Source organism: Carettochelys insculpta, chromosome 22, assembly GCF_033958435.1.
Source record: "Carettochelys insculpta isolate YL-2023 chromosome 22, ASM3395843v1, whole genome shotgun sequence".
NCBI classification, from domain to species: Eukaryota; Metazoa; Chordata; order Testudines; family Carettochelyidae; genus Carettochelys; species Carettochelys insculpta.
This window is the reverse complement of record NC_134158.1, coordinates 7,658,807-7,800,083: the sequence shown is the minus strand read 5'-3', so window position 1 is coordinate 7,800,083 and position 141,277 is coordinate 7,658,807. Positions and strand designations below refer to the sequence as shown.

The 141,277-nt window shown below is 54.0% G+C and overlaps 3 protein-coding genes and 1 pseudogene across 7 annotated transcripts in view; 3 read left to right on the top strand and 1 right to left on the bottom strand.

Moving 5' to 3' along the window:
* Positions 1 to 12,673, bottom strand: part of LOC142024666 (butyrophilin subfamily 1 member A1-like) — a 34,580-nt gene extending 21,907 nt beyond the window's left edge. Inside the window, exons 1-3 of the mRNA XM_075016820.1 lie at positions 12,656 to 12,673; positions 5,541 to 5,797; positions 508 to 624 (exon numbers count right to left, since the gene is read on the bottom strand). Of these exons, the coding sequence (XP_074872921.1) occupies positions 508 to 613 (106 nt within the window). The 5' untranslated portion in view covers positions 614 to 624; positions 5,541 to 5,797; positions 12,656 to 12,673. The remainder of the gene's footprint in view (positions 1 to 507; positions 625 to 5,540; positions 5,798 to 12,655) is intronic.
* Positions 12,674 to 19,075: 6,402 nt separating this feature from the next.
* On the top strand, positions 19,076 to 40,716 carry LOC142024974 (butyrophilin subfamily 1 member A1-like; annotated as a pseudogene).
* Positions 40,717 to 51,257: 10,541 nt separating this feature from the next.
* LOC142024812 (butyrophilin subfamily 1 member A1-like) lies at positions 51,258 to 99,772 on the top strand. Of its 4 annotated transcripts, none has more exons than XM_075017059.1 (13): positions 51,258 to 51,463; positions 52,641 to 52,757; positions 69,738 to 70,085; positions 79,266 to 79,547; positions 80,647 to 80,763; positions 82,557 to 82,589; positions 82,683 to 82,715; positions 82,809 to 82,841; positions 82,935 to 82,967; positions 90,865 to 90,885; positions 90,988 to 91,014; positions 91,159 to 91,185; positions 97,624 to 99,772. In XM_075017059.1, exons 2-13 carry the CDS (start codon positions 52,652 to 52,654, stop codon positions 98,220 to 98,222), a joined length of 1,659 nt encoding a protein of 552 aa, XP_074873160.1. In that variant the 5' UTR covers positions 51,258 to 51,463; positions 52,641 to 52,651; the 3' UTR covers positions 98,223 to 99,772. The 4 variants fall into 4 exon arrangements, with proteins under 4 accessions (XP_074873160.1, XP_074873163.1, XP_074873164.1 ...); XM_075017060.1 differs by lacking the exon at positions 51,258 to 51,463 and adding an exon at positions 52,321 to 52,423; XM_075017062.1 differs by lacking the exon at positions 82,683 to 82,715.
* Positions 99,773 to 119,272: 19,500 nt separating this feature from the next.
* On the top strand, positions 119,273 to 140,755 carry LOC142024840 (butyrophilin subfamily 1 member A1-like). 2 transcript variants are annotated; one of them, XM_075017111.1, is made up of 9 exons: positions 119,273 to 119,481; positions 120,073 to 120,300; positions 120,865 to 120,981; positions 123,812 to 124,159; positions 124,702 to 124,983; positions 129,285 to 129,401; positions 130,495 to 130,515; positions 130,618 to 130,644; positions 137,376 to 140,755. In XM_075017111.1, the coding sequence occupies exons 2-9, from the start codon at positions 120,297 to 120,299 to the stop codon at positions 137,972 to 137,974; spliced, it is 1,515 nt and encodes a 504-aa protein (XP_074873212.1). In that variant the 5' UTR covers positions 119,273 to 119,481; positions 120,073 to 120,296; the 3' UTR covers positions 137,975 to 140,755. The 2 variants fall into 2 exon arrangements, with proteins under 2 accessions (XP_074873212.1, XP_074873214.1); XM_075017113.1 differs by lacking the exons at positions 119,273 to 119,481; positions 120,073 to 120,300 and adding an exon at positions 120,383 to 120,475.
* The last annotated feature ends 522 nt before the right edge of the window (positions 140,756 to 141,277 follow it).

Sequence of the window (141,277 nt, the reverse complement as noted above, 5' to 3'; positions counted from 1 at the left end):
GGGGACTCTCAATGCCACCACTGCATTCAGTGCCGACCCCATACCTAGGCCTGATGCACTCCTAGACAAGCTAGAGGGAGCCCACAACCTCACCACCATACACCTCACCAAGGGCTGCTGGCAAGTACTGTGGGATCCAAAGGCCAGGCTGTACTATGCTTTTATTGCCCCACTGGGGCTCTGTGAGTTCCTAGTCCTGCCTTTTGGCCTCAGTGGAGTATGTGAGTGCCTTGTGGATCAGTTGTGGAGGGGTATGAAGAGCTTTGCTCTGGATTACATTCATGATACTTGTGTCTTTAGCCAGACCTGGGAGGACCCTTTGTCCCAGGTCAACCAAGTATTGGACTGGCTTCAGGGACCCAGCAGTGCACTGTGGTATCTCCACATGGCTGGTTGTTAGCAAGTTGAGCAGACATGGTTTGTAAGACAAGGCAGTGATGTGAGGTGTACGTTAATCACCAGCAACAGCAAGATCAACAAACCCAAGGAGGAGGGAAGAGCTCCTACCCGACTCCAGCCTGGGAACCTGCAGTGCGAGGCAGAGGGTGAGGTAGCTGGGCAGAGCAGAGCTCACTGCAGAGCCAGAGGAGAACAAGGGAACCTTCCCCATCATCGTTGCTGGATCTGAGAAGAGGAGAAACAACAAACCAGACAGAAAGTGAGCGGGATGGAGTGACAGCGCCTCGGTTCTCTGACTTTCACAGCCACGGGCCATGGATCAGTTATGTTTCCATATAGTCATAGAATAAGGTCAGGGTGGACCATTAAACCATCTTATCTGATCTGTGCCACAAGCCAAAGACTCTCATCATTTGCCCCGAACTGAGTCCCATCTTGCATTTGAATAAAACAATCTCCCAGAAAGCCACCAAGTCTTTATCTGATGACCACGAGGGACAGCCAGTTCACTGCTAACCTCGGTGGTTTGATCCTATGATTTATCACTCTTGAGCTACGTCTACACGTGAAGCCTACATCAAAGTAGCTTATTTCGATGTAGCGACATTGAAATAGGCTATTTCGATGAATAACGTCTACACGTCCTCCAGGGCTGGCAACGTCGACGTTCAATATCGACGTTGCGCAGCACCACATCGAAATAGGCGCTGCGAGGGAACGTCTACACGCCAAAGTAGCACACATCAAAATAAGGGTGCCAGGCACAGCTGCAGACAAGGTCACAGGGCGAACTCAACAGCAAGCTGCTCCCTTAAAGGGCCCCTCCCAGACACAGTTGCACTAAACAACACAAGATCCACAGAGCCGACAACTGGTTGCAGACCCTGTGCATGCAGCATGGATCCCCAGCTGCCGCAGCAGCAACCAGAAGCCCTGGGCTAAGGGCTGCTGCACATGGTGACCATAGAGCCCCGCAGGTGCTGGAGAGAGCGCGCCTCTCAACCCCTCAGCTGATGGCCACCATGGTGGACCCCGCTATTTCGATGTTGCGGGACGCGGATTGTCTACACGTGCCCTACTTCGATGTTCAACTTCGAAGTAGGGCGCTATTCCCATCCCCTCATGGGGTTAGCGGCTTCGACGTCTCGCCGCCTAACGTCAATGTTAACATCGAAATAGCGCTCAACACGTGTAGCCGTGACGGGCGCTATTTCGACGTTAGTGCCGCTACTTCAAAGTAGTGTGCACGTGTAGACACGGCTTTGCTGTCACAATTCTGTGCCTTATTGCTAATTTGAATTTGTCCACTTTTAACTTCCAGCCATTGTTTCTTGAATGTTTCTATTTTAAAGAGACTTTCATTATGCTGACAGATCAGGAAACTCACTGAAATATTTGTATGAATTATTGGTGGAACTCTGTACCAATCCCCTTGGCATTGCCTCTGCTTGTGGGGAAAGAATTACTTCTCTCTTTGGGACATGGCCAAACAGGCCCGGGATCTGAGCTGCAGAGATATTCCGATTCTCTGGGTTGGAATCAACACGTCAGTGGAGGTTCTTAAAAAGCCAATGGGAAGTCTCAATGAATAAGCATTATCCCTGGAGCAAGTTTCTTCCCTCAGCCCCTGCAGGGAAGAGGAACAATAGCCCAGAATGGGAGAGCAAATGAGAAACGTCAGGTGTCTGAAGAGGTGAAGGTAACAAATTTCTTACACCTACTGTCATGTCACAGACCTTCCTTTTGGGGCCAGCTCAGGGCAAGGACCCAGTAGAGCTGATGTATGACAGTATCTGTAAAAAAATTAAAGTGTAAGATGGAGTTCAGGGGTCCCAGAGCAAGAAATTGGGGTGTGGAGGTGCAGGACAAGGGTTAGGGTGTGAGGGGAGCCTTAGGACAGCAGCTTGGGTTGTGTGGAGTGTGCAAGAAGGTTTGCGTTCAGAAGCTTTCTTTTGTCTGTCTCTACTGTAGTGAAGAAGACCCATTGGGGTGTTCCCAGGTGTGCTGATTGTGACCCTGAAACCTGCCTTCTTTCTGTCTGGCGCTCCCAACCACCCTGTCCTGCTGACCCAGATCCTCTGGTCTCCCTCAGCCAGTGCACAGAGTTGGTGTTACCACCCGCCTGCAGAGCAATTCAGACACTGATTTACCACAGCTCTGGGAGGGATGCAGTTCTAGGGCACAGCACCTGGGAATCAACCCACAAAAGGGATCAAAACCCTAAATAAACCTGTCTCTGTGTAAAAGATTTGCACAGGGAGAGCAAATTAAGTAAGCCTCCTTCACCAATGAAGGTGAGATGTGCATATTTGCAGCCCTTCCCAGGTAATAATTACTTACACTGGGATTGATAATAAACAAGCATTTTATTAAGCAAAACCAGAAGGATTTAAGTTAGTATAAGAAAATTGGCAGATCAAAGTGATTTATCAAATTAAAATAAAAGAAAATTCATAGCTCATGCTATTGTTCCACTAAGAATCAGGCTACATGTGAGTTCTTACCCTGGATAGCTGTTCTTAGATTGGGTGAAAGCTTTAAGTTAGAAATGTTTTTTTCCTGACCAGGATCTCCAGTTCACTGAAAAGTTCTTTCTCCCTCTAATGTTAGAACCACATTTCCAGGGAAGATCAGCCCACTCAGGACTGGTCCTCTAGGGTGTGTCTACACTTGCATTCCTCTTTCAAAAGAGGTATGCAAATGAGGTAAATTGAAAATGTAAATTAGGTATAAAATTGCATATTCGGCACCTCGTTTGCATATTCTAATTTCGAAAGAGCTTCTTTCAAAAGAAGAAAGCCAGTGTAGACACTGCTCTTTCAAAAGTAAACCCCATCTTCAAAAGAATCGGAAGAAGGGCTTTCGAAAACTGGGAGCGATCCTTTCGGAAGGTCCCGTCTCCATGGGTGGTGTGCGATTCGAAAAGCCACACTTTCAAATTGCCGCGGCCACCATTATGCTAATGAGTCAGTGCATATTCATTGTGCCTGAAAGAGGCTGGGTTGGTGGAAGGGGCAGTGGACGAGGGCTGACTTCACATGGAGTTCACACCACATAATGCTGATGGAAGCTCTGTTTGGACTACGCCGTGGCGAAGTCGCTGTAATAGGCCTCAGGCAGGACGACTGCAGGGGCTGGGCAGGCCCAGCAGTCGCACTGGGGAGGGAGGAGGGGAGATCTGGGTCGGAACAACTGGCACTCGGAGGGTGAGATTTAACACACACATAAGGGGATTCGAGTCAATGGGCTTGTGCTCCTGAATCCCTTAAGAGCTTTAGAAAAGTCTCCCCCCTCCCCCCTCAGAATCACAGAACCATTGGAGGTCATCTAGTCCAGCTTGCGGCTTCAAGTAGGATCAGCCCCACTAAGTCATCCCAGCCAGGACCTTGTCAAGCCAGGACTTAAAAACCTCTAGGGATGGAGAATCCACCACCTCTCTAGGTAACACATTCCAGTGCTTCACCACCCTCCTGGGGAAAGAGTTTTTCCTAATATCTAACCTGCACCTCCCCCTCTTCAGCTTCTGACCATTGCTCCTTGTTCTGCCATCTGTCACCACTCAGAACAGTTTCTTACCACTCTCTTTAGAGCTCCCCTGCAGGAAGTTGAAGGCTGCTATTAAATCACCCCTAAGTCTTCTCTTCTGTAAACTAAACAAGCCCAAATCCCTCAGTCTCTCCTCTCTTGTGCTCCAGCCCCTTAATCATTTTTGTTGCCCCCTGCTGAACCTGCTCCAGCACATCCACATCCTTTCTATACTGGGGGGCCCAAAACTGGACACAATATTCTAGATGTGGCCTCACCAGTGCTGAATACAGGGGAACAACCACTTCTCTAGATCTGCTCGAAATGCTCCTCCTAATGCACCCCAGTATGCCGCTAGCCTTCTTGGCTACAGGGGCACACTGTTTACTCATATCCAGCCTCCCATCCACCATAACCCCTAGGTCTCTTTCCATTGTACTGCTGCTGAGCCAGTCCATCCCCAGCCTGTAACAATGTTTGGGATTCTTCCCCCCCAGGTGCAGGACTCTACACTTCTCCTTGTTGAACCACATCAGATTTGTTTTGGCCCAGTCCCTCAACATTAGTTGCACCCAATCTGGCTCAAGCTGTTCCCCTTCCCTCTTTTACCCTCTCTCCTTGGAGCATCAAGCTGTGTCTACACGTGCACGCGACTTCGAAGTAGCGGCACTAACATTGAAATAGCGGCCGTCGCGGCTACACGCGTCGGGCGCTATTTCGAAGTTACCTTCGACGTTAGGCGGCGAGACGTCGAAGTCGCTAACCCCATGAGGAGATAGGAATAGCGCCCTACTTCGACGTTCAACGTCGAAGTAGGGACCGTGTAGACGATCCGCGTCCCGCAACGTCGAAATTGTGGGGTCCTCCATGGCAGCCATCAGCTGGGGCGTTGAGAGACGCTGTCTCTCCAGCCCGTGCGGGGCTCTATGGTCACCGTGTGCAGCAGCCCTTAGCCCAGGGCTTCTGGCTGCTGCTGCTGCAGCGGGGGATTCATGCTGCATGCACAGGGTCTGCAACTCGTTGTCGGCTCTGTGTATCTTGTGCTGTTTAGTGCAAGTGTGTCTGGGAGGGGCCCTTTAAGGGAGCGGCTGGCTGTTGAGTCCGCCCTGTGACCCTGTCTGCAGCTGTGCCTGGCACCCTTATTTCGATGTGTGCTACTGTGGCGTGTAGACGTTCCCTCGCTGCGCCTATTTCGATGTGGTGCTGCGCAACGTCGATGTTGAACATCGACGTTGCCAGCCCTGGAGGACGTGTAGACGTTATTCATCGAAATAGCCTATTTCGATGTCGCCACATCGAAATAGGCTACTTCGAAGTAGGCTTCACGTGTAGACGTAGCCTCACAGTAGTAAGAAGATGTTGAAAACACCTGATTCCCAACAACAGCCCACAGGAGAACTGCAACTGGCAATGGGTTCCTACAGCTGTCAGTAACTAGAGCAGAACCACACACACAGGTGAAGCCGAGGGCGGCGAAGTGACCGGGTAGGTCGTTGAATCTGTGTGGGTATTTCTACAGCCACAGCTGAGCTCCAGGGGAGAAAGTGACACTTTATTCCCAAATCCCTGCAATCAGCCCCAGGAGCCAGGGCAGCGCAGCAGTGCATGACCCTTACCTGTGGAGTCCTGCAGAGCGACGGTCTGAGCAATTCCAGTCTCTCCAGGGGGCTCCCTGCTTCGCTGGCACCTGGAGCCATCCCCCTAGGCAGTGCTCCTGTGCCCAGAGATGGCTTCCTTTGCCCAGGCTGTAACGTCCATCCTGCTGGAGGGGTCAGTGAGCCACGGGGGTAACTCCAGCCTGCCCCGAGCTTTGCATTAAGTTAACACATTTTACATTCAATGGAAGCACTGTCCTCTCTTGGCCACTCACCAGCTGCAAAACCGAAAGCAGAAAAGGGGCTGGAACACAATTGTGACTGAACCTGCCTTGCAGGTTGGTTGTGGCACAAAGTTCAAATTCCTCTTACATGCCCACTCACTAGCAGCCTGGGGAGCTTTGGGACCAGCAGACTCAGCTTTGAAAGCTGACAGCCAGTTCTCCAAGCTCTGTGCCCTGGGCATCTCTGTAATTTCTTCAGCTCTGTGCAAAGAATAGGATCAAACCCTGCAGCATCAGCTGTGGGATCAGTGGCCAGTTTAATTTACTCCAGGTCCCTGATGTAAACTAAACCAGGGATTGTGGTTAAAGTGCTTATAGACAAATGCTGCACTTGGGCCGGAAGAATCCCAACCATTGTTACAGGCTGGGGTCTGACTGGCTCGGTAGTAGTTTTGCAGAAAAGGATCTGGGAGTTGTAGTGGACGAGAAGCTGGACATGAGTCAACACTGTGCCAGTGTAGCCAAGAAGGCTAATGGCATATTAGGTTGCATCAAGAGGAGCGTTGCCAGTAGATCCAGAGAAGTGATTGTTCCTCTTTATTCGGCTTTGGTGAGGCCACATCTGGAGTACTGTGTCCAGTTCTGGGCCCCCACTTATAGGAAGGATGCGGGTACACTGGAGAGGGTCCAGCGGAGGGCGATCAAAATAATTAGGGAGCTGGAGCGTATGACTTATGAAGAAAGATTGAGAGAATTGGGACTGTTTATTCTCCAGAAGAGAAGACTGGAGGTGGGACTTGATAACAGCCTTCAACTTACTGAAGGGAGGCTCCAAAGAGGCTGGAGAGAGGCTGCTCACAGTGGTCACGGATGGCAGAACACGGAACAATGGTCTCAAGTTGCGGCTGGGAAGGTCCAGGTTGAACATTAGGAAAAACTTTTTCACAAGGAGGGTGGTGAAGCACTGGAATGGTCCACACAGGGAAGTGGTGGAGTCTCCATCCCTGGAGGTGTTTAAGTCTCGCCTCGACAAAGCCCTGGCTGGGCTGATCTGATGGGTTTGGTCCTGCTTGGAGCAGGGGGCTGGACTCGATGGCTTTTTTAGGTCTCTTCCAGCTCTATTGTTCTATGATTCTATGATTCTATGAGTGAGAACAATCAATGGGATAGAGGTATCAGAGAGGTGGCCGTGTTAGTCTGTAGCTTCGAGAACAACAAGAAGTCTTGTGGCACCTTATAGATTGACAGACATTTTGGAGCATAAGCTTTCGTGGGCAAACACCCACTTCATCAGATGCTTTGGGGCTGGAAAAGAAGGTTCCCTCACATCTCTCTGACAGAGACCTGTTTTTATTGTAACTTTTTTGCAGCATGGGACTTGGGTGACCTTCTACTTTAAACTAGAGAAAACGGGGGGCTTTCTATTGCTGGAAAGTCTTCAAATTGTGACTTGAGAGCCCCATTCCTGCAGCCAGAGATGGGATATAGTCACACCAGAGTGCAAAATAAATCAGAAGGACAAAACACATGCACAGCAATGCTCTTCACCGTATCCTGCACATTTCCCAGAGTCACAGACTTTCTCAGTGGAAGGGCATTGATTGCCTTGGCTACCCGGATCACCCGGCCCCCTCTGTAGTCCAGCCCACCCCGAACTGATTTCCCACTGAATGGTAGTTGTCAGACATTGCAAACTTCCACAGAGCAGTTGCCACTCGCTTGGGAACAGTCCGAGCAGGTCTCATCGTGGTATCCCTGCACTGCAGGGCGAGGGGCAGCAAACCACAAAGTTGCAGGAAAGTGGCTTTGCCCATGCAGAAGTTCGGCAGCCGCTGCTCCTCAGCCCAGCCCTGCAACACCATGTGATCGCACCACGATTCCAGAACCAACACTCCACCGCAGGCAATACAGCCAGTGCAGCCAGCAGCTCGGCACTCCTCATCGCCAGTCCTGCAGCGTGCTCTGAACCAAGGCGCACATCTTCCTCCTCCTCCCGCTCTCCTTGTCTAAGAAGATGCTGCAGGACTCTTCTTTAAGTGGCTATAGCCACGGTGCAACTGATCTCAGCTGCTCAAGCTCCGCGCTAGCTCTGTGTAACTGCGTGAGTCAGGGGCAGGCTTTGGAAACATGGCATGAAAATGCCTTTGGCCATTTGTTTTCAATGGCAGGCTAGAGCGAAGGCAATGCATTCCGGGAGGATGACATCAGACACCCACAACCACTTGTGGTGCATTTTTTTTCCCGCAACCCACTGGCACAAAAGCCCAGAATGCAATGGGGCTGCAGGCACTGTGGGATATGTACCCACAATGCACCGCTGACACAGTCAAACCTAGCAAAGGCAAGGTAAACACACTATATTGACTTTCTGGACATGTGTGGACACTCACCATCAACTTCATAAAATCTAGCAGTAAAAAGTCAACTTTAACACATTTGACTTTATTTGGCAGCGTAGACACAGCTGAAGACAAAATAGAAGGTGGTCCCTGGCTGAGTGCAACAAGCTACTGAATTCTGTGAGATCTTGGAAAATGCTTAAATCCCTTTGTGTGGAATATGGTGATAATCAAGCTACGAATCTATCCAAACTGTGAGCGGGGCTGTGAGAAGGCGGGGCTCTGAGTTGCCACAGAGAATTTTTTCCCAGCTCTCTGGCTGGTCAGTCTGGTCTACACACTCATAGTCTAAGTCAGGGGTGAGAAAACCTTTCACAGCAGGCCCCAGTTTTCATCCCTGCAATGAGCAGCGTCTCCCACCGCACTTGTCTCATGTAAACCAAACCAAATGGAAATGTTGGTTATGGTCATATGAAAAAAAAAAAACCTTTCAGGACATGTAAGAAAATCAGTCTCTTGAATATAAAAACTTCATGAATCAGCCTAGAAATGTGAATACGCAGACAGAAAAACAGTCACAGATGTCCACATTTCTAATGAGATGGATTTCACGCACCTTTGAGGGGACCTGCCTTCCCTCATATGCACACACCTGGTGTACGTGATTGCCATTTTTAGGGTTGGAAAGGAAGGTTCCCTCACATCTGTCTGACAGAGACCTGTTTTTATTGCAACTTTTTTGCAGCATGGGACCTGAGTGACCCTCTACTTTAAACTACAGAAAATAGGGAGCTTTCTATTGCAGGAAAGTCTTTAAATTGTGACTTGAGAGCTCCATTCCTGCAGCCAGAGGCTGGGGCCTGCTGCAGGAGAGGAAGGAAGAGGCTCTGCAGCCTGTGATGAGCAGGAGTTTGGACTAGATGATCACGATGGTCTCTTCTGCCCTTGAAGTCTAGAAATATTAAGTATTATTACACTTATTACGTCTGCAGATGATACCAAGCTAGGAGGGGTTGCAACTGCAGTGGAGGATAGGGTCAGGATTCAAAATAATCTGGACAAATTGGAGAATTGGTCTGAGGTAAACAGGCTGAAGTTTAATAAGGACAAATGCAAAGCTCCACTTAGGATGGAACAATCAGTTTCACACATACAGAATGGGAAGCAACTGTCTAGGAAGGAGTCCGTAGAGATCTAGGCAGAAAGGGATCTAGGGGTTATAGTGGCCCACAAGCTAAATATGAGTCAACAGTGTGATGCTGTTAAAAAAAAGCAAATGTGATTCTGGGATGCATTAACAGGTGTGTTGTGAACAAGACATGAGAAGTCATTCTCCCGCTCTACTCTGTGCTGCTTAGGCCTCAGCTGGAGTATTGTGTCCAGTTCTGGGCACCGCAGCTCAAGAAAGATGTGGAGAAATTAGAGAGGGTCCAGAAAAGAGCGACGAGAATGATCAAAGGTCTAGAGAATGTGACCTATGAAGAAAGGCTGAAAGAATTGGGCTTGTTTAGTTTGGAAAAGAGAAGACTGACAGGAGACATGATAGTGGTTTTCAGGTATCTAAAAGGGTGTCATAAGGAGGAGGGAGAAAACTTCTTCTTCTTGGCCTCTGAGGATACAACAAGCAGCAAGGCAGCTTAAACTGGGCTTAAACTGCAGCAAGGGAGGTTTAGGTTGGACATTAGGAAAAAGTTCCTAAGTGTCAGGGTGGTCAAACACTGGAATAAATTGCCTGGGGAGGTTGTGGAATCTCCATTGCTGGAGATATTTAAGACCAGGTTAGATAAGTGTCTATCAGGGATGGTTTAAACAGTGCTTGGTCCTGCCATTGGGGCAGGGGGCTGGACTTGATGGCCTCTCGAGGTCCCTTCCAGTCCTAGTGTTCTGTTCTATGATTCTAAGAGTCAGCTCCATATTTGTTAACTTCTCTTTACACCCATGTGGGCTGAGAAGCTCCTTGTCTCTGGAGGTGGGAGTTGTTGTAACCTTCAGACTTTAGAGCAATAACTAGCATGTGCAGCACCATAAAACGTTTCCTTATCAGGGTGACAGTTGCTGGATGGGCCGGGGCAAAGGAACTGACTGGCCCTTGGCCAGTTTCATTCTAAAAAGAGAAGGAAGGAAAGTCAGAAAACCTTCTCTAAAACTAACCAGTGTTACTACAGCAGCAGATACTGGCTCCCACAAGGGACAGGGTTAAAGGAACCCCTCAAGGAGCCAGCTCTCACCCTGCCCTCATCACTCCCACTCCTGCTGACTCACACCCACCTGCCCCCCATGTCCCCTCCAATGCCCGGCTCTTCTCACCTGAGCCTGTTCCCTTCTGTCCAGAGCACGTCCAGCTTCATGGTATCCCCACCCTCTGCCCCAGTCTCTCTGATCCTGATGTTGGAAGGGCGAATCAACACTCCCCAGCTAGATGCTTCCAGCCTGTGAGCCCCAGACCTGCTCCCAGTGGGTAAATGGTTAACACCCCTACCCAAAATCAATGGGGCTGAAGCTGAGCCCCCATGTGGAGAACTCCCCATGTGAATGCCAGTGGCTCAGTATCACATATGGCTGCAGAGAGATGCACATGCAAAATCCAGGCACTTCAGCCTCTTTGCCCCAAACTCTCTTCCCTCTCCTAGGAGAGAACAAGGCTTTGAGACACGGATATTGAATGGGGCTGCCCCCCCCACACCATGGTTATACACCACTAGCAGCTCAGTGATGTGCTGCTTACTCCCCTAGGTAGAAATGCCCTGACTGGCAAGAAGGAGGACATGAGAGTTTTCCCTGTTGTTATTTCTACCAGTGCCTGGTAAATACTTTGCCCTCTGGATCTGACCCCACCCAGCCTTCCCCACCCCATGCAAAGAAACATTCAGACTGAACTTTCCCCTCATCCTGGGTCATTTATGATCCAGTTACAATTTGTCCCCCTTTTTAATAGCAAGAGGGAAGAGCAGGTGGTGAAGGGGAGCTACAAAGTGTGGAAGCTGTAACATGAGTTTACTCTGTGCCCGGGACCGGAGTTAGATGCATAATTCACATTCACCCAGGAGTTACAAGTGCACTGGGAGGATTTCCCTGCTTGGTCAGGAGGGGTGGGGATGTCACAGAGCTAATGTCGGCAATCAGAGATAGGAAGCTTTTGGGCATTTCTGCACATACAAATACTACAGAACTCTAAAGAGTCAAATCCTCTCCCCTGCCGTTTTGAACCTCGCTTTGTTTTCTAGGGCAAGCACTGGCCAAATTCTCCTGGCCTTTGGACAGTGGAAAGCAGAGAATATTTAGCCCCTGGCCTGTCCTTGCCCACAGTGAAGGGACTCTGCCGACATGCAATACAAGACAGACCTGCACAACAGATACTAAATCCCATGTTGGCAAAGTTAAGCAGATTTTGCACATACCGACTTCCCCGGTGTCCTGTCATGGTTTCATCCACCTCCTTCCTTTCTAATTGCTCTAAGAATAGTAAATTGTGACAGATGGGGTACAGCTTGTGCAAGATTTTACCATTCCATCCTTTAGACCAGTAGTGGCAAATGATGACCAGCCCTCAATCATCCATCACAATTTGCTCTCTCTCGCTTCTGTCATCCTCCAGTCCAAGGGAGGCTAACTGTGATGGATTAGGTGATGCAGCTCTGCTTCACATGGAAGATGGGCCTTTGAGCTCCTGATTCCCTCATTGGCCTGCTCTGTCAATAAGATTGATCTGGAGCCTTGGCCTCTTCCCGTTGGTCCTGGGGATTGCCAGTCTTCGTATCCTAGTTTCTCTTCAGCCTTTCTCCTTTCTTCTGGGAAAGAGACTAATCCCCAGCAACTTTTAGTTTGGCAACAGTCCCCATACATAACTCCTTTCTAAAATTCTGCCGCATCCAGAATGTTTCCACCAGCACATGCAGGTGCCACATTTCACATATTTCACATTCCGTATCCATTTTTTTTACACTATACATGATAACATTCATTAAAACAATGCACAGACCCAAACACATAATGATCTGTAAGCTTAGCGTTTAAGTGTAATGGGTGGTGCACCTTTCTTACTGCCCTAGTTCATTATCCATGTGGTTCATTACCCACATTTTCTACTTGATAAAAGTGCCATGTAGACTGGGGAAAGGGATATTCCATCTTCTCCCCATCAGGCCAGAGTCCGTAATGGGGATAGAGTTCTCACAGACTTCTGGTGAGACACAGAACACCGTAGGCTCACCAGGAACATGCTGCTCACCCACTGCACCAGCCAGAGCATGAGCCAGACTAAGGGTGATGAGCTGTGCCCCTGAGATCCCCATGGGGGGACCCTGGCTTCCCATGGGCCAGACCCAGCCTGAAGGAGACAGGGGTAGGAACATGGCCATGGCTGCCAGCCTTGCAGAAAGGGGACACAACCACATCCAAGAGCACATGTGAATGAAAGTCAAGGAGCTGAGGCAGGTCTAAGCCAGGGTCAGAGAGCGCAGGTCTCACTCTGGGGCACCACTTAACACCTGGCCCTACCATGCAGCACTTCCCCGACATCTACCCCAGTGTTGCTTTAAGAATTTGTTTTTTGCATGACCTGAAGATACCTTACCGTGGTGTTGAAGATAAACCTCAGCTGCATAACATCTGAAATAGTTCTGCTTGGCAGCATCCATTCTTCAGAGTCACCAGAGTGACCTTGCAGTTGCAACATGTTCTTCCATAGAGACAGCCAGACATTCATTCCGTCAGTATGGTCATTGTTCTGAGTTAAGATAAAAATGTTGCTATAGACAATGCCATTCATATTTCTAAATTCATTCATTATAAGGAAAAGGCCTTGGGAGATGAGGGAGAGGCCCCAGTTTCGCCCACAAGAGGTTGCCTCAAATGGAGAGGAGAAAAAAGTCCCAGAATGAAATGTCGGAGAGTTATTTTAATGTAGTAACATAGGAGAAAGAAGAGTTGAGTGACTGGAGGAAAAACACATGGACTGTCAAGCACAAATGCATGTCTCATTCATGTGCATAATGAACAGGCAGATAGAACTGATTGAGTCAATGATTGAGACATCACAATCTGCAACCTCTGCCTCAACTGAAGCCATGCTTGAGAAAACAAAGTCAGCAAACTCTGCACGCCCCCTCCCACACATGTCCATTACATTCCACCATATCAGTACTCATTACCTTTGACCTTTAGAGGCCCAGCATCCCCAGGCCACTCTAGGCACCAGTGTAACATGCCACCCTTCCTCATTCATTCCCACTTCTTCCCCACAGCCACTCCAGACACCATCATGGTAGACCTCCCTCAAAACAGTCAGTCCATTCCCCTGCTCCTGGCCATGCATCCCCTGTCCAGTTTACCTCCCCCCATCCCATGCCCCCTCCTTCCACATATTCTGCCTCCTCCTGTCATCAGGGGGCCCCAGAAAGGGGGAGAGAGGTCACAGAGACCCTCAAAACATAGCCCTACAAACCCAACATCCATCGTAAGACTAACTTTGATGACTAACCATGACCTTATTATCCTTTTTTCCCTCTAGCCCTCACTCTGCCATTAGAGCCCCCTAAATAAAAACATTATAGTTTGGAAAAAGAGTTTTGTTTATTGGTTAACATGCTTCAGGCTTGGGTGAGAAGTGATGGTTGTCCCATGGTTGGAGGGAGGTTTCATAAAGGGCAAGAAAACAGCATGTGTGGAACGGGGGGGATGGGGGGATGCCAGCTAACACCCTTCATGCTCAATCACAGACTTGGTTTTCAAAACGTGCCTGATTTTCAGTGCCTTTTTCTGGGCACTCCTGTTTCCCGGGGGGGGGGGGGGGGTTGGGAGGGGTCAGTTGCTGATAATTTCTTGCCAGGATCTCTGCTCAGCCCCGCATGCAGGTATAAAACTTTCCCCTCTCAACTCACAAATATTATGAACAATACAGCAGGCCCCAACAACCATGGTGGTGTTTTCTTCATTAAGGTGTAAGCAGGTCAGAAGGCACCTGAACCTGGCTTTTAAACAGTCAAAAGCACATTCTACCACCTGCTCAGCCTGTAGTTAAAGAGCTCCTTAAAGGAGTCCAGAGTGCCTGTGCATGACTTCATGAGCCAAGGGAACAAGGGGTAAGCAGACTCATCCAAAATCACTATGAACATTTCCATGACCTCAATGATAATATTCTGGTCTTGGAAGAAAGTACCACTCTGGAGCTTTGTAAACAGACCAGCATGCCTAAAGATTTGAGTGTCATGCACCCTTCCTGACCACCCCATGTTGACGTTTGTGAAACAACCTTTGTGATCCACCAACGTCCTTGTAGTTAACGTACTCTGAGGCCTGGTGGTCTGGTGCCAAGATGGAGATGCGCGTTCCTTTTACGGCCCCACCCCAGCTGAGGAACCCCATGGCAGCAAATTATCCACTATCTCCCGCACATTCCCAAAAGTCATTGTCGTTTGCAGGAGAAGCCTGTTGATCACCTTGGCTCATTGCATGACAACAGTTCCCTCAATTTACCCACTCCTAATGGAATTTTCCACTGACCAGTAGTTGTCTGGTATTGCCAACTTCCACAGAGCACTTGCTACATGCTTCTCAACTGTTAAAGGAGGTCTCATTCTGGTATCATGCACTACAGGGCAGAAGACAGATGTTTGCAAAGTTCTTTGAGGGTAGCCTTATGCATGCCAACATTTCACGGCCACGCCTGGTCATCCCATGGCTGCAAAATTATGCAATTGCACCCGTCTGATCTGGTTTTGTGGCTCCAGATGCTGCACTCCATACTGTACAGTGACTCCGGAGCGGTCAGAAACTCTGTGGTTCTTGTCTCCAGATCTTCATGTCCATCGGTGCCTCTGGCAGCAATGAGCTCATTTTGCACAGGCAGCACATTCAGAAAATAATGCATCGTAGCATGGGAACTGAGCCTGAAACACTGCAGCAAACTTTGAGGCATATCAGGATCCATGAGAAGTTCTGCTTTTGCAGATACAGGATTACATGGCTACCCCTCTGACACTCATCAGGATCCATGTTATTGTTCATAATGGAGGCTGGCAATCGGTATAAAAACTGAATGAAAATGCTGTTTTCAATGAGAAGCAGGAAGCGAGGGAAATGCACTCTGGAATGATGAAATCAGAAACCCAGAACTGCTTGCAACAACTATTTTTTTCCCACGAAACACTGGCATAAAATCCCAAAATGCAACAGGTCTGCAGAAATTGTGGGATAGCTGCTCACAATGCACAGCTTTCACAGTCAGATGTAGGTTACCTTTTGGGGACACACTAAATCAACTATGTGAGCTGGTGCAGACACTCAATTTTCATTTTATAAAATCTAGTGTTAACAAAGTTAACTCTAACAAATTCGACATTATTCCCAAGTGCAGACATACCCTAAGTAGAGAACCTCCACTCCTCTTTGCTTGACACTGATGTCTTTCTATTACGTATTATTGCCTTGTATGTCCTATACCAGGCGTCAATCATTTTGTGCCTAATCTTTCTGATTTTGTCCCAACACACTTGTGCTAGTCTTTTATTTACTTTTTGCAAGATTCCTTTTCAACTTTCTGGTCTTTAAAGAACTCTCGATGGGCCTATACTAGTCTTCCCATCTTTCCCTTGCATTGGGACACTTTGAATAGGTCCAGCTGCCCTGCGATAACACGGCCCATCATCATAAATGGCTCAGCACAGTTAGGTTTAGTCTTCGTAGGCACCTGGTGCCCACAGCACAGAGCCCCCCCATCACAACTAGTGCTAGTGAAGGAGCTTTCTGGAAGTCTCAGCTGATGGGCCAGGCACCCCCGGACATGGAGTGTGAGAGACTCTCCCCCTGAGGCCTTGCCAGGGTGAGTCAGACTGGGCTGCACATGAGGGGCCAATGGCCAAGGGCTCAGACAATCTGTTGTGATTTGGTTGCACTGGAAAACTCATCAGTTACCCCTGGCCCTGCCACACTCCTCACAAGCAGAAAAGTGTGAAGCTTTCCCACCTTCACCCCCGGGAGGTGGAAGCCTTGGAGGACGGGGCTGACATTCAAGTTCTTTCCCTGTTACGGATGCTCAGAGAGCAGGAGAAACAGTGCAGAACAGAGTGTCGCCTGGCAAAGTGAGTGGGTTGGCACCAGTCTGTCACTCGCTGACACTGCAGGGGAGGTTCCTTCGAGAGGACTTTGGTCCTTGGGCTGTACTCAGCATGTGACCAGGATTTCCCCTGCCACAGCTCCCAGCTACCTCGTTACTTTCATTTCTGCAGCTGTGGGGAGCGGCAGAAGTGGGCAGCGATTCCATTCAGTTACACAGGCAGGAAATTGACAGACAGAAATGAGCAGGACACAGTCACACTCCTGGGCTGTGTGACCCCTGTGCGGAAGGGACAGAGCTGCCTCAGCAAAGGGAGCTTTCACAGGAAACAGGAGCTCTCCCCGGAGGATGACTGTAGCTGACAGGGAGCCTGCGAGCTTCCCAGGGAACCAGCCGCCGCTGCGACAGGTGTGCACAGAATTCCGCAGGTAGGGGGGCTCCATCCCTGAACGACAGACTGGTCTGATGTTTCCTCATCCACACACTTCCTGAGAGCAGCTGCCTGTGTCGCCGGCCCCCTTCTCCCAGGGTGGTCAGAGATACACGGCCGCTCTCATAGGCTGAGCGCAAATTCACATAGAAACACACACAAGCGATGACCAGTGTGGGCTGGGCTGTGGTCGCACCACAGTGCGCCTGGTCCATTCCAGTCACACCGGGAGGCAGAGTCCCCATGTGCGGTATAAATTTGGCTCTGGGCACTGCGGTAGGTGCGGGTGTACACCACCAGTAGAAACCATGGTGCTGGCTGTGGACGCCGTGGGTGCTCTGCTAATCAGCTGGGTGGCCTCTGAATCTCCCCTGAGGGGCCGTTCAAGTACTCGGCTTACAGGGAACATTGGTCTGTACCTCGCAGAGCTTCTCATCTGACGATTGAGAGAAGATCGTCCCCTTTGCTGGGTCACTGTGCTGTGGCAGAGCCTGGGGCCCTGCGGCAGAGCTCGTGGGCTCTTGAGGGGGAGCCTGACCAGCATAAGAGGTTGCAGGAGGGGGATGGAGTGGCGGTCTGGGCAGGAAAGGGCTGGTAGTGTGGGGGCTGGGCTGGTGAGGTTGGGGTGTTTATCTGCTTCCACCATCCCCACTGCCCCCTAGGAGCAGCAGGGAAAGCCTCCTGCACGAGCTTTCCGGCACCGCCACTCCCGTAGCTGGGGGGATGAGTGGCGGCATGTGGAACTTCCACCGCCCACTCCCGGAGAACCAGATCTGACCCCCTCCCTCCCCACTGCAGGGGGGTGGAGCCCTGAGCCTGTAGCCCACTCCCAAGGCGGTCAGGGACTTCTAGTGCTTTGTGGACCACAGTTTGAGGACCACTATTCTCGCCCAAGGACCTTCAGAGTCTCCATGCCAGATGACAGCTGAATGGTTCCTTCATCTCGCCAAGGCTTCCTGTAAATATTCACTGAGTCCTGAAGGGGCCCAGTACAAGCCGCCAGCAGGAGTCTGGCTGGGAAGGATTAGCTGCAGGGTACCACACACAGACAGGGACCGCTGCTGCCCTATGGCCCGGTCTCAGTGCCTTGGAGGCTATGGGACGGCCTCAGCAGAACTGTGTGAGTCCTTGGGTCTGACACACCGAGAGCTGGGGATGTCCCCTCTTCCCAGGGCATCTGCCTACTCAACCCCCCCAGTCCCAGCCCCCTTCTACCTTGTACATGCCTGTGGGGGAGGTGAAGCATCCTCCCGCTTCATACAGGAACATGGCTGACCCAAGCAATGCTGGGTAACTCTTCTGGTATTTCATATTGCAAATGCTTTAACTGCTTCTCCTTCTGTAATAAAAGATAGAAAACATGTGCCATGGTGCGTTTGCCTGGGAGCTAAGCAGGCCAAGCCCCTTTACCAGTTTAATGTTGGTCAGTGACTCGCTCACGTCAACACCCTCGGCTCTTCGGGCCCCGGTGGATACAGCTGCACAGCCGTAAAACACAGCAGTACCTCTGAGTCTGGGTGAACAGAAAGTGCAGGCACCCCCGTCTTGCAGCAAAAATAATACAACCCCCTTCTTCATGGAGAAGAACAGGCCTTGCCCTGTTTACCCGATGCCCTGCAGAAGTGGGTTCACACAGAACCACTCCCCATATGGATTTGCAATATAATAGGGCTGGTGGGGTTGTGCTTTGAAGGCTTTACAGGGGTACTTGCTAACAGACACTCCTGCTCCAGAATTAGCGTGTCCCCAGATGGGTTTATTTCCCAGTGCTGCTGGAGCTCAGGTGCAGCTCCAGGAGCAAGTGCCAGGGCAGATGGGCTGCCTGCTGTGGCTGGGATTGTAGCCCCAGAGACGTTTGATCCTGCTTGGAGCTAGTGAAAACGAGAGCTATGGGGCAAATCCAAGCCCCACACACTGCAAAGCAGGGTGGAGCAACCTCTGTACCAGCGTCCTGGAGTGTGGGGGTCACCAGGCCCTGCACCCGCAGGCAGGCGTGACTCTCACTCAGCAGGGACAACAGGAGGTTATCGGGGACAGGGACACAGGGTAGCACAGACTTGTCAGTACAGGAGCCAGAAGCGTCAGTACGATCCAGCCTAGGGAGAGGGGCCCAGAGGGAGTCCTCAGGCTGGGTCCTGGCCTCCTTCCTCCCTCTCCAGCCAGAGGTGACTGCCCCACTCAACAGCCCAGTTTCAGATCAAACCAGCCAGGCCCCTCTGCCCGCCTTTGTCCTGTTCCTGGGGGAAGAAAGGTGTCTCCTGGTCGCCCAGGTTACAAAAAGCAGGGAGGGGCCCACTGAGCACAAGTGAGAAATCCTCACTCCAAAACTCCCCTTACCACTGAGCTTCGATACTGTGTCTAAGGAAACTGAGGCACCCCCGGGGTTGACACAGGGTGGGAGGAAACACCCGCAACCGAATCCAGGGAATGAAATCCTCACATCCCCCATTCATCACAGCCAGCTGCTGCACCTCTGATTTTGTTTGTTCCTTCTGTGCCCAGACCCAGCAATGACGTCGGGCCGGGTTCCTTCCTTCTCCCATGTCTCCGCAGTGGTCTCCGCTCTGCCCAGCCACCTCGCTCTCTGCCTCGCTCTGCAGGTTCTCAGGCTGGCATCAGGTAGGAGCTCCGGCTTCCTCGCCGCGTTTGGTGCCTGTTCTCACACAGAGCCCGGCTGCCCTGCAGCTCCTGGCCTGTACAGAGAGATGTAACCACATCACCCATGGTCACCCCCCAGCACGCTCACAGCTCAGCACACACTCCGAATGTGCCTCCTTATAACGCTCTCTGGTGGCCTCTGGGGAAATCTCCCATTGAGGCCTGGATTTCTCCCCTGGATTTGGTGTCTCCACTTCCCTTATGGCCCTAGTTTAGTCTACACTAAGCTCCTCTCTGCCCATTCCTGCAGGTGTGAAAGCTTCTCCTGTCCCCTGCACTCCCCCTGCCACCTGGCGCAGCCACTGGCCAAACTCTTCACTGACACAGACCTACGCTTGCTGGGGTACCGGCTGCCCTTCCAGTGCATTGAGTCAGTAGCACTCAATGTGCCAAAAGCCAGGAGATGCGGGGTAAAAGCAGACATCAGCAGAACCTTACATCCGTGCACTCCCTCCCACTCCCCCGCAGCCGGCACTAGCCACTGGGAATTACAGGAGGGTGCTGCATTCATTGCAATGGCTGGTGGACACATTAGCAGCTGGTCGAGTGTGACTGTGCTGCGGTAAGAGGTGGATCTGAGCCCCTCACTTGTGTGCTAGAAGAAGTGCAGGATCCGGCCGCCCCTATTTCAGCACCTTTCCCTGCCTGTGTATTTTGCTCCAGTGCAATGGGGACAATGGGGCTGTGTTGTGAAGCGTTTGCAGTGTGCAGCTGCTGACGGGGCCGGTGTGAGAAATCAGACGCAATTCACGTCCCAGCATCTGGACAATTCCATGGTGCCGTCAGTGACGGCAGATGTGACAGAAACCTGCGGAGTCTGATTCCTCCTCCGCCCCCTGCCCCACCGTCGCTCACAACATGTCGTCTCTGCTCCCCCGCAACAGTCCAGCTCCCCCGACGCCTTCCCTAACCACGAAGCCGTGAGTTAGCGCTGCGGAACCCTTTCATACGGAGGAAGTGGCCCTGTCCCAGCGCTGCACACGCTGTCGTGCTGTAAATGGCAGCGTAGGCACAATGGCACGAGCAGCCTCCCTGAATACGTACCCAGGTCCTGGGCAGGACGGTACCCGGGGAGTTAGCCCATCCCCTGCTCACACTGCCACAGCTGCACTTTCTCAGGCTAGCTCGGTCACAGCTCGTGGGGGCACGTCCTCCCCAGGCTGGAATTACACCTCCCGCTTCATCTCAAATCTCCCGCTGTTTCATGAGTTTCTTAAAGCCGCAGCTCCTGGAGGCCTGTGATTAGGTGAGAATCTCAGTGTTGGCTCTAAAGGAAGTGTCTGTCCCTTGTGGTTGCAGTTAAATGCTTAGAAATGGGACACAAGTTAACCCTAATGGTTCAGAAATCAAAAGGCAAAAAACAACCCCAATTTTAATTTAAGAAAACCTCTGTGTTTTTAACCCCATCTCACGATTTGGGTGCTGGGCCTGACTCCTATTTTTTTTAATACTCCAGAGTTGGCATTACAGCACCTTGTTGAACTTTACTTACATTCCCGTCCGTCTTGGTTCCACTGAATTTTCTTTTTCCACTGACTCATTTCACAGCACAGTTCACAGTGATTGGACCTGACCATCCAGTCGTTGCCTCTCTAGGCAGGGAAGCCGTCCTGTCCTGCCACCTCTCCCCCAGGATGAGTGCGGAGACCATGACAGTGGGATGGGTCAGAGAACGGGACTCTGCAGTTGTGCACCTGTACCGGGATGGGCAGGATCAGTACAAAGAGCAGGCGCTGGAATATCACAGGAGAACTGAGCTCTGGAAAGACAACATCACCAGTGGGAGTGTGTCCCTGAGAATACGCAACATACAACCCTCCGATGATGGCCAGTACCTGTGTTATTTTCAGTCCAGTGGCTCTTCTCAAGAGGCTTTGTTGGCTATATGGGTGGCAGGTCAGTGACTTGTTCCGATACTTTGATATCTACAACAGGATAATAAGTGGCTTGGGGGGTTGAAGTTGACACAGAGTTCATAGTGAGATGACAGTGGATTTTTTCCCATTGTAATGGGGCAGTAGCTCTGCTCTGGTTAATGTTTATTCTAGTTCACCATTTAACAGCTGGTTTTCCTTAGGGTTCTAAATCCAGAAACAGACTTAGAGTGTGTTGAAAATCACTGAGAGTCTGGGACAGGGTTAGTGGGTTAAACTTGAGGGGATTAGAGCAAAGAATTAGCAAGATACACAAACACCCCTAAAACATCAGGCGATTATAGCTACTCTGGGAGCCTTCTGCTGACATCCCGGTCTTCCTCATTCCATGAGGAAGAAGGGACATGTCGGCAGAGAAGGTTTTCCTAATATTTGGCCCCATGCGGATGGGCTAAACGTCAGGGAAGCCTCTCCCGACAGAACTGTCAGCAGGACAAATGCAAATGCATGGTGTAATTTGTATATCTTTTGCTGACAATTCTCAGCAATCTATGCATAGCCTATGGGTTTGGAAATGGCTTATGCTGATTTATATCAAGAAGGAAACGACTTAAAGATAAGAGTGTCCACACAGGGATTTGCTGTTGTTTAACTCGACTGGAGGAAGTTTGCACACAGAAAACCGTGACATGAAAATGAAATTTACTTTATGTCAAAAAAGAATCTGTCTGGACTAACTGGCCGACTACACCCATGGAGTCTTATTCAATTGTTAGTTTAACAGGACAGGACAAGATTATAATGAAGCTTTTGGCTCATTACTGGGCACTGTAGGATTATCTCAAGTTCATTTCCTTCTTCTGTAGATCTGGGCTCTGATCCTGCCATCTCTATGGAGGGACATGAGGATGGAGGGATACAGGTGGTGTGTCGATCATCTGGATGGTACCCTGAACCCAGGGTCCTGTGGAGAGACAGCCAGGGGCAGCCTCTACCATCAGCCTCTGAAAAAATATCCCAAGCAGCTGGTGGCCTGTTTCGAACAGAGGCTGCCATTGTTATAACAGAGAAGTCCAATCAGGAAGTGTCCTGCAGTATCGAGAACCCCCGTCTCAACCAGGAGAGAGAGTCAGCGATTTCCATAGCAGGTCAGTGCCCGTCTGTGGCGCACATAGATAGACTGAGACTCTACAGACGTGGGAAAGAGGATTTATCAGTGTGTCTCCTGGTCATTGGCCTGAACCTACAAGGTGCTGAGCAATTTTCTGGAAACTCCTGAGCAACCTCAGATCTCTTGGGCTATGCCTAACAATGCAGGCAGACACCGCCAGTGTCTCATGCCAGTTGATGCAGGCTAAATAGCTCAGGTAAGGGGTGTTAAATTGTCATGTTGTAGACACTGGGGCTTGAGCAGAGCTAGAGAAGTTATTATTCCCCTCTGTTTGGCACTGGTGAGGCCACATCTGTAGGATTGCACCCAGTTCTGAGCTCCCCCAATGTTAAAAAAAGAGGTGGGTGCATTGGACAGAGTCCAGCAGAGGGCAATGAAAATGATTCAGGGGCTGGAACACAAGACCTATGAGGAGAGGCTGAGGGGTTTGGATTCATTTAGTTTACAGAAGAGAAGAGTGAGGGGCGATTTGATAGTAGCCTCCAACTCCCCACATCCCCCGCTTCTCCTAAACCCTCATTCTCTGAACCCCCACACCCTCATCCCCCTGCTCTGAGCCACCCACCCCCAGGCCCCTACCCTTATTCCAGAACCTCTAACTCCCTTCTTCCCCCCCATACACTTTAACCCTCTGGCCTGAGGACCTCACACTCTGTCCCACACTTAAATTTCTTACAGGGACTGTCAAATCACACACCCCAAACTCCTGCCCGGAGCACTCTCTCCCCGCAACATGCCATATGACAGGCCCTGTGAGAAATGGGTTACTTCCACCCCTGCCAAATACTAGGTGCAATTAAAACGACACAGACTTATTTAAACACTCCTTAATACACTGAGAAGCTGGGGTAAAATGATAAACGTTAGCTAAGCAGTAATGCTCAGAAAGTGAGCAGTGAGAGGACAGGAGAGGGGGCCCAACGTCAGACCTTGCATGCCCCACCCGAGAACTTGCACCTCTGGTCCTTGGTGTGGTGAGGGGAAGGGGATTTCCTGTTCTCAGTGAGAGCTGCTGGGTGCTGAGGGCTTTTGCAAGTCACCTTTCCTTAACAGCAGCAGAGAGCCTTGATTATGGTCTGAGCGTTGCTGCTTAGATTACATGTGATAACACCACAAATAAAAGGGGAGGCCCAAAATAGGCAGAAACAAACCCTTACCTGCAGACATCTTAAATTCTAGAATAAGAAGATATTTTTATCTATCAAATAACTTGGTTAGTACTGAGTAACTATTTCATCACTATAATAGTAAAAAGTGAAAGCACTGTTTATCTGAGGTCTCATAGTGCTACAATACCGGTTAGTCTCTGATGGAGAGTTACGAACAAAACATAAATACTCTTCCTGAAAGGCTGCAGCATGACACTGCTCTATTTCTAAAAATCCAGAACTCTAACGTGTCACAGACAAATAGAGAGAGAGACAAAGCAGGCTGCTCCCAAAGCCGGAGGGGCAGAACCAAACCCAACCTGTTTTAAGATGGCTTTTCATAGACTGACTACAGAGGACCCAGATGGATGATGCCTACAGAGCCTTTTAGCCTGTAAATGGTACCAGGAATTCATCCCCTCCAGGATTTCAAGTGTTAGCTTGTAATTGGACAGTTTTCAGTACACCGCACTAATCACATGACAAGGATTGTTGTAGTGTCCTGTTGTAATTCCCAGGGGCAGATTAAAGGCTCCCAGGCATGAGGGGCCCCAAGGCTCCATGACTGCATTTTGTTCAAACAATTCACCGTAATGGAACAAAAGAAATGTGTCATATCAGTCTTTTCTTCAAATTAATTCAACTGCGATCGCATTACTCATGAGGCACAATAATAAGTATGAATAGATTTCAATATATTGGTGGTGGGGGCTTGTGACTGTGTTGTCCCAGGACCCCCCATTTTTAATCCGCTCCAGTCATGCGGTGTGTGTTTGCTCCCAAGTCACTGGCACTTTCCCTTGCAGGGCGGTTTTTCCCACGGGTCAATCCCTGGAAGGTGGCTCTGGCTGTGATCCTGTCTCTCCTGGCTGTCCTCACCCCGCTGGCCGGTTACTGGTTCTGGAGGCAGCAGAAAGTGGAAGGTGATGTGATGAGCGGGGTGGGTGAGAGACAGACAGATTTAAAAACAAAGCCCAGAGCAGAGCTACAAAGATTCAGGGGCTTTGATTCAATGTTCAGAGCAGCTTTCAGGCCATGGGGGCTGCGCTGAGGGTGAAGGGAGAGCTGAAGAAATTATAATCATGATTGAATCAAGAATTGCCAAGTGGTTTCAACCCCTCAGATCCTCAGGGATCCCAATTGCAAGCGAGTTAGAACTGTGCCATGGGGGATCGGCCCTGCTCAGTTTGAAACAGCTGAGTGGGGCTCGGGGAGCCGGCATGGAGCACCGACATTTGCACCTTGGCTGCAGGAAAAACCTGAAATCAAAGCAGGAGAAGAGAGGGGCTTGTTAGGGATCAGTTCTGCCCCCAGCCTGTGCCTGTGAGCAGGAGCTTTGGAGGCACAGCAGTGGCTGTGCGAATGGAAAGTTAAGCACTTAGCTACACTTAAGCCAGGTCTATGCTGTCAAGTTACTGGACAGTAAATCAGCCCCCAGCACACTAACTTTCTCGGTGTCCCCATGGGCTATATTTACACAGCAGAGCTATTTTGGGATAATGACATAGTAATTCTGCATCTAGGAAATGTTCCCGGTATTTTAAAATATCTTTCGAAAACCGGTGTGTGCTATTTCAGCGTCCCTCTACCCTTGACAGTGGGAGGGGCAAGGGATGCCTTGAAATGGTGCCATAGTCTGAAATTTGGCCGTAAGTAGACAATGGTGAATGCTGAAATAGCCTATTTCAAAACTGACTCAAATTAGATCTACAATCTGTGCAGTACAAATTGCATAACTTATTTTGAGTTCGGGGCCCGGGAGGAGACAGCCTTAGCGCACACCACCTTCACAGGCAGTACACTCTTGATGGTCAGGTTCAGCCTGTGCCCAGAAGTGGCTATCAGACATGACACTTGGTCCACTGCCTGCTGTGTTGGTAACCCAGGGCTGACATGCCAAGGGGAGGAGCTCCCAATGGGAGAGCTGGTCTCAGAGGTGATGTCTGCAGGGGCCCATCCATACGTCCCTCCCTGGCTCACACTGACCTGGGCACCCAGCTGAAGAAAGGTCTCTCCACCCAGTTCTTAGCTGGGGCTCCCCCATCCACCAGGCCCTTGGGGAGCTGTTCCCATGTGTCACTAGGACCAGGGGACAGGTACCTGCCACAAGGCCAGGAGCTGGCCGAGAATGGAGCCTGGCAGGTCCTCTCCCTTTCCCAGCCCAGGTCAATGCCCCATTCCCCAGGCAGGAGCTGTGGTGTAGGGGATTAAGGGGGCTGGGACTGGCCAGGGGATGGGCACAGAGGGTGCAGCCAAGGAGCCTTCTTCCTCCCCAGCTTCCCCCACTAAGAACAAACAGTGTGACAGGTCCCAGGCAGCAGCGACACTGAGTGCGGGGATGTTGAGACAGATCCGTGTGTCCTGTTTGTCAGTCTGTCTGCGGCACAGCCAGAGTTACCGCACAGTTACATCAATGGCAGGAACTGGCCTTAAACCTGACCTCTCGCCCTTTCCCCCTCCAGAGACCCTGCGATCTGAAATGGAGAGCGAGACAGGTCAGTGGCTGGGCCCATCACAACACCTGGCAGGAGATGTGACTGACTTAAACCCTGGTCCTCCCAGCGGAGCAGGGTCATGGACAAGTCTCCTCCACTTCCCTCTGTCTCTGGACAAAACTTCTAGCTGACCCCAGGAGTTTCCCCAGCTGTCGCCCTTTAGTCTCGGTAGATCTCCACGTTGTCCGAGGTCGTCGTCTTTTGCTTTTCCTTACGGGTGCCACTTGGGAGCTCAGCAGACTGAGCCAGATGGCGGTTTTGTGAGAGGGAACTGGGAGGAGAGTTCTCCCCATGAATGCAGCAGGGAGACATCTTGCCAGCCATTATTAATTATCATTAGAACAATTTGCCAAAGGTCGTGGGTGGTGGGTGGCGCCTCACTTTGGGGTCGCTAGCCTCAGCTCTGCTCTTCCGCCAGCAACCCACCCCATAACCAGAGCCCTGAGACCCCTCACTCCGGGCCGAGCCCCAGCTGCCTCGGCCTGAGGATCACTGGGCTGGTCCCACCTGCAGGGAGCTGCCCAGACCACCTGCAGCTGCGCTGTGCCTGCCCTGCCCAGATGCCCGGGGGAAAATCTCTCTGAGGTCTGGTCGAGTTCGCTGTGTCCTGGGCAGGTTCTGAGGTGGCTCAGGAGGCAGAATGTGATGCTCAGCTTCCTGGGTTCCTCAGTAACCTGCAGTGCAGGCAGAGCAGTGATTGGCCCGGGAAGCTGAACAGCACGTGCCGTCCCCTCAGCTGAAACAGGATCTGCAAAGGGTGTATCAGAAACTTCCCCCAAGAACACCACACCCATGAGTCCGGTGCCACGGCAGTGACGGGGAGGCTGAGCCTCCCCCAGCCTATTGTACCCACCGCCCATGCCGAGGGCCACGGTGGGTGCTCTAGTAGTGGGAGTTTATAAATCAAGGCTGGATGCTTTCCTAAGGCCGCGTTTACACTTGCAAGTTGTTTCGGAAAATCCGGCCCTTTTTCGAAAGACCACGTTGAGCGTCCACACACAACGTGCGCTCTTTGGGTATGAAATTGAAAGCATGTGGCCCTTCTTCTGGAAGCCGTCTTCTGCTCCCCGGTCAGGAAGAACGCCGCCTTTGGAAGTTTCTTCTGGAAAAAAGCTTGTGTAGACACTCCCCAGGCCCTTTTCTGGGAAGAGTGCTCCAAATGGCACCAGACTTTTCAGTTCCTGTTCTGTTCGTTCAGGAGAGCGGGGGCTGAGTGGATGCTCTCTATCGAAAGAGCAGATCCATTTCTTTTTTTTAAATCTGCTTTTGTGTGTGTGGTCACAACCTTTTGAAAGACGTTTTTCTAGACGAGATCGTCCAGAAGATCTTCTTTCAAAACATTGCTGCAGTGTGGATGTGGCCCAAATAACCTGCTCTAGGGTTTCCTGTGGGGCAGCCCACGGGCTTGTGTCACACAGGGAGGGGTCAGACAGGGTGATCATAAAGGTGCTGCCCAACTTTGGAACCCAGGAACCAATGACTCACCTCTTGTTCTTTTCCCTCTCTAGAGACCCTGCTGTCCGAACGGGACAGAGAGAAAGGTCAGTGTCTGGCCCTGTTACACTGATGACATTAACATTGTCCCCGCAAATACAACTGGGTGAAGTCTCACCTCTCTCTCTTTTCTCCCTGTAGAGGCTCTGGAATTGGCCATGGAGACACAGAAAGGTCAGTGGCTGGGGCCAGTGGAACAGGTTGAGGATTTCATGTCATGTCAGCTCAGTTTAGCAAACTTAACTAAAAGTCCCAGTTAATGCCAGCAGAGTCACTGTTTTACACCCAGAGCTCAGTTTCAGCAGGGCTGGTCACAGCCTGTTTGATGAGCCATGGAGCACATCTCCATCTCCACACCAGACTCCAAGCAGTGAGCTCAGGGGCCATCACACTGATGGGCTGTGAAGGGGAAGAGACCATTTAATTAACCCCACAGGAATTACAGAATGCACTGCCCCAGCTCAGTCAGTCTGACTGCCAGACATGGTAGTATATCCACAGTGCAACAGGTGTGTTGTGAACAAGACACGAGACGTCATTCTTCTGCTCTACTCTGCGCTGGTTAGGCCTCAGGGGGAGTATTGTGTCCAGTTCTGGGTACTGCAATTCAAGAAAGATGTAGAGAAATTAGAGAGGGTCCAGAAAAGAGCGACAAGAATGATTAAAGGTCTAGAGAATGTGACCTGTAAAGAAAGGCTGAAAGAATTGGGCTTGTTTAGTTTGGAAAAGAGAAGATTGAGGGGGGACATGATAGCGGTTTTCAGGTATCTAAAAGGATGTCATAAGGAGGAGGAAGAAAACTTGTTCTTTTTGGCCTCTGAGGATAGAACAAGAGGCAATGGGCTTAAACTGCAGCAAGGGAGGTTTAGGTTGGACATTAGGAAAAAGGTCCTAACTGTCAGGGTGGTCAAACACTGGAATAAATTGCCTGGGGAGGTTGTGGAATCTCCATCTCTGGAGATATTTAAGAACAGGTTAGATAAATGTCTATCAGGGATGCTCTAGACAGTACTTGGTCCTGCCATGAGGGCAGGGGCTGGAGTCAATGACCTCTTGAGGTCCCTTCCAGTCCTAGTGTTCTATGGTTCTATGTTCAGACTTCTTTTAAATTTAATCATATTGCCCAAATTTAAATCACTTGATTTGGGGATAATTATAAGATCCCTGTCATGTGCTTTACCCTTAAATCACAAGTACTTTGTCTCCACCTTTCCCTGCACTAATAATAGAGTCATGGACTTGTACAACCATAAGGGACCCTGAGAGGTCGCCTTGTCCAGTCCCCTGCATTCATGGCAGAACTAAGCATTATCTGCACCTCCCTGGCAGGCGCTCATCTAACTCGCTCTTAGAAATCTCCAAGGAGGGCAATTCCAAACCCTTCCCCCCCCCCGGCGTTTAGCTCAGAATCACAGTACAGCCCCGATCTACCAAGAGCCTTCGGCACCTGAACTCCTGCCCCAACCCTGTTTTAGGCACCAGGATCCACAGCCCCCACTTGGCTGACACCAACCCCTGTAGGCACCTAAACTCCCTCAGAACGTAAATCTCCACAAAAAGGTTCTCGCAGTGTCTCACTTATGGCTCTGGGCGGACAAGCGCACTGCAGCCGCTCTCTGGTGGTGTAAGCACCGACCTCCCAACTGTGCCGCAGGTGACACAAGAATTGTGTGAAGGAGCACCATTCTCGCCCATGGAAACACACTCAGGGGCTGGGGGGAGGTCACACTCACGGGCTGGAGGAGCTGGGAAGAGTCATGCTCAGGTGCTGGGGGGGTCACACTCAGGGGCTGGGACAGCTGGGGAGAGTCACACTCGGGCTGTGAGGAGAAGCAAACAAAAAATGAAAACTGACAAATCATCTACATAGAACAGAAGGGGGCAAAAGAGGGGAAGGGGCAAAAATTACTTACTGCAAGAGTCTGTTAAGCGGCTTGTCTGGGATGACTACAAATCTCAAAGGTGGAGAAGCTCTTTGTAATGCGTAATTGTTTCTCTATGGATAGAGACAGCTGCTGATTGTGGCAGTGTTAAGGAATTGCAAATGGCTCCTTTAAGAGCCATGCAGCTCTGAGCTGCTGTCAACCCAAAACAAATCAAACTGCAACCCATATTAGGGTCCCGACCCATAGGTTGGTAATCCCTGCTCAAAATGTACTGGGATGCAAATAATAATGTGCAGTGGGGGTGGGAGACTGGCTGTGGGCTCTGGTGATAGGGCACAGAATGGGGCTGAAAGGGGTGTGTGTCTGTGTGTCTGTGCAGAAATGCGGGAGGAAGAGGGGCAGGTTGTTGGGGGGGGTGCAGGGACCCATACAGGCAGACAGAGAGGAGTGGATGTGTAGCCAGGAAGCCCCCTCTCTGCTCCAGGTGTTCCTGCCCCGTGTTGAAGGTTTATACCATTGTCAATATATCGGCTGGGGCAGGACAGCTTAGGTCCCTTCGCCCGTGACAAGGCAGCTCCTGTGCTGGGCTCTGCTTAGTGTCCTACGGCCAAATCCTTCACACCAGCCCTGTCCCCAGGGGCAGACTGTGCTGTTAGCGCGGCTGTTGTGCATCATGTTCTGAGACTCCACATTAACTCACAATGTCTGTTACTTTCCAGCGGAATATGAGGCTGCCAAAGGTAAGGGCACTTTTACAGGGTTTGGTTCTGCTTTGAGTGGGAAAGGAACATTCCGAGCTGGGTGTGCAAAGACGTGTCAGTGTGAAACATTCTGTGTTACCGAGAGAGGGGAAGTACATGACCAGGGGAAAAGTGGATGGAAAACGCTGGTATTGAAATATGAATCCTGAGAGTTTTGTTGTTCACATTCACCCTGGGAAACACCCTGAGAAAGCAAAGACGTCGCTCACCGACACTGAGACACCCTGTCACAAGAACAGTAATTATTTTATAGCAATAGGGCCTTGCCCTGTGAGCTCCCCATGGACGTTCTCCAGCACCGTAGGTTTCCTTGGAGCAGGGCCATGGGTCTGATGGCACAGAAGCCGGCAGGAGTTGCATGCGCTGAGCACCCCTTGGGCTCCCCCTGTGCCATCCAGAGGATGGGGATGCTTAGGAAGGAAGAGTCCTTTGAGCTGCAGGCCCAGGATCTCTGCTGGGTCAGGGTCTGCTCAGGGTGGGGTGGGGGCAGGGCAGGGGCCAGTTATGGCTCCCTGGTTCTCAGGCTGCCCAGGGGCTGCTCTAATTTGCTCCAGCTCCCTGAAGTCCCTGAGACCTGGAGATGCTCTCTGCTCTTCCACAGCCCAGCTCCTCCCAGCCCTGACACTCCCCTGCACCAGGACTGGGGGGCAGCTGTCACAGGAGCCAGCTCCACTGCTGTAGCCCAGCTGGGCTCTCCCGAGGCCAGGGGAAGTCTCTCATGCCCAGGGTCTGGCTCCTGCCAGCCTGCGTCATCCCTGTCCCAGTGACTCGAGCAGGAGAGGAAACTTGTTCCTTTATCCCTAAGGCCCCATTTTACTCCCCGAACACCATGAGCGACCCCCACAGGTGCAGCCCCATTGATCCCTGTCGGGAGGGTTTCCAGCATCAGACACAAGCAAGTTGTAACTAGCTGTCAGGAGCCCAACCCTGGTGTCTGTTCTCAGGGAGAATTTCTACTGCAGCCAACATAACGTGGGGTTAGAACAGGGCACATCAGTCACTGAGATTTTGCCCAATTCACTCACGGATGTTCTTTCTCCCCCTTTCTCCCCTCTCATTCCCACGGACCCTGCAGCAAAACTGGGTAAGCTCCGTTTCTGGTTCCTGTCCTTTGTGTCGCAGTGTGTGTCCTGGTGAGTCTAAATCGCATAAATTCTCATGTCTGATCATTTCAGGACTGAGCAGAGCCCAAGGATACGCAGGTAACTATCACTGCTACTACCTCAGTCACACGGAGGAAACCCTTTCACACCTACAGAGAGCTAATTAATACATTTACCACGGCCACAAACACCACCTCAGCAGGGGAGACGGGGATGCTACAGAAGGCCCATCTGCACATCCGTTTACTTACTCCATGCTCTGCAAAACCACCAAATCCGTTCACTGCTGTTCCTGCCAGGGGTCAGGGTGAGGAGGAGGAGGAGGAGGAGGCAGTGAAGAGGAGAGAAAGGCAGGGCAAGGGGAGATGCTCCTTCTGGGTCAGTTCAGACCCCTACCTGCTCATTACCCCCTTCCAGGAGCATCTTACAGATAAGCGGGGAGCTACTCCCCGTAAAGGGCCAGGCCCCATTACCTGCCTTCCCTCATCCCCCAAAGCTGACCTGTACCCGGGGGCAGGCTTGACCTGGGCTAACACTGGGGTCTGGGCTGCACCCAGGGGCATTTCCTGCTGTGGTGCCGCAAGGCCCCGGCCACAGTTTTTATTCAGATCACTGAACTGTGAGAAAAGAAAGAGACCAGGAGTTGTGGCCCCCACAGTCTCATGTAGCTCAGGTGATGGGTGAAATCCCCTTCAGCAGGGCCTAGTTCAGACCAGGAGTGATACATGGGGGACATGGAAGTCATGTGGCCCCCAACAATGGGAGGGAGGAACAAGGGGCCAGCAGCCAGTGAGCAGAACTCTCCCATCCAATGGCCGGTTCATCCAGCTGCCCCAGGCCCCCTACTTTGGGGGGGGCCCAGAGGGTCCAGTGAGTATTGGGGGCCTGGGGACAGCAATAGGGCCCTCCCAGTCACTGGCAGCAGCAGGAAGCAGAGTGACGTGGCCCCAGCCCGCTCTGCTCCCAGCCCCAGCTTCCTTCCGAGCTAGACACACACCAGGTGTGTCCAGCACAACAAGGTCCTTTCCTGCTCTGCCAGGTCTGGCTGAGGTGTGTCACGCACAGCGCCCCCTAGTGCCTGAGCAGTAACATACAGCTTGGCCTCCATGACAAGGGGAAACTGGCATCAGGCTGCCCCAGGCCCCCCACAGAGCTGCCCCCCAGGGCCGCGACAGCCCCTCTGGAGTCCAGGTTGTCTTTGGCTCCAGCAGTTCCTTGTTAGCGTCCCTGCTACTGAGCACGTCACTGTGTCCTGCAGCCCTCAGGGAGTGAGCTCTGCGATGGCCGTGTGGGGCCAGCAGCTGGGAACGCCTTCTGCCCTCCCCTTTGCCTGCTGACGGGCTCAGTGTCACCCCAGCTCTGGCTGGGGCTTGGTGCTGCTCCTGCGGGTCTCTGGGGGGAGCATCCCCGGCATCGTCCTTTTCCATTACAGCTTCCTCTTGGGCGCGTGTTTTCGTGTCACTCACGCGGTGGCTTTTTCCTTCAGCAGACAAACTTCCCCCTCAGAGAGCCCATCTTCCCCGATGGGCTGTGCTCTGCACCCGCCTCCGCGCTCTCCTCGTCTCCACTGGCTGGCGTCACTCACGGCCCAGCTGCTCTGCCTTCTGGAGATCCTGTGCTGTCTCCCTGCGGCGTAATTTCATCTCTTCCCACAAGGCCCCCGGGCTCTCCCGCTTCATGGGTATCTCCCAGACAGGCTTCGTTCCACATTGACCTTCTGCTGCTTCTGAAGCGTAGTCGGCTCCTTCTGCAACTACCAACGCGGCTGTTCCCTGGCCACCTTTCCGCACTGAGAAGGGCCAACTCCTGCTCCTGCTCTCGCCGGGTGGGGCTGAGATCCCACTCAGCTCGGGCAGCTCCTGTAGCGCCTGCAGGGTCTCAGCCTCGGGGACTGGGGGTGCTCAGCTGCGTAAGAGCTTGTCCCTTGCCCCCCTCAGCTGCAGCAGCCATGTCTCTAGTTCTTCCCAGGCCATTTGCAGATGGGTTCACTGACTCGCTGCAGCAGACACAGCCAGTAAGACTGCCGGCCTCGTAGGCAACTTCTCTGAGCTTTTGCCTGTAGACATCTAGCCAGTGCCATCCTTAGGGGGGGCTGGGCCCAGGACAACTGCCACCCTGCCCCTGGCCCTGCCCCACCCCCAATCCACCCCTACCCTAAACCCCACCCCTGCCCTGCATCTTCCTGCCCCCCACTCCATCTCCCCGCCAAGCGAGTTGACTTGGGGGATTACCCGGGGGGCCTGGCCCCAGCAGTAGAGGTTGGGTCCACTCATACTCACCAGTGGTGGCAGTAAGTGGTAAGCCCTGGCCACAGCCCGGCGCACCCCAACTCTGGTTCCCAGACATATCTCTCAGGGAGCGCAGCACCTTGGGCCAGGTGGTGAGGTCGCGTGGCCAAGGTGGGGGATATGGCAGATTGGTGCCAGCTGAGGGGGGACATTTCCCAGGGCTCCTGACACTGCTGTGAGTGGGGTGCCATGGCCAGCCTCACTGCTGGTACCAGGCCACCTTAGTAATCCCACCAGCTGCCCTGGGACTAGTGGGGCCCTCACAGCGCAGGGCCTGGGGCAGCCACCCAGAGCCGTCCTATGGCTGGGAGACCTCTGCATCCAGCCCTTCAGTGACTGGCCAGCTTGTTCCTATGAACAGCTGCCGGGAACAGCTGCAGCATCGCTCCCCTCCCTGCCTGAGTGCAGCCTCTGACAATTTATTGCCGGGCTCTCTCTTTCACCGCACACACCACAGCCCTCAGCCAGCGCCACTCCCCCTCCCGAGCCATCAACTCCAATCCCAGGAGCTGTTCCTGTTCTGCTCATTCCCCCTGAAATCCCTGAACAGCCACTGTGAGAGGACAGGACCCTGGAGCAGATGGACCACTGGTCTGACCCAATATGGCCATTTTTGCTTAAAAATTAAATGATAAAAAGGGTCAGTCCAGAAACTTCCCAAGAAACCTCTCAAGGCCGTGACGTTATGAACAAAGACCTTGGCAAATGAAGCATTTTAAATGTCGTGGCCGAGTGGGAAATGTTTTTGTAGCAGTTTCCCAGACACAGACCCATTGTCCAACACACACACGTTCTGGCCACTGTTGGTTGTTGTGTTACTATTCACTCTACTGCTCCGTCCCCAGTGGCCCGGCACCGTCTCCTGCTGCAGCCGCCAGCCCCTGTGACCTCAGCCAGTCTCTCCAGGTCCCACAAAGCTCTCAGTCATTACAGCTGTGAAGGGGAGACCTGCTAGTGCCGGCCAGGCTGTCTGCCACGGACACACTGTCCTGCAGCCGCTCTTAACACCCACACCTGCTGATCCTCCCTTGGTGAGGAGTACAGGGTTGACTGTGACCCCTGAGAGCTCAGTTTTGCACATCCAAACTAGATGCAGGAAATCAAAGCTTAAGCGGGTCAATCTGCTGTGGTGATGTAGATGTAGCCTCAGATACATCACGAACTGCCAATAGTGAGAGACTCTCCAGAGAGCTGCAGATCTTTTGTCCTCGACTCTTGGAACAGGAATAAGCCTGGCTCAATGGGTGGGCGAGGGGCATATAGAACTGCTTAATACTGCTGGAGCAAACCAGGTAACGCATTCCAGTGCTTCAGCACCCTCCTGGGTCCTCCCAGCCAGGATCTTGCCAAGCTGGGACTTAAAAACCTCCAGGGATAGAGATTCCATCTCCTCAGTAGGTAACACATTCCAGTGCTTCACCACCCTCCTGGGGAAAGAGTTTTTCCTAATATCCAACCTACTCCTCTCCTTCTGTAACTTCAGACCACTGCTTCTTGTTCTGCCATCTGTCACCACTGAGAACAGCCTCTCTGATATCCTCTGTAGAGCCCTCCTTTAGGAAGTTGAAGGCTGCTATCAAATCATCCCTCTTCTCTTCTGCAAACTAAATAAGCCCAAATCCCTCAGCCTCCCCGCATAGGTCTTCACTAGGACATTATCATCATCATCATCATCATCATCAATAACTGTGAGCTCAGTGCCCATTGGTGTCTGATGCCTCTCTCACTATTTCCTTCCATCTTTCCCTGTCCAGTGCAGAGTGACTTCGTTCCTGTAGACTAGCTCTGCACCAATCTACTACATCATATATCCATTCTCTGTGGGGGTCTGCCTCTCCTATTCCAACCACCCATTATGACCAATACGAGGGTCTTGACTTTCTGTTTCTGGTTCATTCTGCAAATAGGCCCCAATAGTTGTAGCTTCCGTTTTATAACCTTCTGCAGCAGGTTCTCTTTCGGCTGTATCTTCCTATATTGGTGACCTTCTGCATCCCTCCGAGTCTCAGAATCTTTCTATGACAACTCCTTTCAAACGCCAATATTCCTCTCTTCGAATCTTTCGTTATCACCCATGTCTCACATCTGTACAACATGCTGCTGAATACACACATTTTCCAGACGCTCTGCTTTGTTCCTAAGCTAATCCTTTGCGTTTCCAGATCTTATCCATCGCCTTCAAACTCACTCTTGCTTTCGCTATTCCAGTCACTATTTCCTCCTTACAGTCTAGATCATACGTTATGTTGCTCCCCAGATATGTGAACTTCTCTACATTTTCTAGTTCAATACCATCGACGCTGATCTTCCTTCCTATTTCCTTATCTGCAAATACCATTGGTTTTGTTTTATCGATGATCACAATCAGTCTGTACCACTTCTCTTCTTCGTTTAGTACCTGCACTGTTTTCGCTAGCTTCTCCTCGTCTTCCTCAATAACTGTATCATCCGCAAACCTCAAGTTATTAATTGTTTTCCCATGCACAGACATCCCTTCTACCTCTTCCTTGATCTTGCCTGTCGCTCTCTCCAGGTGTGCGATGAAGATACTTGGTGATATGGGATCTCCTTGTCTCATACCTCTACTTGTTTTAAACCAACTTCCCAACTCCCCACATGTTCTCACCGCTGCCTCCGCATCGTCATTGATATCCCTCAACAGCTCTATCAGTCTGCTCTCCACTTCGTATCACTCCAACACCGCCCAAGTCACTTTCTGATCTACACTGTCAAATGCCATGTGAAAATCAACAAAGCAAGTGTATACGTTCTTGTTCTTTCATCGAGCTTTCTCCATTATTCACTAGCACATGGCACCCTGTAATACGACAGGGTGCTGTGCACAGCTAGATAAATCAATCCAGGTGGCCTTTGCTTAAAATCTGGGCCACTTACAGCCCAGGCTTAACTCCTGAGGGCTGAAGAACAAAGAAAATACCTGCCAGGGCCCATCTTACAGCTTTACATATGTGGAGGGAAAATTCCATTCTTCTCCACAGGCCTTGGCCCACCACCTGACCAGGTGGGTCACTGTGCTGAGTTCCCATTTGTTACAGCCCCAGTAGGAAAACCCCAAACCCACACAACAGGTGCTGGCCATCTGGGCCTTTGCTCAGTCTATTGTCCTGGCTGGGGTGGAGCCCCACCTCCCTTTGTGAACCTCAGCACTGAAACATTTCTCACACAGCTACAGAGCTAGAAGTCTGTAACTCTACATACGTATGTGATGCAGACACACATGTAGCATACGCAGATTCAGGGCGTCATCAGCTTTCACTTGACACCTCACATGGCCTCCACAGAAAAATGTATGTGGCCGATAGCCACACAAGGCATATAAAGATGTAAATATAAATATAAATGATTCCCAGACCCAGTATAAAAGTCCACCCACGTGACACACTCACCCCTCCTGCTGCAGGGGTGCAGCTCAGTGGGGGTGACCAGGGCTCCCTTTGCAGTGGCAGAGGTGCCGGGGCTCAGCCTGGCCGGCCCCAGCACAGATTAGCACTGAGGGATCCCCTCACTCAGGCCGGCTCAGTTCAGCTCTGCTGCCTGTTACTCACAGCACAAGAGATGACATTTCCTGACCCCCATCAGTACCGCAGTGATGTGTAACCCGGCACCAGCCAGACTGGCTCCCTGGCAGCACAGCTCCGTCTGCTGGGTCCCAGCAGGGCAGGAGGGTTCCTGGACGTCCAGTCTGGGCCTGGCGCCTCCCCCAGGCCGGGCTCCTCAGGAGCGGTGAGGGGAGAGCTCCCTCCCCCCTGCTCACCCCCATCGTCTGCCAGGGGCAGGTCGGCCGATGCACCGACCCAACCGCCCGACACTGGCACAGACACCAGCCGGGTGAGAGCCCCTCTGGGTCCCCCGTCTCCCCCGTCTGCGTCCCCAGCACAAGGGTTTTCTCCTGCTCTGTGACAGGGTCTGACCCAGCCAATTTCCATTCACGTTTCCAGCCCGCCACTGAACAGGCAGCGCTGCCTGGGGCTGGGGGTGAGGGGAGTCGGGGGTGCGGGGTGTATAACCCCATTGGGGGGGGCCTAAAGAAATCCCTGTGGCAACCTGCCTCTCCCTTCACTGCCCTTCCCCCCTCCCCAATTACCTGCCCCCTTCTCTCCCCTTCACCCGTCCCCAATCACCAACCCCGCCTTCTCATATACCTCCCATTCACCCTTCACCCCTCATCACCTGCCCCTCCCCTCTCCACCTTCACCTCTCCCCATCACTTGCCCCTCCCCTCTCGCCTTCACCCCTCCCCATCACCTGCTCCGCCCCCTCTCCTTCACCCCTCCCCATCACCTGCCCCCCTCCCCCTTCAGCCTTTCCCTTCACCTGCCCCTTCCCTCTCCTTCACCCCTCCCCATCACCTACCCCTCCCCTCTCCCCTTCACCCCTCCCCTTCACCTACCCCTCCCCTCTCCACCTTCACCACTCCTTTCACCTGCCCCTCCCCTCTGCCCTTCACCCTCTCTCTTCACCTGCCCCCCTCCACCTTCACCCCTCCCCATCACCTGCCCCTCCCCTCTCCACCTTCAGCCCTCCCTTCACCTGCCCCTCCCATCTCCCCTTCACCACTTCCCATCACCTGCCCCTCCCCTCTCCCTTTCACCTTCCCCCTTCATCTGCACCTCTCCTCTCCCCTTCACCCCCCTTCACCTGTGCCTCCCCTCTCCTCTTCACCCCTCCCCTCCACCTGCCCCTCCCCTCTCCACCTTCACCACTCCCCATCACCTGCCCCTCCCTGCTCCCCATCACCTGCCCCTTTCCTCTGCCCTTCACCTGCCCCCACTTCACCCTCCCTCATCACCTGCCCTCCCCTCTCCACATTCACCCCTCCCTTCATGTGCACCTCCCCTCTGCCCTTCACCCTCCCTCTTCACCTGCCCTCCCCTCTCCACATTCACCTCTCCCCATCACCTTCCCCTCCCCTCTCCACCTTCACCCCTCTTCTTCATCTGCCCATCCCATCTCCACCTTCACCCCTCCCCTTCACCTGCCCCTCCCCTCTCCACCTTCACCCGTCTCCATCACCCGCCCCCTTCTCCTCTTCACCCTCCCCATCACCTGCCCCTCCCCCTCCCTTTCACCCCTCCTCTTCACCTGCCCCTCCCCTCTCCACCTTCACCCCTCCCCATCACCTGCCCCCCTTCTCCTCTTCACCCTCCCCATCACCTGCCCCTCCCCTCTCCCTTTCACCCCACCCCTTCACCTGCCCCTCCTCTCTCCCCTGCACCCCTCCCCATCACCTGCCCCCCACCTTCACTCCTCCCCATCACCTGCCCCTCCCTTTCACCCCACCCCTTCACCTGCCCCTCCTCTCTCCCCTGCACCCCTCCCCATCACCTGCCCCCCACCTTCACACCTCCACATCACCTGCCCCTCCCCTCTCCTCTCCAACTGTCAGCCGGCCCCTGCCCCTCCCCCGCTCTCTCTGCCCTCCCCCTCAGTGTCTCCTCTCAGGCAGAGGGGCCCTGACCCCCCTCAGACAACACCCCCAGAGTGGTCACTGGGGCGCAGGTTCATTTCCCTCCGACCCCAGGGACCAGCCCCTGCCCCCGCACTGACTCTGTGACTCTCCCCAGTGGACGTGACTCTGGATCCAGACACAGCAAATCCCCGGCTCGTCCTGTCTGAGGATCGGAAACGTGTGACAGACGGAGGCACCTGCCAGGATCTGCCCCGCAACCCCGAGAGATTTGTTATTTATCCCTGTGTGCTGGGCGCGGAGCGGCTCACAGGCGGGAGGAGTTACTGGGAGGTGGAGGTGGGAGACAAGACTAGGTGGGAGCTGGGGGTGTGCAGGGAATCTGTGCGCAGGGAGGAGGAGGGGCTCACACTCACCCCTGGGAACGGCTACTGGGTCGTGGAGCTCTGGTACGGGAGATACTCGGCCCTCACCTCCCCCGCGACCCCCATCCCCGTGAGCGCCGGGCCCGGCCGGGTGGGGATTTTCCTGCACTACGAGGCGGGCGAGGTCTCATTTTACAATGTGACCGACAGGTCCCATCTCTTCACTTTCACCGACACCTTCTCCGGGCCCCTCCGCCCTTATTTCTGTCCCGGCCTCAACACTGGGGGGACAAACGCGGCTCCCCTGACAATCTGCCCCGGCCCAGCGCAGCCGCAGGGAATCTCTGTCCCCGACAGGGACCCTGCGGCACAGACTGGCCCCTCCCAGCGCTGACACACCCCAGCCCGGCTCCCATGGGGACGTCTAAGGGCATCACCCCCCTACCCCCACCCCCGTCAGTGCCCAGGCGTGTGCGCTGTGGGGGGAGGGAGTCAGGGGAGCAGCTGCAGGGCTGTGGGGGGCAGGGCAGTGCGGGAAATGTGTTAATTGTTCCCCCCACCCCCAGCTCCACTTCCAGCTCCCTGGGTGTGACTCAAAGGCAGGTCAGTAAAGGGCAGAGCCTGACGCTCACACCCCCACCCCTCCCGCACCCCAACCTCCTGCCTCAGGTCACCAGCTGCACCCCACACACCAGCCCCTCTGCAGCCCCCCTCCCCTCGGTCATAACTCCCTGCCGCACCCCGCGCCCCTCCCCCACACCAGCATCCTCTCCTGCACCCAGCCGCCCTCCTGGGCCTGCACCCCAATCCCTGAGCCAGGTCACCACCAGACCCCTCTGTACCTCCTCTCCCGGCCCCACCGTGTGAGAGGCCCCAGGAGGAAGAGCCTGTGAGATAAAGGGTGGCGGGAGAGGAGCCCAGGGAGGGGGGAGAGGCCCAGGGAGGGGCCTGGGTACGTGGCACATGTCCTGCTCTGGGGGAGTCTCTGCCTGCGGAGGGGGGAGAAGCGGCCCCAGGGGCAGCGCTGGGCAGGTGAGAGCACCGGGGCCCTGCTGTGCGTACGGCCCCTCTGCGCTGCAGCCTCAGCTGGGTGTGTATGCGGGGGGCTGGGGAAGGGGCTCAGCAGCTGGGCCAGCCGGGGGGGTACGAGCCCAGCCCCAGGGTGTGTGACCAGGGGCCCAGCCGGGCCGTGCAGAACCCACTGGCTCTTCCCGTGGGTTTGCCCCTCCCGTGCGCGGTGACAAAGGGCCCCAGCGCCGGGCGAGGCGGGTGGGAAATACCGACACACACTGAGTGCCTGGTGCTGCCCCTGGGACTCGCCCAGCCCCCAGCCCAGGGGCAGCAGACGGCGCCGGGCGGGGGAGTCGCTCCTGTCCCAATTCCTGCCCTGCGACATCTCCCTGTGACGTCCGGGGGGGACAAAACTGAGCAATTGTTCTACTCCAGCAGTGCCAGGTGCATCCCCAGCGCTCTTCTCATTCCCACTTCACTGGGTTTTACACGCACCCGCCAGGCACATCTTGTAAACGGGCTCATCGACATTGCTGGTTTGCTCCAAACCCCAGGGCCGTTTGCCTGGGCTGTGCAGCGCCACCAGCCAATTTCCGCGGCATCACTGGCGGGTGTTACATCCTGTTGTGGAAAACGTCGCTGCTTCGGGTCACTGAGGGGGTTTTGAGAAATGCGGAAGCAGAGTTTGTACCAATAAACCCGAGAGTGATCCACCGAGTGTCTCTGTGTGCCTCACTCTCGCTCGTGTGCTGTGTTGGCCTGGGGTTTGGTGTGTGTAGGGGGGAGCCCTCACAACAGGGGTTGGGCGTGGGGGGTCAGGCCAGGGGTGGAGGTTGGTGGGGTGAGGGTTGGGGTGGAGGACTCAGGGCAGAGAGTCTGGTGCAGGGAAGGGGGTGAGATCTCAGGATTTGACTGGGAGTGGGACGTCTCCTCATGTGTGGGCTGGGGGTGGTCCATGTCGTGGTTTCTGACACCAGCATCTCTGGGGAGGCCGGCTGGGCCCGGCTGGGTTCTGCAGCCCCAGGCTGAGCTCCTTGCGGGGAGGCGTCTTTCACAGTGTGGAGAAAAGGGACAGGCCACAGCACTGGGCATGGCCCTGGGGTGAGCTGGTGGTGCCAACTTCAGCCCTACTTTGGGGGCCAGCTGGCACCTGCTACTGGGTGGCCATCTGCAACTTTGGAGTGGGGGGCAGTTGGGGCTGGCCCAGCTCTAGGAGGGGGAGGAGGTGGTCTGGGGGCTTGGGCCAGCCTGCAGCATTGAGCCCAGCCCTGGGGTGAGCTGGGGGCCCAGGTTCCAGCTCTTGGGTGGGGGTTGGCCACAGCTTTGGGGTGGGGAGCTGGCCCCAGGTTTGTGGGGGGCTGGTCATAGAATCCTAGAACAATAGAGCTGGAAGAGACCTGAAAAAGCCATTGAGTCCAGCCCCCTGCTCTAAGCAGGACCAAACCCATCAGATCAGCCCCGCCAGGGCTTTGTCGAGGTGAGACTTAAACACCTCCAGGGATGGAGACTCCACCACTTCCCTGGGTGGACCATTCCAGTGCTTCACCGCCCTCCTTGTGAAAAAGTTTTTCCTCATGTTCAACCTGGACCTTCCCAACCGCAACTTGAGACCATTGTTCCGTGTTCTGCCATCCGTGACCACTGTGAACAGCCTCTCTCCAGCCTCTTTGCAGCCTCCCTTCAGTAAGTTGAAGGCTGTTATCAAGTCCCCCCTCAGTCTTCTCTTCTGCAGACTCAACAGTCCCAATTCCCTCAACCTTTCTTCATACGTCATACGCTCCAGCTCCCTTATTATTTTGATCACCCTCCTCTGGACCCTCTCCAGTGTATCCGCATCCTTCCTATAACTGGGGGCCCAGAACTGGACACACTACTCCAGATGCGGCCTCACCAAAGCCGAATAAAGAGGAACAATCAGTTCTCTGGATCTCCTGGCAACGCTTCTCATGATGCAACCTAATATGCCATTAGCCTTCTTGGCTACACCGGCACACTGTTGACTCATGTCCAGCTTCTCGTCCACTACAACTCCCAGATCCTTTTCTGCAAAACTACTACCGAGCCAGTCGGACCCCAGCCTGTAACAACGCTTGGGATTCTTCCAGCCCAAGGGCAGGACTCTGCACTTGTCCGTATTGAACCTCATCAGATTTCTTGCAGCCCAGTCTTCCAATTTGTCTACGTCACTCTGGACCCTGTCCCTACCCTCCAGCGTATCAACCTCTCCCCCGAGCTTAGTGTCATCCGCAAACTTGCTGAGGGTGCAATCCAACCCCTCATCCAGGTCATTGATAAACATGTTGAACAGAACAGGACCCAGAACCGAACCTTGGGGCACTCGACTAGAAATCAACCGCCATCCCGACACCAAGCCGTTGATCACTGAGCCTCGGGGTGGGGGGGCCATGGCTGGGGCATGGTGCTGGCCCTAGTCCCAGGGTGAGCCAGAGGGGTCTTCCCTGGACCAGCCCCGTCTCCAGGGCACTGGCCCAGCCTCGGGGTGAGCTTTGGGGAAGGAGGGGCCAGTCTGTGCCGTGGGGTCACTGTCGGGGACAGAGATTCCCTCCGGCTGCGTTGGGACAGGGCAGATTGTCAGGAGAGCCACGTTTGTCCCCCCTGGCGTCGAGGGGTACAGAGCTGTCACCCCCTCAGGCTCTGCCCCACCCCCACAACCCCCCAACTGAAACTGCCCCGCCCCAGGCGACCCCTCCTGCTTGCTGCCCCCAGCCCAGCTCCGCTCAGAGGCAGCTCAGGAGTGGGAGGTGGACGTGTGGGAGTGTGTGAAACCCCCAACTTAGGGTCTGTCCCGGTGGGGCCGCCCCGGCGGTTCCCTCCTTCTCCTGTCCCCAGGAACGAGGGGTCAGACATAGGATCCAGCCAGAATTCAGTCTCCGAAGGGTTAATTTAGTCTATGGCGGGGAAAAGAATTAGCTCCCAACAGTCAATGGAATCAAACAGGGACGTCCCAGTGGGCAGGAAGCTCAGCCCCAGCCCAGCGCCCTGCACCCCCCATACGCTCAGCCCCCGGCTGGAGAGCCCTGCCCTCGGGGAGCGCCGGGTGGCGTCCGTCAGGGTGGCGGGTGCTCAGGACCTGTGGCCGTTGGACTGCGGGGAGCCCTCGGGGGCACTGAGGAGTCCCTGGGCGGTGGGAGCTGAGGGAGGCAGCGGCTGGGCAGCGCTGGCAGGGGTGCGGCTGGGGCGTGAGGGGACAGACGGGCGGGTGGGAGGTCGATCTCCTCCTTCCCCTCCCTTGGCAGGCAGCAGCCGGCTGGCACTGGGCAGCGTGACGCCTGCGCTGGCTCTGCCCTGGGCCAGACAGCGCTGCTGCTGCGGGGGGGCAGTGCCGGACAGCAGCCCAGGGATGTCCGTCCGTCCGTCACCGGCTCTGACAGACGCCTGTGGGGGAACATGCCCCTGGCGCCCTGGGGGGCAAACAGCTCTGAGGGGATGGAATGCTCAGGGAAAAGGGCGGGAAAAACCAGTTTGTTCCGGTTCCAACCACCAGCGCCCGACCTCCCCGCACAGCAGCGTCCCACTGGGGTCCCAGTGACAGGGGCCAACCGACCCCATTGGGTGCGACCTGGGAATGGGCCAAGCCGCCCATGAGAGACTGAAACCATTTTTAACACCCCCCGCCAAAACCCCTCCCCCACTACCCACAGCCGGCCCCTCCCCCACTGCTCCCTCCCCCACCGCCCTGGGATGCTCCCGCACTGCCCTGGGCTTCCTGTCACAGCCCCTGCCCGGCAGGGTGGGACTGGGCCACGGCTGGGGCAGGGACGGCGGCCATGTTCACCTCATGTGGGCCTGAACCCTGACATATCCATGGGCAATGGAGCATGGTGTGGGTGGGGGTTGGTCCCTGGAGCCAGGGGCTGGCCAGGGGGCTGGCATGGGAGGTGCGGCCCCCACCTCACCCAGCTCGCTGGCAGGGCTCTACTTACCCACCAGCAGGTGTCAGGTGCACAATGGCCTGCACTGCCGCTCCCCCGGGGGGGGCACACCGCACCACACAGCCCCCCCACCAGAACGACCCCCCCGTTCCCTCTGGCCTAACAGCCCCACTGTGCCCAGCCTCCCCCCAGACCTTGCCATAAATGTACAGCACCCAGCACCCCATTCCCACAGCCATACAACTGCCCAGCACCCCACACAAGCCCTCCACTGCCCCAACACACACAGCTCTGCCCTCCCCACCACCCCCTCCCCCGCAAAGCCCCACTGCCCCGCACCCTGCCGCCCAGCCCCACTCACCAGCCATCTAGGAGGTGACTCTGTCTCCTGGCCTGGGTCAGCAGCACAGCCAGGGCTGGTCCTGGGGTGGAGAACTGCCCCGGCCCCTCTGAACCCACTTGCCTGGAGGGGCCCAGCCAAGGCCCCTCTGCCGCCCGCCCGTCCCACCTCCACTTTGCCGGAGCCATACGTGTGAAATCAGGCTGTGCCGAGGATGCTGGTTGGCAGCTTGCGCCGCCTGCCCCCACCCGCGTGTCTGAGCTTCTGCTGGCAGGAGCCGGGCGACAAGCTCTGTTGATTGGTGTCTGCCCTAACGACAAACCCATGTCTGGTGTGGGATGGGGCCAAGCCTCCAAACCCAGCTCTGCCCGACTTCAGCCAGACACATGACTGGCCTAGAGACGAGCCGCAAATAAGTTAATTGATCCAGGAAGTCCACCTGGGGAACAGGCTGTGCGGACACCTGATTTCAGCCCCAGCAGGTTTAGTTCAGTTCAGCTCAAGTCCACGAGGAATTAGGTCAGTCCCAAGCTCCATAAGACGAACTGAAAAGGAAGTAAGAGGAGAAGCCACACGGGGGTTTGCTCTGGGTTAACTGTACTGGATTAACAACAATTTCAGGGACGCTAGTGACACTCTGATGCAGATGAAGCTGGAGGTTGTACCAAGAGTCCAAGTTGCTAGTAGAGATGAGTCACTGCCCTTTAAGGGAACAGCTGCACTGACAGACACACGGAGCTAACGGCCTCTGTGCCGGGTGTGCGTGTTTGGGTGCGTGGTTGTGTGTGTGGTCACTCGCACTGGTTTGGAAACAGCCCCTCTAGTTACAATGGTGCAAGTGAGTTTGTGGCCAAGCCCCAGCGCTGACCGCTGTGGTGATTAACACATTAACTCACAGCCAATCAACGTGAGTTAAAACAGGCCCCAAAGCTCCTCTGGACAAGCCAAATGACAAGCCCCTTCCTGTCTCCCCATGCAGGGGACGGCAGGTGCAGATGCTGCCCCACTCACTGGCTGTCGCACAGGGACAAGTGCTGCAGGGTTCCTGCAGACATTACAGGGAGGTCCGGGAGCCTGGCGCTGGCTTGGCAAAGGGGCTCAGGCCCCCCAGGGATCCTGGACTTGAAGGGAATGGTGATGTGTAACGTGGAGGGTGAGAACCTCAGCTGCAGGGAGAGCTGGGCTTGCCTGGAAGGCAGAGCGGAGGAGCAGCCAGGGTTTGAGAACCCCCCAATATTCCCTGACTGCAGGAAGCCCCCATTCCTGCTGGGGAGTACGGAGACAGCCACCGGGCAGCTTCAGAGCAATTAATTGTTTGCCTGTGTCCTCTCCTCTGTCCATGCGCTGATCGTGCAGCCTGCCGCGCTGATCGTGCAGCCTGCCACGCTGAGTGCAATCCCTGCAGGGAGTCAGCCACGTACGTGCCCTGGGGCGCACCCATAGCTGTGACAACCTTTGGCCAAGGAGACTGTCACACAGGATAAGTGCACAGAGACATGAACACAGGAGAAAGGGGGGTGGAAAGGGGGGTGGCTCCGGGAGGGCTGGGGAAAGAAGCAGAGACACCACAGACTTGTGGGAGGGTGTAAAGACACCATGTTCCACAGAAGTCAGCCTGGGCTACTGGGTCTGGGTCTGGCCTAAGGCTCAGGAGGGATTAAATAGGTGTGGCTGCTTTAAGGATAAGAAACTGTGTAGAGCTGCAGCATTTCACAACCTTTCAAATCTCATGTGCTGGGTGAATCAGGGAGCTCATTTCCCCTGCTTGGTTTGGGTCCCTCTTAGCTTTCCAGTGACCATCTGATGTGTCTGGACTGTCCTGTCCTTGGGACGCCAAAAAGGCTTATTTTTTAAAAGAGACCAATTGTCCCATATTTGGGCTGTCCCCCACTGACCTTTTCCACCAGCAGCTGTGCAGGCCCAGGTGCAGCTACTGGCGTGAGTCTGTACGTGGTGCTGTGACACCTCCATGGCAGGGGGACACCCCTGAGCCAGCAGAGCCAGGGTCCGTCTGTGTACAGCCAGGCTGAGCCCAGTCACCTCACAGCCTCTGCTACCCTCCTGTGGCCACCTCATCCCGGTCACTTGCTGCTGTGCCTGTGACCTGCCCTGAGCTTGTCGGTAGCCGGGGGATGAACCCACAGGGGAAATGGCTGTGCTGGTTCAGCAGCACAGGGCGAGTGAGGCAGACACTGGCTGGGCACCGGGCACATGGGAACAGGACACTTGGCCAGGCTGGGTGAGGCCACAGCCAGCTCTGACAATACACTGGGAGCCCAACACCCATGAGAGCCCCAGGCTGGCACCCAAAGGGCTGTTGGCACCTGCCCCTCGGTCCTGCCCATCGCAGGGCTGGGCAGGGTTGTCAGAGAAGGAGCATCACCCACACCCTGCTGCAATGGGTCCCCTGGGTGTGTGCAGCAATGCCGACCCCTTTTGCACATCCCGCATCCCACTCATGTAGTGAGAATACCTTTGATCTCTCGCAAAGCTTGTTGATTAGCGGCATCTTCCACTTTTCAGACAGTGGTGAATCTCCAAAGCCAAATCTCTCTGGATCTATCGTTGGGGCCGGAGTTCCACACTGAGGCCTTACCACCGATTCGGGCTCAAAAAGGTCTGTTATCTTTTGTCCTTGCTTCACAACAATGTCATGACTTGTTCCATTAGCTGTCAGTACAGTCACCTTCTCCTGGGCTTCAGTGGGTAACACTGTGATTCCTCTGGGAACCAGCCTTCCTTCAGGCAGACCTCCTTCAACTGGCTGCTCTCCCCTCGGCTAGAGTTCCTCCACCGCTTGTCAGCCAGGTACTCCGGGCGAGCACCTCTCGCTCTGTCCTTGCAGGCACTACTAAGGGAGTTGTGCCCGCGTACCTCAGAGCACCCACTGGTAGTGCAGGTGACTCCTGTTTAGCATCCTCAATCTTCTTGTCGGCTTCAGCACAAATTGTATGAATCATCAGGGTGGGCAGGTATTGGTCCCCAGCCCGTCACCTGCAGTATTCCGCCAGTACCTTAAAGAGACTGGAGATGGTGCCTATTAGTACAGACACATCATGGATCCCCTTGGGGTCAGGGCATATTAAGGCGGCTGTGTCTACCCCTGTTTTACCCCGGCCACCTCCTCCAGGAACTCTAGGTGCACTATGATATATCCCGCGTATGGATATTCATTCATGCTGAGTCCACACAGACCGTGACCCGTCAGAGGTCGAATGGGCAGGTGCCCGAGCATTTGTTGGTGGAATGACTGGAATACAATAGTCATTTGAGATCCTGTATCCAGCACAGCTCTACATTCCATCCCTTCTATATTCACAGTGACCTCCGCTCGTGGCCTTCTCAGGCCTTGTGAGATTGTCATGGGTCTGTCTCTTCCAGGGGAGCCTCCAGTTCCTGTGAGCTCTTTTTCCTAACTCTGTGGCCATTTCCCAACTTTTTCCCAAGTAATCCTCAGCTTCCCGTAAACTAAGCCGAGATTGTCCTCATTTTGGCAATTGGCAGCACGGTGCCCATCTTGACCACACCGGTAGCAGAAAATCTGTCCTCTCCTCCTCCGCCTGGGTGGGGTGGTGGCTCCAGATACCGACATCTCCATCACCACAGCCTGTGGCTTCTCATCCCTGTAAATCCTAGCCTGGTCAATGGCTCTTTGCAACTCAGCCATCTGTCCTGTCAGGACCTGAATTTGTTGAGCAAGGTCTTCTCTGGTGTTCACCATCAGTACACTGGCTGTAGGTTGGGGTGCTGTGCCGGCTGGCTCAGGGACCTGGACTTCCCAAAACTCACTGGCAGCTTCTCTGGTTTCCTCCTCTCTGACCTCTTTAATCAGCTGGGAGTAGCTTGGTGGGTGCTCCCGTTGTTCTCTTAACCCGAGATGACGTAGAATCGGGCTGTAATACTGAGTTCCTCTTTCAGTATGAGCCAGTCTGGCCTGGTCCATCTGCTCCACAGTAACTGCTCCCCTAATGATATGAACAGTATGTGTGTAAAATTGGTCCAGTTAATTTTAATGAGACTCTGTAACAGTCTCTCCAGCCTTTGGTATAGGCCGAAACCTTCTCTCCCTGGTGTTGCTTAGCATTAAGGAAGGTACAATAACTGTCTTCAGGGCTCTCTACGCTCCCAAAGGCAGGAGTGAGGGCATCTAGACAATCCTTTACACCGGCTTGAGGCTTACTGAGCTTCAAGGTGTGAATCACATCAAATGCTGGGCCCCTGAGACTCTCTATTAAACATCTTCGTTTCTCTCTGTCTGGTACAGCCCAGTGCTCCAGCATTTCAGTGGTGTTTTCTGGCCAGGGTGCAAACTCCTCTTCCCCAGGAAATCATCTGAGCTTACAATAGAAGCTCTCGATGACATGGGGTAGCACACACTGTCCCAATGTCTGCCCCATCCAGATCGATGCTCCAGTGCTGACAAGATGAGACCCAGGGTCTCCCACAAGATGCCTTAGATTGAGTGTCCCCCCTCCCGTGCAGGTAGACACCAGTTAGCCATCACATGAATACACAAGTAGACATCTGTGGCGCCTTCTACTGGGTGGTGTCTCCTTTCATAACCAACCCTCAAGTAACTGTCCCAGCTCAATTGCACCGAGCAATGTCCTTGGCCTCTCAGGCTCACCAGTCCAATACTGTAAACAGCCAATCCACACACCCAACTTTCTCTGCACCCCCAATCCAAATGCCCCACTTACAACTCGGTCCGGTGTGTGTGGGCTCTGACACGTCCCCTCATGGAACCTGAGGCAATGCCACCTTTGCGCTGGTCAGGCGTTCTGCTTGCTCCTTGCCAGCTGCCACACAGACCGGCCGCCCCAGCCACCCACTGTTCCTACCAGCCATCTGCCAGTCACGCTGTCCACTGTGGGTTTGGCCTGAAGCACAACTCTGGGATTTCAGGTCTTAGTGGCCTTAGCTGCCATCCTGGGATTTCAGCTCACAGCATCTACCAAAGTTGCGTCCAATACAAGATACAAGTATCGGAGGGGTAGCTGTGTTAGTCTGGATCTGTAACAGCAACGAAGGGTCCTGTGGCACCTTATAGACTAAGAGAAAAGTTTTGAGCATGAGCTTTCGTGAGCACAGACTCACTTCATCAGATGCACATTAGATAAATCTGATGAAGTGAGTCTGTGCTCACAAAAGCTCATGCTCAAAACCTTTTCTGTTGGTCTATGAGGTGCCACAGGACCCTTCGTTGCTGATACAAGATACAAACGCTAGCATCCAGCTCTACTTTTTAATAGATGGAGAATACTAATCAAACCAGGCTTATAGCTAGATGGCCAAAACCTAAGCAGGGAAAAAAACATTAAACTAGCTGATCCTACTCATATCCCTCTTCTTTTGCTTTACAAAGCTTTAAATCCCCTATAATCCATGTCTTATCCAGTTATGAGGACTGCCCTGTCCCCCACAAGGACTTGGGGCATTGATAAGATTTCACAATTCTTATACTGAGTGTAGCATAAATTGTGATTTTGCAGCAGTGTGTTTACAATAGACAAAATCTCCCTGCTCCTTGCTACCCATCAGGCTTTGTTTGCAAGGCACCACATATGCACACCTTTGCATTCCCATGCAAACGATCTCTGGGAGACACATTCCTCCCGGTCTTCAGCAGCATTGAGTTCCTGATGGCACATTCCTTACATCTGTAAGATGGGAGGAGGTCGAGGGCAAGAGCTCTGGCTGGAGCTGGACAGAGTGTGTGCAGGACAAGTGCAAGATTTCCACCCTGTCCCTCTGGTACGGCCTCTTCCCCTTGTCCCTCCTTCCCCACCCAGTCACCCACCCACAGACACTCACCAATTGCCCAGAAATGGGACCCAGAGCACGGAGAAGAGGATGGTGATAGGCACTGAGACCCAGGAGGCAGTGTCCTGAAGCTCTCTGCCCCTCACCCAAGGAGAGGCCCACAGAGAGCCTGAAGATGAAACACGTCCCTTGTTTTTAAACTTTCCCTCCCAGGTCAGGTTTTGTAACTCGCATTTCCCCTGTTCTTATTCTCATAAGTGCCTGAACCGTTTTTGCTGGAATTCTCCAGTAATACTCAGCCTGAGGCAGACACCCAGCAGGGAAATTTTTCAACCTAACTGTAAACGTTTGTCAGGGTTGTCAGAAATGGAAAACAAGATCTAACAATGAGCACTGCCAAGCAACCCAGCAAGCATCACTGCCTGTAACCCTGGCTAGCCCTGGCACTCAGGCTTTTCAACAGCAAACCCTAATGTGCTTTCACAGCAGGATGAACACTCTAATCTCATACTTCAGAAGGGGAAACTGAGGCACAGAGGGTTTAATGGCCTGTCTTCAGCGTTCCCTGGGCTTTCATGATTTGATGGAGGCTTTCCTTCCCTCACACACAGGAGCTGGAAGCCTGACAGATATGGTGCCCAACATGCCAGCTTTCTGCATCTGACGAAGTGGGTCTTTGCCCACCCAAGCTTATGCTCATACATTTCTGTTAGTCTATGAGGTGCCACAGGACCCCGCGTTGCTTTTGCAGATTCAGACTAACACAGCTACTCCTCTTATGTTACTGATTCTTAGAGAGCAGGAGAAAGAGGGAAGAGCTGAGCGTCACGTGCCCAAAGGAGCGGGTTGGCACCATGTTTGTCGCTGGCTATCACTGCAGAGCAGGTTTCTTTAAGAGGGCTTTGGTCCCTGCTGCTTAGTCACTGTGTGAGAAGGGCTCCTCCCATCCTAACCGCACAGGCTGTGTTGTTACTTTCATTTCTGAAGCTGCTGGGTGCAGCAGAAATGGCAGGAAGCCCGTTCAGCTACAGACAGACAGAAATGAGGAGGACAGAGTCACATTCCTTGACCGTGTGACCCCTGTGCCGAATGGACAAAGCCGCCTCAGCAAAGCAGAAAACCCAGGAACTTTCCCCAGGGGATGCCTGTGGATGAATGAAAACCTGAGATCACCCCTGGGCCCTGACCCTGCTTGGAAGTGGCCCTGCAGGATACAGAAGGTAGGGGCCTCTGTCCCTGCACACAGAAACCTTCTGTTAAGTCTTTTTACACAGAAGTGTTGTGTCTTTAGGACAGGTGCTAGAAATCAGTAAGGTAAAGAGAAGTCTTGCCCCACTGCAGCCTGCCTTTTCCTTTGTCCTTTTTTGCTGGATTGCTTCCCCTGCTGAGAGAATGAGGTGTGAATGGATGAGTCGTGGAAGGCCAGCACCTCCAGGGACTTGCAAGCCTTGGAGAGAGGGCGACCATCCATCCCGTACTGGGCTGGACACCAAAAAGGCCTCCCAACTTATTTTTAAAAAGGGCCTAATTGTCCCGTACTTCGGCCATCCGCCCTGACCTTTTCCACCAGCAGCTGTGCAAAGGCGACTGCTGAGTCTTGAGGAAGTGGGAGGAGTGTGGGTGGCTGTGGCTTCCCTGGGGCTCTCAGGCAGGGCCGGTGGCTGCCACTTCCCCAGGGCTCCTGGGGGTGCTGGCAGCTGCCGCCTCCTTCCTGGCTCCCCAGGGACTGACGGAGCTGCCCCTCCCCCCACATCTCCATGTCATGTATTTGGGACAGGGAGAGATGGTCGCTTTAGCTGGGGAAGGGGTGAAAGCCAGATCCAAAACCAATGAGAAGAGCAGTGGGACCTGTGACGCAGCCCCACTGAGAGAAGACTGGACGTAGGGACGCCTTGGGAGTCACCAGCAGGCGCCTGCTTTTGGAAGCAGCACACTCGCTGAGGTTGAAGGAGACACCACCCAGAAGAGGACACCGCAGATGTCGACTTGCATACGCATGTGATGGGTAACTGGTGTCGACCTTGACGGGAGGGGGGACACTCAATCTACGGCATTTTGCGGGGGACCCCGGGTCTCATCTTGTCAGCACTGGAGCATCGAACTGGATCGGCCGGAACCTGGCTCCACACTTCCCCCATCGAACTCACCTGGCCAGTGCACGCAGGGGGGAGCAACTATTGGTAACAGCACCAAGACGTTGTGTGTGTGTGTGTGTGTGAGTGTTTGTGCAATATCTCATCTCCGCAGGATACGTGCTGATTGCTATGTGGTTATGACCAATGAATGTGGTGTTTTGCCTTTTCCCCCAAAGAGATCCCGTGCAGGACTTCTCAGTACAACACTGGCACCGCCTCCCGCTCACGCACTGTCTGGCTTGTTGTTTCTCCTCTTCCCCAGCCCCAGTGACAATGACGGAGATGGTTCCCTCATTCTCCCCCGGCTCCGCAGTGAGCTCTGCTCTGCGCGGCTACCTCGCCCTCTGCCTCGCGCTGCAGGTTCCCAGGCTGGACTCAGGTAGGCGCTCTGACCTCCTCACTGGGTTTGCTGCCTCCTCTCACACAGAGCCCAGCTGCCCTGCAGCTCCCGGCCCGTGCAGAGAGCTAACCATACCGCCCCTTCCTGGGACACCTCCACCCCCCTGGCACACCTGCTGCTCAGGTCACACCTGGAATATTCCTTGGCAAATAGATGAAACTCTGAGTGAAAACTACCATGGACTTCAGTGGGGCCTGGGTTGTTCCCCTGGATTTGTTGTCCTTTTTCCCTTGATTTAATCGAGCTCCAGTCACCTCTCTGCCCCTTCTGCTGGTGGGAGAGCTTCCCCTGTGCTCCGCCTGCCAGCTAGCACAGTCGCTGACGAGAGCCAGCTTTGAGACAGAGCTACAGTTACGGGTGTATTGCCTGCCCTTCCAGAGCATCGAGTTCGGTAACACTCGGTGCTGAAAACCAGGACAGGCTGATTGCCCTTACACCCTTACCCGTGCACACTGCCTGCCTCCTCCCCAGAGCTGGGCACGGGGAGTTCCGGGCCAGCCCCCTGCTGCGAGGGGTAGCGGGAATGAGTGGGGAGATACGTGTGACGGGGCTGTGAGCAGATGTGCATCTGAGCTGCCCCTGGAGTGCGGTGAAAGGAGAGAGGCCCCAGTGCACTGCGAGGGATCCTGCACCCCTCAGGGCAGCACGGCGCTCTGTGGCTACGTCCCTAGCAGGGCTCAGGGGCTGTCTGTGGTTACTGATGGGTAAGGGAGCGACTTGTGCCAGAGGGGATGCTGGGAGTGGGAGTGAGGGGGCTGCTGAAGGGGGTGAAGGGCTTGTAATGTGTGGCTGTGGGAGGGGAGCCCCTCAATTCAGTGGGCATGAGGGGGGGTAGATTCTCACCAGCGGAGCTCCCTCAAAACAAGGGTTGCCGTAGCCAGGAGCAGGCGTGTGACTCTCTACACAGGTCCTTTTTCTACGACATTCAGTCTCAGCAGGCGACATCCCAGGTTTATTGCAGAGCAGGGACATGTCCCGTCTGGGAAAGGGCTGGTTGGTGAGGCACTGATGCCCTCCAGTGTCACCGTTGCTGAGAGGTACGTGGGTTCTGCAGGATGGACATTCTCACCTGTCCGTCATTTGCACTGACTGTCACTTACACCAAACTGTCCCTTAGGGCAGCTTTTCCGCCGCACAGCCCTGGCTGAGCTGTGTGTGAGTTTGCTCCCAGCTTGCTGCCTGACTGTTTATCCTGGTGCATGCTGGGAGAGCTTGGGCACCTCTGGCAGGGAGACGAGCGCCTGGGGCTCTGCACACATCCTGCAGCACCAGTAGCCCAGCGGTCCCTGTTCTGTGGGGTAGTTTATAGCACAGACCTGGGGGCTGGGGAACACCCAGGGCAGTGACACCAACACCACTGGGGGTCCTGGGAGCGTCACCACCTCGGATGTGCAAAAAGCCCAGAATATCTGCATGCTTCGTGCCCAGTGCCTGTTCCCCTGACCCAGAGCACATCCCCCCCTCCCCCCGCCCCACATGGCGATGGCAGAACACGGGCTTCTGTTCCTCGGGCTGCCTCAGGCACCATCCTCACCAAGCAGGGCCTGGTGCCAGGTCTGCCCCCATATCCCCAGCGGTGACTCCCACAGCCGGTACCTGATCAGTGTGACTGGGCTGCCCCAAGCTCCTCATCTCACTCACTGCCCACAAGCTTCCCTATCCTAAGAGCTCCCAGACACTCTGGAGCCAGAGCTGCCTGTGTGTATGTACCACCCCCGACAGCTCCCCTGCGACAGCCATTGACACACCCAGGGTTGCAGTGGGCTGGGCAGGCTCACAGAATTCCCACGACAGTCACCTGAGCAAAGGGACCATCCTGAGAAACCTGGGCAGGTGCCAACCCAGGTCCTGCCCACACAGGCCCGTAACACTCAGCCGAATCGGGTACAGGCAGCCACATGCCAGCCCTGACCACTGGCAGGGAGTCAGAGCTGCCAGCTGCCACGTCCTGAACAGTGTTAACTCAGTCGTGTGGCCACACACCATGCTTAGAGCCCCAGGGAACTGGCCCAGGCCCAGAACAGCTGCGTGTGGCAGGTTCCTGGGTCCCAGCAAACCCATCTCTAGGTTTCTGGGCACATACTGACATCCTGTAGCCCTTCCCAGGGCCCCTCATTCCCAAAGCCCTGGGCTTGTTCAAGTCCTTCCTCTTCTGGGTCCCAGGCAGCTTTCCTCTTGCCCGGCTCATTTTCTGCCTTGGCGACCTGGAGACTTTCATTTCCCATCTGCAGGAACCAGCAGTGGGGCTGCCACTCTGCAGGCTGGCTCCCAACTCCCCACTGCCCTTAGGCACCTTGGACATGGGTGGGGTGACACTGCCTCCCAACACACGCTGCTCGGGCCTCTGGGCTGAGCTGGCTCCTTCTCCTGCTGCCGGCCAGTCAGTAGTGCTGGAGCCTGGCTGCTTTCTCCCCCCCGCTGAGTGTTCGTTCCCTGGGCAGTGCAGCGCCTCCTGCTAATGGCTGAACTTCAGCTGCATGCAGGAGGCTCTGCGCTGAGCAGGGCAGGGCAGTTCAGCAGGGGCGGGGCGGGGAGTGACGGAACATACGGGACAATTCACCCCTTTTCCAGAAACAGTGGGGACACTTGAGACCTGAGTACGGGGCTGTGCCACGACCAATGGAACTGGAAGGGACCTGGAGAGGTCATTGAGTCCAGTCCCCTGCCCTCATGGCAGGACCAAGCACCCTATAGATCATCCCTACTGGATATTTATCCAACCTGCTGTTAAATATCTCCAGTGATGAAGATTCTGCAACCTGCCAAGGCAATTTATTCCAGTGTTTAACCACCCTGGCAAAAAGCTTTTCCTAATGTCCAGCCTGAACCTCCTCCAACCTATTTTTCTCTCTCCTCCTTGTAACCTCCTTTTAAACACTTGAAAGCTGCTGTCATGTCCCCTCCCAGCCTTCTCTTTTCCAAACTAATCAAGCCCAATTCTTCTCATTTTTTCTCAGAGGTCATATTTTCTGGAGCTTTAATCGTTTTTGTTGCTCTTCTCTGGACCATCTCCGTTAGCACAGCCTGCCCCTAACTGCACTGCTGGGGATGCAGACAGTCACTCCTCGCCAGTCACTGGGCTTTGGGCTCCTTAGGGGCTCAGAGAGGTTTGGGTGGAGCTGGGGGACAGTTTGAGTTTCTGTGTCATGTTTACTGCTTAGTTTCAATGTGTCACCGCTTCCCCTGCCCCCTTCAGCCCCGTGGCTGAGCCTCGGCAGGGGGGGCCTCAGGTCCCCCTCTCTCCCGTATGTGAGTTGGGGCAGGAATTAGGAGGTGGTCTCCCTGCGCTCCACCCCTGGTGAGGACTGGAACCACTGGGCTGTGGGGACTGATTTGGGGCTCCGTCAATGTGTCCGGCTGATGACACACCCATGCCCTGGGCCCAAGCGGGGGAGTGAGACTGGCTCTGCAGCCCAGTGGGTCTGGCCCCACATGGGAGCCAGCATCCAGCTCCTTGCCTCAGTGACCCTTTAATTACTAATTCACAACTCCACTGGGGGCGGGGCCCAGGGCTGGAAGAGGCAAAGATCTCTGGCAGACTACTATTGGGAAAGAAGGAGTCAGCAAGAGCAACTCCCATGCAGTTCTCCCCCTTACAAAATGTGCGGAACATGAGCTTGTCATCACGAACACCCTGTTCCGGCAGAAAAACAAATTTAGGACCTCACAGCAACATCCTCGATTGAAGCACCATCACCTCGTAGACCAGGTCATCGTCTGCGCTCAGGATGGGCCTCATGTGCTTCCCACACGTGCAATGACTAATGCGGATGACTGGGCTGATTACCACCTTGTTCAATACACAGGGGCAATTAGGATTGTCACCAAATGGAGAAGTCAGAGGAAACAGATCCGACGGGGCTCGAAAGACCCCATCAGATGAAGTGACTTCCAGATAGCGCTTCAAAAGAAGCGACCGACAGCACACCCTGAAGATGTAGAAGAACACTGTTGTCAATTGAAAAATGTTGTAATTGTAGCTTATGGAGAACCCATTGGCTACCAGGCCAAGAAGCATCAGAAGTGGTTTGATGAGAACAATGTGGAAAATGAACACCTGATTGAGGCTTAAAGGAAAGCCTTTAGGGCCTGGCAAAGCGACATCAATTGCACAACAAAGGGGAAAAAAGAACTTTAAAGAGGTCTGGAGACCCAAGTCAGAGAAAAGATCATCTCTGTCTTGTAGCTTATTACCTGAAACAGAAACAGCTGCACAGGGTCAGAATTTGCTGTAGTATGTACTTAAGTGAATTCAAACAAGTTATCTGTTTTTCTATTTAGTAACTTACTTGGATCTGTTTTCATTTGCTTCCTATCAGGCCCCGTGTAAATAATTGTTTCCTGGGGGGAGCAACCACTATGCATATCTCTCTTTCATTGAGAAAGGGAGCTTACCTGATGAACTGTCAGTGTCTTTTACCCAGAGAAAGCTGCATTTGTTTGGGGGTTTGATTCCTTTTAGGGGTTGGTTTGGGGGCTGCTGAGCCCTTGATCTGAATCTTTCCAGAACTCAGGTGGCTCAAGTGTGTGTTGCTTTGCCAGGAGGTGGCAACTCCAACTTTGTGCCTTGTCTGTGGGAGACCAGAGGATCTGGCCCAGTGGTTCAGGGTTGTTGGGAGCCCCAGAAAGCAAGTAGGTGGACATTAGTGTCCGGATCATAATAGGGAACAATCCCAAGGGGACTTCTGTGATACAACCTGTCACACTGGGATCTTGGGTTACAAACGGACAGAGCCTGTTACTCAAGAGAGCAGAAGCTTAGAGCAGTGGTTCTCAAAGCATGGTCCATGGACCACTAGCTGTCCAGGACAATCTTGCAGGTGAGTCATGGGCTTGGGACTCATTTCCCACCATGCAGTGTGGAGCTTCACCCTGGCTGTCCAGCCCCGTGGTCACCCTTCCATGTTACAGCGGTATAGCTGTGTTTTGATGCGGCAGAAGATGAATAGGAGCAATTTAGTGTGTAAGGTATTTAGAAATGCACAAATGCATTTTGTCGTCCTGAGTGTCTGGCTGGTGGTCCATGGAAAGGTTTGTGTTCAGCGGGGTGGGCTGTGAGCCAAGACGATTGAGAGCCACTGTCTTCGGGAAAGGTCCGACAGACTTTGGACCCTTCTCCTTACCCAAGAGTCTCTTGTCCCAGATAAGAATCCAGAATAAGAATGTAATGGGACCAGATCTTCAATGGGTTTATGGTAACATCTTCTTCGAGGAGTGTCCCCATGGCTGCCCCACGTAGTTACTGTAGTACTGATGCGCCAGGGTTGGAGATTTACTGCAGCAGTTCCCTTGGCAGGCTGCAGCTGTGCAGTGACTGACAGGCGCCAAGCGTGACACCTACTGCACACGCACAACCCACCAACCCCTCAGTTCTTTCTCTGCTGCCGTTGGCACTGGCCGGAACCCATTGCTGTTCCCTTGAAATCCATTTCTCTATCATAGTTAGTTTACTGGTTTTATAGTTACGGGCAGAGTTCAGTTAATTAGTATTACTTGTTACTCTACACCATGTGTGTCCAACCCGCAGGCCGCATGCAGCCCTGGACAGCTAGTAATGCAGCCCCACAAGATCTACACTAAAAACAAAACATGCCCAGATCTGGAGGCTTTAAAAGCTGCGCGACATGTAGAATGTCCATGCTGGTTTCGGATGGACATTCTCAATGTGTGAGGGAGCTTGGGAGAAGGACACTGCACCTCCAGAGGTCCCCACTGCAGACAGGCCATGGCCAGAACAAGGAAGGCTCGAGCGCTCCGCCTGAAACTCTCATTGAAAACTCTACGAGGCCTGTATCAGACCCTGAACGTTTCCTCCCACCTCTAGAGCCTTCTCCTAGGGCTTCGCTGGAATCACCCGTCCCACTTGATAAGCCTTCACCAAACCAGCTCCAGGTTCCTCAATGGCCAACAAGAGGCCGTCAGAATCAAGGGACAAATTGCCTCATCAGAAGTCGTCCTACTGAGATAAACATACCCTGGTACCAGCGTATATCACTGGGCCAGGAAGCTCTGGGCACCTCTGGCACTGAGGTTACCCAAGCAGCTACAGCCCAGGCTAAAACTAGCTCTAAGCATTTGGCACAATCAGCACTGCCAGCACTAAAAACTCTGGCACCACCAAGCAGACCATTGGCAATGACTAGAACCATTTTGGCCCTGAGCACGCGGGCAGCACCAATGCTCCTAGAGGTTTCTATGCCCCCCTTGTCAGCACCAGAACTGCAGAGCAAATCACCTGGAAAGCCAGACACGGCACCAACGGTACCTACCATAACACCAACAGCTACGTTTCCTCCTCACAGTGATGGCAGCTGACCTCCCAGCCTTGGGGGTACGAGGCTTCTCCTCTGCTGTACAGGGTGTGCCTTGTCTCCTGTATGGAGTAGAGCATAACGGTTTCCTAGTACCACGGTGGGAGGGTTGGGAGCAGGGGTGGAGCACTGCCTAGTGCCAGAAGTAACCAGCTGCCAGTGTCCACCCTGAGCCGTCTCCTCCTCCACCAGTGGTGTGTCAGCAGTCCTGTGTAGTGGGACAGCTACCTCAGCTGTCTCCACATGAATACTGTCCAGGAATTGCTCGTGGATTCAGATAGTCTTCAGCCTAGTCACCTCCTCCTGTAGCTCTCCCACCTGCCGCCTGAGGGATTCCACCAGCAGGCACCTTTCGCACTGGATGGTCCCCCCAAGCCTGGATATCAGTAAGTGGGAATTGCAAGCCACAGTCTGTGCAAAATGACACCAGGATCTGGGTAGAGGCGTCCATGGTCAGGCAGTCAGTCTGGCTACAGGCAGAGGAGACAGTAGTAGTGCTGGCACAGGTGTTGCGAGTCTTCCTGGCCATCATAGGCCTCCCTCTGTCAAACTCCCTCTTAAACTCCCCTGTCTGCAGCCCCTTATTCGCTTCACTCCTCTGGTCGCTCTGCCTTGACGATGTGCTGACCTACTCCGGGTCCCGTGGGTGCGCGTGGGGTGTGATATAGCCGGGGGAGTCGGGTGGCCCGGGACTGACCACCCCACCTTTATAGCAGCCTGATATAGTGTAGCAGCAATATGTGATTCAGTGTATCCACTTTAAAACCTAGGTTTCCACAGTATTATGAGTACCAGGAACAATAACACTCCGATTGTGAGCACCACAATGCCCTGTGGCTGTTCTAAGTCCCAATAATTCTCTATACAGACCCAGCTAGTCGAGCTAGTGGTATTTACCGATAGTGATTTATTCATTTATTCATAACTACAAATACTTAACACTTGTTATATCTATATCTATATATATATATACATATATAGTTATTTATTTGGCATAGGCTAAACACTAGGTTACATATAGCTGTATATAATTACATGTGACTTACCAATAACATCCAATGCTCCCACATCTCACCAACAACTACGTTACAGCGGCCCTTCAAGTCAGAGATACGGCTGGGTTGGGACCTTTCGTGGTGGTGACGTCCGGGTGATCAGGCCGGGGTCTGCTTTCTGGACTGGAAGTTGCTGGCATCTGCCTTGTGTCCAGGAGCCCACACCCTTATTCCTGCTAAATCACCTTTTATACTGTTTCTTACTTGGGGGTTCGATACCTGGCCAATTAAAGCATTTTTTACCTAATTTGGGCTTTCTATCCTCCCGGCCTGTCAGAATGTGTTACAAGATTTCCTCTGTCCTCGGTCTTTTTCTGAACCTCCCCTGGGACCCTCTGATGTTGTACAACCAAGATGTTCTCTTTGGGGGGCTTCCAGCTACTAGCCCCAGTTGTTCTCTTTGGGGGCTTGCTATCTGCTTGTCAGGATGTTCTCTTTGGGGACTCTCCAACTACTTGTCAACTTTGTGATTTCTTTCTCCTGGCCTGACTTCAGACCTTCCCGCCGTTGTATGATAGCGTTCCAAGATGGAGTGTATGGTCATTCTGCCTTGCGAGTGAGGCCCGGCCACCAGGTGCTCGTGCTCCCACATGCCTCAGTGTTTCCCTCCAGGTCATACATGTTCTCTCATGGTGGCTATCAGCCCACAACCTACTCGGGGCCTGCCTTTTCGAAAACTGACTCCAGCTAGAACGTTAACAACAGTTGTATCCCTCCTCGTCTGGGAAGCTCACCTCCCAGAACACACTGCCCCAGGCCTGTGGACTCCAGAGGAGTCTAGGATCCACATAAATCTCCTGGTGCGCAGAGCATGCCAGCACTTCTTATCCCTTACGTCTTAAAAAAAGACGGTACAGGTGTTAACCAACAACATTTCTAAAGTGTTTTACATCAACAGACAGAGCGGAGCCTGATCCTTCCCACTGTGCATGGAGGTAAGCTGACTTTGACCATGGTGCATCCCGTACCACGTTACTCTCTTTGCCAGCTACCTTCTAGGCAAGGTGAAAACTCTTGTTGATAATCTCAGCTGTAGTTTCCACTTCTTCCGGTGGGGGATCAACACAAGCTATCTCAAACCTGTGTTGAAGAGGTGGGGATACCCCACCACAGACCTGTTTGCATCCTGCTACAATGCCAAATGCTGCCTCTGCTGCTTGAGAGCGGGACTGGGCCTGGGCTCCCGAGGGGATGCCTTCTCCATTCTATGGGCAGCCCCATTGTTCTACGCATTTTCTCCAATCCCACTCATTCTCTGCAACCTTCTAAAAATAAGGCAGGAGGCAGGCAAAGTTATCCCCAGAACTCCCAACTGGCCCAGACAACCCTGGTACTCTTACATTGTAGAAATAAACCCATTCTGGAGGTTCCTTCCAGTCACTGCTCTGCTCCTCTTCCCAGCATCCAATCCACAGATTCCAGAGGAGCACAAGTTATACCTCATGGCTTGGCTCCTAGATGGCTCATTACACAGTACATTCTCACCCGAGATGCAGCAAATTCTTCTCAACTCTTGTAGAGAACCTATGAGAAAAAACCTATAATCAGAAATGACTTTGCTTCACTACCTAGCGCACTTCTCGACATCTCTCTCCTGCGTTTACTTCAATATCAGAAATCCTACAGTACCTCTTCCATCTAAAGAAGTCAGGCCTCTCCCTCAGCTCTGTAAAAGTTCATTTAGCAAATATCAGAGCATGAGACCTTCCAAGCACCAGTTCTTCCATTTTTAAGCACTCAGCTGTTAAATTCCTGAAGGGACTACAGAATAACTTCCCACCTATTAGATCCCCCACCTCAGCATGGGAACTAAATCTTGTTCTAATAGCTCTCACTGGAAAGCCATTTGAACCACTGGCAATGTGCTCCCTCTTGCACCTGTCAGTGAAGACGGAGGTTCTCATGGAAATCCCTTTCATGCGTAGGAGCTGTTTCCACACTAGCATTAATCTGACATTTTAAAGTTGAACTTGGTGTTACGCCTTATTGGGTGGTGGATGCAAGAATGTCAGCCTTAGCTCTCCTTAAAATTGACCTCATGGCTTTTGCAGTGAAGAGAGTCCAATTTTAAAATCAAGCTAAGTGCCTTAAAATTGACTTTATGCTGCAGTACAGACATAGTCATAGATGAGAAAAATCAAATGCCACTCACTCTCCCGTTGACTCTGGTAGCCTACCAAAATCAGAAGAGTCAAAACGAGAGCCTCAGCCGTTCACTTACCACTGTAGAATCATAGAACACTAGGACTGGAAGGAATCTTGAGAGGTCATCGAGTCCAGCCCCCTGCCCTCATGGCAGGACCAAGTACTGTCTAGACAATCCCTGATAGACATTTATCTAAGCTGTTCTTAAATATCTCCACAGATGGAGATTCCACAACCTCCCCAGGCAATTTATTCCACTGTTTGACCACCCTGGCTACGTCTACACGTGCAGCCAACATCGAAATAGGCTATTTCGATGAATAACGTCTACACGTCCTCCAGGGCCGGCAACGTCGATGTTCAACTTCGACGTTGCTCAGCCCAACATCGAAATAGGCGCAGCGAGGGAACGTCTACACGTCAAAGTAGCACACATCGAAATAGGGATGCCAGGCACAGCTGCAGACAGGGTCACAGGGCGGACTCAACAGCCAGCCGCTCCCTTAAAGGGCCCCTCCCAGACACAGTTGCTCTAAACAACACAAGATACACAGAGCTGACAACTGGTTGCAGACCCTGTGCCTGCAGCATAGATCCCCAGCTGCCGCAGAAGCTGCCAGAAGCCCTGGGCTAAGGGCTGCTGCCCACGGTGACCATAGAGCCCCGCAGGGGCTGGAGAGAGAGCATCTCTCAACCCCCCAGCTGATGGCCGCCATGGAGGACCCAGCAATTTCGACGTTGCGGGACGCGGATCGTCTACACGGTCCCTACTTCGACGTTGAACGTCGAAGTAGGGCGCTATTCCTATCTCCTCATGAGGTTAGCGACTTCGACGTCTTGCCGCCTAACGTCGAAGTTAACTTCGAAATAGCGCCCGACGCGTGTAGCCGCGACGGGCGCTATTTCGAAGTTGGTGCCGCTACTTCGAAGTAGCGTGCACGTGTAGACGCAGCTCCTGACACTTAGGAACTTTTTCCTAATGTCCAACCAAAACCTCCCTTGCTGCAGTTTAAGCCCAGTTTAAGCTGCCTTGCTTCTTGTTGTATCCTCAGAGGCCAAGATGAACAAGTTTTCTCCCTCCTCCTTATGACACCCTTTTAGATACCTGAAAACCGCTATCATGTCCCCCCTCAATCTTCTCTTTTCCAAACTAAACAAGCCCAATTCTTTCAGCCTTTCTTCATAGGTCATGTTCTCTAGACCTTTGATCATTCTTGTTGCTCTTTTCTGGACCCTTTCCAACTTCTCCACATCTTTCTTGAAATGCAGTGCCCAGAACTGGACACAATACTCCAACTGAGGCCTGACCAGCACAGAGTAGAACGGAAGAATGATTTCTTGTGTCTTGTTCACAACACACCTGTTAATGCATCCCAGAATCACGTTTGCCTATTTTGCAACAGCATCACACTGTTGACTCATATGTAACTTATGGTCCACTATAACCCCTAGATCCCTTTCTGTCATATTCCTTCCTAGACAGTCGCTTCCCGTTCTGTATGTGTGAAACTGATTGTGCCTTTTGAAATGGAGCACTTTGTATTTGTCTTTATTAAACTTCATCCTGTTTACCTCAGAACATTTCTCCAATTTGTCCAGATCATTTTGAATTTTGACCCTATCCTCCACAGCAGTTTCAACCCCTCCTAGCTTGGTATCATCTGCAAACTTTAATAAACCTATTTTCTATGCCAATATCTAAATTGTTGATGAAGATATTGAACAGAACTGGTCCCAATACAGACCCCTGGAGAACCCCACTTGTTATACCTTTCCAGCAGGATTGAAAGCCATTAATAACTACTCTCTGAGTAAGGTTACCCAGCCAGATTTGCACCCACCTTATAGTTGCCCCACCTGTCCTATTTGCCTAGTTTATTGATAAGACTATCATGCGAGACCATATCAAATGTCTTAAGAAAGTCGAGGTACACCACATCTACCGCGTCTCCCTTATCCACAAGGCTCATTATCCTATCAAAGAAAGCTATCAGATTGGTTTGACATGATTTGTTCTTTGCAAATCCATGCTGGCTGTTCCCTATCAGTGTTTGCAGATGATTTTCTTAATTACTTGTTCCATTATCTTTCCTGCCACAGAAGTTAAACTGACTGGTCTCTAGTTCCCCTTTTTATAAATGGGCACTATATTTGCCCTTTTTGCAGTCTTTTGGAATCTCTCCTGTCTCCCATGATTTTCGAAAGATGATAGCTAATGATTCAGATACCGCCTCCATCAGCTCCTTGAGTATTCTAGGATGCATTTCATCAGGCCCTGGTGACCTGCAGACGAGTAAATTTTCTAAGTGATTTTTAACTTGTCCTTTTTTTATTTTATCTTCTAACCCTACCCCTTTCCCACTAGCATTCACTATGTTAGGCATTCCTTCTTCAGCCCTCTCGGTGAAGACCGAAACAAAGCAGTCATCTCTGCCATTTCCAAGTTTCCTATTACTGTTTCTCTCCCCTCACTGAGCAATGGGCCTACCCTATCCTTGGTCTTCCTCTTGCTTTTAACATATTTTTTAAAAGTCTTCTTGTTTCCCTTTATGCCTAGAGCTAATTTGAGCTCATTTTGTGCCTTTGCCTTTCTAATCTTGCCCCTGCATTTCTGTGGTGTTTGCCTATATTCATCCTTTGTAATTTGTGCTAGTTTCCATTTTTTATACGATTTCATTTTGATTTTGAGATCATGCAAGGTCTCCTGGTGAAGCCAAGGTGATCTTTTGCCACATTTTCTATCTTTCCTACTGTGATGGGGTTCTCGGGTCCCCCAAGCTCTGCACCCTGTCCGCAGGCAGGAGAGTCTCTCACTCAGCAGGAAAACAGCGGGTTTATTAGCTGACAGGACACAGCATCGTGCAGAGGAGTCAGTACAGCAGGCAGAGACGGCCAGTCCAATCCATGTTGAGGAGAGGAGGCCCCGAGGGGCCCCCAGAGCTGGGGCCTTGCCCCCTCCTTTGTCTCTCTCTCCCTCAGCCCAGACTAACTGCTTTCCAACTCCCAGTTCCAATTCAAACCCCTCAGGCTCCACCTCCTCCTTTGTCTGCAGTACAAAGGTGTTACCTGGTCGTCAGGGTTACCCTCAGCAGGAGCCTCACACCCTTTGTGAGCCACTCACACACACACACAGGTATCCCCCACTCCATCACATCTCTCCCCCCTTCGAGACCAAACTGAGCGGGGTCACTCAGCCAGTGACCTGGGGAAGTTCGGGGCCCTCCCCTCGTGATTGGGCATCGGCTGTACCCTCAGTGCTCCCCTTGATGTGCACCACCTCCATGTCATAATCCTGCTGGGGGAGGCTTCAACTCAGGAGCTTGGAATTGGCCCTTTTCATGTGATGCAGCCGGACAAGTCCCTTTAGTTCCCTCAGGTTGGTCGGTCTCCCTGCCTCTGTCTCTGGTCCATCAGCCACGTTCTCAAGTCGGGCAGGCAGAGCCCATACAGATGCTGCAGCACCAACAGATCAGATAGTTCTTTTCTGGTCTGGGCCCTGCCCTGTCTGACCACCAGCCCATACAGCTGCTCCAGCCAATATCTGGAATTCAGTTACAGTCCAGTAAAAGAAGGTACAAATGCTTTCCACCCTTGGCATTTAGCCAGACCACCAAAATGGTTGTGTGCCTCAGTTTCCCCTTCCATGCCACACAATAGGTTTGGAATGTTCCTCCTCATGTGAGAGGTTGCAAGACTAGTTACAGGGAACAATGGTGACATTTCAGAGTTACAGACTCCTTCAACATACAATTCATGCTTCTACATCAATGTCATCATGTCAAATGGCTCTTTCCAAACATTCAGTACATGGTACAATTCTACAGCTTTTGGTAGCAGCACCCCTTGGTTACAGCAGTTAGCGTGAGTAACAGAACAAACCCATTGCAACTGTACATTTACGTTGCTCTTTGGTAGACCACAACCTTTGTGCAACATCCTTGAGAATCTGGTATTTTGGGGATAAATGGCTGAGGCCTTTCTTAGCACCATCAAGTTCTAATCTTCTCTCTTGCCCCCTGGGGTGGAAATCTGATCTCTCTGGCTGTGCCCTCCCTTCTAACAAGAGCTGGGCCATTGATGATCTCAGGGAGACTTCCCCCTGCCAGCCAGCCTGGAAATTTGCAAACCAAACTGCTTTCTGAAAGTTGTTTTGTGAGTCCCAGACGCAGAATCCACATGGAGGAATCCCTGTTTATCCCTTACTGGCCCACCAGGCCCACAGCTCCTTTGTCCTTCCACCTCCAACTACTGCCTCCCCATGGAATCAGAAGTCGAATCCAGTATGAGAATATAAGTGTTTCCACCATCTGGAGATGGGGAATTGCTGGCGCTCTCCTGCATCCTACAGAGACTGACTGTGCAGCTGTTTTTACTTGGTTCTTACAGGGCTGCTCATATTCCCTGATAGTTTTCACTTTACTTGCACCAACTTCCAATTCCTGAGAAACTTTTACCCTGCCTGCTTTGGACCCTTCCAGAGCACAGCCAGTGGTTTCACACTCAGGCAGATCCTGGCCATCAGGAGCTGAAACAAACTTCTCCCCAGGCAAAGGGCTGCTCCGGCTCTCACGACAAGCACCTTTCCTGTTCACTCTCCTTCACCTCACTCCCATTTTCTGCAGTCCCCACAGACGGTTCAGGAAAAGTTTCAGGGAAATTCTCTTCCTCAAGAGCTCCCCCAAACAACAACTCACCCCTGTCTGCCTCCACGGGGGCACTGCTCCCTTGAGCCACAACCAGCTTCTGGGGTTCACCTACACCCAGGATCACTTCTAGCCCATCAGGCAGATTCCCACGTAATCCCCCTCCAGGCAGACAGCCAGTACCACTGGACAGAAGGTTAGGGTCCCTTTCCTCCCTTCTGCTACCAGCTCCTTTATCTTCATCAGTCAGCGTAACTCCATTGCCTGTCTGTTCTTGTGTCCTGGCGAGAGGGTGACTCTGGTAGGACAGAGTCCTCTCACCCCCTCCCAGTAACACCTCAGCATCAGGCAAAGAACAAGTACCAGAATCGTCTGGTCTCTGGGATTCCCTGATGATACTAACTGGATTAGACCAAGTTAATGCATCATCCCCCCTGAGAGACACAGAGGTAGGCCCACTTCCCATCTGGGCTTCATCTGCCCTCAGATCCAGCTCTGGGATCTTGGCCCCATCTCGAGCCCCCACAGGCTCAGGCAAAGGATTCACTTCCCCAGAAGCAGAAGCACTTTTCTTGCACCAAGGACCAGTGTCCTTAGCAGGGATACCACTGCCCATCCCAGAGCCATTCCCTCTGCTCCAGCCCCCATGGCTGGATTCAGAGACACACCTGGAATGCTCTTTCCTGGTGGTTCCTTCTCCAGCCACCCTAGGCTGGGTAAGTCTTCCTCAGACAATGGGCTAGTTTCCTCATTGGCACCTTTTCCAAACGCAGGCTCTGCTCTCTCCCCAGGCTGCTGCTGCTGTTCAACACAGATAGACAATGGGAGACACTCTCTCCTTTGTCCCTGCCCCAGCTCCCCGGCTGGTCTCCACACACACACAGAAGGTGAAGCAGCTTCTCTCACAGAGAACTTGCCATTCCCAGTGGATCAGCTGCTTTCCTGTACAGACACACAGGCACCTTCCTCGGCCCAGGCCTGGAAAACTCTTCGCAGGTCTGTCTTGGCCACTAGTAGATGATGGGTTGGAATCGCTCCTTCCCTCCTTGAGCTCTGGCAGGCCACTCGGTTCAGAGCTCCATGCAGTCCAGGGTTCCCTGCCCCCATCCGGGCTCACCTCTGCAGGATTGTCCCCAACCCTCAGCTCCGCCACTGCACATCCACGCTGCCTTGTCCAGCTTCTTTAATCTCGATTCGGTTTCCAGGTGCTGCCACTTCACAGCGGAGTTGCTGAGCGTGGTCGCAGGCTCTCAGGCTGATGCCCTCTGCACCCCACGATTCCTGGAAGAATCCCTTCAGTGTGCCAGGCTCCTTGCGGATCACAAGCTCCCTGGGGTTAGGCCGTAGGCCCCTCTGCCCTCTGGGACCGACTCCAACAGACTCTCAGAGGAACCCCTTCTTCAGTGTGACACCCGCTCTCAAGGACCATGAGCACACTGTCTTGGGAAGAACTCATTCAGCGTCAGCCTCCTTGTGGGTCACTTGTTTCTGGGGTTGGGCCCTCGGCCCCTCCACCTTCTGGGACCGACTCCAACAGATTCCCAGGAGTAACCCCTGCTCGGGTGCGGCACCCCCTCTTGAGAACCATGACCACAGTTGCTTGGGTTCGGCCGCAGGCCCCTCCACCTTGGGAAACTGCACCTCACTGCCCGTCAGCACACCTGGGTCTCACAGGCCCCTCTTCTTCTTCCGTGGTGCCCGTCACTTACTAATGGATGCTCCATCCTCGGGGTGCAGAACATCCCACTTCTGACACCAGTGTGATAGGGTTCTGGGGTCCCCCAAGCTCTGCACCCTGTCTGCAGGCAGGAGAGTCTCTCACTCAGCAGGAAAACAGCGGGTTTATTAGCTGACAGGACACAGCATCGTGCAGAGGAGTCAGTACAGCAGGCAGAGACAGCCAGTCCAATCCATGTTGAGGAGAGGAGGCCCCGAGGGGCCCCCAGAGCTGGGGCCTTGCCCCCTCCTTTGTCTCTCTCTCCCTCAGCCCAGACTAACTGCTTTCCAACTCCCAGTTCCAATTCAAACCCCTCAGGCTCCACCTCCTCCTTTGTCTGCAGTTCAAAGGTGTTACCTGGTCGTCAGGGTTACCCTCAGCAGGAGCCTCACACCCTCTGTGAGCCACACACACACACACAGGTATCCCCCACTCCATCACACCTACGCAGTGGAATAGCTTGTTTTTGGGCCCTTAACAATGTCCCTTTGAAAAACTGCCAACTCTCCTTCATTGCTTTTCTCCTCAGTCTTGCGTCCCACAGGATCCTACCTACCAGCTCTCTGAGTTTACTAAAATCCTCCTTCCTGAAATCCATTGTCTCTATTTTGCTGTTCTCCTTTCTACCCTTCCTTAAATTGAGAACTCCCTGATTTCATGATCACTCTCATCCAAGCTGCCTTCCACTTTCACATTCTCAATCACTTCCTCCCTATTTGTTAAAATCAAATCTGGCATGTCTACATCAGCTATATTGTTTGTGCAGCTGAAGTTGTGTAACGTAGGTTAACGGCCGGTGGTAGTATAGACAAGGCTTCACTGTGGCTGTGTCGACACGAACTGAAAACTTTGAAAAGGCCATGCTAATGGCCATATCGAAGAATATTAATGACATGCTGAAATGAATATTCAGTGCCTCATCAGCATGCCGCCAGCAACGACACTTCAAAAGTGCCATGGTTTGCTTGCGCATGGCTTCTTTACACTGAGGTCCTTTTCGAAATGATCCTGAGAACGTTGAAATCCCCTTATTCCTATCACCTGCCCCCAGACTCTCGCTGATTTAATTTCCGTTGTATATTTCACAGCACAATTCACAGTGATTGGACCTGACCATCCAGTCGTTGCCTTGGTAGGCGTGGAGGCCGTCCTGCCCTGCCACCTCTCCCCCAACATGAGCGCTGAGACCATGGAGGTGAGATGGTTCCGATCCAGGTATTCATCAGTTGTGCACCTCTATGGTGACGGGCAGGATCAGTACGGAGAACAGATGCTGGAATATCGAGGGAGAACTGAGCTCTTCAAAGACGACATCACCAGTGGGAGAGTTTCCCTGAGAATACGCAACATACGGCTATCAGATGATGGGCGGTACACCTGTTTTTTTCGGTCCAGTGACTTTTATGAAGAAGCTTTATTGGAACTGCAGGTGGCAGGTCAGTAACTTGTTCTGATACTTTGACATCTGCAACCGGGTAATAAGGGGATTCAGAGGGCTCATTGTGAGATGACACCTGATTTTTCTCATCCTGGGGCAGTAGCTCTGGTCAAGTTTGATTCTAGTTTATTGTTTAATATCCTTTTTTTTCTCAATTTTCTAAGCTCCGGACGTGCGCTCAATTATCCTAAAAACTGCTGTGACTCATTGGAGTCGGGTGGGTTTAGTGGCCCAAAGGTGAGGTAATTTGAGCAAGGGGTTAAAGAGACACACAAATACCTCCAACAGTCAGGTGGCATGAAGATGTTGGGGTAATTACAACTGTTTTGTGTGCACTTGGGGCTCAAACAGTGGCTGTGATCCCACCCGCCCTGACGGATTGATCTGGGCTCACCTCTGGCCCGTTCAGGGTAACAGATGTTGATACACAGAGCCCTGGTCTGTGTGAGGGACAATTGAGACATTCCCACCCCCAGGACAGGTAGAGGCAGGAGGCCTGAGCCCTGCAGGTGCTGTCAGAGAGATCAGGAGAGGCACAGCTAGTTCTGTAACCAGGACCTGAGGTTTAGAGCCGGTGAAGCGAACAGCTGCCTTATGCTCAAACACTGAGTTTGGTCCTCACGAACCATCCCTGACTTCCCAACTGTTCTCATCCCATCACCCTTGTTCTGTGGGTGGCCTGGGCTGTCACCTTCACACACCCTGGTGATCACTGTCATGTCTGACCCAAGGGTTCTGCCAGTCTCCATGGCAGGGAGTCTGTTCTCTGCTCCTGACACAACCTGCTGTAATAAGGGTGGGGCGACGACGCACTCACCTCAGGGCACATCTGTGTCCCAGCTGTACATGGCTCGTAAGGTGGCAGCTGCTGCTGGAGGACAAAGGTGAGGAGGCAGGGAGGGAAAGTGAGTGACGGGAAGAGGCATCAGCCACACCCAGCAGGAGGCAGCTCAGGTGACCCTGGTGCCTGCTTCCCCCTCACGCCTGCTGCACAGATTGGCACCCAGCAGCTGGGAGGGCTTCACCCTGCCCCCCAACATGGATCAGGGCAGGGAGCAGTAGCCAGGGGAACAGGTAGCAGAGATAAAGAGGAGGAAGGGGCAGGAGGCAGACTGACCCCAGCCTGCTCCGCCCCTCCACGTCCACCCCAGGCCCTCAAATCCAACTTGTCCCCAGAGTCCCACTCACCCTGCAGCCCCCCTGACACCGTCACAATCCCAGCTGGCAAGTCCCCAGGCAGGGGAGGGGGCACTGCATGAGCACCCACAGCAGCTGCAGGGGTGTAATTAGCCACATGCAGCTTATTCTGTGTTATCTGCCCCCGGCCCCCGCAGCAGCAGGAGCAGCAGCTGCCACTGCCAGCAGCTCAATGAGCCGCAAATGGCTCTTAAAGGACAACATGGAGCTCAGAGGGAGCTGCTCAGCTGTGTAACCCAGTCGGCTTTGAGGTGTGGCACCTCAGGTGAGTGCCTCATTTTCCTCACGCTCGTTATGGCCCTGGGCGTGCCTGCTGCTCTGCCCTGCTTCGGGGCAGCCACTGGTGTACTGTTTGACTGCTGAGCCATCCGAAAGGGAGCTGGACCTCATTAACGGATGCCCCATCCTGCCCTAGGGCCAGGGCTTATACCCAGTCTGCAGCCCTGCTGAAAAGCACTGAACTTACAGACCACGGAGACTTTAGTTGGGTGCTGTGACCTTCCCCCGGCTCAGACCACTCCATGCACACACATGGGATACTTACAACTTGGAAAACGACGCCTTCTGAGAGCATCTAGTACGAAATGCATCGTGATTGTGCAATCCTGTCGTAATCGTACTGTGGCCAACACAGGCGCAGGATCAACAAATGTCACGTCCGTCACCAAAAGTTCTGCCAGTGACGGAGAAGTGCTGTGGTAACTTCGGCAGTGCATTTTCACAGCACGCGCCCTCTGGCAGCAGGAGGCGTGCACAGCTGGTGCTTTCGCATCAGTCATTCAAGCAGTGCAATGGGGGTAACTATCCCACTGTGCTCGTCATCACCCTCTGTAGCTAAGCGGCGTGAGACGGCCAAGTCGGTCGCAGAGTATCAGTCGTGTGGTGTCAACGTCACATGATGCATTTTTTGCCTCAGCGGTCCATGGGCTCTGGACTGCAATTCAGGGCATTTCTGAATGGGCCCAGTTTACTGAGAGTCTCCCATCTCGGCCGGAAAGGATGGAACCTGCATTGCTCTGCTCTGCTGAGGCCACTCTTGTGGACAGTCGTGCAGTATGTCCTGAGCACCACATCTGAGCAGGAATCAGAGCTGCCAATGTTGTGCGTGGTAGTGGAAGAAACACCAGATTACTGTTGGCGTTCGAGGAGCAGCAGTGCTCAATGGGCCGGCGTTTTGGGGTTCGGGGAACAAGCACTCAGTGGTGGGGTCACACTGCTGTGCACTTTTGGGATGATGGGCAGTGGTTGCTGAACTTTCAGATGGGGAAAGCCACCTTCCTGGAGCTGTGTGCAGAGCTCTCCCCAGAACTGCAGTGCAAGGGCACCAGAAGGACAAGGCTATGAATACAACACAGTAGAGCACAAAGCAAAGATGAAGGAGCTGAGGCAGGTATTCCAAAAGGCATCGGGGGAAACCATGTCTCCAGTGCTGCACCAAAGACCTGCCACTTCTATTAGGAGCTAGGCGCCATCCTCAGCAGTGGCCCCGCTTCCACCTGCAAGTGCCTGGTTCTTACTTTGGTGGGGCTGGAGACATCGGACACCAGGCTCAAACATGGTGACAAGGTCATGGTCAAGGAGGCGGAGGATGATTTGGAGCGCACAGCAGGGTTGCCAGTGACATGGCAAGAAAGCTTCTCTTTTTCAGAGATTCAGCCAGTCCAGCAGGTTGTCTCTGGTGTGCATGATGCAGGAAAGGAAAGCCCAGGCAACTGATCTTCTGAGGTCGTGCCGCTCCATTCTGTGCTGTTCAGCTCTTCTTTGGTCTGTGTATTGTAGAAGTGGATGAAGGGATACAAATCTGCAAGATTAGCTGTGTTGCAGTGGGCTCCACATTTCCCAGTGAAGAGAAGAAGTGTGGTACAGGAGTATGTTAATTCACACTGAGATTTCACAGGAACCCTCTAGAGATATGTACCAGCAGGTGAATTTTTCTGAAGGGATTGATGCTGTGTGTGAACTAATCATCACACTTTTTGGTACTGTTTCCCGTGCTAATGCTGACGAGGCCTTTCGGGGGATTCCTTTTCACACTGGCAGCACACCAGCACCAGCTAAGGAAATGACCGAGGCGTAGCGAGGAGGACGTGTTCCAGGCAGTGCTCCAGTCCTCAGGAGCAGAGAAAAGGGAAGGCAGGAAGTGGAGTGAAAGGGAAAGGCAGGAGAGAAAGTAAGGAGGACATCCTAAAGGGACAGGAGTGAGCCATTAATGTGATGGAGGAGCAAGCGGAGATGCTGAAATCCCTACTCACACTTCAGTTGGAGCATGTGCATGCTTGCCTTCCCCTGCTGCCAACGCAAAATGACTCTCCGTGCCCTCCACTAGTTCTGCTCACACATTCCTTACAACTTCCTGCATCTCTCTGTGCCCTGTTCACCCCATCCATTTGCACAACTTTCAGAAGGACAACTGGACTTACGCAGAGCTCTGAGAGTCTCCACTGCCCTTCCCTGTTATCTCCCTTCCCACCAATCCTTCTGTGTGTGTTAATTGTTGTTTAGTAAAAGCAGTCTCTGCAGGAGAACCACTCGTCATTTGCATCCTACTTGAAGTCATTGATGCTGGTAGAAATACCACAGAAGTAGTTTAATCTAGAATGTTGAGACCAAACAAGATAACTGAAATGAGTTAATCATGGCAGTGTGATGTATAATACATATTACTGTTGTTCATTGCTCAAATATTGCTTCAAAACCTCCCTGATTCTCCCAGTCCTTCCTTGTGCCCCTCTACTAGCAGTTGTCTCTGTTACTCAGATTCAGCACTCGTACGATTTGTGTCAGTGCTCCACCCCAGGGAAACTTTTTACCCTTGCCTTCACAAATATTATGGTGCACACAGCAGTCTGCCATGACCATGGGAATATTTTCCTCATTTATGGCTAAACTGCCACAAAGGCAGCACCAGCACACCCTTGATCTGCCAAAGGCTCATTCCAGGTCATGCTGCAGCTGATAGCCTTAGTGTCAAATCCTTGTCTACTGCTGTCCAGGTTTTCCATGTAAGGCTTCATGAGCCTTGGTAGAATGGGGAAGGCTCAGTTTCCCAGGCTCCTATAGGCCTGTCGGAATTCATCACTGGAATCATCTGGTGCAGAAAGAATGTACTTGTTTTTCAGTCACTTTCTGTATAGACCAGCATTCTTGATGACACAGTTTACAGGGTAAACATCTCTGATCCTGCACACTCTGGTCTGGCAACATCTATGGTCCAGCATAGTTTTAAGTAGCCAGATGCCCACTTCTCCTGGCTGTGGCCAAGTTTCCAGCAGTCCCATAAAGTTTCTTGACAGCCACCAGTCCTGACTCCCAGTGCCCTTTGCTGTTACTTAGCTCTACTTTTCCTCTAAATGTCTTTTAAGAGCCCAGGAAGCAGTGGAAGTGTTGGTAATGCTGCTAGACAACATTGATCCCCTATGGTTTGGCAAATTCTCTGGTTTAGCACCAGTCAAGTCCCGCGGGTGCCTGACTAGAGAGATTCAACCTGCAGTATACAGTAATCTCCTTGTTTGCTTCGATTCTATTCTCCCTTATTTATCTGTGTAGTCAAGTAAGCATCGATGGACATCCCTCCCCATCAGCCTTGGAGTGAGGACACATCCCCTGCTACCATGTGTCTGTAAAGGTTAATTCCCTTAATGAGAATTGAGCAGTCACTGGAGCTCAAGCCCTCTGGGAAGGGCAGAACATAAGTATCAGGGGCTTGGGCCCATAGGCAGGATGGAAGAGTCTGTTGCCTGTTGTCATGGCTGAGGCTGAGGCCAAGCAAACACAGGCCTCTTGACCTAAGATGGGTAAGTGGCCACCCACCTTTATCCTGTGGGTATCCTCCATCTTCCCAGGCTGCCCAGCTATTGGCAGTCCCAGCAGCTCTTCAGTGTCCTTGTTGGTTGGCAGCCCTGGCAGTGACTTTCAATCCTCAGTGCTACAGAGGACCCTCTTGGGCACAAGTCCCTGCAGAGAACGGGAGGCATCTGTCTCCTTTGCTGGCTCCTGCCCAAGTGAAATGAAGGCCCGTCTTTTAAACCTTGTGCCCCACCCCTCTGCTTCCAGTGGGGTGAGCATGGCTTTCCTGGCTCCACACACCAAGGGGGTATGTTGCAGTTCTTTTCTGTCTGGCCTAGCAGATGGCCATATCCCCTATGCTATGAGTCACTTTCATAACTGATGCCCTGTGTGACTTCTGTGGGTCAGGCTTTTTGTTTATTTCTGTTTTGCTTTTGTTCTGATTTTGATGAGAATGCATGTTGTATTTGTTATTTACATGCAACTTCAATGAAGTGCATGTTTTTGCATCATTTGATTGCATATGTTTTGTTTGTTATGGATTTACATTTTATATAAAGACAACCAAATCTGAGTTTTTAAAAACAGAATCCTGACAAGAGAAGGCTCCAGACAGCTGCCCCTTCTCTCCCACCCCATGGAGGATCTTCTGTGTTAAATTTCCAAACAGTGTAAGGCCTTCTCTGCACAGCAGCCACAATCAAAATAACAATCACTTTGACTTCACAGACTGGGATAAATTGAAGCCTCTTTTTCCACATTAAGTTCATTTCACTTCAGTGTAGCTCATCAGTAAAGGTGTGGCCTGCTGTAGAAGGCATTACCTTAACCCTGGATTTCCTTGTTATCTAAGCTCTAGTATTTTGTGGGTGTAGATGTATTTCCTGGCTCTCAGAGGAGTGAGAGTTTTTCGCTGTCGCCCTTGGCAGTCGTATATCATTATCATCAATAACCATGGGCTCAGCGCCCGTTGGTGTCTGATGTCTCTCTCACTATTGCCTTCCATCTTTCCCTGTCCAGTGCCGAGTGGCTTAGTTTCTGTAGACTAGCTCCGCACCAATCTACTACATCATCTACCCATTCTCTGTGGGGTCTGCCTCTCCTATTCGAACCTTCCATTATGCCGGATACCAGGGTCTTGATTTTTCGTTCGTCGTCCATTCTGCAAATGTGTCCAAATAGTTGTAGCTTCTGTTTTATAACCTTCTGCAGCAGGTTCTCTTTTGGCGTATCTTCTATATAATTCCTCATTGGTGACCTTCTGCATCCATCCTATTCTCAGAATCTTTCCATAACAACTCGTTTTGAATGCCAATATTCCTCTCTTCCAATCTTTCATTGTCACCCGTCTCACATCCGTACAACATGCTGCTGAATACACACGTTTTCAAAATGTTCAGCTTCATTCTTAAGCAAATCGCTTTGGTTTTCCAGATCTTATCCATCGCCTTCAAACTCGCTCTTGCTTTCGCTATTCTAGTCGCTATTTCCTTCTTCCAGTCTAGATCATACCTTATGTTGCTCCCCAGATATGTGAACTTCTCTTCAGTTTCTAGTTGAATACCATCCACACTAATCTTCCTTCCTATTTCCTTATCTGCAAATACCATTGTTTTTGTTTTATTGATGATCACAATCAGTCTGTACCACTTCTCTTCTTTGTTTAGTACCTGCACTGTTTTCGCTAGCTTCTCCTCGTCTTCCTCAATGATAACTATATCATCCGCGAACCTCAAGTTGTTAATTCTTTTCCTGTGCACAGATATCCCTTCTACCTCTTCCTTGATCTTGCCCGTCACTCTCTCCAGATGTGCGATGAAGATACTTGGCCATATTGGATCTCCTTGTCTCGTACCTCCACTTGTGTTAAACCAACTTCCTAACTCCCTGCATGTTTTCACCACTGCCTCCGCATTATCATTGATATACTCCAACAACCATATTAGTCTGCTATCCACTCCGTATGACTCCAACACCGCGCAAGTCACTTTCTGATCTACACTGTCAAATACCTTTTGAAAATCAACGAAGCGAGCGTGTACGTTTTTGTTCTTTCGTCAAGCTTTCTCTGCTATCAGTCTGAGTGCCAATATCTGCTATATGATACTTCTGTCTTTTCTGAAACCCACTTACTCATCTTCTATCTGTTCTCCTATCTGCGATCTTAATCTCTCAGTCAGTATGATCATCAGCACCTTACCTAGATGACTCGTTAGGGCAATCGTTCTGTAGTTCTTGCACTCCAATGTACTTCCTTTCTTAGTCATTTCACTGCTTTTTCTACTTCCTCCTTTGAAATATTCGTTTCATTCTCGATGCTCGGGGGAGATCTCTCTTTCAATTCTTCAGTGAGTCTCTTCTGAGTCACTCGGGTCCAACTGTTCTTTGTATAGATCAGTGCAATATCTCGTCCATCGCTGCACAATCTTCTCTCTGTTCATGAGCACTTCTTCGTTCTCATCTTTGATCGCCATCTGCTTCGGTTCCATTTCCTATTAATATTCCTAATTGTCTTATACACCTCCCTGCTCTTACACTCGCCGTAATACCTCTCGATATCTTCGCATTGCTCCTCTAACCATTTCTTCTTATCCTTTCTGGCTGCTTTCCTTACCTCTTTGCATTTCATTCTATATTGATGTTCTGCCATCTCAGACACATCTCTTCTGATCTTCAACGCTCTTTTCTCTTGAACCAACTTCAGTGTCTTCTGGGTAATCCACTTCTTATTGATCTTTTCTTCCTCTGGAACAGTCTGCTCAATTGCCTCTTCTATAGCAGTGACTATCCCTGCGACTCTCTTATGTAGCTCTTTCTCTGTGCCGATATTCTTATTCTTCTCTTCGAGCACTGCTCTGTATGCATTCCCTGTCTCTTCCTCACGTAGCCTCACCACATCTCTTCTTTTCTTACACTGTGTCTTACATTTTCTTTTGAGTTTTATCTTGATGTTTGCGACCACTAGACTGTGGTCTGAGTCTATATCCACTCCTTGGAAAGTTCGGCACTGCTGTACTGATGTTATCCATCTTCTTATCAAAATCCTATCTCTCATGTTCTTGGACTTCCCCTCATTCGATCACTAGGTCCACTTCCTACAGTCCTTTTGTTGGAATCTCATGTTGCAAATCACCATCTCATGCTCTGTAGCAAACTGTAACAGTTTCTCACCTGGTTCATTTCTTTCTCCACATCCAAACCTTCCCGTGACTCTCTCCCAACCTTCATTATCTGTTCCAATCTTCGCGTTCCAATCTCCTTCGATGATCAGCACATCTTTCTTCGGTATCTCCCCCACCGTCTTTGTCAAGTCTTTATAAAATAGCTCAATCTCTTCCTCCGTCCTGTCTGACTTGGGTGCATACACCTGAATGACTGAGTCTGAAGAAGTGGGTCTATCCCATGAAAGCTCACCTAATAAACTATTTTGCTAGTCTTTAAAGTGCTACTTGACTGCTTTTTGTTCTGAATGACTGAGATGTTGAGTGGTTTTTGCTTCGAATTGCACGACTATCATTCTTGCACTCACTGGTTTGTATCCTAATAATGCTCTTCTAGCTGTTTTGCTAAGAGGGAAACCAACTCCTGCTTTATGCTGCGTTTAGTTTCCTGACCAAATGACTTTGCAACCACATATCTCTCCTGATGCCGTCCAACGCATCTCTGCCGGTCCAAGTGTATCACATTGGTATCTCTCCATATCCTTCCGCAGCAGCTCTACGTTCCAGTTGCCCACAGTGTTCGGATGTTCCATGTTCCAATGGAGATTACATTGAACTCCCTAGTGTCTGGTTTTCCTTGTGAATTAATGTATGATTTGTCTGTAGGTAGAAGTGCCAGAGGTTTCATGAAATAGTGCAGACCCTGTATGCACAGTCTTAAAAGGTTTGCAAATAACTTACCTTAGTTTTACTTGAGTCGATTGCTTGAATTCAGAGTGTCTACACAGGGATTTGCACTGGATTTACTGAACCACTCAACTAAATTGGACCAAGTTTGTGCATACAACAGCCCCAACATTAAGATTAATTCTATCAGATTGGAACCCACCTAGTGTAACTAATCAAACACATGCATGAAATCACATTCAGGTCTCTGTTTAACAGGAAATGGCTTTTGATAACAGTATAATAAAGCTTTTGGCTCAACACTGGACACTGTAGAATTATCAGAAGTTTATTTATTTCTTCCGTAGGTTTGGGCCCTGCTCCTGTCATTTCTGTGGAGGGACATCAGGAGGGAGGGATCCGGCTGGTGTGTCGATCATCCGGATGGTACCCAGAGCCTGAGGCTGAGTGGAGAGATCACCAGGGGCAGCGCTTACCATCGGCCTCTGAAACTATCTCCCCCAAGGACAGCGGCCTGTTTCAAACAGAGATTGCCATTGTTATAGCAGAAGAGTCCAATCAGAAACTGTCCTGCTGTGTGAGGAACCACCGTGTCAACCAGGAGAAAGAGTCAGCGATTTCCTTAGCAGGTCAGTTGCCATCCGCGCTGTGTATAGATAGACTGAGATGCTGCAGACAGGAGCCGAGAGTACAGGTTGCACCTCCCTGGTCCAGCACCCTTGGGACCTGCATGGTCCCAAGCCAGGTGTTTTGCTCGACCAAGGGAGGTTAATGTCCTCTGATTCCCACTCCCTGGCTGCCCTTGTGGTCACAGATCCCGGCTCCCACTGGCTTCCCAGCCGTCTGAACCCATGTGGCTGCTGGCTCTGGCTCTGGCTGCAGCCCCAGCTTGCCCTCCTGCCTGGGCTCTCTGGTGCAGGAGCAATGTTGTCAAACCAGAACGTGCTGGTTTTAGGGGGTGCAGCCTGTATTTATCATCATGTCTCCTCGTTAGTAGCCTGAATCTTCAAGGTGCTGAGCATGTCTGGTAAAGTTCTGAGCAAACCCGCGTCTGTTTAGGGGTGGGATTTTCAGGTCGTGTTTGCAGACTAGCGGGCTCTGCAGCAAAGCGATCAGGATCAGGGCTGGTCCACTGGTCAATTCATGGCAATTTGGGGTGTAACTCTGCCTCTCACTGGCCTGCTGGGCACTGCTGCCTGCACCGACAGTTCTGTCTTGGGCTTCAGTCCACCCTGCTTTGAAACCCGAACTGATCAACATGCACCAGCGAAGTGTTCGATCACTACTGCAGGGTCCCTGCACCCAGGTAGTGCACAGCAGAGTAGTGCGAGGTACATTATTTTTTGTCAAATTCCAAATTTCTTGGTCCAGGAGGAGTTACAGTCCAGACTCCAGAGAATATCATAAGGTAAAATAAGTAAATAAAGAGTGTGGGGTGTATTCAAAAGTTTCTGGTCACCCACATTTGGTTCACACTCCACCTACTGTCTATCCCTGGCCTCGGGGATGTTCGAATTGACACCAGTTGGAGGTAGGTTTGGCACAGCAGAGTCCTCTCCTGTCCCCCTAACACGCCCCCGCCCATTGAGGAACCATGTTGGATTAATAACATAAAGGTGTCACATCTACCTGTGTATTTTCCTGTGTAGTCAGAGTCCCCACTGGCCCAGTGTCCTGCCTTCATGCTGCACATATTTGCTCCCAAGTCAAGGGCACTCTCTCTTGCAGAGCTGTTTTTCCCAAGGATCAATCCCTGGCTGGTGGCTCTGGCTGTGATCCTGCCTCTGCTGGCTGTTCTCATCTCCCTGGCCAGTTACTGCTTCTGGAGACAGCACAGAGCAAAAGGTGAAGTAAGGAGAGTCGGGCAGGCAGGAGGGTGAACGTGTGGGGGGCGAGAGAGATTAGTAGCGGCGTTGGGATTAGTGGGTTTTGATGTTGTTCGGAGGAGTTGCAGGCAGCAGGAGCTGGGCTGAGGGTGATGGGGGACCTGAATAAATTATGACTTTGTCTGAACTGAATCAAGTGGTTTCACCCCTCAGCTCTCACTGGAGAGTCCAACTGAATGTGAGTGTGAACTGTTCCCTGGGGATCAGCATTGCTGAGTGTGAAATGCTGTGCTGGGCCCAGTGGGCTGGGCTTGGAGCTGGTGTTGCCTGTATGCTGAGCACTTGGGTGGCCTCTCAGGTGAGAGTCAGGTGCCACGCAGCTGATTAGCAGAGTGCTCACAGTCACCAGCCTTTGTTGGTATGGGTGGTGCACATCCACTCACACCTTGGTGCACAGAACAAAATTTCTTCCACCCAGGGATGGAAAAAGTCAGCGGAAACAGTGCTTGGAGCACTAACATGTGGAACTTAAGTTCTTGCAGGAAGCCAGAAAGTGTAAGATGTGTTTCTTAGGGCCCAGCCCCACTCCCCCATTTGGCTTGCAGCTAGGAGCTGTGAGTGAGGAAAGCAGTGGCTGTGCCCATGCAAAGGTTAGGAGTTACCTGGGTTACACCTGCGACAGGAGTAGGACAATGAACTCTCTGCTGCAGCATAAGTGCTCAGATGCGGGTTTTTTAACTCACAGAGGCCAGAAATTGGCCTTTAGTGATCTGGGTGTTTATAGGGAGCTGGGGTTTGAAAGTTGGTTTAGGGGTCTGGATGCAATTTCTGTTTAACTTCATTGGCACCGAATATAGAAACTCCCTAAGGCAGCTGTGAAAGTCCTACCCAGAGGATTCTCTTTCCTGAAGCACTGTGAGCTTTATGTCAAAATGTACCACTGTCGGCAGGACTGGGAAGGGGAAGTGCCTGTTACAAGGATTTCCCCGTGAAGACGAAAGCAGGTAATTCAGAGGAGCAGAGAGGAGCTGTGCTTTGTGCCTGTGAACGGGGGAACTGGGTTTGGTACCTTTAGAATTGTCACCTATTCATCCTGTCAGCACCAGAATTGGACAGGTCTATTGGAGGCTTTACAAATACAGTATTTGGGTTGAGTCCAACTTTAGGTACCAGGACTCACTCATTTTGAGTGGTGTGTAAAGTTTGTGTCTGTGCCTAGAGAACCAGGTTGGGCTCATTTCCGAACACTAAGCACTCAGAACAATGAACTGTCACTGTCTTGGTCCCTGGACTTTTCGGGGAATTCTCCACCCCACCTGTACTGGTGAGCGCTGTGGCTTGCATTGCTGTAACACAAACACACATAGGAACTGCACAACTGATCGGGGATGCTGGTCAGTCTGGACACACGATGGTTTAGCTCAGGCTGTGCTGGGTACATGGCGGGGGACCTGTTTCTTCCTAGCTTTCACTTTCCCAAGGAGCATGTACCACCCACAAGGCTGGGAACTGGCCTGGGCTGGGGGTGCAGAGACCTCCACAGATGGACCTGACCACGTCTCTTCATTTGCCCATCTATTGCTTCTGTATTTCACAGCTACAGCAGAGCTGCATGAAACAGTAACGTAAACCTCACCATCAAGAAGATGCAATGAAATCTCACCTCTCACCCTTCTTGTTCTAGAGACTCTGCAATTTGAATGGGAGGGCTAGAAAGCTCAGTGTCTGGGCCAGTTACATGAACTGATGCAGGGGTGGTTGCCATAAATATGACTCTGTGCAATCTCACCTCTCCTGCTTTTCTTTTTCTAGAGACCCTGCTGTCTGAGCACAAGAGAGAGAAAGGTCAGTGTCTGGGCCACTTACATTAACTGATGCAGGGGTGGTTGCCATAAATATGACTGTGAAATCTCACCTCTCCTGCTTTTCTTTTTCTAGAGACCCTGCTGTTTGAGCACAAGAGAGAGAAAGGTCAGTGTCTGGGCCAGTTACATTAACTGATGCAGGGGTGGTTGCCATAAATATGACTGTGAAATCTCACCTCTCCTGCTTTTCTTTTTCTAGAGACCCTGCTGTCTGAGCACAAGAGAGAGAAAGGTCAGTGTCTGGGCCAGTTATATTAACTGATGCAGGGGTGGTTGCCATAAACCCGACTGTGAAATCTTACCTCTCCTGCTTTTCTTTTTCTAGAGACCCTGCTGTCTGAGCACAGGAGAGAGAAAGGTCAGTGTCTGGACCACTTACAGTAACTGCTATTAAGTTATCCGTGTAAACATAACACACTTCTCAGCACAGTTCGGTGATGTGCAGCCTGTGGGTCCATGGGGCCCCTGCGACTGTGCTGAAGATTTCCAAAGGGGTCTGCATCTCTGTTCAAAGTTAGGGGTCTGGAAATGAGCAAAGGTTGAACCCATGGCCTTAGAGGCTGTGCTACAGCTCTGCCGCTGAAAGGAAGGCAGTGTGTCTGCTGTTAGCTGGCAGGAGAGAGCTCACCTGCCAGTCAGAAACTTCCATCCCCAACTAGCTGCAGCGGCTTTGGCAGCAGGAGGCTTTTCTGCTGACAAAGGGCTGTGGCACCAGTGCTTTCCATTGGCAAAATGTCTCTGGTTCGGGAGTGTGTGTTTTTCTTAACAACTCTGATTGACAAAAGTGCAAATAGTGACAAATTGTCCTGGGAAAGGTTTCAGTGTCACCATCCCAACCTCACCGTGCTGAGTGTGAGCAGCCAGCGTCACTGCCTGCAGACTCAGGCAGATCTCCCTGGGCTGGTGCACTGGCTACACCCAGATCACTTGCTCAGTGTCCTCCTCAGACCCAGAGAGGCTGCACACTTTTGTGTTGGGTTGAAGGCCCAGAGCAGTGTAACAGGCTCCAGCCGGGGGCAGACTCCTCCTCTGCAGGCAGAGCAGAAAACTGCTGCCGGCTGCCCTCTGAGATCCCCCTCAAGCCCTATTGTAGCTCAGGTGTCTCAAACGTCAGTCCTGGCACCACTAATGGTCCACAGCCACCTTGCAAGTGGGCCGTGAGCTCAGGGATTCCCCCTGCCCCCAACAATGGAGAACCTGCGCTGGCACTTCAGCCTTGGGCCCCGGCCCTGTGAGCTTAGAGCGCCAGCAGTGGCCTCCTGCTGGGGTGTGGGAGGCGTGTAAACAGCCCTGAGCCTGGCTGGATTCAGGTCATGGCGGGAGCAAGCAGCTCTGTGCACTGCCAGTGCCCCTCACCCAGCTAGGGGAGCAGCAGGCACAGATGTGCAGCCTGGAGGCTTTCCCCATTGCTCCCATTGGCTGCAGTTCTGGACTCACAACCAATAGGAACAGCGGGAGTCCATGCCTGGGACACGGTGCCTGGGAATAGCAGGGGGGTGTGATGCCAGGTAGGTGCTCCCCCATCCCCCTTGTGCCCAGACCCTGCACCTCCATCCTCCTGATGTACACCCCTCCCACAGAGCCCCTGCCTCCCAGCCCGTGTCTGTACCCTCCCCCCACCAGACTGTGCTCCCCCCTCACTCCCACAGCCTCCCCTCCCCCCGCCAGACTTGCTACCCGTCTGCTCCTGCACCTGCCCACCCTGGCCAAAGCCCCGACCTCCAGCCTGCTCCTGCACCCGCCCACCCTGGCCAAAGCCCCGACCTCCAGCCTGCTCCTGCACCCACCCACCCTGGCCAAAGCCCCGACCTCCAGCCTGCTCCTGCACCCACCCACCCTGGCCAAAGCCCCGACCTCCAGCCTGCTCCTGCACCCGCCCACCCTGGCCAAAGCCCCAACCTCCAGCCTGCTCCTGCACCCGCCCACCCTGGCCAAAGCCCCGACCTCCAGCCTGCTCCTGCACCCACCCACCCTGGCCAAAACCCCAACCTCCAGCCTGCTCCTGCACCCACCCACCCTGGCCAAAGCCCCGACCTCCAGCCTGCTCCTGCACCCACCCACCCTGGCCAAAGCCCCGACCTCCAGCCTGCTCCTGCACCCGCCCACCCTGGCCAAAGCCCCGACCTCCAGCCTGCTCCTGCACCCACCCACCCTGGCCAAAGCACCAACCTCCAGCCTGCTCCTGCACCCACCCACCCTGGCCAAAGCCCCGACCTCCAGCCTGCTCCTGCACCCGCCCACCCTGGCCAAAGCCCCAACCTCCAGCCTGCTCCTGCACCCACCCACCCTGGCCAAAGCCCCGACCTCCAGCCTGCTCCTGCACCCACCCACCCTGGCCAAAGCCCCGACCTCCAGCCTGCTCCTCCACCCACCCACCCTGGCCAAAGCCCCGACCTCCAGCCTGCTCCTGCACCCACCCACCCTGGCCAAAGCCCCAACCTCCAGCCTGCTCCTGCACCCACCCACCCTGGCCAAAGCCCCGACCTCCAGCCTGCTCCTGCACCCGCCCACCCTGGCCAAAGCCCCAACCTCCAGCCTGCTCCTGCACCCACCCACCCTGGCCAAAGCCCCGACCTCCAGCCTGCTCCTGCACCCGCCCACCCTGGCCAAAGCCCCGACCTCCAGCCTGCTCCTGCACCCACCCACCCTGGCCAAAACCCCAACCTCCAGCCTGCTCCTGCACCCACCCACCCTGGCCAAAGCCCCGACCTCCAGCCTGCTCCTGCACCCACCCACCCTGGCCAAAGCCCCGACCTCCAGCCTGCTCCTCCACCCACCCACCCTGGCCAAAGCCCCGACCTCCAGCCTGCTCCTGCACCCACCCACCCTGGCCAAAGCCCCAACCTCCAGCCTGCTCCTGCACCCACCCACCCTGGCCAAAGCCCCGACCTCCAGCCTGCTCCTGCACCCGCCCACCCTGGCCAAAGCCCCAACCTCCAGCCTGCTCCTGCACCCACCCACCCTGGCCAAAGCCCCGACCTCCAGCCTGCTCCTGCACCCACCCACCCTGGCCAAAGCCCCGACCTCCAGCCTGCTCCTGCACCCACCCACCCTGGCCAAAGCCCCGACCTCCAGCCTGCTCCTGCACCCACCCACCCTGGCCAAAGCCCCGACCTCCAGCCTGCTCCTGCACCCACCCACCCTGGCCAAAGCCCCGACCTCCAGCCTGCTCCTGCACCCACCCACCCTGGCCAAAGCCCCGACCTCCAGCCTGCTCCTGCACCCGCCCACCCTGGCCAAAGCACCAACCTCCAGCCTGCTCCTGCACCCACCCACCCTGGCCAAAGCCCCGGCCTCCAGCCTGCTCCTGCACCCACCCACCCTGGCCAAAGCACCAACCTCCAGCCTGCTCCTGCACCTACCCACCCTGGCCAAAGCCCCAGCCTCCAGCCTGCTCCTGCACCCACCCACCCTGGCCAAAGCACCAACCTCCAGCCTGCTCCTGCACCTACCCACCCTGGCCAAAGCCCCAACCTCCAGCCTGCTCCTGCACCCACCCACCCTGGCCAAATCCCCAACCTCCAGCCTGCTCCTGCACCCACCCGCCCTGGCCAAATCCCCAACCTCCAGCCTGCTCCTGCACCCACCCACCCTGGCCAAATCCCCAACCTCCAGCCTGCTCCTGCACCCACCCACCCTGGCCAAAGCCCCAACCTCCAGCCTGCTCCTGCACCCACCCGCCCTGGCCAAAGCCCCAACCTCCAGCCTGCTCCAGCACCCTCCTCCTGCCATACACCCTCTGCCCAGCCCACAGCTGCACATTTCTCCCCTTCCCACCCTCAGTGCTCTCCTGCGCCGGCCCTTCTGGCCAGACACCCCCTGCAGCACTCAGCCTCCCTCCCCATTCCACTCCCAGGCACCGAACCCCTCGTTGCTGGCCTCATCCCAGAGGCCCACAAAATCTGACCTGGGACCCAAAGGCTACGTCTACACGTGAAGCCTACATCGAAGTAGCCTATTTCGATGTGGCGACATCGAAATAGGCTATTTCGATGAATAACGTCTACACGTCCTCCAGGGCTGGCAACGTCGATGTTCAACATCGACGTTGCGCAGCACCACATCGAAATAGGCGCAGCGAGGGAACATCTACACGCCACAGTAGCACACATCGAAATAAGGGTGCCAGGCACAGCTGCAGACAGGGTCACAGGGCGGACTCAACAGCCAGCCGCTCCCTTAAAGGGCCTCTCCCAGACACACTTGCACTAAACAGCACAAGATCCACAGAGCCGACAACGAGTTGCAGACGCTGTGCATGCAGCATGAATTCCCCGCTGCAGCAGCAGCAGCCAGAAGCCCTGGGCTAAGGGCTGCTGCACAGGGTGACCATAGAGCCCCGCACGGGCTGGAGTGACAGCGTCTCTCAACCCCCCAGCTGATGGCTGCCATGGAGGACCCCACAATTTCGACGTTGCGGGACGCGGATCGTCTACACGGTCCCTACTTCGACGTTGAACGTCGAAGTAGGGCGCTATTCCGATCCCCTCAAGAGGTTAGCGACTTCGACGTCTCGCTGCCTAACGTCGAAGTTAACTTCGAAATAGCGCCCGACGCGTGTAGCCGCGACGGGCGCTATTTCGAAGTTAGTGCCGCTACTTCGAAGTAGTGTGCACGTGTAGACACAGCTAAAGAGTTTCAGGCCTGTGGGAAGCCATGGACCTTGTTCTTCCCTCCCTCCTGTCCCTGCGTCCCCTCCCGTGAGGCTGGAGCACCAGGGAGTGAGGTGAATCAGTACTAGCCCACATCAGTAGAGAGGAGTGGCCCCCAACCCAAAAAAGATTCCCCACCCCTGCCATAAATAGAACATTGAAACCTGGTTTGGGGCACACATTAATATTTTACTTTAATTAAAAAGGAAGTTTGGTAGCCAACAGGATGAAGTTAAAGCTCTTACTCTGTTTAATCATTTTGCTGAACAATATTTCCTCTCTTACCGGTTATCTGTGTTTCCTTACGTTGTAACTCCAGTAACCCAATACGAGTATTTAGGTATTTAGAGGTAGGAGGAGGCATTTTTGTCATCTTGAGCGGGACACCGAAAGGTTTCCATGGAGCATGTTTGGCCCACAAGTTTGAGAACCACTGTTGCAGGGGTTATACAAGGAGATGGTCTGGGAACAAAGAGGATATGTCAGGGCAGGGCCACACATGCCAGCACTGCTGAGATTCTGGGCTGGGCTGCTGCTAACAGGCACCCAGGGAAAGGCTGCTGTAACTAAAGGCATCAGCTAAATGAGGAAAACTCACTGCCATCATGGAATGTGTAACTACAGGTTCACATGTTGCTTTCCTTTCATACAGCTCATGCTGTATCCAGCAGGGATCGCAATCACCACCACTTTCAAATGCCTCCAGCCCCCTTCCTTCCCCCTCCCCACTCCAAACACGTACTCTGGCTATTCACCCAACTGACCCAACAGGGTTCTGACCAGACTGGGGCTGGCCTGGGATGGGATGGGAGGGTGAGAACCCTGATGGCAGCAGCTGGCTGAAGAGGAAGCAAGAAGCCTGGCTCACTGAAGCGTGGCGAGGGACTGCTAACCCCGACTCCAACCACACCCTTACCCCTAAATCCTCTGCCTGAGATCAGTGCCTCGGCCTGGGTCCTGAGGGATCAAATGGAGATTGCAGGGGCAGTCAGGCTTCTATACTTGTCACAAAGCCAGGAGGTTTCTGCCACTGATGTCTAGAACGTGCGTTCAAATGCTGGGGCTGATGTACCTGATTGTCAGTAGCTATCCTGGTGCAGACAGAGGGACAGGAACATCACTGAGTTCAGTTGGTGGGGGGGTCCCCTTCACTCAGGGGAAAGGGAAGGGAGACAGCCCCTTTAGCTTACTCAGGATTTCTATGTCCCCAGTACAACACTGGCCATGAAAGAGCTCAGCCGAGCGCCCCAGTGTGTGTGTTGCTTTCTGCCGGTAGAACAATGACTCCAACGAATTTGCAATAATCGAATTAAATCTTCTGCCTTGTAACTCCCCTGTGCTGTCATTCACTTCCAGCCGCACGCCGAGCTGTGAGGCCCCTGTGTTCATGCACTGGAAGGGAGAATCCCAGATTTTATAACAAGTAGACCCTGTAATGGGGAGAACTCGCCAGTGTAGCATCTCTAGCTGGTGGCATGGGAATCAGCTCACCCAGCTTCCGAGAGCCTTCTTCTGGCCCGCAGCTCACCTTCCATTCAGACCCACGTCCTTCCCTGACCACAGAGCCTGGCTCTCTGCTACTGCCTCACTCTGGGGTCCTCCCCTCCCAGGGACCCTCAAGCCCCTTTTCCTCACTTTGTCTCAGTGACCCACGGATAGTCTTCATCTAGCCCTTACCTCCGGGGCACACTGCAGTGTGAAGTGGCTGCTCGTATGGGCAGAGAGGTGGCCTAGAGCTCGCCTGATCAGAATGCCCCCGGCTCACCTGCCCTTCCCCAGTGCTGCTCTGTCCACAATACCCAGCTCCAGCAAACAGGTAGACGCCCCTCCAGCCAGGGCTGGAGCCGAGAGCGTGTTCACCCTGGCCAGCCATCTCTTTTATACGGCCCGCCTGGGCTCGGACTGGGGCGACCATCCGTCCCGTTTTCAGCGGGACAGCCCTGTAATTCGGGTGCCATTCTGATTTATTTTGCACAAGGAGCTAACTGCCCCGTATTTCACAGGGTTCATTGGCCTCCCCCACCTAAGGGAGCTGGGAGCCAGAGTGCGCGGTAACTCCGCTGCTGCCGGGTTTCCGCCAGCGGGGGCTGGAGCTGAGCCGGGGCTGCTGGAGTTGTAGCGGGAGCTGCGGAGGGTGTGAACTGGGGCTTCAGTGTGTTGGATCCAGGGCCTGGGTGTCAGGGGTTAGAGCGGGAGCCGGGAGTGGAGTCAGAGCCATGGGGGGTTGAGGGGGCTGTGGAGGTTGGAGCAGGAGCCCAGGGCGGGGGAGGTGGGATTGCAGTGGGGCTACTGGAGCCGGGGACAGGGACGGGGATGGGGACGGCGGGAGGCAGAGCTGGAGCTATGGCGGGTTTGAACCAGGCTGCGGAGGTTGGAGCAGGGGCCGGAGCAGGGGTCGGGGGTGTGGAGCAGGGCTGCCAGAGCTGGGGCCAGGGCCCGGGGGGCTGGAGCCGCAGCCTCGGGGGTTGAGTGTGGGGGTTGACTGTGCAGTGGTGGGGGCTGCCACCCACAGCTCGGGGAAGCCAGGAGTTTCACTGGTGGGGCAGCAGCCCTGTTCCCGGTGCCCCAGATAGGGCGACCATCCGTCCTGCTTTGGCAAGGATGGGGGTCATTCCCTATGTCCTGTATTTGGCCAGGGGAGATGTGGTCCCCCAGCTCTGACTGGCCGCCACAAGACTTCCCTGGTTGATTCCCGGGACAACCCTTGCCCATGGTCTGTTTTAACCTGTCTTCACCAGTGCAGATCAACCGCCCTGTCACAGACCCCCATGGGAGATGTTCAGAGCTCTCCCTGGCTATGTCTACACGTGCACGCTACATCGAAGTAGCTAATTTCGAAGTAGCGACATCGAAATAGGCTATTTCGATGAATAGCGTCTACACGTCCTCCAGGGCCGGCAACGTCGATGTTCAACTTCGACGTTGCGCAGCCCAACATCGAAATAGGCACAGCGAGGGAACGTCTACACGCCAAAGTAGCACACATCGAAATAAGGGTGCCAGGCACAGCTGCAGACAGGGTCACAGGGCAGACTCAACAGCAAGTCGCTCCCTTAAAGGGCCCCTCCCAGACACACTTTTATTAAACAGTGCAAGATACACAGAGCCGAGAACTAGTTGCAGACCCTGGGCATGCAGCATGGGTCCCCAGCTGCCGCAGCAGCAACCAGAAGCCCTGGGCTAAGGGCTGCTGCACACGGTGACCACAGAGCCCCGCAAGGGCTGGAGAGAGAGTATCTCTCAACCCCCCAGCTGATGGCCACCATGGAGGACCCCGCTATTTCGATGTTGCGGGACGCTGATCGTCTACACGTTCCCTACTTCGATGTTGAACGTCGAAGTAGGGCGCTATTCCCATCCCCTCATGGGGTTAGCGACTTCGACATCTCGCCGCCTAACGGCGATTTCAACTTCGAAATAGCGCCCAACACGTGTAGCCGTGACGGGCGCTATTTCGAAGTTGGCGCCGCTACTTCGAAGTAGCGTGCACGTGTAGACGCAGCCCCTATGAACCGAGAGTCAATGTGGGTTGGGTGGGATCTTACTGAACAGCCTCTTTATTCTTTTCACACATTCACTTGTTTCTCGTTTCTTTGCTTTTAGAGAAGCTGCAGGGTGAACTCGGTAAGTCGTCTTTTATTGCTAATGTAAACCTGGCTACAAACTTGTCTCCTATTTGAGGTGTCCGTGTTCAAGTCTCACCTCTCGGTCTGTGTTTGGTTGCAGAGTGGAGAAGAGCCTTATTAAATGCAGGTAAATAAATACGCATTTTCCCCAATTGACAGTTACCGTGTGGATTATATGTTTGCTGTTGTTATAAACTTTATTAAAAGAGTTTTCTGTTCAACAAGTCTGTGCTCAGGGCAATTTTCACCTCCCATATTTGCTTCATTTCAGGTTGGGAGAAAGTCCGACAATACGCAGGTAACTGTGCTGTAAACTCCACTGAAATGTGATCTGTCAATCCGCACCCCCTAGTCCCTGAAAGCTCTCTGCTCCTTGGCATTAGAAAAGTGCTTAGTAGTGAAAGATTATTTTCGATGGCTTCACCTTCTCAGGCACCTGGGTGCTGCCCGATACACTTCATCTCATGTGCCCTTAGTAGGCATTGAACGGCTGAACCCTCCCCTCCCCACAGCAGGGTCTGCACACCATGAAACGTGCAATTTCCCTCTACGATAACATGAAGGGTTAAGAGCTGTTCAGTGTCTCTATTGAGCTGGGTGAGGAGGGTCCCCGCTGCTGGGGCAGATGGTTCAATAAGGGTGACCCTATCAACCCTTAACACACAGCCACGTAGGACACTGGACAGCTGGAGCAGCCGGGGGTGTGATGCCTTAGCTACATGCTCAGTGTGGATTTCCCCACCCCCACCCCAGGCTGCTCTCAGCAGGGACATTCCCAGGTGGAGGTGAGACCTGGGACCAGGCTGGGGTTGGCCACATGCGGCTCCAGAGCCACATGTGGCTCTTTAAGGAGTCAGTTGCAGATCCCGGTGCTGCTGCTGCCGACTCCTTTTGTGGCTCCTGGCCCGGCCGCACTGAAATAATGGATCTAAATTTAATTGGTTTAACGGCCGGCAGGAGATACTCAGCCAGGAAACCAATTACATCGAGTGCCAGTATTTCAGTGGCTGCGGATGGGAGAAGTGCTAAGCCTGCAGGAGAGCTGGGGGGAGGGGAGGCCGAGTCTGCCCCCGCTGGAGCCCCACAGCCCTGCTGAAAGGAGGGGGAGAGGGGCAGGAGGTGGGGTCGGGGGGGCTATTGGTGGATGGAGCAGCAGCAGTGCAGGGAGCTGGAGGAGATCATGGGCCTGGGGGATAAAGCCTGAGGATGGGGGAGGATTTGGAGCTGAGTGGGGTTAATCCTGGGGATGGGGGGTGGAGGAGGGTAGGGTTGGAGCTAGGAGGAGTTAATCTTCGGGCTTGGGGCTGAGAGGGGTTAAGCCTGGAGATGGGGGCCAGTTTGTGGGGCAAGGGGGCAGAATCTGGGAATGGGGGGTGGTGTTTGGAGGGTTGATTCAAACATTGCCCCTTCCCACTTAAGAGCCTGTCCCCAGACACATGATTTGCCTTGTCCTCGTTTGCTCTCCAGTCTAGGGGTGAAAGTAACGTAAACTTTCTAACTGGTACCGATACCTGCTGTTCTCAAAATAGGGGTGATAACGTCAAACCCCCCCATACATTGCACAGGGGCCCAGTGTTCCTGTAGGCTCCCCTGCATGGGACAAGGGGCCTGCTCCAGCCCCCGGCTCCTTGGTCTGGAGGATTAGTGGGGGGCCTGGTGCCCCTGAGCTCATGTGAAGCTGGGTGTGAGGGCTGCTGCAAAAGTCTCAGCTCTGGGCACGAAAATACAAGGGAGCGTGCACAAAGTGCTGAACCAATTTCAAAGACAATAGAGGCCTTAATTGTCTTCCAACCTGGATCTGTTCTTTATGCACACTCCCTTGCATTTCCCAGCACAGAGCTGGGGCTTTCCCAGCAAGGGGCCAGAGGAAATACTGCAGATGCCTGTGACCAAACTCCCAGCTGTGCAGGGCAGGAGGGGCAGGGCTGAGCTCCCAGTGAAAATCGGATCATGTGCCACTTTTGGCACCCATGCTGGGGTTGCCAGCCCTGGTCAAAGGGGCTCCTAAAATCTTGCCAGGTGTGGAGAAATGAGCCGGGCAGCGTTCCCCTTCATTCAGCGCACAAAGCAGGGGTCACCCAAAGAGGTTAGTAGGCAGTGAGCTTCAAACAAACACGACGGCCTCTCTTCACACCACACGGAGGCAACCTGCAGAACGCTCTGCCCGGGCTGTTGTGAAGGCCAAGAGCTTAACATGGCTCAAACAAGCACTAGAGCGAGACGTGTGTGTGGAGCGCAGGTCCGTACATGGCTGTTAGCCAGGCTGGGCAGGGATGCAAACCCCTTTTGTCCCCAGCCTCCCTGCACCAGGAGCTGGGAGTGGATGACAGGGCATGGATGAGAAGACAGTTCCCTGTTCTGTCCATTCCCTCTGAAGCAGCTGCAGTAGCCAGGGCTGGAAGGCAGGACACTGGGGAAGATGGACCATTGGTCTTGCCCAATATGGCCATTTTTGCAAACTATTTAATTATACGAATGAAAAGGTTTAGTGGAAAAACTCCCCTAGATAACGACCTCTGGGGACAGGGAGGGTGTGAAAGAACAGTCCTGCCAAATGATGCGTTTTGAAACTCTTGGGCTATAAGGAAACGTGTTTATGGGCTTCCCAGTCACAGACCTAGTGTGCTGGAGCGCAGCCACTGGAACATTGTCCAACACACACGTGTCCTGGCTGCTGTTTGTTGTGCCACCGTTCACTCCCCTGCTCCGTCCCCAATGGCCTTGAACCCTCCTGCTGCTGCCACCTGCCCCAGTGACCCCTGCGAGTCTTGAGGTTCCACCAGCTCCCAGTCATATCAGCTGCGGAGGGGAACTGCTGGTGCTGCTGGGCTGTGTGCCAGAGACCCTGTCCTGCAGCTGGGCTGAGCACTTACACCTGTCCAGCAGGGACCTCAGCTCCAGCGGTCACTGAACAAACCCAGCGACTCCCTGGGGCCTGATCAGCTCCGTCTGTACCCAGGGGAGAGGGGCAGGTCAGACAGTGCCTGTGAGTGTCAGCAAAACCCCCGCGCCCCCATCTCCCTCCTCACTAGGACACGGCCCCCACCCCTCCTGCTGCAGGGGTGCAGCTCAGTGGGATGACCAGAGCTCCCTTTGCGGTGGCAGAGGCGCTGGGGCTCAGCCTGGCCGGCCCCAGCACTGATTAGCGCTGAGGGATCCCCTCACTCAGGCCGGCTCAGTTCAGCTCTGCTGCCCGTTACCCGCACAAGGAGACGACATTTCCTGACCCCATCAGTACCGCAGCGATGTGTGACCCGGCACCAGCCAGACTGGCTCCCTGGCAGCACAGCTCCGTCTGCTGGGTCCCAGCAGGGCAGGAGGGTTCCTGGACGTCCATTCTGGGCCTGGCGCCTCCCCCTGGCCTGGCTCCTCAGGAGCGGTGAGGGGAGAGCTCCCTCCCCCCTGCTCACCCCCATCGTCTGCCTGGGGCAGGTCGGCCGATGCACCGACCCAACCGCCCGACACTGGCACAGACACCAGCCGGGTGAGAGCCCCTCTGGGTCCCCCGTCTCCCCCGTCTGCGTCCCCGGCACAAGGGTTTTCTCCTGCTCTGTGACAGGGTCTGACCCAGCCAATTTCCATTCACGTTTCCAGCCCGCCACTGAACAGGCAGCGCTGCCTGGGGCTGGGGGTGAGGGGAGTCGGGGGGTGTGGGAGGTATAACCCAACTGGGGGGTCTAGGAAATCCCTGTGGGAACCTGCCCCTCCCATCACTGCCCTTCCCCCCTCCCCCATCACCTGCTGCTCCCCACTACCCTTCACCCCTCCCCATCACCTGCCCCTCCCCTCTCTACCTTCACTCCTCGCTTCACCTGCCCCTCCCTTCTCCACCTCCACCCCTCCCCTTCACCTGCCCCTCCCTTCTCCCCTTCACCCTCCCCATCACCTGCCCCTCCATTCTCCACCTTCATCCCTTTCCTTCACCTGCCCCCTCCCCTTCACCCACCCTCTTCACCTGCCCCTCCCCTCTCCACCACCTGCCCCTCCCTTTTCCCCTTCACCCTCCCCATAACCTGCCCCTCTCTGTTCCACCTTCACCCCTCCCCATCAGCTGCCCTTCCACTCTGCCCTTCACGCTCCTTTTTCACCTGCCCCTCCCCTCTCCACCTTCACCCCTTCCCATCACCTCCCCCTCCTCTTTTCCCTTCACCCCTCCCTATCACCTGCCCCTCCCTTCTCTATTTCACCCCTCCATCACCTGCCCCTCCCCTCTCCCTTTAACCCTTCCCCTTCACCCCTCCCCTTCACCTGCCCCTTCCCTCTCCACCTTCACCCCTCCCCTTCACCTGCTCCTCCCCTCTCCACCTTCCCCCCTCCCCATCACCTGCCCCTCCCCTCTGCCCTTCACCCTCCCTCTTCACCTGCCCCTCCCATCTCCACCTTCACCCCCATCACCTGCCCCTTCCTTCTCCCCTTCACCTCTCTCCCATCACCTGCCCCTCTCCTCACCACCTTCACCCCTCCGTCTTCATCTGCCCCTCCTCTCTCCCCTTCACCCCTCCCTCTTCACCTGCCCCTCCCCTCTCCACCTTCACCCCCCCATCACCTGACCCTCCCCCTCCACCTTCACTCCTCTCTTCACCTGCCCCTCCCCTCTGCCCTTCACCCTCCCTCTTCACCTCCCCCCTCCTCTTCACCTGCCCCTCCCCACTCCACATTCACCCCTCCCCTACACCTTCTCCTCCCATCTCCACCTTCACCCCTCTCCATCACCTGCCCCTCCCTTCTCCCTTTCACCCCTCCCCATCACCTGCCCCTCCCTTCTCCCCTTCACCCCTCCCTTCACCTGCCCCTCCCTTCTCCCCTTCACCCCTCCCCATCACCTGCCCCTCCCTTCTCCCCTTCACCCCTCCCTTCACCTGCCCCTCCCTTCTCCCCTTCACCCCTCCCCATCACCTGCCTCTCCCTTCTCCCCTTCACCCCTCCTCTTCACCTGCCCATCCCCTCTCCACCTTCCCCCCTCTTCATCACCTGACCCTCCCCTCTGCCCTTCACCCTCCCTCTTCACCTCCCCCCCTCCACCTTCACCCTTCCTCTTCACCTGCCCTTCCCCTTCCACCTCCAAACCTCCCCTACACCTTCTCCTCCCATCTCCACCTTCATCCCTCTCCATCACCTGCCCCTCCCTTCTCCCCTTCACCCCTCCCCATCACCGGACACTTCCCTTTCCCCTTCACCCCTCCCCATCACCTGACCCTCCCTTTTCCCCTTCACCCCTCCCTTCACATGCCCCTCCCCTCTGCCCTTCACCCCTCCTCTTCACCTGCCCCTCCCCTCTCCACCTTCCCCCCCTTCATCACCTGACCCTCCCCTCTGCCCTTCACCCCTCCCCTTCACCTTCCCCTCCCCTCTCCACCTTCACCCCTCCCCTTCCCCTGCCCCTCCCTTCTCCCCTTCACCCCTCCCCTCTCCCCTTCACCTCTCCCCCATCACCTGCCCGTCCCCTCTCCATCTTCACCCCTCCCCATCAGCTGCCCCTCCCTTCTCTCCTTCACCCTTCCCCATCACCTGCCTCCCTCCTCTCCCCTTCACCCCCATCTACCCCTCCCCTTCACCCCCCATCCTACCCCTCCCTTCTCCCATTCACCCCTCCCCTTCATCTGCCCCTCCCCTCTGCCCCTCACCATCCCTTTTCACCTCCCCTCCCCACCTTCACTCCTCCTCTTCACCTGCCCGTCCCTTCTCCCCTTCACCCCCAATCACTTGTTCCTCCCCCTCCTCTTCATCCCTCCCCTTCACCTGCCCTTCCCCTCTCCACCTTCACCCCCCATCACCTGCCCCTTCCCTCTCCCCTCACCCCTTCTTTTCACCTGCCCCCCCTTCACCCTCCCTCTTCACCTGCCCCTCCCTTCTGCACCTGCTCCTCCCCTCTCCACCACCTGCCCCTCCCTTCTCCCTTTCAACCCTCCCCATCACCTGCCCCTCTCTTCTCCACCTGCACCCCTCCCCTTCACCTGCCCCCCTCCCCTTCACCTGACCCTCCTTTCTCCCCTTCACCTGACCCTCCCTTCTCCCCTTCACCCCTCTCCACCACCTGACCCTCCCTTCTCCCCTTTACCCCCCCATCATCTGCCCCTCCCTTCTTCACCTTCACCACTTCCCCTCACCTGCCCCCCTCCCCTTCACCCTCCCTTTTCACCTGCCCCTTCCCTCTCCACCACCTGCCCCTCCCTTCTCCCCTTCACCCTCCCCATCACCTGCCCCCCTCCACCTTCACCCCTCCCCATCACCTGCTCCTCGCTTCTCCCCTTCACCCCCATCACCTGCCCCTCCCTTCTTCACCTTCACCACTTCCCTTCACCTGGCCCTCCCCTCTCCATGTTCACCCCCCATCACCTGCCCCTTCCTTCTCCCCTTCACCCCTCCCCTTCACCTGCCCCTCCCCTCCCCACCTTCACCCCTCCGTCTTCATCTGTCCCTCCCCTCACCACCTTCACCCCTCCCCTACACCTTCTCCTCCCATCTCCACCTTCACCCCTCTCCATCACCTGCCCCTCCCTTCTCCCCTTCACTCCCTCCCCATCACCTGCCCCTCCCCTCTCCTCTCCAACTGTCAGCCGGTCCCTGCCCCTCCCCCGCTTTCTCTGCCCTCCCCCCTCAGTGTCTCCTCTCAGGCAGAGGGGCCGTGACCCCCCCTCAGACAACACCCCCAGAGTGATCACTGGGGCGCAGGTTCATTTGCCTCTGACCCCAGGGACCAGCCCTGCCCCCGCACTGACTCTGTGACTCTCCCCAGTGGACGTGACTCTGGATCCAGACACGGCAAATCCCCGACTCGCCCTGTCTGAGGATCGGAAACGTGTGAGAGACGGAGGCACATGGCAGAGTCTGCCCGACAACCCCGAGAGATTTGAGAACTATATCGATGTGCTGGGCGCGGAGCGGCTCACGGGCGGGAGGAGTTACTGGGAGGTGGAGGTGGGAGACAAGACTGGGTGGGAGCTGGGGGTGTGCAGGGAATCTGTGCGCAGGAAGTGGTGGCTCACACGAACACCTGGGAACGGCTACTGGGCCGTGCGGCTGTGGGACGGGGAATACTCGACCTGCACCTCCCCACTGACCCCCCTCCCCGTGAGCACCAGGCCCGGCCGGGTGGGGATTTTCCTGGACTACGAGGCAGGCGAGGTCTCATTTTACAATGTGACTGACGGGTCTCATCTCTTCACTTTCACCGACACCTTCTCCGGGCCCCTCCGCCCTTTCTTCTGTCCTGGCCTCAACACTGGGGGGACAAACGCGGCTCCCCTGATAATCTGCCCCGTCCCAGTGCAGCCGCAGGGAATCTCTGTCCCTGACAGGGACCCTGCGGCACAGACTGGCCCCTCCCAGCGCTGACACCCCCCAGCCCGGCTCCCATGGGCACATCTAAGGGCATCACCCCCCTGCCCCCACCCCCGTCAGTGCCCAGGCCTGTGCGCTGTGGGGGGAGGGAGTCAGGGGAGCAGCTGCAGGGCTGTGGGGGGCAGGGAAGTGTGGGAAATGTGTGAATTGTTCCCCCCACCCCCAGCTCCGCTTCCAGCTCCCTGGGTGTGACTCAAAGGCAGGTCAGTAAAGGGCAGAGCCTGATGCTCCTGCCCCCACCCCTCCCGCACCCCAACCTCCTGCCTCAGGTCACCAGCCCCTCCAGCCGCACCCCACACACCAGCCCCTCTGCATCCCCCCTCCCCTCGGTCATAACTCCCTGCCGCACCCCGCACCCCTCCCCCACACTGGGTGCTCGCGAACAGGGTACGTGCTAACAGGAGGGAGTTTTGAGAGGCTCTCCTGGAGGAGGAGAAGGAAGGAGCAAAGTAAAGCACCTTGGGGTAAGTGGCTGCTTATATTTGGGGGTTTGGGCTTGTGTGTGTTTGTTTGTTTGGAGTTTGGAGTGCTGAGCTGAGTGTTTGTTTGAAAGGCCGTGTGCTCAGGCAGGCAGTTGGAAGCTGTGAGTCTTGATTAGGTTTGAATCGAAACACCGTGTGCTGATTGGCTGAGCTGTAGGCAGAGGGAGGAGCTATCAGGGAGGCCGAGCACTTAAACCCCGCTAGTAAGCGACCAGGGAGCTTTGCGACCGGGTGCTCGCGAACAGGGTGCGTACTAACAGGAGGGAGTTTTGAGAGGGGAGTTTGGAGGGAGCCAGTGACTTCTATTGCCCTTAAACTTTAAATCCTTTATAACAACCTCTATGTGAAACATTTAATTAACCCTCATATATAATTAGAGTAGGAAATGGAGGCAGAAGCCCAGCAGCAGAGTGGGGGCTATCCTGTTTATTGTGTCGAGTGCAGCATGTATGACTACCTACCCTGTGGGTGGGTGGCGTATGTGTGCGTGCGATGCAAGGAGCTCCTGGCCGTCAGAGACCGAGTGCGTGCTTTGGAGGCCAGGGTGGCTGAACTGGAGGAGCTAAGGAAGGCAGAGGTGTTTGTTGATGAGACTTTCCGGGACATTTTCGGAAAGACAGAACAGGTCGTGCGGGTGGCGGAGTGGTACTATATGTGAAGGATAATATAGAATCAAATGAAGTAAAAATCCTAAAGGAATCAAAATGTCCCATAGAATCATTATGGATAACAATTCATTCCTCTAATATGAATATGGCATTAGGAATATACTACCGACCACCTAACCAGGACAGTGATAGTGATGCTGAAATGTTAAGGGAGATTAGAGAGGCTATCAAAATAAAAAACACAGTAATAATAGGAGATTTCAATTATCCCCATATTGATTGGGTGCATGTCACCTCAGGACGGGATTCAGAGATTAAATTTCTTGATGCCTTAAATGACTGCTTCTTGGAGCAGCTAGTACAGGAACCCACAAGGGGAGAGTCAATTCTCGATCTAGTCTTGACTGGAACGCAGGATCTGGTCCAAGAGGTAACTGTTACTGGACCGCTTGGAAATAGTGACCACAATATAATAACTTTTAATATTCCTGTGTTGGGAAGAACACCGCAGCGGTCAAACACTCTGGCATTTAATTTCAAAAAGGGGAATTACACTAAAATGAGGAAGCTAGTTAAACAGAAACTAAAAGGTAGAGTAATTAAACTAAAATCCCTGGAAGCTGCATGGAAACTGTTTAAAGACACCATACTAGAGGCCCAACTTAAATGTATACCCCAAATAAAAAAACACAGTAAGAGACCTAACAAAGAACCACCATGGCTAAACAGCCATGTTAAAAAGGCAGTGAGAGAGAAAAGGGCAGCTTTTAAAAAGTGGAAGTCAAATCCTAGTGAGGAAAATAGAAAGGAACAAAAACACTCCCAAATTAAAGCTGCGTCTACACGTGCACGCTACTTCGAAGTAGCGGCAGTAACTTCGAAATAGCGCCCGTCACGTCTACACGCGTCGGGCGCTATTTCGAAGTTAACTTCGACGTTAGGCGGCGAGACGTCGAAGTCGCTAACCCCATGAGCGGATAGGAATAGCGCCCTACTTCGACGTTCAACGTCGAAGTAGGGACAGTGTAGACGATCCGCGTCCCGCAACATCGAAATAGCGGGGTCCTCCATGGCGGCCATCAGCTGGGGGGTTGAGAGATACTCTCTCTCCAGCCCTTGCGGGGCTCTGTGGTCACCGTGTGCAGCAGCCCTTAGCCCAGGGCTTCTGGCTGCTGCTGCTGCAGCTGGGGGTCCATGCTGCATATACAGGGTCTGCAACTAGTTGTTGGCTCTGTGTATCTTGCACTGTTTAATGAAAGTGTGTCTGGGAGGGGCCCTTTAAGGGAGCGACTTGCTGTTGAGTCCGCCCCGTGACCCTGTCTGCAGCTGTGCCTGGCTCCCTTATTTCGATGTGTGCTACTTTGGCGTGTAGACGTTCCCTCGCTGCGCCTATTTCGATGTTGGGCTGAGCAACGTCGAAGTTGAACATCGACGTTGCCAGCCCTGGAGGACGTGTAGACGTTATTCATCGAAATAGGCTATTTCGATGTCGCTACTTCGAAATTAGCTATTTCGATGTAGCGTGCACGTGTAGACGTAGCCTAAGTGTCATAATGTAGTAAGAAAAGCCAAAAAAGATTTTGAGGAACAGCTAGCCAAAAATTCAAAAAATGATAGTAAAATGTTTTTTAAATACATTAGAAGCAGGAAGCCCGCTAAAAAAGCAGTGGGGCCCTTGGACAATAAAGATATAAAAGGAGCGATCAAGGAAGACAGTGCCATTGCGGAGCGATTAAATGATTTCTTTGCTTCAGTCTTCACGGCTGAGGATGTTACAGAGGTTCCTAAATCTGAGCCAGCCTTTTTAGGTGACAAATCTGAGGAACTCACTCAGATTGAAGTGACATTAGAGGAGGTTCTGGAGTTAATTGATAAGCTGAATAGTAACAAGTCTCCAGGACCAGACGGCATTCACCCAAGGGTTCTGAAAGAACTCAAATGTGAAATTGCGGAGTTATTAACAGTGGTTTGTAACCTATCCTTTAAATCCACTTTGGTACCAAATGACTGGAAGACGGCCAATATAACGCCAATATTTAAAAAAGGCTCTAGAGGAGACCCTGGCAATTATAGACCGATAAGTTTAACATCAGTACCAGGCAAATTAGTAGAAACACTAGTAAAGAATAAAATTGCAAGGCACGTAGAAGAGCACAAATTGTTGGGCAAAAGTCAGCATGGTTTCTGCACAGGGAAGTCGTGTCTAACTAATCTGTTAGAATTCTTTGAAGAGGTTAATAAACATGCGGACAAGGGGCACCCAGTGGACATAATATACCTAGATTTCCAGAAAGCCTTTGACACGGTCCCACACCAAAGGCTTTTATGTAAATTAGGTGGTCATGGGATAGGAGGAAGGATCCTTTCATGGATCGGGAATTGGTTAAAAGACAGAAAACAAAGGGTGGGAATAAATGGTAAATTTTCACAATGGAGGAGGGTAACTAGTGGTGTTCCCCAGGGGTCAGTCCTGGGACCAATCCTGTTCAACTTGTTCATCAATGATCTAGAAAATGAGGTAAGCAGTGAGGTGGCAAAGTTTGCAGATGACACCAAGTTGTTCAGGACAGTCAAAACCAAAAGGGATTGTGAAGAACTACAAAAAGATCTCAGCAAACTGAGTGATTGGGCAGCAAAATGGCAAATGAAATTTAATGTGGGTAAGTGTAAGGTAATGCATGTCGGAAAAAATAACCCAAATTACATGTACGACATGATGGGGTCAAATTTAGCTACGACAGATCAGGAAAGGGATCTTGGAGTTATAGTGGATAGTTCTCTGAAGACATCCACGCAGTGTGCAGCGGCAGTTAGTAAGGCAAATAGGATGTTAGGAATTATTAAAAAAGGGATCGATAATAAGACAAAAGATATCATACTTCCCCGATATAAAACTATGGTACGCCCACATCTCGAGTACTGCGTGCAGATGTGGTCTCCTCACCTCAAAAAAGATATATTGGCATTAGAAAAGGTTCAGAAAAGGGCGACTAAGATGATTAGGGGCTTGGAACGGGTCCCATATGGGGAGAGGCTAGAGAGACTGGGACTTTTCAGTTTGGAAAAGAGGCGATTGAGGGGCGATATGATAGAGGTATATAAAATCATGAATGGTGTGGAGAAAGTGAATATAGAAAAATTATTTACCTTTTACCATAATACAAGAACTAGGGGACACCAAATGAAATTGATGGGTAGTAGGTTCAAAACTAATAAAAGGAAATTTTTCTTCACACAGCGCACAGTCAACCTGTGGAACTCCTTGCCCGAGGAGGCTGTGAAGGCCAGGACTCTATTAGGGTTTAAAAAAGAGCTTGATAAATTTTTGCAGGTTAGGTCCATAAATGGCTATTAGCCAGGGATAAAGTATGGTGCCCTAGCCTTCATAACAAGGGCAGGAGATGGATGGCAGGAGATAAATCACTTGATCATTGTCTTCTGTTCTCCTTCTCTGGGGCACCTGGCATGGGCCACCGTCGGCAGATGGGATGCTGGGCTGGATGGACCTTTGGTCTGACCCAGTATGGCCATTCTTATGTTCTTATGTACCAGCATCCTCTCCTGCACCCAGCCGCCCTCCTGGGCCTGCACCCCAATACCTGAGCCAGGTCACCACCAGACCCCTCTGTACCTCCTCTCCCAGCCCCACCGTGTGAGAGGCCCCAGGAGGAAGAGCCTGTGAGATAAAGGGAGGGGGGAGAGGCCCAGGGAGGGGCCTGGGTACGTGGCACATTTCCTGCTCTGGGGGAGTCTCTGCCTGCGGAGCAGGGAGAAGCGGCCCCAGGGGCAGAGCTGGGCAGGTGAGAGCACCGGGGCCCTGCTGTGCGTACGGCCTCTCTGCGCTGCAGCCTCAGCTGGGTGTATATGCGGGGGGGCTGGGGAAGGGGCTCAGCAGCTGGGCCAGCCAGGGGGGGTGTGAGCCCAGCCCCAGGGTGTGTGACCAGGGGCCCAGCTGGGCCATGCAGAACCCACTGGCTCTTCCCGTGGGTTTGCCCCTCCCGTGCGCGGTGACGAAGGGCCCCAGCGCCGGGCGAGGTGGGTGGGAAATACCGACACACACCGAGTGCCTGGTGCTGCCCCTCGGACTCGCCCAGCCCCCAGCCCAGGGGCAGCAGACGGCGCCGGGCGGGGGAGTCGCTCCTGTCCCAATTCCTGCCCTGCAACATCTCCGTGTGACGTCCGGGGGGGACAAAACTGAGCAATTGTTCTACTCCAGCAGTGCCAGGTGCATCCCCAGCGCTCTTCTCATTCCCACTTCACTGGGTTTTACACACACCCCTCAGGCACGTCTTGTAAACGGGCTCATCGACATTGCTGGTTCACTCCAAACCCCAGGGCCGTTTGCCTGGGCTGTGCAGCACCACCAGCCAAATTCCGCGGCATCACTGGCGGGTGTTACGTCCTGTTGTGGAAAACGTCGCTGCTCCAGGTCACTGAAGGGGTTTTGGGAAATGCAGGAGCAGAGTTTGTACCAATAAACCCGAGAGTGATCCACCGAGTGTCTCTGTGTGCCTCACTCTCGCTCGTGTGCCGTGTTGGCCTGGGGTTTGTGTGTAGGGGGGAGCCCTCACAGCAGGGGTTGGGCGTGGGGGGTCAGGCCAGGCATGGAGGTTAGTGGGGTGAGGGTAGTGGTGGAGGACTCAGGGCAGAGAGTTTGGTGCGGGGAAGGAGGTGAGATCTCAGGATTTGACCGGGAGTGGGGCGTCTCCTCATGTGTGTGGGCTGGGGGTGGTCCATGTCGTGTTTTCTGGCACCAGCATCTCTGGGGAGGCCGGCTGGGCCCGGCTGGGTTCTGCAGCCCCAGGCTGAGCCCCTTGCAGGGAGGTGTCTTTCACAGTCTGGGGAAAAGGGACAGGCCACAGCACTGGCCACAGCCCTGGGGTGAGCTGGGGGTGCCAACTTCAGCCCCACTTTGGGGGCCAGCTGGCACCTGGTACGGGGTGGCCATCTGCAACTTTGGGGTGGGGGGCTGTTGGGGCAGGCCCAGCTCTGGGAGGGGGAGGAGGTGGTCTGGGGGCTTGGGCCAGCCTGCAGCATTGAGCCCAGCCCTGGGGTGAGCTGGGGTCCCAGGTTCCAGCTCTGGGATGGGGGTTGGCCACAGCTTTGGGGTGGGGACCTGGCCCCAGGTTTGTGGGGGGCTGGTCATAGAATCATAGAACAGTAGAGCTGGAAGAGACCTGAAAAAGCCATCGAGTCCAGCCCCCTGCTCTAAGCAGGGCCAAACCCATCAGATCAGCCCCGCCAGGGCTTTGTCAAGGCGAGACTTAAACACCTCCAGGGATGGAGACTCCACCACTTCCCTAGGTGGACCATTCCAGTGCTTCACCGCCCTCCTTGTGAAAAAGCTTTTCCTCATGTTCAACCTGGACCTTCCCAACCGCAACCTGAGACCATTGTTCCGTGTTCTGCCATCCGTGACCACTGTGAGCAGCCTCTCTCCAGCCTCTTTGCAGCCTCCCTTCAGTTAGTTGAAGGCTGTTATCAAGTCCCCCCTCAGTCTTCTCTTCTGCAGACTAAACAGTCCCAATTGCCTCCACCTTTCTTCATAAGTCATATGCTCCAGCCCCCTAATTATTTTGATCGCGCTCCGCTGGACCCTTTCCAGTGTACCCACATCCTTCCTATAACTGGGGGCCCAGAACTGGACACCAAAGCCGAATAAAGAGAAATAATCACTTCTCTGGATCTACTGGCAACGCTTCTCATGATGCAACCTAATATGCCATTAGCCTTCTTGACTACACCAGCACAGTGTTGACTCATGTCCAGCTTCTCGTCCACTACAACTCCCAGATCCTTTTCTGCAAAACTACTACCGAGCCAGTCGGACCCCAGCCTGTAACAACGCTTGGGATTCTTCCAGCCCAAGGGCAGGACTCTGCACTTGTCCGTATTGAACCTCATCAGATTTCTTGCAGCCCAGTCTTCCAATTTGTCTACGTCACTCTGGACCCTGTCCCTACCCTCCAGCGTATCAACCTCTCCCCCTAGCTTAGTGTCATCCGCAAACTTGCTGAGGGTGCAATCCAACCCCTCATCCAGGTCACTGATAAACATGTTGAACAGAACAGGACCCAGAACCGAACCTTGGGGCACTCGACTAGAAACCAACCACCATCCCGCCATCCAGCCGTTGATCACTGAGACTCTGGGTGGGGGGGCTGTGGCTGGGGCATGGTGCTGGCCCTAGTCCCAGGGTGAGCCAGAGGGGTCTTCCCTGGACCAGCCCCGTCTCCAGGGCACTGGCCCAGCCTCGGGGTGAGCTTTGGGGCAGGAGGGGCCAGTCTGTGCCGTGGGGTCACTGTCGGGGACAGAGATTCCCTCCAGCTGCGCTGGGACAGGGCAGATTGTCAGGGGATGCGTGTTTGTCCCCCCCTTGGCGTCGAGGGGTACAGAGCTGTCACCCCCTCAGGTTCTGCCCCACCCCCAGCTGAAACTGCCCCGCCCCAGGCGACCCCTCCCGCTTGCTGCCTCCAGCCCAGCTCCGCTCAGAGGCAGCTCAGGAGTGGGAGGTGGACGTGTGGGAGTGTGTGAAACCCCCGACTTAGGGTCTGTCCCGGTGGGGCCCCCCCCGGCGGTTCCCTCCTTCTCCCGTCCCCAGGAACGAGGGGTCAGACATAGGATCCAGCCAGAATTCAGTGTCCGAAGGGTTAATTTAGTCTATGGCGGGGAAGAGAATTAGCTCCCAACAGTCAATGGAATCAAACAGCGACGTCCCAGTGGGCAGGAAGCTCAGCCCCAGCCCAGCGCCCTGCACCCCCCATACGCTCAGCCCCCGGCTGGAGAGCCCTGCCCTCGGGGAGCGCCGGGTGGCGTCCGTCAGGGCGGCGGGTGCTCAGGACCTGCGGCCGTTGGACTGCGGGGAGCCCTCGGGGGGCACTGAGGAGTCCCTGGGCGGTGGGAGCTGAGGGAGGCAGCGGCTGGGCAGCGCTGGCAGGGGTGCGGCTGGGGCGTGAGGGGACAGACGGGCGGGTGGGAGGTCGATCTCCTCCTTCCCCTCCCTTGGCAGGCAGCAGCCGGCCGGTGCTGGGCAGTGTGACGACCGCGCTGGCTCTGCCCTGGGCCAGACAGAGCTGCTGCTGCGGGGGGGCAGTGCCGGACAGCAGCCCTGGGACGTCCGTCCGTCCATCTGTCCATCCGTTACCGGCTCTGACAGACGCCTTGGGGGGAACCTGCCCCGGCGCCCTGGGGGGCAAACAGCTCTGAGGGGATGGAATGCTCAGGGAAAAGGGCGGGAAAAACCGGTTTGTTCCGGTTCCAACCACCAGCGCCCGACCTCCCTGCACAGCAGCGTCCCACTGGGGTCCCAGTCACAGGGGCCAACCGACCCCATTGGGTGCGACTTGGGAATGGGCCAAGCCGCCAATGAGAGACAGAAACCGTTTTTAACACCCCCCGCCAAAACCCCTCCCCCACTACCCACAGCCCGCCCCTCCCCCACTGCTCCCTCCCCCACCACCCTGGGATGCTCCAGCACTGCCCTGAGCTTCCTGTCACAGCCCCTGCCCGGCATGGTGGGACTGGGCCACGGCTGGGGCAGGGACGGCGGCCATGTTCACCTCATGTGGGCCTGAACCCTGACATATTCGTGGGCAATGGAGCATGGGGTGGGGTTGGTCCCTGGAGCCAGGGGCTGGCCAGGGGGCTGGCATGGCAGGTGAGGCCCCCACATCACCCAGCTCGCTGGCAGGGCTCTACTTACCCACCAGCAGGTGTCAGGTGCACAATGGCCTGCACTGCCGCTCCCCCGGGGGGGTCACACCGCACCACACAGCCCCCCCCACAAGAACGACCCCCCCGTTCCCTCTGGCCTAACAGCCCCACTGCGCCCAGCCTCCCCCCAGACCTTGCCATAAATGTACAGCACCCAGCACCCCATTCCCACAGCCCCACAACTGCCCAGCACCCCGCATAGGCCCTCCACTGCCCCGTGCCCAACACACACAGCTCCGCCCTGCCCCACCACCCCACTCCCCCGCAAAGCCCCACTGCCCCGCACCCTGCCGCCCAGCCCCACTCACCAGCCGTCTAGGAGGTGACTCTGTCTCCTGGCCTGGGTCAGCAGCACAGCCAGGGCTGGTCCTGGGGTGGAGAACTGCCCCGGCCCCTCTGAACCCACTTGCCAGGAGTTGGGCTGGTAGCTGTGATTTCCTTGGGGCTGCGGGAGCAGGGCTGGTAGCTGTGATTTCCTTGGGGCTCTGGGAGTAGGGCTGGTAGCTGTGATTTCCTTGGGGCTGCGGAGTAGGGCTGGTAGCTGTGATTTCCCTGGGGCTCGGGGAACACTGGTGGCTGCCCCTTACCTGGGTGAGGGCCGGCAACTGCTGATTCTCTGGGGCTCTGAGCTCAGAGCTGAGAAGATGAAAAAGATCTTCTCTAAACCTCCCAAACCCAAGTTACTCAACCCCTCCGACGCTAACGGCACCCTGAGTGTTCAGTAACCAGGTGTCGTCAGTTCTTAGCTGGTCCCTGTCCCTGTAACACAGCCATGGTTGTGTAATGGTCCATCTAGTGACAATTAACACCAAATGTAAATTGTTATCCCATTAGTCAGTTCAGAACCCAACTCTGCTCTCGACAGCCATGCTGGACTATTATTTTACACATTTTCTTCTTCACCTCCCTGTGTGTCATAGCGCTGGGGGGATATTAGTCTCCCTGTTTTGAGAAATCATCTCTAGGTTCTGTGGTACAGTCAGTCTCATTCCTGGGCTCCAGGCCCTTATTCAGTTCACTGTCCCTAATTAAGGGCCCCATTCCCCTGCTAGGGTGGGGTAGTCTGGGGGGAATCCAGTCCCCACCCACTCATTCTGGGTTCTAGCCCAGGCACCTTCCCAGTTGTAGTTAGAAATGTAAAAGTCAACCTTCCCTGTGCTCTCAGGATGACAGTTTGGGATGTAAACTGTTAGTGATAACATGTAAATATACAAAAATTTAATAGTAAATACCCTAGTGGATATTTGCCAACATACTTTCCTGTGTAACAACGCAATGAGGTTGCATAAGCAATCACAGCAATTATACATCTTTTCGCGAGAAATAGGGACAGAAACAGAAACATTTCTGAGGAAATCGTAAGGGAGAATTTATTCTTATATTTAACATTTCCCTGTGTGTAAAAACTCGGAAAACCACACAGCTTCAGCAGCCCTGCCATCCACACAGCAGCAGCCTGGTAAATACCCAGCTGAGTTCATCACAGGTAAGTTTAGGACTTTTATGTTCAGAGACTCAAGGTAAGTTCAGGACACGTTGTCATGAATGGGATATAGTGAAAACATCTTCAAAATTGAATGATTACATTGGAAACTTTCGTAGAACATCACATTTTTTTTTAAAAAAAAAGCAGCCAGAGAAGTGCCCTGTGATGTGACCCCTGACCCCTTACTCCACTCAGCGAGGTACTAAAGAAACCAGATTAAATCATTGATTTCAAGGAATTAGACCAACCAGTCACCATTTTTACAGAGCATTCCAGAACCCAGAGGAATAGAGTTGAATTACCTGGAGGAAATTTATTTTCTTTGCATTCTAAACCTCACACGACACCAAAAAAATCTCACCCCTTCGATTGATTTATGGCTGAGAATAAAGGAAGCTTCACCAAATTTTATGTTATGGGTCATTCAGTGCCAGCATCTTTAATGCAAGTAAGTTAATTTGTGATGACTCCATAAAGCCCACAAACCCTCTTTATTTCTGTACAGCTGCGGTATCTTTATAGCCAAGCACATAGCCTGAGTCCACACTGAAATCAGCTGGGGACATTGACAAGCCATTGACTGCAAATAATATTTCCAAAGAAAAACAAACTGAAAAAGGGTATCAAAGAGAATATTTCTATGTCTGTTAATAGCATTCATGGTTGGGGAATGTTGCCAGTGCAAGAAGAAAGGGTCATATCTTTATTACCAATTATATGTAGCGAGAAAATTAAAAATCACATGAATAAATGATGGCAGAAGTTCAAAGAACATTATGTAATCTTGTGATTAATTTCAGTATATTGGTTGGTTAATTCTATAACTTTTTCAGCACTGAATTTTCAAAGCTGGAGCGCAAGAGAGGGTGTTTGTGCCTTGCCTTGCAGAGAGAACCAGTCAGGGCAAGAGAACGAGAGAGCAGCTGCACACGTGGTCACTGTGGTGTTTATGACACATACATTTGTACTGAAGAGCCCAGTCTGACACTTTAATAGTTGGTTTTGTTTGGAGCCATGTTTTTATTTCTTGAAATTCCCCATTTTAAATACAAATGATGCTAAATTTCAATATAGAAGTGTAGGAAGAATAAAAATGTGTAAATAATTCCATTTCTAGCACTCTGTTTAGATGCTTGTTTTTGAACTATTGTTGAAATGTAAATTAAAATACTCTGGTGTTGACATCTTCTTGCAATAAGATTTTTCTTTCAAGTTTTTATATTGAGATTTCACAGAGGCAGACCGATCCCCTTCCTCCACCATCTGCTACCCCTGTAGCCAATGTTCCTTCTAATTTTTTCCATGTGTACGTAGAATAAACATTGTAATGTGCACGAAGGCATGTGGGGATGTTTACCACCAAAGCCGCGTCTACACGAGCCGGCTACTTCAAAGTAGCCGTGCCAACTTCGAAATAGCGCCTGCCACGTCTACACGTGGCTAGTGCTATTTCAAAGTTGAAATCGACATAAGGCGGCGAGACATCGAAGTCGCTATCCCCAATAGGAGATGGGAATAGCGCCCTACTTCGACGTTGAACATCGAAGTAAGGCACGTGTAGACAATCCGCGTCCCACAACATCGAAATAGCGGGGTCCCCCATGGCGGCCATCAGCTGAAGGGTTGAGAGATGCTCTCTCCAGCCCCTGAGCTCTATGGTTGCCGCTTGCAGCAGCCCTTTAAATCTCCCCACCCCCTGCGTTCCTGTGCAGGAAGCTGAGAGCGCGTGCAGGCAGCAGCGTTGCCACACGGTCAGCCTGCACGTCCCTCAGCAGCCCCAACCCACCACCCTGAACTGATGGCAGCCAGCCAGCCCCACAAGCACCCCCAGGGAACCCCCCAAGAGGAGCCAGGGAACCCCCCAAGAGGAGCCAGGGCTCCCAGGCTGGCAGCCAGCCGGGGAAGAGGCAGAGGGGCCCCTCCTGGACGGAGGCCGAGATCCGGGACCTGCTGGGGCTCTGGGGCGAGGAGGAGGTGCTCCAGGTAATGGGGAGCAAGAGGCGGAACGCGGATGCGTTCGCTCAGCTGGCCGAGGGCCTGGCTGCCCGGGGTCACCCTGCCCGCACTCCAGACCACGTCAGGAGTAAGGTTAAGGAGCTGCGGCAGGGTTACGCCCGGGCCCGGGATGCGGCCAGTCGATCTGGGGCTGCCCCCGCCACTTGCCCCTTTTACAGGGAGCTCAGGGACATCCTGGGCCCCCGGCACACCTCCTCCCCGCCCCCGGCCACTCTTGACACCTCAGCCGACGAGCCCCAGCAGGCCCCGGAGACGGAGTCCGCCCCGGGAGGCAAGCCCTGCACCCCAGGGCCCCCCCAGGAGCCCACGCCTGGGATGCTGAAGGAGGAGGAGGGGGACTCCTCCAGCGACGGGGGCTCCGCATCACCCTCCCGTCCCAGAGCTCCAGCAGGGCATCCGCCCAGTGGGTGTCCCCCGACCGTGGGAGCGGACCATCAGCTATGTACCACACCCGGTGCACACCCCTGGGGTTAAGGGGCGGGGACAAGAGACATGACCAGGGCCCTCCACATCCCCAGATGACCACGGGCCCACGGACAGCAGTGGCATGTCCCTCAGAAGAGTGCATCAGCCCCTGCCCCCCAGCAGGACAGCGCCATGCCCCATCCCTGGGGATGGGGGGAGCGGAACCTAGGGTTCCCCGGAGGCGGGGCACACCCATCAGCAGCAGCATCATCTCCCGGGGACAGGGATGGGGAACCAGCAGCAGAGGGGTGGGGGGGACAAGGGCCACGGGTCAGGGCCCACACTAACGGCTGTCTCCACTCTTCCTCCCTGCTGTGTTCTGCAGCTGCACCATCAGAGGGCCCGGAGAGCGCCGGCGAGGTGTCCGTCATCCCCGAGAGCCCACTGGGGCCATCCCAGCAGGCCAGCCCCTCGGCGGAGCACCGACCAGCCCCAGGACAAGGCCGACAGAGGAGCCACCCGCGGACGGCCACGGACCCCCAGCTGCTCGCGACCCTCCGGCGTCAGCTGGAGGTGTCGGAGCGGCGCCTGTGGGTGGAGGAGCGGCGGCTGGAGCTCCAAGAGCGAGCGCTGGCCTGGTGCCAGGAGGCTTGGGGGGCCTTCATGTGCACGTTCGAGTGCATAGCACAACACCTACCCCCCCCCGCCCCGCTGTGCCGCCCGCCGCGCCACCTCCCGCTCCACCAGCCGCTCCGCCTGCCGTCCCTCCACCGTTCGCCACCCTGGGGCCTGCCACCGAGGAGGACATGGGGCCTGCGGACACCGGCCAGCCGTATTTGCCGGTTCGCGCGGCCCCTACCCAGCCTCGGCCAGGGCTCCGGCCGAGACGAGGGTCGCGCCCTCCAACCCCGGGTGCTGGACATTAGGGGTGCGGGGCCAAGAACGTGCCCCCCACCCCCTTTGTACATATCCCCCATTTGTATATAGTTTGTGTTGGACCCCTGTTCCGTTCTGCTAGCTGCACCCCCATGTAAATAGTCCCCCCCTTTTATATATATATATATATATACACACATACGTTATTAAAAAGAGGTTGCACTGTTTGGTTTGAAACAACATTTCCATTTATTTCCAAGAAAAGTCGGGGGGGTGTTGCGCTCTCGGGTGCTCTGTGGTGTGGGTGTGGGGCAGGGAGTGTTCTGGAGGATGCGGGGGGTGCAGTGGGTGGCTTGCCCGCAGCTGGCCCTGCCAGCATTCACCCTGCAGCCTGGTCAAAATGGGCCCTCAGGGCCTCCCGGACCCGGATCCCCTCAGGGTCGACCTGGTGACTGGGGGCAGCGGGTGGCTCGACATCGGCCCTGCCAGCCTCCACAGCCCAGCCCTGTGAGAATGCCTCCCCCTTGCTCTCCACCAGGTTGTGGAGGGCGCTGCACGCGCCTACAACCTGGGGGATGTTGGTGGGGCCTGCATCCAGGCGGGTGAGGAGACACCTCCAGCGCCCTTTGAGGCGGCCAAAAGTGCACTCGACCACCTGGCGCGCGTGGTTCAGGTGCATGTTGAACCGCTCCTGGCTGGCTGTGAGATGGCCCGTGTAAGGGTGCATGAGCCAGGGCCGGAGGGGGTACGCCGCGTCTGCGACGACGCAGAGGGGCATGGTGGTGTCCCCCACAGGGATCTCCTGCTGGGGGATGTAGGTCCCCACCTCCAGCCGGCAGCACAGGCCCGAATTCCTGAACACCCGGGTGTCATGGGTGCTGCCAGGCCAGCCAACATAAATGTCCAGGAAGCGTCCCCGGCTGTCCACCAAGGCCTGGAGGACCACTGAGTGGTAGCCCTTCCTGTTTAAGTAGCGTCCTCCACTGTGCTCTGGGGCGCGGATGGGGATATGGGTCCCATCCAGAGCCCCAAAGCAATTTGGGAAGCCCAGGCTGGCAAACCCCGCGATGGCAGCATCCGGGTCCCCAAGCCTCACGAGCCTGTGGAGGAGCAGGGCATTGATTGCATGGACGCCCTGCAGGGGAAGGACATGGGAGAGCACCAGTGAGGGGTGTTCAGGGTGTGTCTGGCCCTCCACCCCAGGGCTCTTCCCCCTCCAGGGCTCCCCCATGGCTCCCACCTGCCGGGTCCTCTTACCTCCATGAGGACAGCCCCGACGGTGGCCTTGCTGACGCCAGACTTTTGCCCCACGGATCGGTAGCTGTCTGGAGTGGCCAGCTTCCAGACAGCGATGCCGACCCGTTTCTCGACGCTGAGGGTACGCCGCATGGCGGTGTCCTGGTGCCTGAGTGCGGGGGTGAGCCACTGGCACAGCTCCAGGAATGTCTGCTGGCTCATCCGGAAATTCTGGAGCCAGCAGTCATCGTCCCACTCGCCGAGCACCAGCCGCTCCCACCAGTCGGTGCTCGTGGGGTAGCTCCACAGCCGGTGGCGTGTGTGGCTGGGGGGAGGTCGGAGGGCAGCAGGGTCTGGGGCTACTTCCTCCTACCCTGGGGGCAGCTCCTCTTCCGCGAATAAAAGGTGCTCAGCTGCCTCCTGCATGGCATGGAGCAGGGCGAGCGCTGCTCCTGCAGGGGCAGCTGGGTGGACCTCTGGCTGCTGCTACTGCTGCTGCTGCTGCTGCTGCTGGGGGTCCATGACTGCGTCGCTCGAGGTGTGCGTGCCTATGGCTCTGCAGACCGCGAGCTGTGCAGGCTGCGTGTGTCTGGGAGGGGCCCTTTAAGGGAGCGGCTCGCTGTTGCCCCGGAAGCGCTAGTCCACCCTGTGACCCTGTCTGCAGCTGTTCCTGGCACCCTTATTTCGATGTGGGCCGCTTTGGCGTGTAGACGCTCCCCTGCAGCGCCTACTTCGATGTGGTGCTGCCCAACGTCGACGTTGAACATCGACGGCACCACCCCTGGAGAACGTGTAGACGCCATTCATCGAAATAGCTTATTTCGATTTCGCTCCATCCAAATAAGCTATTTTGATGTAGCGTGCACGTGTAGACGTAGCTAGGATGCCCCTGCAGGAGAAGCTCCGGGGAACCCTGGGCCCTCTCAGGGAGCAGCTGGAGGAGGCCCTGACGCTGACGTCCAAAGAGGAGAATAAAACCGTGGAGTGTCAGGTGGCTGTCTGGGTTTCTCTGCCCCGAGCCCTTCCCCCCGCAGCGTTCCCAGGGACAGGGGCTGTGGAGCTCCAGGACGAGGCAAGGAACCTGCTCCCGTTGCTGGGCCCGTGACCCAGGTGTGCTACCAGCAGGATGAGGCTGTGTACTTGGGGGGATCTGAGCACAGCAGCTCCCTGGCCCCTCTGCAGTGGCGCACACTCACCCCTGTGCTCTCCCTTAGCGGTAAATTCTCAGTGGTGGGTGCAGCATTTTCACTATCACAGGGATCCTGTTTCCAGCCTGCAGCCAGCAGGATTCAGAGGCCTGTGAAATTACTTCACAGCATCTCTGCAGCCTGGAGCAAATGGGCTGTTCCCTCCCGCTCCGTCCCCCAAAGCCCCTACAACGTGTCTGCCCTACTCCCATATCAGACGCTGGAGCTGGGCACTGAGCAGAGGGGTTCCCCCAGGGGTGAGGTCTGACACCTCTCAGCGTCTGGGCTGGGGGCTGAGCTCTTGTGCACATGGAACCATGGGCGGGCGTGGAGCTCTGTGGAGAATCCGCCCCACGGCTGCGTCTGCCCGGAACCAACAGCCAGCTGGGGCTGCGCACCCGTCATTGCACCCGAGCCAGCCAGATCAAAGCTCGCGGGATGTGTCTGTACGTGGTGCTGTGACACCTCCATGGCAGGGGGACACCCCTGAGCCAGCAGAGCCAGGGTCCGTCTGTGTACAGCCAGGCAGAGCCCGGCCACCTCACAGCCTCTGCTGCCCTCCTGTGGCCACCTCATCCCGGTCACTTGCTGCTGTGCCTGTGACCTGCCCTGAGCTTGTCGGTAGCCGGGGGATGAACCCACGGGGGAAATGGCTGTGCTGGTTCAGCAGCACAGGGCGAGTGAGGCAGACACTGGCTGGGCACTGGGCACATGGGAACAGGACACTTGGCCAGGCTGGGTGAGGCCACAGCCAGCTCTGACAATACACTGGGAGCCCAACACCCATGAGAGCCCCAGGCTGGCACCCAAAGGGCTGTTGGCACCTGCCCCTCGGTCCTGCCCATCGCAGGGCTGGGCAGGGTTGTCAGAGAAGGAGCATCACCCACACCCTGCTGCAATGGGTCCCCTGGGTGTGTGCAGCAGTGCCGACCCCTTTTGCACATCCCGCATCCCACTCATGTAGTGAGAATAGCTTTGATCTCTCGCAAAGCTTGTTGCTTAGCGGCATCTTCCACTTTTCAGACAGTGGTGAATCTCCGAAGCCAAATCTCTCTGGATCTATCGTTGGGGCCGGAGAACCACACTGAGGCCTTACCACCGATTCGGGCTCAAAAAGGTCTGCTACCTGTTGTCCTTGCTTCACAACAATGTCATGACTTGTTTCATTAGCAGTCAGTACAGTCACCTTCTCCTGGGCTTCTGTGGGTAACACTGTGATTCCTCTGGGAACCAGCCTTCCTTCAGGCAGACCTCCTTCAACTGGCTGCTCTCCCCTCGGCTAGAGTTCCTCCACCGCTTGTCAGCCAGGTACTCTGGGCGAGCACCTCTCGCTCTGTGCTTGCAGGCACTACTAAGGGAGTTGTGCCCGCGTACCTCAGAGCACCCACTGGTAGTGCAGGTGACTCCTGTTTAGCATCCTCAATCTTCTTGTCTGCTTCAGCACAAATTGTATGAATCATCAGGGTGGGCAGGTATTGGTCCCCAGCCCGTCATCTGCAGTATTCCACCAGTACCTTAAAGAGACTGGAGATGGTGCCTATTAGTACAGAAACATCATGGATCCCCTTGGGGTCAGGGCATATTAAGGCGGCTGTGTCTACCTCCTGTTTTACCCCGGCCACCTCCTCCAGGAACTCTAGGTGCACTATGATATATCCCGCTTTCATGCTGAGTCCACACAGACCGAGACCCGTCAGAGGTTGAATGGGCAGGTGCCCGAGCATTTGTTGGTAGAATGACTGGAATATAACAGTCATTTGAGATCTTGTATCCAGCACAGCTATACATTCCATCCTTTCTATATTCACAGTGACCTCCGCTCGTAGCCCTATCAGTCCTTGCGAGATTGTCATGGGTCTGTCTCTTCTAGGGGAGCCTCCAGTTCCTGTGAGCTTAGGCAGCTCTTTTTCCTAACTCTGTGGCCGTTTCCCAACTAATCCTCAGCTTCCCATAAACTAAGCCGAAATTTTCCTCAATTTGGGAATTGGCAGCACTGTGCCCATCTTGACAACACTGGTAGCAGAAAAACTCTCCTCTCCTCCTCCGCCCGGGTGGGGTGGTGGCTCCAGATATCGACATCTCCATCACCACAGCCTGTGGCTTCTCATCCCTGAAAATCCTAGCCTGGTCAATGATGCAACTCAGCCATCTGTCCTGTCAGGACCTGAATTTGTTGAGCAAGGTCTTCTCTGGTGTTCACCATCAGTACACTGGCTGTTCGCTGGGGTGCTGTGCTGGCTGGCTCAAGCACTTGGACTTCCAAAAACTCACTGGCAGCTTCTCTGGTTTCCTCCTCTCTGACCTCTTTAATCAGCTGGGAGTAGCTTGGTGGGTGCTCCCGTTGTTCTCTTAACCTGAGATGACGTAGAATCAGGCTGTAATACTGAGTTCCTCTTACAATTTGAGCCAGTCTGGCCTGGTCCATCTGCTCCACAGTAACTGCTCCCCTAATGATATCTCTGTAGCAGTCTCTCCAGCCTTTGCTATAGACCGAAAGCTTCTCTCCCTGGTGTTGCTTAGCATTAAGGAAGGTACAATAACTGTCTTCAGGGCTCTCTACCCTCCCAAAGGCAGGAGTGCGGCAGCTAGACAATCCTTTACACTGGCCTGAGGTTTAGTGGGCTTCAAGGCGCGAATCACATCTAATGCTGGGCCCTGAGACTCTCTATTAAACATCTTTGCTTCTCTCTGTCGGGTACAGGCCACTGCTCTAGCATTTCAGTGGTGTGTTCTGGCCAGGGTTCAAACTCCTCTTCCCCAGGAAATCATCTGAGCTTACAATAGAAGCTCTCGATGACATGGGGTAGCACACACTGTCCCAATGTCTGCCCCATCCAGATCGATGCTCCAGTGCTGACAAGATGAGACCCGGGGTCCCCCACAAGATGCCTTAGATTGAGTGTCCTCCCTCCCGTGCAGGTCGACACCAGTTAGCCATCACATGAATACGCAAGTAGACATCTGTGGCGCCTTCTTCTGGGTGGCGTCTCCTTTCATAACCAACCCTCAAGTAACTGTCCCAGCTCAATTGCATTGAGCAATGTCCTTGGTCTCTCAGGCTCACCAGTCCAATACTGTAAACAGCCAATCCACACACCCAGCTTTCTCTGCACCCCCAATTCAAATGCCCCACTTACAACTCGGTTCGGTGTGTGTGGGCTCTGACACGTCCCCTCATGGAACCTGAGGCAATGACACCTTTGCGCTGGTCAGGCGTTCTGCTTGCTCCTTGCCAGCTGCCACACTGACCGGCCGCCCCAGCCACCCACTGCTCCTACCAGCCATCTGCCAGTCACACTGTCCACTGTGGGTTTGGCCTGAAGCACAACTCTGAGATTTCAGCTCTTAGTGGCCTTAGCTGCCATCCTGGGATTTTAGCTCACACCATCTACCAAAGTTGAGTCTCATACAAGATAGAAACATGAGCATCCAGCTCTACTTTTTAATAGATGGAGAGTACGAATCAAACCAGGCTTATAGCTAGATGGCCAAAACCCAAGCAGGGACAAAACATTAAACTTGCTGATCCAACCGATATCCTTCATCTTTTGCTTTACAATGCTTTAAACCAGGGGAGCCCTGTGTAAAACATGTCTTATCCAGTTATGAGGACTGCCCTGTCTCCCACAAGGACTTGGGGCATTGGTGAGATTTCACAATTCTTATACTGAGTGTAGCATAAATTGTGATTTTGCAGCAGTGTGTTTGCAAAAGACAAAATCTCACTGCTCCTTGCTACCCATCAGGCTTTGTTTGCAAGGCACCACATACGCACACCTTTGCATTCCCATGCAAACGATCTCTGGGAGACACATTCCTCCCGGTCTTCAGCAGCATTGAGTTCCTGCTGGCACATTCCTGTAAGAAGGGAGGAGCTCGAGGGCAAGAGCTCTGGCTGGAGCTGGACAGAGTGTGTACAAGACAAGTGCAAGATTTCCACCCTATCCCTCTGGTACAGCCTCTTCCCCTTTTCCCTCCTTCCCCACCCAGTCACCCACCCACAGACACTCACCAATTGCCCGGAAGCGGGACCCAGCGCACGGAGAAGAGGATGGTGATAGGCACTGAGACCCAGGAGGCAGTGTCCTGAAGCTCTCTGCCCCTCACCCAAGGAGAGGCCCACAGAGAGCCTGAAGATGAAACACGTCCCTTGTTTTCAAACTTCCCCTCCCAGGTCAGGTTTTGTAATTCGCATTTCCCCTGTTCTTATTCTCATAAGTGCCTGAACCGTTTTTGCTGAAATTCTCCAGCAATGCTCAGCCTGAGGCAGACACCCAGCAGGGAGATTTTTCAACCTAACTGTAAATGTTTGTGAGGGTTGTCAGAAATCGAAAACAAGATCTAATAATGAGCACTGCCAAGCAACCCAGCAAGCATCACTGCCTGTAACCCTGGCTGGCCCTGGGAGTCAGGCTTTTCAACAGCAAACTCTAAAGTGCTTTGACAGGAGGATGAACATTCTAATCCCATACTTCAGAAGGGGAAACTGAGGCACAGAGGGGTTAATGGCCTGTCTTCAGCATTCGCTGGGCTTTCTTGATTTGATGGAGGCTTTCCTTCCCTCACACCCAGGAGCCGGAAGCCTGACAGATGTGGTGCCCAACATGCCAGCTACTGGCCACAGGTGGCTACTTGGCCGGTGGCATGTGGCTAGTTGGCTAGAACAATAAATATAGTTTCAGAGTAAAGTGAGATGTAGAATAAGTAAGTGGGAGTGGCTATTGCTTCCGAACTGGTTGGACCCCGGGGCCTGAGCGCTTGGTGATTTAAAATACCATGTCTCTTATGTTACTGGAAGAGCAACGCGGGCTCCCGTGGCACTTTATAGACTAACAGAAATGTATGAGTGTCAGCTTTCTGCATCTGACGAAGTGAGTCTTTGCCCATGCAAGCACTGCACTGCAGAGCAGGTTTCTTTAAGAGGGCTTTCATCCCTGCTGCTTAGTCACTGTGTGGAAGGGCTCCTCCCATCCTAACGGCACAGGCTGTGTTGTTACTTTCATTTCTGAAGCTGCTGGGTGCAGCAGAAATAGCAGCAAGCCCGTTCAGCAACAGACAGACAGAAATGAGGAGGACAGAGTCCCGTTCCTTGGCCGTGTGATTCCTGTGCCGAATGGACAAAGCCACCTCAGCAAAGCAGAAAACCCAGGAACTTTCCCCAGTGGATGCCTGTGGATGAATGAAAACCTGAGATCACCCCTGGGCCCTGACCCTGCTTGGAAGTGCCCCTGCAGGATACAGAAGGTAGGGGGCCTCTGTCCCTGCACACAGAAACCTTCTGTTAAGTCTTTTTACACAGAAGTGTTGTGTCTTTAGGACAGGTGCTAGAACTCAGTAAGGTAAAGAGAAGTCTTGCCCCACTGCAGCCTGCCTTTTCCTTTGTCTTTTTTTGCTCCATTGCTTCCCTGCTGAATGAAAGAGGTGTGAATGGATGAGTCATGGAAGGCCAGCACCTCCAGGGACTTGTAAGGGTTGGAGAAAGGATGACCATCCATCTCATAGTGGGTGGGACAGTTCCATATTTGGGACACCAAAAAGGCCTCCCAACTTATTTTTAAAAAGGGCCTAATTGTCCTGTATTCGGGGCATCCGCCCTGACCTTTTCCACCATCAGCTGTGCAAAGGCAACTGCTGTGCAGAGGCAACTGCTGAGTCTTGGGGAAGTGGGGGGAGTGTGGGTGGCTGTGGCTTCCCTGGGGCTCTCAGGCAGGGCCGGTGGCTGGCACTTCCCCAGGACTCCTGGGGGTGCCGGCAGCTGCCGCCACCTTCCCAGCTCCCCAGGGATTGATGGAGCTGCCCCTCCCCCCACATCTCCATGTCATATATTTGGGACAGGGAGAGATGGTCGCTCTAGTTGGAGAAGGAATGAAAGCCAGATCCAAAACCAATGAGCAGAGCAGTGGGACCTGTGACGCAGCCCCACTGAGAGAAGACTGGACGTAGGGACGCCTTGGGAGTCACCAGCAGGCGCCTGCTTTTGGAAGCAGCACACTCGCTGAGGTTGAAGGAGACACCACCCAGAAGAGGACACCGCAGATGTCGACTTGCATACGCATGTGATGGGTAACTGGTGTCGACCTGCACGGGAGGGGGGACACTCAATCTACGGCATTTTGCGGGGGACCCCAGGTCTCATCTTGTCAGCACTGGAGCGTCAAACTGGATCGGCCGGAGCCTGGCTCCACCCCTCCCCCATCGAACTCACCTGGCCAGTGCAGGCAGGCGGGAGCAACTATTGGTAACAGCACCAAGACATTGTGGCTGTGTCTACACGTGCCCCAAACTTCGAAATGGCCATGCAAATGGAATATGCATATGCTCTATGCACTGAATATGCACTGAATATGCATGTCAGTGCTTCATTAGTAAACTTCGAAATGGCCATTTGCATGGCCATTTCGAAGTTTGGGGCATGTGTAGACGTAGTCTGAGTGTGTGTGTGAGTGTGAGTGTTTGTGGAATATCTCATCTCCGTAGGATACGTGCTGATTGCTATGTGGTTATGACCAATGAATGTGGTGTTTTGCCTTTTCCCCCAAAGAGATCCCGTGCGGGACTTCTCAGTACAACACTGGCACCGCCTCCCACTCACACACTGTCTGGTTTGTTGTTTCTCCTCTTCCCCAGCCCCAGTGACAATGATGGAGACGGTTCCCTCATTCTCCCCCGGCTCCGCAGTGAGCTCTGCTCTGCGCGGCTACCTCGCCCTCTGCCTCGGGCTACAGGTTCCCAGGCTGGACTCAGGTAGGGGCTCCGACCTCCCCACTGGGTTTGCTGCCTCCTCTCACACAGAGCCCAGCTGCCCTGCAGCTCCCGGCCCGTACAGAGAGCTAACCGTACCGCCCCTTCCTGGGACACCCCCACCCCCCGGCACACCTGCTGCTCAGGTCACACCTGGAATATTCGTTGGCAAAACGATGAAACTCTGAGTGAAAACTACCATGGACTTCAGTGGGGCCTGGGTTGTTCCCCTGGATTTGTTGTCCTTTTTCCCTTGATTTAATCGAGCTCCAGTCACCTTTCTGCCCCTTCTGCTGGTGGGAGAGCTTCCCCTGTGCTCCTCCTGCCAGCTAGCACAGTCACTGACGAGAGCCAGCTTTGAGACAGAGCTACAGTTTCGGGTGTATTGCCTGCCCTTCCAGAGCATCGAGTTCGGTAACACTCGGTGCTGAAGACCAGGACAGGCTGATTCCCCTTACACCCTTACCCGTGCACACTGCCTGCCTCCTCCCCAGAGCTGGGCACGGGGAGTTCCGGGCCGGCCCCCTGCTGCGAGGGGTAGCGGGAATGAATGGGGGGATACGTGTGACGGGGCTGTGAGGAGATGTGCGTCTGAGCTGCCCCTGGAGTGCGGTGAAAGGAGAGAGGCCCCAGTGTGCTGTGAGGGATCCTGCACGCCTCATGGCAGCCCGGCGCTCTGTGGCTACATCCGTAGCAGGGCTCAGGGGCTGTCTGTGGTTACTGATGGGTAAGGGAGCATCTTGTGCCAGTGGGAATGCTGGGAGTGGAAGTGAGGGGGCTGCTGAAAGGGGTGAAGGGCTTGTAATGTGTGGCCGTGGGAGGGAAGCCCCTCAGTTCAGTGGGCATGACGGGGGGTAGATCCTCACCAGCGCAGCTCCCTCAAAACAAGGGTTGCCGTAGCCAGGAGCAGGCGTGTGACTCTCTGCTGCCTCGGCCCTGCTCCTGGAGTGACGTGCACGGCCTACGCCGGCAGAGTGGGGTCTACATGTATTGGGTCATCTCCCAAATGGTGAGCCCGAGACAGACAGAATTACAAAATTACCAAATATGTCAGAAGATGGGCTGGTCTGCAAGGCTCTACCCCCTCCGCCTCTATCATCGGTTCATGTGTAGTTATGACAAGGTAGTGGAGTAAAGATAACGGTGTTTTATTTGACTCTAATACAATACAGTAACAGAAAATAGGACTCCCTAGAGCAGACAGAATATCGGTTGTTAGCTCAATTAACCTTTGAAAGAAAAGCACAGGGTAAGGATGGATCGGACAGGACCTTTCCCAGGTGACAGGAGAGTTCAGGAATTAGCCTTCAGGGATGTTCCAGGCTGCAGACAGGAACTGCCGAGTGAGGACGTGATCTTCTTCCCTCTTCTTTGTTCAGCTCTTGGCTCATGGTCCTGTGTGCAGAATACCGAAAGAAAATTACCTTCCAGGATGGATGTGTGTGTGTATAAATTGTCTCTAACTCGGAAATAAAATATAGTGAATATCAAAGCAGACTGAGCTACGAGGCCTAGCAATCTGCAGGTTGCTGCCCTAGCCATCAGCCGGCCTCTCTCTAGCTCTCCCTTTCAGACTGGCCCACGACGCCTAGCAGCCCTAGTTACCAGCCCTGACAGGGGGCCCCAGAGAGTGCCCCGGGGCAAGCTGCCACGCTGAGGCAAAAGGCCCTGAAGGGAGGGCTCCTACCCTTTACGTACGCTCTTTTCTCCCGGCAAATTAAAATCACTTCCCTCGCTTAATTTTCGCGCCTTAATCTCCCCGCCTTGCCTGGGGGAAGGAGACGAGCTCTCGGCCATCTTTAAAAATGGAAACCACACAGGGAATCCATTTTGAAACAGAATGCGAAACGGATGTCTGTGTAAAGAGACTGCACGAAGCTGTAACATTTTAACTTAACTCTAACAAAAGGCGGGGAGTTGGTGTTTCTCTGGCGCGGCCATTAACACTGCATCTGCTGGTGCTCAGAACTCAGACTTTTCTGGACAGACCCGAGATACTCTGGGGACCGCAAGGCTGTATTAGCAACAATGTGTTCAGGGACTTCCCTAGTTTCTGGAGCAGCAAGTGAGCGCTGTGTAGAAGGTATTAGCTGCGCTTTTCCCTCCCTCCCTAGTCCCAGCAAACAGGAAGCAACACCCAGGGAGTGGTATGTGTGGCTGCAGCCCCCACTCCCACCCTCACCCAGCCCCTGCCCTGAGTCCTTCCTCCCCCATGTTCCACCTGCTCTGAGCCCCCAGCTCCTGTCCTGAGCCCCTCCTCCTGGCCCCCTGCCCTGTGCCTTATGCTGCTCCTGGCTCTCTCCGGTGGGTACCTGTGTTAGCTGTGCTCAGACTGTCCTGCTATAGACTGATGAGGTACCACAGCAGCATGAGCATCCTCCTGAAATATGGACCTCGGGCTGATGGGCGCTGCTCCAGGTGAGGCAGGGGCTTGGGGCTTGGGGCTTGGGCTTACCTGGGTGGCTCCCTGATGGGGAAGGCAAGGAGGAGCCTCTTTGCCCTGGCTGCAGCGGCTCCATGCTAGGGCTGGCAGGGAGTGGTGTCTTCCTGCCAGATCCAGCAGCTGGAGGGCTGAGACAGAGCTATCTCTGCCAGCTGCAGCCCTGAGCCCCTGCAGAGATTTAGTGGGCAGCTGTGAACTAGGCAGCTTACGAGGAAGTTGGAAGTTAGAATGTGACCCACGTCAACTCTAAAGGTTCACACTCAGAAGGCAGAGAACTACGCCAGTGTTATGATTTTTTTTTTCATTTTTTTTCATTCCACTCTCGTGATTTGAGGGGAAGGACTGAGGCTGAGTTGTGAGCATTTCTTTTCCTTCTGATACCTTTCACAGCACAGTTCACAGTGGCTGGACCTGACCACCCAATCGTTGTCTCTCTTGGTGGGGAAGCCGTCCTGCCCTGCCACCTCTCCCCCAGGATGAGCGCTGAGACCATGGAGGTGCGATGGTTCCGATTCAAGTTCTCTGCAATTGTGCACCGGTATAAGGATGGACGGGATCAGCGTGACGAGCAGATGCCAGAATATCAGGGAAGGACAGAGCTGCTGAAAGACAACATCACCCGTGGGAGTGTTTCCCTGAGAATACACAATGTTCAGCTTTCTGACCATGGAAAATACACGTGTTTGTTTCAATCTGGAGATTCCTATGAAGAAGCCAAACTGGAACTGCAGGTGGGAGGTCTGTAGCTTGTTTTATCTTCCTAGCAGTGTAATAAATGGGTCAGGAGAGCTCACTGTGAGAGCACCCTGGATCTTTCTCACTCATACATCTTGACACCGAATTCTCTTTCAGCCTCCAGTTACTGAACAGCAGGGGCAGGGGCTGCTCTCTGAGAATGAACTGGAGGAATTTTACACACATACTGTTCATTCTTATTTTCCTAAACTGGCTTTGTTTTAAACAGAAGAGCCGTGTCTAGGCTGGGGGAAAGCTTCGAAATGGCCTTCCTTATGGCCAAATTGGAGAATACTAATGAGGCACTGAAATGAATATTCAGCACCTCATTAGCATGCTGCCAGCCATGGCACTTTGAAAGTGCTGCATTTTGGTTGCGCGTGGCTTGTGGGAGCAGTGGAGGTGAAAGCAATGGTCAGAACAGAGACACTGGGGGACACTGGCGGATAATTCTGGATGCCAATGAAATCAAATTAATTTCTCCTCCTCTTGTTCTCTTTGCTGATTATATGGAATTAATACAGCTTCATTCCATTTTTCTCCAGTGTCAGGCTCTGACCCCCACATCAGTGTTGAAGATCACCAGGATGGAGGGATCAGGATTACGTGTCAATCAGCTGGCTGGCACCCAGAGCCCGAGGCTCAGTGGAGAGATGCCCATGGGCAGCTGCTGCCATCTGCCTCTGAAAAAATATTCAGGAACAGCAATGGACTGTTTCAAAGCCAGATTTCTCTTGTTGTAACAAAAGATTCCAACCAGAACTTGTCCTGTTCTGTCAGGAACGTCATCCTCAATGAAAAGAAAATATCAACAATTTCCATAGCAGGTCAGTGCCTGTCCAGAGATGGAATGGATGTGGCAGAAGTCAGGTTGGGGGAGGTGTATTTCTGAGGCATATTTATTTGCTAGATGTGCTCTGAGGTGGGCTTCAAGTAGTGAATGCCAAGAAACTAAATCAGAACGGCCAAGGAGCCAGGCCTGCTGTCCAAACGTAGGCAACACTCCCACTGGCTGAGCTGAGAGCTCTGAGTAATCGACTGTCACTATTATATTTGTGACCTGAGGTGCCTAGGGAAGCCCCGGTCAGGGCAGGCTGCAAAAAGGAGATCAGAGTCTTCCAGAACTGGTAGTTAACACTGTTATACATTTCAGTAACCAGCCACCCAGATATGTTCCTGACGGCCCCCACTGGTTATCAAGATTCAGAGATAGGGTGACCATCCATCCCATATTGGGTGGGACGGTTCCGTATTTGGGACACCAAAAACGAGTCACCACTCTTTTTATGAAAGGGACGAATTTTCCCGTATTTGCCCCCCATGAGCCTCGAGGAAGCAGGGAGAGCATGGACAGCTGCAGCTTCCACGGGGGCTCTAGGGGAGCGCCACTGGCTGCCTCTTCCCTGGGGCTCCCAGGGAGCACTGGCAGCTGCTGCCTCCTTCCTGGCTCCGCATGACTTGGAGGAGCTGTCCATCCCCTGCATATCTACCTGTCCCATATTTGGGACAGGGAGATGCGGTTGCCCTGTTCAGAGAGGGAGTCGTGTCAGTCTGTCTCAACAGAAACAGAAAGTCCTGTGGCGCCTTACAGACTTACTGATTTATTTATACGCCTATAACAAACATAGATACAAATATATTCATAAGCTTTCATGGTCCACAGCTCACTTCGTCACATGCATGAAGCGAAAGATTCAGGTGGCGGGGAATTATACATACATGCAGAGATGGCAGTGTCACATCAGTGCTAGTGAGGTGAATTCAGACACAAGAACGGCTACACTTTGTCAGACCAAGGCTACGTCTACACGTGAAGCCTACATCGAAGTAGCCTATTTCGATGTGGTGACATCGAAATAGGCTATTTCGATGAATAACGTCTACACGTCCTCCAGGGCTGGCAACGTCGATGTTCAACATCGACGTTGCGCAGCACCACATCGAAATAGGCGCAGCGAGGGAACGTCTACACGCCACAGTAGCACACATCGAAATAAGGGTGCCAGGCACAGCTGCAGACAGGGTCACAGGGCGGACTCAACAGCCAGCCGCTCCCTTAAAGGGCCCCTCCCAGACACACTTGCACTAAACAGCACAAGATACACAGAGCCGACAACGAGTTGCAGACCCTGTGCATGCAGCATGAATCCCCCGCTGCAGCAGCAGCAGCCAGAAGCCCTGGGCTAAGGGCTGCTGCACACGGTGACCATAGAGCCCCGCACGGGCTGGAGAGACAGCGTCTCTCAACCCCCCAACTGATGGCTGCCATGGAGGACCCCACAATTTCGACGTTGCGGGACGCAGATCGTCTACACGGTCCCTACTTCGACGTTGAATGTCGAAGTAGGGCGGTATTCCGATCCCCTCATGAGGTTAGCGACTTCGACGTCTCGCCGCCTAACGTCGAAGTTAACTTCGAAATAGCGCCCGACGCATGTAGCCGCGACGGGCGCTATTTCGAAGTTAGTGCCGCTACTTCGAAGTAGCGTGCACGTGTAGACGCAGCTCAAAGGTCCATCAAGCCCAGCATCCCGTTGGCTGACGGCGGCCAATGCCAAGCACCCAAGAGTGAGTGAACCAAACAGGCATGTCAAGTGATCTCTCTCCTGCTGTCCGTTTCCAACCTCTGAGAAGCAGAGGCCAGGGACACCGTTCCTTACACATCGTGGCTAATAGCCATTAGTGAACCTAAGCTCCATGAATTTATCTAGCTCTTTTTAAAACCCTGTTACAGTCCTGGCCTTCACAGCCTCCTCTGGCAAGGAGTTCCACAGGTTGAAAGCATGCTGTGTGAAGAAACCTACTACTTCGTAACCCTTGTACTGTGAATGGAGCATGGGTCATCTACAAATCTCTTCCACTTCACTCTGCCTCTGGACAAAACTTCTAGATGATCCCAGGACAACCTTTCTGCTCTTCATTTGAATGTCAGTTGGTTTTCGTCCTGTTCTGTTCCAAAAGGAGGAAGAACTTCCTTTTATTTGTTTTAAACCTGCTACCCATTAATTTCATTTGCTGTCCCCTAGTTCTTATGTTATGGGAACAAGAAAAAATACGTTCCTTCTTCACTTTCCCCACACCTCTCATAACTTTATAGACCTCAATCATATCTCCCGTTAGCCTCCTCTTTTCTAAGCTGAAAGACAAGACTTTTTAATCTCTCTTCATATGGGACCTCTTCCAAACCCCCAATCATTTGACTTGCCCTTTTCTGAATCTTTTCTAATACCAAGATGATCGCAATAAGATATCCTGTGTCTTATTCTTGATCCCTTTTTTAATGATTCCAAACATCCTGTTTGCTTTTTGACTGCTGCTGCACACTGCATGGATGTTTTCAGAAAAGTACCCACGATGACTCCAAGGTCTCTTTCCTGATGAGTTGTAGCTAAATTAGCCCCTCACATACTGTATGTATAGTTGGGGTTATTTTTTCCAATCTGCATTACTTTGCTTTTATCCACATTAAATTTAATTTGCCCTTTTGTTGCCCAGTCACTCAGTTTTGTGAGATCTTTTTCACGTTCTTCTCAGTCTGCTTTGGTCTTAACTATCTTCAGAAGTTTAGTGTCGTCTGCAAACTTTGTCACCTCACAGTTTACCCCTTTTTCCAGATCATTTACGAATAAGTTGAATAGGATTGGTCCTAGGACTGACCCAAGGGGAACGCCATGTTACCCTTTTCCATTCTGAAAATTTACCACTTATTCATATCCTGTTTCCTGCCTTTTAACCAATTCCCAATCCATGAAAGAATCTTCCCTTTTACCTCATGACAACTTAATTTACATAAGAGCCTTTGGTGAGGGACTTTGCCGAAGGCTTTCTGGAAATCCAAGTACACTACATCTACTGGGTCTCCCTTAGTCACATTTGTTGACCCCTTCAAAGAACTTGAATAGATTAGTAAGACATGATTGCCCTTTACAGAAACCATATTGACTTTCACCCAACAAATTATATTCTTCTATGTGTCTGACAATTTTATTCTTGACTGTGGTTTCGATTAATTTACCCAGTACCGACGTTAGACTTAGTGGTCTGTAATTGCCGGGATTGCCTCTAGAGCCCTTTTTAAATATTGTTGTTACATTAGCTACTGTCCAGTCATTGGGTACAGAAGCTGATATAAAGGACAGGTCACAAAGCACAATTAACAGGTCTACAATGTCATATTTGAGTTCTTTCAGAACTCTTGGGTGAATGCCATCTGGTCCTGGTGACTTGTTATTCTTAAGTTGGTCAATCAGTTCTGAAACCTCTGCTAATGACACCTCAGCCTTGGACAATTCCTCAGATTTGTCACCTACAAAGGACGGCTCTCATTTGGGAATCTCCCTAGCATCCTCAGCCATGAAGATGGAATCAAAGAATTCATTGAGTTTTTCTGGAGGGTGGATCACCTTCTTATCACTGTTGGAAGTGGGCCACATCCACCTGATTCAACCTCAGGAGCATTGATGTAAAACTCCACTCTCTCTGAACATGTGCTACAATAGTCCTTGTCATCTGAATCGTTCACTTCATGTATCTGATGAAATGCACTTCAGCCCACAAACTCTTATGCTCCAATAAATCTGAAAGCCTTTAGGGTGCTATGGGATTCCTTGTTGTTTTTACTTGTTATCAAAAGTTGGAAAAAAGAAATGACATAGGCCCCTTTGTTGCCTTCCTGTTCTTTGGCTTCCAATTAACACCTCAGGCCAATTAAGTGAGAAGCTCTGTGCAACAATATTCAATACGCAAAAGGTTCTTCCAACCCCAAAGTACCAGCCACATCGTCTGACCAATGCTCGTTTGTATCTTACCCAGACCACAAGTCAGACAGCCAATACTTTGGTACCTAAACCTCAACATTTGATTTTAAAGAGCAAGAAGAGAGTTGTGCAGAGTTCATGTATCTAATTACTGTAATCATTTAAGTCATATATACACAGTGCTTTTTTTGTGCTGGTTTTTTTGTGCTGGTACTTGCCAGTACTGAGTACTGGCACATCGGCAGCCACAGCTGCAGGTTTGAGAACAGTTCTAATTTGCAGTGGTGCTTAAAATTGGGGTTTAGGTGCCTAAATATCATTGTGGATCTGTATCCTTAGTATCTTCAAACTAACATCACCTTCTCTTGCAGAGCAGTTTTTCCCCAGGGTCAGTCCTTGGCTGGTGGCTCTGACTGTGATCCTGGCTCTCCTGGCTGTTCTGATCCCTCTGGCCAGTTACTGTGTCTGGCAGCAGCGCAGAACAAAAGGTAAAGTAATGAGTGGAGAGAACTGAGTGTGACCAGAGGGGCAATTTAATTAAAAACAAATCACAGGAAGGAGCTAATTCAGTTTCTTAATTCCATGTTCTAAAGAGAGCATAGAACACCAGGTGATGGGCAGAGGCTGAAGAAGAATGAGGGGTTGAGTTAATTATTTTTCTAACACCAGACCCCTGCTAGTCCCCTGGGCCATTGCTCAGGAGAAGAGGAAGAGGCAGGGAAGGGATGGAGCGGAAGCCGTGGGAGCGAGGCAGGGGTGGGAGAGAGGCAGGAGGTGGAGCAGGGATTGGGAAGAGGATAATCGGGGCAGGGACAGGGCTTGGAGCAGAGGGAGGTTGCCTCGGCCCTCTCCTGGGATAGAGGTGGCATTGGGAGGAATCACACTGGGGGGCAGTGAGATGGCAAGTGCCCCCTTATATCCATCCGCAGGAGCCGCCCCTGCTTGTGATTGCCAGGAGCACACATTTTGCAGCAGAACTTTTTCCCTTGGCTGGAGATCCTGCAAACATACCCTGGCTTCATACCAACGTTGCTTTCTGAATTCACTTAGGCAGAAGCCACAGCTAAGCAATAAGTGACTTGCAGATTTTTTCTCTGCCAGAAAGCACAGTGCTGGTGTGTCTCAGCCAGCTCCATCCTGACATCTGCCAAAGCACACACGTCTGTGGGCAGTCTTGGTTCTCATCCAAATAGCAAGCGATACAGAGCGAATCCTGTAGTATTGTTCTTCATGGCGCTGGAGACATGCACCAGAAAAGGAAATATGAATATTTGGCCTTCACTCGACTGATTTCATTTTAGCCGATAAATTCCCATCAAACACCTCACCCCATGTGCTTTGTGCTCCTTTCTCCTGGCTTCACAGGATTAGTATTTTCCATTTGCTGAAGGGTCCCTGTTTGGCTCTAACAGCCCCTTGCACCTGGCCAGGTGGGGTTACTGTTTTTCCCCTTACAGTTGCTCAGGAGGTGTCAGGCTCTGTTGTTGATGTAGTTTCTAGGCCCTTCCCTGCTGCTTTTGGAGTCACTTCCCTTCGCAGAATAATGTGGCACTGACTCATTTCTCTCTGTTTTATTTTCAGACAAACTCCAGGCAGAGCTCAGTAAGTTCCATCCCCCGGAACAGCCCTTGTGTGACATTTTCTCCTGCTCAGTGGGGCTGTGGTCAGGGACGTTCTCACCCTTCTCTCTGTGTTTGGTTGCAGGATGGAGATGTGCCCAGCTCTACACAGGTACTGTACGTACCGCTGGTATTTTATCTTTAGTACGACCCCACCTCCTCCCGGGAGCTCTCTGCTCCTTTCCCTGCACAGGTCATTTTCCGGTGACCTTCACTCTCAGTCTACGACACCCCAGGTTTATTGCAGCCCAGGGACTGATGTCCTCCGATGTCACCTTTTCAGAGAGGTATGTGGGTTCTGCAGGACGGACATTCTCACCTGTCCGTCATTTGCACTGACTGTCACTTATACCAAACTGTCCCTTGGGGCAGCTTTTCCGCCGCACAGCCGTGGCTGAGCTGTGTGTGAGTTTGCTCCCAGCTTGCTGCCTGACTGTTTATCCTGGTGCATGCTGGGAGAGCTTGGGCAGCTCTGGCAGGGATCAGAGTGCCTGGGACCCTGCACACATCCTGCAGCACCCCTAGCCCAGCGGTCCCTGTTCTGTGGGGTATCTTATAGCACAGACCTGGGGGGTGGGGAACACCCAGAGCAGTGAACCCAACACCACTGGGGGTCCTGGGAGTGTCACCACCTCAGAGGTGCAAAAAGCCCAGAATATCTGCATGCTTTGTGCCCAGTGCCTGTTCCCCCCACCCAGAGCACATCCCCCCCAGCATGGCGATGGCACAACACGGGCTTCTGTTCCTAGGGCTGCCTCAGGCACCATCCTCACCAAGCAGGGCCTGGTGCCAGGTCTGCCCCCACATCCCCAGTGGTGACTCCCACAGCCGGTACCTGATCAGTGTGACTGGGCTGCCCCAAGCTCCCCATCTCACTCACTGCCCACAAGCTTCCCTATCCTAAGAGCTCCCAGACACTCTGGAGCCAGAGCTCTCTGTGTGTATGCACCACTCCCGACAGCTCCCCTGCGACAGCCATTGACACACCCAGGGTTGCAGTGGGCTGGGCAGGCTCACAGAATTCCCACGACAGTCACCTGAGTAAAGGGACCATCCTGAGAAACCTGGGCAGGTGCCAGCCCAGGTCCTGCCCACACAGGCCCGTAACACTCAGCCGAATCGGGTACAGGCAGCCACATGCCAGCCCTCACCACTGGCAGGGAGTCGGAGCTGCCAGCTACCACGTCCTGAACAGTGTTAACTCAGTCGTGTTGCCACACACCATGCTTAGAGCCCCAGGGAACTGGCCCAGGCCCAGAACAGCTGTGTGTGGCAGGTTCCTGGGTCCCAGAAAACCCATCTCTAGGTTTCTGGGCAGATACTGACATCCTGTAGCCCTTCCCAGGGCCCCTCATTCCCAAAGCCCTGGGCTTGTTCAAGTCCTTCCTCTTCTGGGTCCCAGGCAGCTTTCCTCTTGCCCGGCTCATTTTCTGCCTTGGCGGCCTGGAGACTTTCATTTCCCATCTGCAGGAACCAGCAATGGGGCTGCCACTCTACAGGCTGGCTCCAAACTCCACACTGCCCTTCGGCACCCTGGACATGGGTGGGGTGACACTGCCTCCCAACACACGCTGCTCAGGCTTCTGGGCTGAGCTGGCTCCTTCTCCTGCTGCCAGCCAGTCAGTAGTGCTGGAGCCTGGCTGCTTTCTCCCCCCAGCTGAGTGTTCCTTCCCTGGGCAGTGCAGCGCCTCCTGCTAATGGCTGAACTTCAGCTGCATGCAGGAGGCTCTGCGCTCGGCAGGGCAGGGCAGTTCAGCAGGGGCAGGGCAGGGGGTGACGGAACATGCGGGACAATTCACCCCTTTTCCAGAAACAGTGGGGACACTTGAGACCTGAGTACGGGGCTGTCCCATGACCAATGGAACTGGAAGGGATCTGGAGAGGTCATTGAGACCAGTCGCCTGCCCTCATGGCAGGACCAAGCACTCTATAGATCATCCCTGATAGATATTTATCCAATTTGCTGTTAAATAGTTCCAGTGGTGGAGATTCTCCAACCTGCCAAGGCAATTTATTCCAGTGTTTAACCACCCTGGCAAAAAGCTTTTCCTAATGTCCAACCTAAACCTCCCTTGCTGCAGTTCAAGCCCATTGCTCCTTGTCCTGTCCTAAGAGGCCCAGGAGAACAATTTTTCTAATTTTTCTCTGTCCTCCTTGTAACCTCCTTTTAAATACGTGAAAGGTGCTGTCATGTCCCCTCTCAGCCGTCTCTTTTCCAAACCAAACCAACCCAGTTCTTTTAATCTTCTCCCATATGACACGTTTTCTAGAACTTGAATCATTTTATTTGCTCTTCTCTGGACCCTCTCCAGTTCCTCCACATCTTTCCTAAACTGTGGTGCTGGGCACAGTGCTCCAGTTGAAGCCTAATCCGTGCAGAGCAGAGCAGAACAACTTCTTGTGTCTTGCTCACAACACTCCTGTTAATGCAGCCTAGAATCACATTGGCTTTTTTTGCAGCAGCATCACACTGTTGACTCATACTCAGCTTGTGGTCCACTCTGACCCCCAGCTCCCTTTCTTCAAGGCTCCATCCAAGGGAGTCTCTTCCTATTTTGGAAGCATGAAACTGATTCTTCCTCCCCAAGTGGAGCACTTTGCAGTTGTCCTTATTCTGCTTCATCCTGTTTTCCTCAGACCATTTCTCCAGTTTCTCCAGACCATTTTGGACTCTGACCTTGTCCTCCAAAGCAGTTGCAACCCCTCCCGGCTTGGTGTCATCTGCAGACTTACTTAGGGCACTTTCTATGCCAGGAGCTCAATAGGTGATGAAGATACGGAACAGAACTGGTCCCAGAATTGACCCCTGTGGAACCCCACTTGTTCTGCCATTTCAGCATAACTGCGACCTGTTACAAACTACTCTCTGAGAATGGCTGTCCAGCCAGTGATGCCCCCACCTTCTACTTGCTCCATCTAAGTTGTATATGACGAGGTTATTGGTAAGAAGATCCTGTGAGACTGTATTGAATGTCTCACTAAAGACTCGGTAGAGCACATGCACCACTTCTCCCTTATCCACAAGACTAGTTCTCTCTGTGCCGTGATCCATCATTGATGAAGATCCTTGATCCTTGATAAGATCATCAGTCCGTGACTTTCGCAGGTGGTGCAGCTTTGTATTCAGTGTCTGCTGGGCTCCTCCAGAGCTAGAACAGAATTTAATCTGCCCAAGGCTCTGTTCCTTTTTCAGTGCCTTGACCCATTTGCTCTCTGTAGTCACAGCCTGGTGGCTGCTCTCCTGCTCTGCGAGTAGCTCTTTCGGCCTGTCTTCTGGTCGCTGGGCTGCTCCTGTCGCTTGGCCAGTTTCAGTAAGAAAACAGGCACCTGGGCCTGTCCGAGCTCGTGTCACACCCATCTGCTGGGACTCAGAAATGCTGAACCCCATTTAGCTCTGCCCCAGCCCGCCTGGCCCAGACAGCCAGCTGTCCCTAGAGTGGCTGGTGAGATCCTTTGGCAGAGGAGTCCTTTCAGACTCCTGGGGGAAACAACTCCAATGCCCCAGATTCCCAAGCTAGGGTATCCCTGGTAAGCAGAGCCCGTGGCAGGCCTCTCCCTGTGATGCTTATACCCCAGGGCCTGCTTTCCTAGCTACCCACCATACGCAGCACTAGAAACACTCACTGCCCCATAGCAACAACCCCTGTGCCCACGATCCAAAGTTCTCACAGGGCAGCAGCATTTGACATGTCCCTTTCCCTTGCAGATGGAACAAATGACCCTGGCGAGGCTCACTCTTCCCTGCCCCAAAGGGGGTTCCTGCAGTCCTCTGACTGAACAGCAGCCTGGGCCTGATCCCCCTCCCAGCTCCGGCAGAGCATCTCTAATAACCTGTAACAGCAATGAAGGGTCCTGTGGCACCTTATAAACTAACAGAAAAGTTTTGAGCATGAGCTTTCGTGAGCACAGACTCACTTCATCTAATAACCTGGACTTCCCTGTTCTCCGAGTTCTTGTAAACCCGGACAGTTGGCCCATCCTCTTCCGGGGAGGCAGCCCCATCTCATGTGCCCGTCCTGCCATTGGCCCAGCCCTGCGCCATCGTCTGGTGCCACTTGGCCGTGGGGGTCTGATTTAGGGCTCCCTCTCTCCTGCTGATGGCACCCTCACGCCCTTCACGCCATCGCCAGTTCACCCCTGCTGCTGCCTGGCAGCCACTTCGCCCCTTTCCCCTCTGCTGCCCTGTTTCCCACCTCCTCCGTCCCCCAGACCCTGGCACAGCCCCCACCCTCTGCCCCTCGCTGCCCCCACCTCCCCTTCTGAGCTGTTCTGGCTCCTGCCCTGCTCCTCACCCCTCTGCCCCATGCTCCCCACTGAGCTCTCCTCACATTTCTGCCCCTGGTCCCGCCTCTCTCCTCGCCCCTCCCTGCCCCCATTACCAGCAGTGCTGATGGGCACCCCGGGCCCTGGGGCAATGTGGGGGGGACTGGCTCTGTGCCAGGAAGAGGCAGGGCCAAGGGCAGTCAGCCCTCAGTGCCACCCTGACTGTGGTGCTGCCCCACCCTCCCTGACAGCCCCCTTTGCCCCCCATCGGCCTGTCTCTTACCCCCACCCGTGCCCTCCTTGTGTCTGCCCCATTCTCCACCCTCTCAATCCCCCTGACACCTTCCCTCACCCCACTGCGCCCTCCTTGTGTCCAGCCCCTCACCACCAGGGGTCCCTCTGATTTCGTCCATCCATGTGCGAAATGAATTTAGTTCTAGGCACCGAGGTGTGTGCGGACGTGCACCACCCCTAGAAACACAGGCTGCCGGCTGTGGGTGCTCTGCCAGTCAGCTGGGCGGCACCTGAATCTCTCCTGAGCGGTCGCCCAAGTGCTGAGCTTACAGGGAACATGGCTCCCCCCTCTGCTCCACTGACCCCGCTCTCCTCACACCCTTCTGTCCCCGTAGCACATCCTGGCTCATCCATCTGCCAACCAAAGTTACTCCCCTTTCATGCTATAAACCCAGGAGAGGCCACATGTCGAATCCTGTGTGTGGTGCTAGTCAGCCAGTCTCTAAAAAGACTCTTTGGAGTTGGAGACGGTACAGAGAAGGCAAGAGAACTAATTCGGGGTACGGACCCAATTCCGTGTGAGGAGAGGTGAAACAGACGAGGACGTTTCAGCTTGGAAAAGAGACAACGAAGAGGGAATATGATAGAAACGTACAAAATCTTGACAGTTGTGGAGAAAATGAACGAAGAATTGTTATTTATCCCTTCCCTCAACGGCTACGTCTACATGTGAAGCCAACATCGAAATAGCTTATTTCGATGTAGGAACATCGAAATAGGCTATTTCGATGAATAACGTCTACACGTCCTCCAGGGCTGGCAACGTCGATGTTCAACTTCGACGTTGCGCGGCACCACATCGAAATAGGCGCTGCGAGGGAACGTCTACACGCCAAAGTAGCACACATCGAAATAAGGGTGCCAGGCACAGCTGCAGACAGGGTCACAGGGCGGACTCAACAGCAAGCCGCTCCCTTAAAGGGCCCCTCCCAGACACAGTTGCACTAAACAACACAAGATACACAGAGCTGACAACTGGTTGCAGACCCTGTGCCTGCAGCATGGATCCCCAGCTGCCGCAGAAGCAGCCAGAAGCCCTGGGCTAAGGGCTGCTGCCCACGGTGACCATAGAGCCCCGCAGGGGCTGGAGAGAGAGCATCTCTCAACCCCCCAGCTGATGGCCGCCATGGAGGACCCAGCAATTTCAACGTTGTGGGACGCGGATCGTCTACACTGTCCCTACTTCAACGTTGAACGTCGAAGTAGGGCGCTATTCTTATCTCCTCATGAGGTTAGCGACTTCGACGTCTCGCCGCCTAACGTCGAAGTTAACTTCGAAATAGCGCCCGACGCGTGTAGACGTGACGGGCGCTATTTCGAAGCTGGTGCCGCTACTTCGAAGTAGCGTGCACGTGTAGACGCAGCCAACATGAGTTAACACAGCCGGGCTGAGCACTTACACCTTACACCTGCCCAGCAGGGACCTCAGCTCTAGAGGTCATTGAACAAACCCAGCGACTCCCTGGGGCCTGATCAGCTCCGTCTATACCCAGGGGAGAGGGGCAGGTCAGACAGTGCCCGTGAGTGTCAGCAAAACCTCTGCACCCCCATATCCGTCCTCACTAGGACACGGCCCCCTCCCCCATCTTCTGTCCCTCCCCCTCCCCTTCACCCTGTCACCTGCCCCTCCCCTCTTCCCTTTACCCCTCCCCCATCACCTGCCCCTCCCCTCTCCCCTTTACCCCTCCCCCATCACCTGCCCCTCCCCTCTCCCCTTCACCCCATCACCTGCCACGCCCCTTCCCGCTTCATCCCTCCCCATCATCTGCCCCTCCCGTCTCCCCTTCACCCTCCTCATCACCTGCCCCTTCCCTCTCCCCTTCTCCCCTCCCCATCACCTGCTCCTCCCCTCTCCCCTTTACCCCCATCATCTGCCCCTCTCCTCTCCCCTTCACCCCCCATCACCTGCACCTCCCCTTTCCCCTTCACCCCCATCACCTGCCCCTCTCCTCACCCCTTCACCCCACATCACCTGCCCCTTCCCTCTTCCCTTCACCCCACCATTCACCTGCCCCTCCCCTCTCCTCTTCACCTTTCCCCCATCACCTGCCCTTCTCCTTTCCTCAATCACCATCACCCTGTCCCTGACCCTCCCCCACCCTCCCTGACAGCTTCCCACCCCTCCCCCACTCCTCCTGCCCTCCCCCTCAGTGTCTCCTCACAGGCAGAGGGGCCCTGACCCCCCTCAGACAACACCCCCCAGAGTGATCACTGGGGTGCAGGTTCATTTCCCTCTGAGCCCAGGGACCAGCCCTGCCCCCGCACTGACTCTGTGACTCTCCCCAGTGGACGTGACTCTGGATCCAGACACGGCTCATCCCCGACTCATCGTGTCTGAGGATCGGAAACGTGTGAGAGACGGAGACACCCGCCAGGATCTGCCCTGCAACCCTGAGAGATTTGATCCTTGGCTCTGTGTGCTGGGCGCTGAGTGGCTCATGGGCGGGAGGTGTTACTGGGAGGTGGAGGTGGGAGACAAGCCTTGGTGGGAGCTGGGGGTGTGCAGGGAATCTGTGAGCAGGAAGGAGGGGCTCACACGATCACCTGGGAATGGCTACTGGGTTGTGTGGCTGAGGGATGGGGGATACAAAGCCGGCACCTCCCCCTTGACCCCCCTCCCCGTGAGCGCCAGGCCCGTCCGGGTGGGGATTTTCCTGCACTACGAGGCGGGTGAGGTCTCATTTTACAATGTGACTGACAGGTCCCCTCTCTTCACTTTCAGGGACACCTTCTCCGGGCCCCTCCGCCCTTATTTCTGTCCTGGCCTCAACTGTGGGGAGACAAACGCGGCTCCCCTGACAATCTGCCCCGTCCCAGCGCAGCCGCAGGGAATCTCTGTCCCTGACAGGGACCCTGCGGCACAGACTGGCCCCTCCCAGTGCTGACACACCCCAGCCCGGCTCCCACGGGGACGTCTAAGGGCATCACCCCCCTGCCCCCACCCCCGTCAGTGCCCAGGCCTGTGCGCTGTGGGGGGAGGGAGTCAGGGGAGCAGCTGCAGGGCTGTGGGGGGCAGGGCAGTGTGGGAAATGTGTTAATTGTTCCCCCCACCCCCAGCTCCACTTCCAGCTCCCTGGGTGTGACTCAAAGGCAGGTCAGTAAAGGGCAGAGCCTGATGCTCCTGCCCCCACCCCTCCTGCACCCCAACCTCCTGCCTCAGGTCACCAGCTGCACCCCACACACCAGCCCCTCTGCAGCCCCCCTCCCCTCAGTCATAACTCCCTGCCACACCCCGCGCCCCTCCCCCATACCAGCATCCTCTCCTGCACCCAGCCGCCCTCCTGGGCCTGCACCCCAATCCCTGAGCCAGGTCACCACCAGAACCCTCTGAGCGCTCCTGCCCCAGACCACAGCCCCCCCCCAGCCCCTGCACCCTCTTGCACACTCCTCCCGCAGGCCAGAATCCTCAAACGCCCTCCTGTGCCCTGCACCCCAGTTCCCTGCCCCCGGTCAGAACCCCTTCACCCAACCTGCCTCTCTGCCCCCATGACCCCTCCTGGACCCCACAACCCAATCCCCCCCCCACGCCCTCCCGAGCTGCCTTCCTCTGTCCATACCCCTCCCCCCTCTGGAGAACAGCACAGCCCTTGGTCAGGTCTGAAAATCTTCCCTGGCTCCCACCCGAAATTACTCCCACCCCATGGGCAGCGGGTGAGCTCAGGGCTGGGGGAGGCCAGACTCCAGCCTCACCCCTCCCACCTGAGGCCACACAGAGACCTAGGCATGGTGGGGGGCGGGGTGAGGAGTTCATTCCGTTGCTGAGGCTGCATGTGTTGCCTGATGCCCTGCAGTAACACCAGGCGGGTGCCTCAGTTTCCCTAGGCCCAGTGTCCATGTATAGCCGTCATGGGAGCTCGGGTGTGGTGACTTCTGCCAGGTAGATAAGGGGAGTCCCAGCTCTCTGGAACCTAGGCCACCCGGTGAACCCTTTCTTCCCCAGGAACCAGGACAAAGGAGGGAGCAGGGGCCTGGCTGGTTGGAAGGGGAACTGGGCAGTTTGGGGTTGGGCAGTCTGGTCTGGCTGGAGAGGGAGGAAGGAGGCCAGGAGTGGGACTTGAACGCAAGTCGTCCTCACCCTGAACTCTTACATCACCACTCGTTCAGTGTGGGCTGCAGCCAGAGGGTCCCCTCTGCGCTCCCGTCTCACTTACCACCAGATACACTGGAACACTGGGGTGAGAGGTCATTTCAACCCCATCACCCCACAGTCAGTCCCTCCCGCTCCAGAGAGCCAGTCCCTCAGCACCCAGCAAAGGTGCACCCCACAGCTCGCCAAAGGCACCATGGCCAGCCACCGCCTTCCAGAGAAGAACTTCAGAAGTGTGTAAGAAACAGAAATGAGCCAGGCCCCGATGGATACCAGGCAGGGAACGTTCTCCCGGCAGCGGTGCATGCGGCGAGCGCACCCGGCTAACGGAACGGACGTGAGCCAGGATCTAACCACTGAGAGATCCCCCCCCCGCGTGGAAAAGTTTGGGGGGCGGAGGGATATGAGGTTTTGATGAAGTTGGGGAATCTCCCCCATGCAGACCCTGGCTGATCCTTCGCCTGTCCCATACAATCAGCCACATCTATGCCTGCACCCCATGGCCCTATGTGGAGCTCCCACCCTCATGTGACCCTCCAGCCTTACAGGTCCCATCCTCATGTGGCTATGCAGCCCCCTCCCATTTGTACTCAAGCTTAATGTCCCCTCCCTGCCACTAGCTCCTGAGCCCACGCCCAGTCTGTCCCCCACGGGCCCTTCTGCACCAGCCTGTGACTCCTCCCCTCCGTCCCAGCAGCCCTGAGGGCCTGGCTCTGCTTCCTGTCCCGAAGCCACAGTGACCACGGCTGGAGGAAAGGCAGAACTGCAGCTTCTCCCCCACCCACCCCCCGCCACATCTATTTCCTGCTTTAAATAAATCTCTGGCCGTTAGTTCTGTGCCCGGGCAGTGGTGCAGAATTCCCCAGGAGGAACAGCTGCTCGGCCAGTCCAGCTTTTCTGAGCATCTCCCCCCACCTTGTAACTCTGAGCCCTGCCCTTCACCAGCAACAGGCCCGAGAACAAGGAGGGGGCAGAGGCCAGGTGTGAACACACCTGGGATTGGAAGTCACCCAAGTGGTGCTCCGGCCTCCACTGCGCTGTGGCCCTGAGTGTTTGTTTCATTGGAGGTTGGGTTCTGTTTGTTACATTGTTTGTTATTGTTATGAAACCATTAAAAGTTCGTTAGGAAGGAGAAGTCCCTGCATTTTAAATCATTCCTAGGGCTTTCCAAAGAGTATCAAAGCACAAACCTGGGATAAAATAAAGGTTGTGACCGCCAGGGCGCTCCACGCCCCCGATGAGGAATGGGAAACTGCTGCAAGGCGAGTATACTGACCAGGGCAGGGAAAAGAGGGGTGAAGGGGGGTGAGTGAGAGGCTGAGAAGAAGAGAGGTGGTGAAGGCTGAGTGAGAAAAATAATGCGGCCTTGGAAGACAGCTTATCAGGAAGCAGCCTGAGCAAGATGTGTTTAGCTCCGCATGAGCATGTAACTGCAAGACTGACTTGTGCCAGAAGATTCAAGTTTCCGTATCTGTGCAGCCCATAACGGAGCTATTGTTGCATGGGGTATCTACGGACGACTGTACTTTGTTTTTGCTGAGAACTGGACGCCCCTCTCGCCTTTTCTCCCGTGGCCATGTTAAATAAAGCGCTTCTGTTGGCCAAACAGTGATCCTGTCTGAATTTCTATGACGGAGAGTGAGGAGCAAAACTGAGCAATTGTTTTCCTCTAGCAACGCCAGGTGCGACCCCAGCGCTCTTCTCATTCCAATTTCCACCGGGTTTTACACATACCTGCCGGGCACGTCTTGTAAACAGGATCATCGACATTGCTGGTTCGCTCCAAGCCCCAGGGCCGTTTGCCTGGGCTGTGCAGCGCCACCAGCCAATTTCCCAGTGTTGCTGGTGGGTGTCACGTCCTGGTGTGGAAAATGTCGCTGCTCCGGGTCACGGAGGGTGTTTTGGGAAATGTGGGAGCAGAGTTCGTAGCACTAAACCCCTGAGAGTGATCCACCGAGTGTCTCTGTGTGCCTGACTCTCGTTCGTGTGCCGTGTTGGCCTGGGGTTTGGTGCGGGGGGAGCCGTGGCAGGGGTCGGAGGTGACACCTCACAGCAGGAGGTTGGGTGTGGGGGGGCTCAGGCCAGGGGTGGGGGACTCAAT

Coding starts and splice junctions, on each gene's coding strand:
- LOC142024812 (XM_075017059.1), top strand. CDS start 52,652: ATGACGGAGATGGTTCCCTCATTCTCCCCCGGCTCCGCAGTGAGCTCT. Junction 82,968..90,864: donor TGAGCACAGGAGAGAGAAAG/GTCAGTGTCTGG, acceptor CTTTGCTTTTAG/AGAAGCTGCAGGGTGAACTC. Junction 91,015..91,158: donor AAGAGCCTTATTAAATGCAG/GTAAATAAATAC, acceptor GCTTCATTTCAG/GTTGGGAGAAAGTCCGACAA.
- LOC142024840 (XM_075017111.1), top strand. Junction 124,984..129,284: donor ATCAACAATTTCCATAGCAG/GTCAGTGCCTGT, acceptor CTTCTCTTGCAG/AGCAGTTTTTCCCCAGGGTC. Junction 130,516..130,617: donor CAAACTCCAGGCAGAGCTCA/GTAAGTTCCATC, acceptor GTTTGGTTGCAG/GATGGAGATGTGCCCAGCTC.